The sequence below is a fragment of the Vicugna pacos genome, chromosome 5, assembly GCF_048564905.1.
Source record: "Vicugna pacos chromosome 5, VicPac4, whole genome shotgun sequence".
Taxonomy (NCBI): domain Eukaryota; kingdom Metazoa; phylum Chordata; class Mammalia; order Artiodactyla; family Camelidae; genus Vicugna; species Vicugna pacos.
Genome location: NC_132991.1, coordinates 83,912,248 through 84,055,790, shown reverse-complemented (window position 1 = coordinate 84,055,790; position 143,543 = coordinate 83,912,248). Strand labels below are relative to the sequence as shown.

Here is a 143,543-nt window from a genome sequence, read left to right as displayed (position 1 = left end):
AATTTTAATATTGCTCTCCTTCAGGAATCATACTCCCTCTCACCCTCCCCTTCTCCCATCAGGACAGACCCCGTCAGTAAGGAAACATCTCAAGCAAGAAGCAAATTTACCTTAACTCTTGGGTTTCTTCAATTGAATCTTTTCCCTTCCTCTTTCCTTGTTGAATGCCAGCTTGGAGACATAAGAGTCTTACTTTTTTAAATATAGTTGACATACAATATGATGTCAGTTTCAGATGTACCACACAGTGACTTGACATTTGCATACATTATGAAGTGATCACCACGGTAAGTCTAGACTAACCAACTAGTCCCCATGCGGTTATTACAGTATTATTGACCATATTCCTTATGCTGTATGTTATATTTCTGTGGCTTATTTATTTTACAACTGGAGATTTGTACCTCTCAATTACCTTTTTTTCTACCCCCACAACCCTCCCCTCTGACAACCATCCATTTGTTCTCTGTATCTGTGAGTCTCTTTTCATTTTGTTTTGTTTGTTTTGTTTTTTAGATATTGCACATAAGTGAGATCATAGGGTCTGACTTATTTCATTTAACGTAGTACCCTCTAGATCCATCCATGTTGTCCCAAATGGCAAGATTTCAATTTTTTATGGCTGAGTAATATTCCAGTGTGTGTGTGTGTGTGTGTGTGTGTGTGTGTACACAAAACTTTTGCATAGCAGAGGAAACTAGCAACAACATGAAAAGGCAACCTACTGAATAGGAGAAGATATTTGCAAAAGATATATCCCACAAGAGGTTAATATCCAAAATATTATATAAGTCAACATCAAAAAAACAACCTGATTTTAAAAAATGGGCAGAGGACCTGAATAGATATTTTTCCAAAGAAGACATACACATGGCCAACAGCCACATAAAAAGATGCTCAACATCACTAATTATAAGAGAAATGCAAATCAAAACCACAGTGAGATACCACCTCACACCTGCAGAATGGCTATCATCAAAAAGACAACAAATAACAAATGTTGGTGAGGATGTGGGGAAAAGGGAACCATTGTGCACTGTTGGTAAGAATGTAAATTGATGCAGCCACTATGGAAAAAGTATGGAGTTTCAAAAAATTAAAAACAGAACTGCCGCATGATTCAGCAATTTCACTTCTGGGTATTTACCTGAAGAAAACAAAACACTAAACAGAAGGGATATATGATGTACCACTATGTTCACTGCAGCATTATTTACTATAGCCAAGATATGGAAGCAACCTATGTGTCCATCAATAGATAAATGGACAAAGTAGAAGTCATTTATTTAGAAGTCACAGAAAAACATGTAAGTCCTCATCCTTTAGTTGGCAGAAAAGTATAGCTTTAGAAGCCCCACTGATACTTGAATTAGAGGACTCATGTGACCTTGAGTTCTCCCTGAGATATCATGTAGGCCGATTTATCTGTAATTGACAATCTGGGGAAAGCAAAAACAAACGTTAGAAATTAAAGAGGTGACCCATGTTATTTCATCTCATGCTCCACTTTTCTATCTGTCCCTTGTCCAGGGATAAGGAGAGAAATTGCCCTCTGTCTTATGATAGAGTTCAGGCAGAAAGAAAATTATGGCTGTTGTACCAGCTGCTGGGTGAGGCCTACTGTTTTCATTCCAATTAGTCTAGCACTTGAAGGACGAGAAATTGTTTGGAAACATCTAACAGGCAGGTATGCTGGGTTCTGCAAAGTTGACAGCAAGGAAAGGGAATCTCAGCTCACCCATCCAGTACCCAAAGGACAACGTTTATCTTCTGTATCTTTACCCAAAGCAGATGCTTGAGCCAGGATAGCACTGGTCAGGAAACTAAATGGGGCTCAGATGAATGTACAGCTCTCCAAAACCCCAGCAGGGAAGGGTCTTTGTGACGTTCTCCTGCCCCAGTCACCGCCACCCCCACTGCCACCACCGAGTTCATCACCATGTGCCTGAGCCCTGCCAACTGACACTGGATTCTAGGCTTTGCCTTGGGAATCTGGAGGTCCCTGCCAGGCACCAATCTTCATCATCTCTTTCACTTGCACAGAAATTGTTAGTGATAATGTAGCATTTGTCCCATCAGGGTTCTTCTGCCTGATGTTCAAAACCTTCCATCATCTACTTCTTCCCTACCATCGGCCTCCACCCACCCGTCTCTCTAATTCCTGCCTTCTTGTTTGGCCTACATCCCCTACAAGGCATTCTTTCAGAGTGATCCCTTTGCCATGTTTCTAGCCTGAATTTGCCTCATCTTCAAGATCGACTTCAGCCTTCACCCGTCTCTCCTTAAAGGTTCTAAAACTCCAATTTTATCATTTTATTATATACTGGCTGCATTTTAACATTTTCTGTTGTCTTTTATTTTCCCAGCTAAATTCTAAGTGCCTTGAGATCTGGAATATCTATATGGAAAATAAAAATTACATCTGATGATTGATTTATTTTTAAATGGCCCCAGTGGCAGAGCACCGAACACCTAACATCAACATCTAAGTTGGTAGCCATAACTTTGGTTCTCTCTTACAAACAACAAGAGAGAGATCTTTGTTGGTTCAACGGCTCCCTGACACTGAAATTTAGACAAGCTTGTTTGATCAAATTTGGGAAATCTGCAGTATCTTGACACTAGCTTAATGAGGGCTGGTTTGTAGCCTATTTTTGAGGGGTCAAAATAAACATTTATGCACTCAACACTGATTATATATTATCTTTAATCCTTACAACAAACTTCTGCAACAGGATTGTTATCCTAATGTTAAGAATTTAGAAAAGCTTAGTCAGGTAAGAAACGTGCCCAAGTTCACGTAGTCAGGATTTGAATTACAGGCTGGGATAACTTTCAAGCCCTTGAGATCTGGCTTTCAGGGTAGCTCCTATTCATTCTGCAGGTATTACAGATTATAAGCACCAACATCATTATTATAGAAATGGGTGAACAAAAGAATGTGGGCCCAGAGTTGCTGACGGTCAAATGTTCAAATAAACTGGCAGCATTGTTTGCCTAGGAATTAGTCAATACATTATTTCTGTACATCCCCATGGGTATTTGAAAAAACTCAAATCACAAAGTCTTCAGAAAACACCACATTAGCTCAAAATTTTGGCTTGCTGAACCTGATTATGCTCAGGAAATATTAAACATGTAAATATGATTGATTGTCTTCCCTGAGGGAAGGGGGAAAATCAATGTTTTACTTTTCTTCTAGTTTGGTCAAGCTTTTTTTTTAAAGTCTTCCTTTTGAAGTCTAAATGCGTAATCCAAATAAGCCCTGACACCCTGCAAAGCTTCATCTTACACAGACGCATTGAAAAATGTGTGGCTCAATAGCCAAAAAAGTAATTTAATGGAAATTTCATTCTTTACTTACATCTCTTGTAGAATATCAAAAGGGATCAAATTCCTAAACCATGGGAACACATATCAAAACCTGTTTCCTCTTACACCAATTTTTTCTACACTGAAGTTGTTTTGAAGCCTCTCATTTATCAAATCCTTGAAATTCTTTCTAACATTCAACCCATGTAAACTCTGTCTTCCACTCCCTCTCTGGTCCACTATCCTTCTCCACCCATTCTTCTCATTTGACATCACACATACACACAGACAGACTAACAGAACTGCAAAATTCCTAAGTGTGGAAAATTAAAAATGGCTGCAATTCTTTATGTCTCTCTATAACCGTACCTTTTGCAATGTGATTTTATAGCTTCTCTTGTTGAGGTAGAAGTGACCGTGTGCCAACTCCAAATTTAGACTTCAAAAAATACTTTGCCTGTCCCCCACCCCTACCCTGTGCCTCTTGTCCTGACATGACTATGTGAACAAGCATAGGTTAGCCCGCTGGAAGATAAGTAGAGGAAAGCCTAGTTGTTCCAGCTGAGAACATCCTAGACAAGCATTCAGCCAACCAGCCATCAACGTGTAAGAGTATAGTAAATACCAGCAAAGCCAGCCAGCAGCCAGACTAGCAACCTATCACAGATGCATAAGCAAGCCCAGCCAAGACCAGAAGAACCACCCAGCTAACACACAAATTAACGTTCACAGTTTTAAGTCACTGTCTTTGTTTTTGAGAGTGGTTTGTTACACAGCTCTAGAGCACTAGCTAACTGATACATCAGTGAAAGAGGAAAATCAAACCTGGAAGCAGAGGGGAAGTAGAAAATACTCATAAGTAAATTTTGTTTCCTTTTGCTAGGAGCTGATATTTATCAGTGAAAGCTCCTGTCAGTCAGCAATAAAGGGTTCAGTGCTATCATTTCCTTCTTCTTTGTGTATGATCTACAAAAAACAACACTGGTCAAAAATTTTTAAAAAACTATACATGGACGTCCTATGACAAATGTAAAAATCTTCTCTAGCCCCTGCTTGATCATAACAATTTAATCTGCAATCTTCCTTATAGTCTAAGGTAAAGGTCTTTTCCTATCACACACATGGCTTCTAGTCAGAGTCCACTGGTTTTGTTGAGAGCAGTGCCTACATTTCAAAGAAGGATTTATCAGAATCTGTGAAAGCTTTATGTATGAGCAACAGCAATGTGTAAGTCACTGGTTCCTGGCAGAGCTGTAATAACATCTACATATTGGCTGCATCCACTTAGGAAATATTCCCCTTTTGAGGGTATTCGTTTGCTTTCAGACATTTTGGACATAAATTGTTTTGAAGTTAGGGTACATACCTCTGAGACATTGCCAAAGAACTGCTTTCATCACATCCAAACCCTCTTCCCACAAGATACTCTATAGCTTGTTTATTTTAAAAAGGAGATCCATAACATGATAATGATGATAAGGCATTTCCTCAAGATTTAGCACACACATTTCAAGACAAATTGAATTAGGAAATAATATGTAATGTCACCATCTGGTGACTTTCCCCAAATGTTACAACTATCTCCATGCCAATGCGCAACATTTTATTAATGCCTTTAAGCAATAAAAGATGATTTTTAAAAAGACATATGGGAATTGTTTTGTAATGTTTGATAATCTCATAAAAAACAGTGTATTGGAGTGTCTTTGGGGGGTTCTGTGTTTACAACACTGAATCCAACTGTAACTAAATTAAGCGCAAAGGAACTTATTGAGAAGGTCATGGAATGAGTCTCACAATCAACAGAAAAGCTAAAGCAAACAAACAAAAACCCCCTCAGTCACCTGAAAGGACAGGGAACACAGTTGGCACCAGGTCTGAGGTGTCAGGAATTATTTAATGAATCACATCTTCAAATTGCCATTGTCATGACGAACAACCTCCAGCTGTTTTCAGTCTCCTGGGGCCATTTTCGTTATGATTCCAATTCCAGGAAGAGAGTATCTGCTTGGCTTAACTTGTGTCACCTACTCAGTCTTGCCCAAGGGAGGGCGAGGCCACCTCAATTGACAGTCGCCCCCAGGACACTTCCAATGGGGCAGTGTGCGTGGAGGGGAAGACAGTAGTTCCCCAAAGCAACATCAGTGTTCTGTGGTCTGAGGAGTGAAAACTGGGTTTTGGGAAATCAAGTAACAGAAGTCTCCACTCAAAAGACCTCGGGAAGTTGAATGAAACCTAAAGATCCCCCCCTACTTTGCTCTACCATCTTCCGCTCTATGCAGACTTGTAAACACTGTTGAAAACGGCTCTATGGACAAGGCCTGGAGCAAAGGTGAGAGATGAACTATTCCAAAGGCAATTTGAAAGGAGAGAGGGGATTAGCTTTCAGCTTAATTGGGCATAAAAAAGACCCTGCTGTCACCACTAAGGCAGAGTGAATAAGGGAGCAGAGAATATGGAGAAGTAAAAACACACATAAACAAACAGACAAAAAAAGCGAAGCTGGTAACAAACAAAGAAGCTCTCACAGACTTAGAGAACAAACCAGTGGTTACTACTGGGGAGAGGGAAGCAGGAGGTGAAATATAGGGACAGAACATAAAGAGACACAAACTATAAGGTACAAAATAAGCTACAAGGATGTATTGTACAACACGGGGCATATAGCCAGTATTTTGCAATAACTAAAAATGGAGTATAACCTTTAAAAATTGTGAAGCACTGTATTGTACACCTGTAATTTTATAATATTGTACAGCAATTACACTTAAATTTAAAACAATAACAACAGTTTAAAAAAGCAAAGGAGAAGGAAATAAATCCATTATGAGGGAAAAAATGCCATGATAATGACTCTCCCTCTGAAACTATGTAGACTAAACAAGTGCAGAGTGGATGCTTGCTTATGTTAACATCACTGTTTTCTACATCTTAACTGTGACTTCAGAGATACCCAGAATAATTTCAAGTTTTGTATTTTCTAAGTTGATCCTCTCTGCCCTCTCTTCTTTGTACCTCAACTGACTCTTTCCTCTTAAAATTAATTTAAACCTAACCTTGTGTTATTAGTAGTGATGGTGGAGAATAACATGTCATTACCCTTCCTATCTCATATGTTTACCATTCTTTTTTTTCTTTAAGTGGAGGTATAGGGGATTGAACTCAGGACCTCGTGCATGCTGAGCACATGCTCTGCTACGGAGCTATGCCCACCCTCCTTATGTTTGCCATTCTTAAACCAATCCCAGTCTTGCTGTGAGCCAAGCTAAATGGTCCAATGACCTTTTCCCACTAGTATTCAGCCCTTAACAAGTTTTCTGAAAGAAGAGGTATCACCTTCACTGTGTTCTCAGAAGAGGCCCAAGTCTATCTTCTCTCCATTCAGAGTGCAAATGATTTGTTTTAAAGGAAGAATTATACTGAACTGATGGAGTTTGACCCCCATCCTTCCTTTAAAATGTATGCTTGCAAATATCCTCCCACACAAATGCAATGGTAGTTTCCTTAGGGCACATTAAGGCATCTCAACCTGAGTTGCTAGCATCTCAGCATCCTAGACTGATGGGGGAGGGGCAGAAACCACAATAAGAAGGAGCCAGGACAAGCTTGGCAAGCCGCCCAGGCTATAAGACCAGCCCCCAACCAAATCAGCCAATCAGGAAATGTAATAATAACATCAGGTGGTATTCATGTGTGCGGGACTTAGGTCAAGTGTTTCACATGCATGGTCTCATTTAATTCTCTTATTCACCCTTGCTTTGGGGTTATTTTTCTCATCTACAGAGGATGAAACTAGGGCTCAGAGGGTGAAGAAATGCATTCACAACTACACGGTGTAGGAAGTGTCAGAGCCAGGATTCAGACCGGGTCGTCTGGCTCCAGGACTCAGGCTGGAAATGGCTGTTCTCACTAGGATGATACCCAATGCTGGAGGTGGAGATGAGTGCCCAGTCTGGTGGGCAGCTGCCTAACGGGTCTAAGAGAAGGCCGTGGAAGGCCAACACCCTGAGAGAGGATTTGACAAGGACTGGGCAGGATATGGGACATCCTGCCGGGGCAGGATGAGCTGGTGGGGAGGAGAGGCCTGGTCTTGAGCCTCAGCAGCAATCCAAATGTCAAACGTGTCGGTGTCTGACTGCCTCAGTCGTACCCAAGATGAAGACCAGAGGCTTGTTGCCCAGTGGGTGTTGTTGAGGCGAAGCTCACGAGCCAATGAGAGACAAGCCTGGGAATACGTCAACAGTTGCCACACCACCAGGGCCATGCTCGGTGTCTGACTTGAGCCTAGATAAACGGTCACCTAAGAGACCAGAGCCACAGCCAGAACCTATGTATTCCCTCCAGCCCTGCTCACAGCCAGTACTGTGTGTGCCCACTCACTGTATCCATCCAGGCCCCGATCCGTTCCTTGCTGGACCAGAACCCTAAAAACCTACCTAGCCCTGCCCTGCCCTCCTCTCTCCAGTGAGCTGAACCCTGTTTCTCAGCCCAGCGGCCATTTGTCAGTAACACCATTTCATTCCAAACACATCCTCCCTGGATCCAAAATGCAACTAACCATCGATGCTGGCTACCGTGACCACTCAGAGGTCTTACTACTGTGTCCTCAGTCCCCAAACCAGACCAGTTGGCTGCTGATGCCAGGCCTGGTCAAACTCAGTCTTACCTGGTAATTAAGGTGGCTGGCTCCCTTCCTTGGGCAAGGATCTCCCAAACGGTCGCTGTCAGTTTCCTCCGCCCCTGCAGCCCAAGCCCAGTCTGAGTCTGCATGCTCTCCCCCGCTACCAGCCTGTGGATGGGGTCCCCACACTCCTGGGGTCAAGCTTGTTATCATAACAGCAGCTGCAAATCAGAAACCCAGTTGTAGGGACCGGCCCTACGTGGTGTGGGGCAGACAGCACAGGTCACCGGGATAAGGGCCACCTCGGGCTGCCTGGCTCCACACACGCAGGGCTGGGGATCACGGAGGCTGCTATGACCTCACTCCCTCTTTCATGCTCTCTCACTGCTGGGCATTTGTATCGGATGTTCTGTTCCCAGGGGCCTGCCTCCTCTTACCTCTGCCCAGAACTCCCCAAGATACCCGCTGGCTTTTCCCATGTTGAAATTGCATTTCTTCTCTGCTTATTGTTTTGGGGGAAGAAACAGTTATGAAAGCCCTTTCTGTGGCTGTCCCACTGGCTGGTGTCCATGCAGGTGGGACCTTGGTCCTTCAAGCCAATGGCTTCACTCCTTTCAGGCAACACTGAGCCGCTCCAGGCAGCCCTCACCAAGGACACCGTCAGCCTGGCTGTTGCTCATTAGCTCTCAGGAGCTGGGATGAAGGAATCAGAATCAGCTTTTTCGGAGATCCACAACTCTTCCCCTTGAGCCAGGACTGTTCACCTCGAGAATGGGAGTGGGTTTCATGAGTTATTGTATTTGAATAGTATTTTTCAAATGTGCATTTTCCTGAAAATAGGGTCCATTTCTTTAAGCAGATTCTCTCCCTCACCCACCCTCCCTACGTCCTGTTGATGTTGTCCCTGGACATCCTCTGCACCTGCATCCCCCACCATTACCCTGGTCCAAGCTGCCGGAACTGCTGTAACAGCCTCCCAGTGGCCCAGGCCTATGCTTTTGCCCGCCACCACCCGCCCCCCCACAACCATCAGACACCAACTAGGGTCAGAATGATCCTTAAAAATTTAGTTGGTGGGGGCAGCCTGTCAACTCAGAGAGCTGCACCCTTCCACTCCCACTCATCCGCTGAGATATTTCGCTTTTGCTGCACAGTTTCTTCCCCTGTGCTCTGCCCTCGGCGGACGCTCTGCTTCCACCAGCCCAATTCCCGCCATCACTGTGATCCTGAGTCAAGATGGATATTTGAAGAGCTGGTACACAGAGAGGTGGAAGGGAAGGGTAAGGCCGTGATAAAGCCATGGCGCTGCAGGCTGACAGCTGGGGCAGAGGAAGGGTGAGGGAGGGAAGGCGGGATGAAGAGGTAAGAGGTTCCAGAGCTGCTCGAGCGGGCAGGATAGAGACGGCGGTTTCCAAAAGTGCGGTTGTGTGTTATAAATTACACCATGTATTAGTCATTGTGGTGGGTAGAACAGTGTCCCCCCAAAATGCATGTCCACCCAGAACCTCGGAATGTGACCTTATTTGGAAATAAGGTCTTTGCAGATCAGTTAAGATGAGGTCATGCTGGATTCTTGTGGGCTCTGAATACGGCATTGGTACCCTTATGAGAAGACACAGACTGACACATAGATACACACAGAGAAAAAGGCCACGTGAAGATGAAGGCGGCTACAAGCCAAGGGACACCAAGGTTCGCCAACGACTACCAGAAACTAGGAAGAGGCAAGAAAGAATTCTTCCCTAGATCCTTCAGAGGGAGCCTAACCCAGGTGACACCTTGATTTCAGACTGGTAGCTTCCAGAACCGAGTATAAATTTCTGCTGCCACTCAGTTTGTGGTACTTCGTTACCGCAGCCCTAGGAAGCTAACACAGTTGTGTTACACCAGGGCAACAAACAAACCCTGAAACCTCAAGGCCTTAAGAGGGGGTTTTATTTCTCACTCACCCAAAGTCTGATGCAGGACACCAGCCCTCTTACACCTTGTCATCCAGAAAGGTGACCTCCAAGATTACTGCTGCAGGTAAAGCAAGGACTGAAAGATCACACAAAATGTGTTTGAGAACCAGACCTGAAAATGACTTTCATCATTCTTGGCAAACCCAGCCTCACAGTCCCAACCAAACCAAGCTGCGAGGCAGGCTGGCAAACAGAGAAGAGCACAGAGGTAGCGGAAGAACTTGATACTCTGCCACAGAGCCCCCTTCGAGGCACAGAAACAGTTAGAAGGATCTTTCATTGCATTTCACTGACAGTGTTTTGCATTTAAATGAAGTATCAAGGCAAGACTGAGCCCTAAGCTGCCCAGAAGGACCTGGTGGGTTTATATAATCATGTCATTCCTAGATTAGAGCCCTTTGTTTTATTTCTTTTTTCTCTTGGGAGAAAGAAAAATCATTATGGTCTCCAAGTTCTATCTTATGTCATCTGGACCCTGCCAACCTCTTTGGTGTGAGATATGCCACCATCTCCCCCAGTCTCTCTCCCCCATCACATAGATCTTCAGTTTCCTCTAGGGCATCAAACTGCTGCTTTGTACAGCAGCCCATCCCTACACCTTCCTCCTCCAACACCTGCTTTCAGACCTCAGTTTACACACATCACTCGCTAAGGAAAGTCTTAGCCTTATTACTTCTCCTTCCCAGTCTAAATTGTATCCTTCAGTTATTCTCACATAGTTCCTTATACTTTCCTTTCTTATTACTTATCATAGTTTGTCATTTATGTGTATGTATTTGATCCATCTCTCTTTCTCTCTCCTTTGCTGCCATTTCTTGGGAAATATTTATTTAAAATGAATGAATGAATGAATGAATGGGTGAATTCTGAAAAAAGCCTTTCCTCCCCTAAAAAAGTTAATTGCTTTAAAATATTCTAAAGTAGGTTGTGTTCATTATGATACTTTTGGCTACAGGTAAAAGAAATAACCACTCAAAATTTTCAAGACAATAAAGGATATTTATTACTTATATAATAAGGGATTCCTAGATAGGGGGCACCTCCTGGGTTGATTAATTCAGCAGCCCAGTAACATCGTCAAAGACCCAGGTCCTCTCCATCTTTTGCATCTTCCACCCTCGCCACATATCTTAGTTACTACTGGGCCGCGAGTAGAGGTGATCTCCTCCTTCAGTAAAAATCTCTTTTTATGATCAAGACAACCTTTTTCAGAAGCTTCCCTGCCAACTGACTTCCCTAAGATGATTTCTACCTCTAAACCAAGCACTGGCAAAGAGAATATAATTATTATGATTGGCCAAGATTAATGAGGATTTGCTCCTAAGGCAGGGATCAGAGAGAGAAATGGATAGATGTCTGAACAAAATCCAGATTCTGGTAGCAAGAAAGGGGGATGGCATTTACAGATAAACAACCATTTCTGCTACACACTGATTGGCAACTTGACAGACGTGTTGCCAGATTTTGATTGGAGTATAGAATTTATTACATGAAATTCCCATCCTGATATTAATAGATATCAGATAGAAATGCTATATAGAGCTAATTGTGTTGCTATGATGCAGTACAGGGTATATTTTCCCACAAGGAAGAGTCAGGAGGCATCGAATATTGCAAAGATATAGTACTGGCACACATGAAAGTCTTTTCTTGTAAATCAGAGCAAATGTTCAGGACAATGGAGACACAGGTCTAAAGAGGCACGAAGTGGATTATTTCATAGCTATGGTGTTGGGTTGCACCCCCAAGCCTGCAAACCCTGTACTTGCCCAGACTCAAGACCAAAGAAAAAGCTTGGAGTCACAACAGAGACATCAGTAGCTTAGTGGTTAGGGAGGGTCTTTCATGTCTGAGGCGAGGTCCTGGAGCAACGCTCCACTGTGTGCAGTAGACGGCAGGCAGGACAAGGCAGTAGTCTTGGCTACCAGGGGGAGAGGGAGGTTTCCAGTTATAGAGGGAATTGACATCAGGTTGACTCAACCGTTACTAGGGAGACCAACAGAGGGGCACGCCCCTTTGATAAGCTATCCTAGTGGAGATAGTTCCGATCTATAGATTAGAACAGTCACTAGCTGGGGCGGAGGCAAGAATGTCAGCATTTGCTGATTCTGCTCTATGATTAAGAGGGAAGTTTGGTTAGGTGAGTAGAGCGTAGGCGGAGCAGGAACTGGTGGAGCAGGGGATGTACAGAGAGTAAGAGAATGGCCATCGTGGATATAACTTACCCGCCAAAACTTTAGCACAGGGGTCTTCGGGAGTGTCCCATGTCTCGGTGGTAATCAACACACAGAGTACCCAGCTCTTGGTTTCTAAATGCTGTTCTCCAATGAAAGGAATCAGGGCTCCTTCAAGAGATGCCTGATTCTAAGGCTGGGTAGAGAAAAAGCATAAGGTGAGCCTACACACCTTATAATTCCAGGAAGCAAGGAAGTGATCAAAAGGCAAAAGGTTGGGGCATGTCAAAGGGACACGGGAAAAGCTCCCAGTGGCTAAATGGGGAACAACCAAATGAGTAGCATAGTATTACTGTATTGCAGCCCCAAATATAAAGTAAACATACATAAGTCCATACTGATATAAATAAATAAATAAATTAAATCAGTGCATGAGGGAGAAGGGACAAATCTTCCCTACAGAAGAAGCAGATACGAGGATCTACTATTCATACAAGCAGACATTCCCAGCTCCAGAAGGTGGAGACTGACCTCCTCGAGTGTGAGCTGGGCTTGGTGAATTGCACCCAAGTAATACATGGAAAGGATGAAATAGTGACTTTTCAGTGGAGAAATGGCAAATACCACCTTAACCACATAATCAGGGTCAGCTTCGCTGATCACATTGACGGAATGCAGCCCCGACATGATGTGATGAGAAAAGCCCTTCACCTTCGTGGTTTTCTTCCTCCAAACCCACAATTCCAGTCTAATCATGAGGAAAGCATCAAACAAACCCAAGTTGAAAGATATTCTACGAAACACCGGACCAGGACTCCTCAAAGTCAAGGTCATGAAAAGCAAGGAAAAACTGAGATCTGTCACAGACCAGAAGAGAACAAGGAGACTTGATAACTAAATGCAATGGGTACCCTGCATGGTATCTTGGAACAGAAAAGGATTCTGCGTGGGGCAGGGGAGACTGGTGAGATCCAAATAAATTCTGGAGTTTCCTTAGCGGTAATGTGCCAATGTTACTCTCTCTGTTTCCACAAATGTAAGGTGGACTCTTTATGTTATTGCTGCAACTTTTCGCAAACCTAAAATTATTCCAAAATTAGAAGTTAATTTTAAAAAATGTAATTAAAAAAATAGGTTGAGAACAATGGCTCTAAAACCTATGCTTGGATTAGGCAACAATATCAAAGAGCTGGACTGCCTGGGCGCCTGAAGCAAATGGTGTTGCTACCCTGACTCCACTCCCTCCGTTATAGAATTATCTGATGTTGCTTTGGCATAATTCCATCAACTCATACTAAAGGATATTGCTGTGGTCCGAATGTTTGTGTCCCTCCAAATTCGTATATTGAAATCCCAATGACCAAGGTAGTGGTTTTAAGAGGCGGGGCCATGAGGGTGAACCCTCATGAATGGAATTAGTGCCCTTCTGAAAGCAGACCCACCGAGCTCCCTATCCTCTTCCACCATGTGAGGGCACAGCAAGAAGTCCACAATGCAGAAGAGAGCCCTCGCCTAACCACAAGGGCACCCTGATCTCAGACTTCCAGCCTCCAGAGCTGTGAGAAATACATTTCTGTTGTTTATACGCCACCCAGTCTGTGGTTTTTTGTTGTCACAGTCCAAATGGACAAAGACAGATGTTACTACATTGTAACATATTAAATGGATCAACTTATTGTTGGCACATGACATAATGTCTCCCCAAAGATCCACAAAAGATATCTTTTAGACTTAGTGCCAGAGCCGTGTTTCTCCTGAAAACGTATTTTAAAGACCCCAATGGCTAGGAAGCTTTGAACCAAATCTGCCACCCACTTCTGGGAGTTTTAGGACTTCAGACATGTACCTTAGGGAACATCCTGATTCCTGGCTTCATGTTACCATCATACCTTTATATGCCCTTCACTCCAATCTCCATCTGTTGGAATTGGGCCCCTCATCCACAGACCCACGGGCACCCAGGTCAGAGCCTGGCTCATGGGAGCAGCCACTCACACGGCTTTTACTCTGTGCCAGGCACTCTTCACACTCTTTACAAACAACTCACGTAAATGTCCTACCAACCTGGTAGGGTAGCTACTGTTCTCAACCCCATTGTACAGGTAAGGAAACTGATGCCCAGAGAAGGTAAGCAACTGGTCCAAGTTACAGAGAGGGTAAAACACCACTTGGATTCAAATTCAGAAAGTCTGACTCCAGAGTCTGTGTCCTCAACCTCATAATGCCAAATGGCTTGTCAAAATGAGGGATTGGGAGAGGAAGCGGAGAGAGGGAGGGACAGAAGAGGGTGGAGCTCCAGAGGCCTTTAGTCAAAGGGGTGTGGTTGTTGCTCACAGCAGCAGGATTTGAGGAAGGCTTTGAGGATGCCACTGTCACTCCACTCAGAGATGTCTGTGCCCCTGAGTGATACAGCACTCCCTATTTAGGGTTTAAGACAAGAGCTCATTAAAATGCAAATATTATTTTAAAGGAAGTGAAGCGAGTGTTAAATTTGATTTATCCCCTCGGCTGGTCAGTCCTCTAGAATGAGGACCAGGGAAGGTAATTTCTGATGAGTGGACACAAGGCCCCAAGTTTATCGGGCTTCCCAGGAGGCAGGAAGAGGAGGATTCCCCTTTGGAAAGGCTGGAAAGAGCCTAGGTGAGAACGCTGGGGGCCTGAGGAGGGTGGGAACAGGGAGAAGCCCCTGAAAGCTGGGGAAGAGCATGGGCAAACGCCTCGCCCACCTGGACATCTCCCCAGGGGCCGGTTGGCTCTGCTGGGCATCACGGACAAGCCAACCTGGGAGGAGCCGGGGGAGCAGCAGTGTGAGACATCTCCGGCTGTACCACATTCTGTTTACTTTGCTTTGGAGGGCCCCCACCCGTGTCCTCATTCTTTCAAACCCCAGAATCTAAATTAGATATAATGGTCTCACAAAGACCAAATTTATCTAAAGCACTATTTCCCGTTTCTTGCAGGCAACATGGGATGCCTGTGAGGCAGCACTGAATCAGGAAATCGGGGTTAGAATAATGATCATGAGTTATTTATGGAGAGCTTTCTAGGTGCTTTTTTACATGCTTTTCATTTTATCTTCTCAATAAGCCTGTGAGGTAGTGTTACTTCTTCTTTAGCAACAAATCACTGGAGGCTTAGAGCTGTGTTCAGGGACTGACCGAAGATTTTAGGCTATAAAGAGGGGTGCCTGGATTTGAATTCTAGTCTACCTGCCTCTGAGCATGAGCTTTTACCCATAGCGCCTCCTGGTTTACCCACGTGACCCTGGGCGAGTCGTTTGGATTTCTTGGACCCCAGCTGCCTTGTACATGAGATAAGTGAGTCTGAACAGTCTTCTGGAACTCTGATGTTCACATGACTCAAGTGCGGATTTTGTTAAAACGTGGATTCTGATTCAGTAGGTCTGGCTGAGGCCTGGGATTCTGTATCTGTAAAAAGCCCCTGCATGATGTTGATACTACTTGTCTGAGGACGATGTCTTCAGAAGTAAGCGCCTGGACTAACATCAGCGTTTAGATGCATGTGTGTATGTGACACATGGCAGGCTTGTTAAAAAATGCAGATTGAGATGGATGCCCAACGGGTAGATCTTGGAATGGATCCAGGTGAATTTTGCACAAGAATCCCAAAGGTGATCTTGCAGGCCGTCTTGGGCTAGACTTTAGGAAACACAAAGCTCACACTCACAGATCCCCTTGAAGTTCACCTGCTTGTTCCTAGACCATTTAAGGCATAAGTCTACAAAGTGAAGACTGGCGAGACTAAAGAGGATTCTCTGGGTGTCCTTTGTGGAATTATTGCTAAAAAAGTGACCAGGGATCTCTATGTCTGATATGATTTAATAATTGGCTTCTTCTTTAAGAAGAGCCAGTCTTTTCTCAAGGTCTCGAAAGGATGTGGCATGGTTTCCCTCATTAAATCGAAGATGGTGTATAAGGAGATGTGATAAGGGGAAGCTGAGAGAGAGGTGGAACCCAGGGTCCTACCCCACAATGGGGATGCTGGGGGCCAGAAACACTGAGAACCACTCTACAGTGAGACAAGATGCAGCACACATCAGCCCCTGCCCTGTAACTGGCTACAAAGCTGGTTAAGCAACCTGTGATTTTTAAAAATTGATTTTTTTTCTTTTTTACTCAGAAGCCATTCTTGAGTTTTCAAGAGCAGTCTGAGAAAGCTTTGATAATTCAAGGATCTTCCTGAGCTATTGAACACAGCTCTCTAACCTGGTATGAAGTTGGAAACCTAAAAGAACAAATCCTTTCCTTCTGTTTAGAACTGGAAATCTCAGAACACCTGTCTTCACTTTCCATTCCCCCAGCATCTGCCAATAGGGCCTGGGAAAACAATAATAAATGCCATTATCTATTGATTTCTACAACACGCCATGCACTACAGAAGGCACACCAGAAGGGTTGGTAGAGAGCAGAATCAGCAAGGCAACAGGATAGACCAATGATGATCAGAATTAACAATAGTAGTGTTAAGGGCTGAATGTTGATGTTCCCCCAGAATTAACAACAGCAATATTATGGAATGAATGTCTGTCCCCTCCAGGATTCCTCTGTTGTAGCCCTAACCCCCAATGTGACAGAATTTGGAGACAGGGTCTTTACAAAAGAAATTAAGGTTAAATGAAGTCATGAGGGTGGGGCCCTGATCCAACAGGATTAGTGTCCTTTTAGGAAGAGACATCAGCTTTCTTTCTTTCTCTCTCCCCTTCTTGGCACAAAGAAGAGCTCCCGTGAGCACACAGTGAGTAGGAAGCCATCCATAATGCAAGGGGAGAGTCTCACAAGAAACTGACCCTGCTGGCACTCTGATCTTAGATTTTCAGCCTCCAGAACTGGGATAAAATAAATTCCTATTTTTTATGACGGCCCAACCAGACTAATACAAGTAATATAAGTAATAATATCTGGGAAGCTCTCTGGACTTCACAAAGTGCTTTTTACCTAAATATCGTATTTCTTTCCCGCAGCAGTCCTTTCAGACTGGGGCCCAGAGAAATCAAATGACTTGGTCACAATCACAGTTTGGAGGTGGCAGAACGGGACAGTAACCTAGGCCTTCTGGCTCCCAGTGTCCAGTCTTCTAGTTCATTTTGCCCACATGCCAAACCTAGCTTGGTCTGTGAGTGGCTAACACTTTTTGCAACAGTAAACTTAACTGCATTTTTCATCATTCAACAAACATCCATGTCCTTCTCTGTGTAAGGCACTATACGAAAACTTAAAGAAATGAAAAAAAATGTCCATTGCCTTGAGGTTAGAGCCCAAACTATGCGCTTACATCCAAGGCAGGATGTGGTTACGTGAAATAAACAACCCCATATTTAGAGCTACAGGAGTGCTGGGTGAGGAGACAGCAATGCCGGTGAGGCTGAGAGGGGAAAATTGTGAAGCAAGAAAATGACTATTTCCATGGCAGCGAAGTGTGGTGAATTAAGTCACAAAATGGATGCAACAATCCCTTCCCTCCTGCAGGCCCTTTTGCAATGTGATTTTTCCACTCTTCTTATTATACGCTAAATCGTGTCCCTCCAAAATTCATATGTTGAAGCCCTGACCCTCAGTGTGACTGTATTTGGAGCTAGGGCTTTCAAGGAGGTATTTCAGATTCAATAAGGACAAAAGTGTGGGACTCTACTCCAATAGGACTGGTGTCCTTATGAAAAGAAATGACACCAAAAATGTCTCTCTCCCTCTCTCCCTCACCACATGGAAAGGCCACATGCGGTCAGAATGAGAAGACAGCCATTTACAAGACAGGAAGAGAGGTCTCACCAGAAAGCAACCCTAAGGGTACCTTGATCTTGAATTTCTAGTCTCTAGCCTTCAGAACTGTGAGAGAATAAATGTCTGTTAAGCCACCAAGTCTGTGGTATTTTGTGATGGCAGCCCTAGGTGACCTGCGTCTCTTATCAAGAAGTAGAGTCCACTTCTCTTCCCTCATTTGAGATAGTTCTGTGACCTGCTTTGAATGCAGCAGAAGTGACATTACACTAAATCCAAGTCTAGTTGTTAAGAAGTATTGCAAGTTCTGGTGTCACCTTCCCAGAGTCTTGCGCTATCTTGTAAAGAAGTCTGAGTTTGGCTGGAAAACCTATGTAGAGAGAAGCCTCTCAGCTTGAAATATGACATGGGGGGAAAGGCCTATACAGATGAGAAAACTGGAGGAGAGAGAAGGCTGTGATTTCCAGCCATGCCTGGGCAGGTCAGTCAATATTGGGTAAATGAGAGGTGAACCATCCCAGCTGAACCCTGCCCAATCAACCCATAATACTGTGAACAAACAAAATTGTCACTTTAAGTTACTAAGATTAGGATAGTTTATAATGCCAGACTAGGTACTGACAGAGGTGGAGTGAGAGAAGAGGTATTTGGGGCAGACAGAATGAACAATGGCACAATAGTAGAAAAAGAGAGTATAAATTTATTTATTTATTAAGTTTTAATTGAGTTATAGTCAGTTTACAATGTTGTGTCAATTTCTGGTGTACAGCATAATTTTTCAGTCATACATGAATAGATATGTATTTATTTTCCTATTCCTTTTCACCACAAGCTACTATAAGATCTTGAATATAGTTCCCTGTGCTATATAGTATAAACTTGTTTATCTAGAGAGTATAAATTTAGATGAGGAATTCTGGTTGGCAAAGCCTCTAGGAACATATTAGAGAAAATAAAAAGGTAAGTCTAGCAAGGTAGGTTAGTTAGATTGTAGACAGCTCTTATTGTAATAATTTTTTATTAAGTACTTGCTATCTATACTCAGCAAAACCCTTTCCATGGATTAACTAATTCTCACAAAATACTATGTATAGATTATACTATTATTATGCCCCATTTTACACATAAGGAAACTGAGGCTCAGAGGTTAAGTTACTTGAAAAAAAATTATGTAGTGATGAGACTGGCATTTGAACACAGGCAGTCTAACTCCAGAACCTGTGATCCCAGCCTTTACAAAAGATTGCCTAAGTCAAGGAATTTGTACCTTAGTGATAAACATGAAATTATTTTAAGCAGTGGGGTAGGATAATTGAAGCAGTATTTTACAAAGATTAAGCTGGCAGTGGTGGATAGGATCTGGAGGCTGAAAGAATAGTTAGGGTATACTGGGGTCGTCCAGGCATGAAGTGATAAGGGTCTGAACTAATCCAAAAAAAAAAAGGGGAAAGGGACAAATAAGAGGGACTTGGGGAAGAAAATTTCAATAGCTTCCACCCAGGCAATGGCTGACAAATAAAAGGAAGAGGAGGAGTCAGAACTCATTCCCATCTTCCTGCTTCGGTGACTGAGATGTCAGTCATTCCTCTAATACCCTTATGGAGTAAAGGAAGAAAAACTGCTTTGGGAGGAAGATAATAAATTGGCTTTAGACTTATTAGGTGGGAGATGATGGTGAGATATTAAGTGGAAGTAACTGCCAGGCATTTGGAGATGTGCGAAAAGGAACTTGGACATGGGTCAAGGCCATCTGTAGATACAGGCTTGGAATTCATCCAAAGCTAAGCAAAGTTATGTGGCATGTATCCATCAGGGGTGCTTGGTTGCAAGCAAAAGGAACCAAGTCTGGTTAGTGTGTACTTCTACTCAGACGAGGAAGGGGCCACAGAGGTTCTGGGGACCCAGATGGGAAGAATTCACCAACTCATCAAGCCGGGATGTGGCAGCTCCAACAGCTTTCCCCACTCCCTTCAGGATTCAAAGTCCTCGGAGGGAATCTGGTGATCTTGGTTATTTGCCCACCCTTTGGCCAGGGAAAGTAAAGACACTTTGTCTTGCGCTCCCAGCAAAGTGGCACATAAAGCAGGAGAGAAGATTCTCCAAAGGAGACCAGATTTGGCGATCAAAAGACAGGGAATAAATGCAGGGTGGCCACAAACCAATAAATAGTCACTCCATTGGGAGAGAGAGTGTGAAGGAGAGGAGAGATCTGAGGGCAGACAATTACACAGCACCCACACGTGGAAGGAGGAATATTTGATGAGGGAAAGACAAAGGTGAGCTAAGGAACTGGAAGAGAAGGAAATAGGCAAAGGAGTTGCAAAAGTGGGTAAAACACGAGAATTAAATGCTGTCAGGAGATCAAGGGTGATAAAGAATGATGCAAAACCACTGGGGTTGGCATTGGAAGTTACTGGTAACCTTTGAGAAGGTGGCAGAGGGAGAGAGGCCAGAGGAGACACAGGATGCAGGTAAGAAGACAGGGCAGAGAGACTATGGAAGAAGGGAGGCAGCGTCCAGGTTTGGTGGTAAAAGGAGGAGGAACCAAGGGGTTGTTTGAAGGAGTCAGCATCACAATGATCCTCAGCACCTAGGAATTTCCATCTTATTTGGTCAAATAGGTAGAAAGTAATCCTCAGCCCAGCATTTAGTGATGTCTTTTCTCTGAAGCTCTTGGTGAAATGGAGTGACGACAAAGGGCAAGTGTGAATTGATGCTCTGGGTGAATCTGTTTCAGAAGTTACAGAAAGAGCAAATTGGATTTATTTGAAAGCCAATTTGAAAGGGAAACAAAAAGACAAATGCCTATTATGAGCTAAAAAAATAAAACCGTACCAAAGCAACAGTCCCAGAAACTAATTGTGTAAATGAACTGTTATAACCAGTCTCCTTTCCCCCAGTTGAAACAATCTTATGTAACAGCATTTGCATCTATAAGGTTGTGTAACAAGTTGTCTTGTGGTGATACGTATTTTAAACAGGGGTTGGATAGGAGAGGAGCAACTATTATTATCTTATTATAGAAACATCAGTAGCTCTTCCAGACAAAACACCATCACCAGGAGAGACTTCACTTAAATACAAGGTCATACTGTCTGGGTGTATGGGGGAGCAGTGGGGGTGGGGCAGGGGGATTTTCATCTTCTTCCAAAGCCCTTGACGCTGGACCTCTTCCAAGAGAGGAAACGAGACTAAATAGATCATTTGTTTTATTCTGTTTGGGCACTTCTTGCATTTCTCCCAACTGTGGCTTATGGACACAAAGCCAAACTCAGAGACTGGCTGGAGCTGGCTAAACTCCAGGTCAGTTTTTTAAAAAAAAATTTTAAGGAATAAACAATTCGAACCTCTATCAGAGGACCAAGGCAAGCCACACAATTGAAGGATAAAATGAAACTCTGCTGTGAATGTGAAGTTGTAAAGGAGGCGGGTAGGAAAGTTAAATGGTTTGGATTTCTCAAACAAGATGGAGGGAGAGATGGCAGGGAAGTGCCGAGCAAAAGCACACATCTATGAGAAATCCATTTCAACGAGGGTCAAACACCAGAACTGTGGCTCATGGGCACCGGCTGAGGTACGAACGCGGCTTCTTGGGGGCAGCCCTTAACGATGGGTGTCAAAGCGCCTGGTCACTTGGGAGATTGCTTCTGTATCCTCTTGCTGGCATTGGGAAAGCTGGCCAACAGCCGCCACGCACATTCTGTAACAGGCATAGTTGGTATTCCCAGCATATCCCACTGGCAGAATGGGTCTTTGTCGTGAATCACTTCCTTTTGGGAGACACTCATTGGCAGTCCCATCCAATGTTCAAGGAGAGAGAAAGGCATATTAGTGGTAGGGCATATTTTAGCATATTAGTTAATGCTGCATCCTGCCGGATTTTAGAATTGACAAGTCATGTACAGTATTGCTCAAAACATTCCTTCGACAGTACTGGGTAGAGCAGGGAAGTGAATAGGAGCCATTACTGGGTAAACAAAAGAGGTAAGTCCGGAAGCCTTCTGATTGCCTTTTGTAGATGAGGAATCTGGACCTTCATTATGCTGTAATTGGGAACATAAAATGTTTTCCTCCGTGAAAAAATAAAAGCTGTTTCCATTAAAACAAGAGACTGAAACCCTTTACAATATTAGTTCATTTCTTCCAAAAACTTAGAGTAACTTCACAAGAAATTTAAAATTGCAAATAATTAACCAAAGTGTTTGAGACATGAATCAATGTATCCGTGTTAACATCCTGATCCTGACACTATACAACAGTTTTGCAAAATACTACCATTGGGGCAACTGGACAAAGCATACCAGAGACCTCTCGGTGTTATTTCCTACAATTGCATATGAACTTACAATCACCTCTATAAAAATGTTCAATTAAAAAAAGCGATGGAGATAGAAATGGATGTAGGGAATCGGGCAGGTTTTCATAACCTGGACTTACCCACTCTTGGCTCTAGTTCGTTTCTCCACCAGTCCCCTCTTTGACTGCTGTCCATCTGGAAGAGGCGACTCCTAGCTTCTCAGACACATCAAGCTCAATCCCACCTCTGGCCTTTTTCCTCCAGCTGCTCCCACGCCATCTCATTCTTCCCAGCTCCAGCTTGCCCTCCCAGACCAGACCAAGCCATAACACCATCCCCGGAGCAGTACTTACCATGTTAATAGTTATTTGGTACTTGCACACCAACTAGTCAACAGATACTTACTGAGCAGCTACTATATGTGGGATATTGGCTCCAGGCACTAGGAGCTGGGTAAGTCAGAAACCACATTCAACTGGATTCTCTTCCCTGGTTTCTGAGACCATGTATTCTAATGAAGAAGGGTGGAAGAAAACTAACCAAGAAACAAGTTGAAAAAAAAAATTCAAATCACGATGAGGGCTATAAAGAAACTAATGGGTTGGAGAACAGTGGAAGTGACCTTAACTCGAGTGATCGGGAAATATTTTCTAGAGAAAGTGACATGTGTTGTGACCATGAGACGATCCTGGGGAGGAAAAAAAGTACTTGAGGCACAGGGAACAAGGAAAAAGGATTTGTGTCTTGGCCTGTATTGAGTATGAGTATTAGGCATGCACGTAAAACAGTGAAAGGGATTTTCTTTGTGAGGACTGTGTTTCCTTCTGATTTTAGGGCTTGTTTCCCGACATGAGAGGCTGTGAATACCCTTCCAAGATTCAAGTTGCTCTAATCAGTAGATGCAACCTTAGTTCAAGACTGTGTATGAGGAGATTTACCACATTTCTTTCTCACAGCTGGGGCCACGGGCCTGCTGGTGAGGGTTCTGCACTGTCCAAGGACAATATAAATCATGTCATTAAAGTGGGGCACCCACAAACCGAAGGTGACGCAAAGGAGGACTGAATACGGGACATGTGGGTAAGACAGCCTGGAGAGGGACGGTAATTTGTCGCCGTCCTCCTGGGTCTCTGCCTCTCTGTTGCGCACAAGGTCCCACAGGCTGTAGTAACCGGTTGGGAAGGGCTGGATTCCCAGGACTCTGCGGGGACCACACACTGTCACCGCAGCCAGGAATCCACTTTTCAGGATTCCCTTGTCTGACTTTCGCTTAAGGCGACCAGCTGCCGCTTCTCTATCCCCGAGGCCGGGAGAAGTCGGCTCTGGGGCACCCGGAGAAGCGCCTCGAGGGATGATCTGTCCCTTCCCGGCCGCTACCTGGCACCTTTATCCCCACCACCTGGACGGGTCGGCACTGTCCCGGGGCGTCCCCCTGTCTCTCCATGGGGAACAGTCCAGGAGGCTCGCCCGGCGTCCCAGGGACGCACCGCGCGCCCTTGGGTCCCTCCCCCTCCCTCATCGCCCCGCAGCCCGGCGACCCACGTGCAGCTCGGCCCCGGCCGGCGCCGCGCCTCGGGGCCGGCGTGTCTCCCGGCGCTTTCTGGGCGCAGCCCCGCGACGCGGACCGGCGGGCGGCGGCCTCCGCGGGGCGGCAGCGGGAGCGGGGGCGCCCCGGAGTGCAGGCGCGGGGACGCGGCGGCCCGCCGGCACACAAAGGCGGCGGCGGGAAGGCGGGGCGGGGCGGGCCGGGGGCGGGGGCGGCAGGAAGGGGCGGGGGCCGCTCGGGCGGCGATAAAGCCCCCGCCGCCGCGGCCGGCCCGCTCGCGCTGTGGGGCTGCGGGGCTGCTCGGGTTGCTCTGGCTGCTTGGCGTCTGCTGGCGCGGCCGCTCCTTCCTTCGCTGCCCCTCCTGGCCGCCGCCGCCGCCGCCGCTCTCTCTCCTCCGACTCCCCCGCCCCGCCGACACCCGACTCCGGCTCGGGCCGCGCCGCCCTCCGCGGCCGCCACCTGGGGATCCCGAGCGAGGGGCGGTGAGTACGGGCTGCGCGCCCCGCGGCCGATCCCGGGCTCCCGGGGCGGGAGGGGAGCGGCCGGCGCTGCCCGCCGCTCGGGGGACGGTCCCGGGGCTCCGTGCGCCGCCGGCTCCGCGCCGCGACCTTGCGCCCGGCCGGGAGGCTGCGGGGCGAGCGGGCCCCGGGGCGCCGGCGTCGAGGCGGAGGAACTTTCTCAGCCTCCCCCAGCCGGGCTGCCTCGGCCGAGGCTGGGTGCGCGCCCGGCTCCGGTGCCCGGCCCGCGGGGAGCCCGAGCAGGACCCGGGCGGGGCGCAGAGGGGCCGCGCCGGCGGTGGCATCCAGGTGTGCCCGCGGCCAGGAGTCCTGGGCCGGCGCGGCTGCTGCTGGTCCATCCTAGCGGGCCCCCGTGACCCTGAACCTGGGGTACTCAGGTACTCGAGGGTGTCCCCCGCTATCCTGTACTTGGCGTGTGCGCCGCCTGTTAGGGAAGGACACACGGACTCCTACTTGTTACCGCTGCCGGAGCAGGGTGGGGTGGCCAGTTGGTCTGGGGGGAAAGCCTTTAAATTAGGGGCTTCTGGCAACCAGTTTAACAACCCTGTGGAGCAAATATTTGCTGTTTTTATCGTCTGTAGAAAGGGGAATTGCAGTGCCAATTAGTGCCCACAGGTAAGGTGAAAGTAGTCAGAAATTCTGGGCGGAATTAGGTGTTTAATTTGCCTGCAAACTGAGCGGAGAGGGAAGGCTTGTATTACATAAGACAGCACTCCACCTTCAGGTATTATGGAAGATGCTGTTGAAGGTTTTAGGTTTTAATGAACGAGAAATAATCTTTGTGAGTGTCTCTCTTGAGAAATCGCATGTGCTGCTGTGTCTTGCTTTGACTACTTCGCAGGGAACGTTTTTTTATATTTAGCATCAACATAAAAAGGTGTTTGAAGGTTTGACTTCCTCTTTCAAGCCAGGAAGCAGTTTATTCCTCTAAACTGCTCAGGAACAATTTACGTGATAATTTTATACTTTGGAGATTTTATATGGAAAGTTGAACACAGATAACTGGGGAAAAATGTAAGCATTGCTAATTTGTATATCTAAAGCACACTTCAAAAATGGAAGGTACTTTCAATGCTATCTGCATATCTAATCAGTAATTGTGTGCTGTTTGCAGTATTTCAGCAAAAATTTTCTTCAGCTATGCAAATGAAGGTGTTAGCCTACATAAGTTTCTTTCAAACCCAGGTTTGGAATCTTTCTTAAAATAATGTTCAACAATATTGTACAATACAGGGCAATTACTGAAGGTCGTCAAGCTGTCATCTATCTTTTATTCTTTAAAAAAATGAATCTCTGCAGAAAATTTCTGCCCCCCATGAACTTCACATATTAGTGTAATTTTAAAAGGACAGAAATGACTCAATCTCCAAAGGGCAGTAATTTTCAGTTCCACACATAAGTGATTAAATACTCACCAGAGATTGTTTGAGGTGGCAGAGCTGGAAATGATGTAGTGACCTAGCCAGGTCCCAGCTACATCTCCATGTGGCGTCCCCTGCCAGCTGGTCCCTCTTGCACAGCGTGGGGGACTTTGGCTCCTGGGCTCTCTCTCCTTCTCTAGTCCCACAGTCCATGTGGGATTAGATGCTCTGGATTCCCGCTTCCGTGACCATCTGAAATCCAGTGATCTCCATCTACTCTCGCTGCTTACTCGTCTACATCCAAGTCTTGTCCTCACCCAGAGATGCTCAACTTCTGAAATCAGGAACTTCATCTCAGAGTCTCTGCACCACAGGCTCCTTCCTTCCAAGTTGCAGACTGGTTCTCCCACAGCATATCTTCAGCCTAAGAGATCTCTTCCCTTCCCTCCTTCCAGTCTAGCAGGTAACTTCATGGCCCACTCTTCTGAGAAAGTAGGGGTCACTGGGCTGAAGTCTCACCATGTCCTACCCTATTTCCTTCCTCCAGACTTTTCCAGATCTACCCACATCCAAGAAATCTGCTTAAGTATCTACTGTGTCTAGGTACTTCACTAAGCCCCTAATGTATGGTAAATATGGCTGGACCCTGCTCTTTAGAACTGTCGTTCTTGTGGAAGCAAACAGACCAAAAGCAAACAGAAGAATGTCGTGATAAAATACATGATTTTAAAAATACATAGAAGAAATATCGAGTCGGAGTGGGGAATTTAGGGGAAGTTAGAGAGAAGGCCTCCCTGCGGCAGTGCCTCGTGCCTCCCAATGAACTCTTTTCTTTTTTAATAGTATTTTTAAAAGGCCATAACCTCCCTTGTCCATGTGTCCCCAGCTCACCTCGAGCGACCGTATCTTCTGAAATGAGTTAACACTTCCCCAGGCTCCCCTGTCTTCTCGTCTCTCTGCAAGCTGGCCAGAGCTCCCCAAAGTAGGAGAAGACCCCACAAGTCCTGACGGATGTACTCGAGATGTCTCTGCAGCATTGGATGTGGACCTCCCCTCTTTTTCTGATTGATGGTGGCCCTCTCCTCCTGGTTTTCCTTCTGCCTCCCTGGCATCCCCGCTTCCTCCTGGGGCAACTTGGGGTTCTGTTCTTACCCCTCTTCAGCTCTGCGTGAAGTGTTCGGGTGAACCACATTCCCACCGCTTGCACCCTCATCAGTATCAAGTGAGCCCCAGTTTGGGGTCTCCAAACTGTATAGTCTAGTGGGTTAACCTATGCTCTTTAGGCAGAAAACCCTACAAGAAATCTAAAATTGATTTTAGTTCTTACTGTCCACACCGTCCCCGCTTCATCCTTAGCCAAAATTTGTCCCTCTTTTTTTTCAGCTGTGGCTCCACCACTCACCAAGGTGCTAAAGTGACATCAGGCCCCTCCAGCACTTCCCACACTCAGACAATCACAAAATCACTTTGCTTCTCTTGGCTGTGGAATCCCAAAGAGCTCCGCTCCAAGCACGCTGGCCCTGCCTCACTTTGGAGTCTAGAAGGGGCGAAATTGTGGCCAGCATGCCATCTCCAGCTGGCATGTGTGTTGTTGGCTTAAATTGAATTAATACTTAGAAATGTGAAGCTGTCACTTGGATTTATAGCTTCCCCTAAAACCCAGGAGGCCTGGGTCCCCACGGGGCAGCGCTTGGCTGGCGCGGAGCTCCAGTGCCCGGCTACACCGGAAGTGGCTTGCTTGCCAGGCCCGCCTGGACCTGTTGTCCTCAGTTACAGTGGCTTCCCGGCTCCCACGGGCTTCTGAGCTAGTGACCGTAGGCGGGGAGGCCCTCGGCAGCCCGGGGGTCCCTGGTGACCTGCTGCACCGTCTCCCGCCTGGCCTCTCCCACTAGTTTGGCCCCTCTTTCAAAACATCTTCCACGTTGCTTCTGGGGCTACTTACCTCAGGCCTCTTGAATCCAAATCCACTCATGTCTCTCCTGATAAAAACTCAGTGCCTCCCTCTTGCCTTGGAGACAAACCCAGACCCTGAAGGAGTAGCTATGTGATGTCTCAGGTTAGGTGTCTCAGATGGAAAGGTAAGCTCTCTCTCTTGACTTTCTAAGGTGTTGTACCTGAGTTTCTCAAAATGCTTGTGAACCTCTCTACAGAGAGTAGCTGATCCATGACTGTAGGGTGGTCCCACCTGTGTTGAGATGCAGCCTCTGCTGCTTATAAACCATTTCCACAGACCTCCCCACCTTCCCACTTCCTCAGAGCCACTCTGGGAGGAGATGGGGCCCAGTGGATTCCACGTCCAGACCGCAGCAGGGAGACTATAAACATGGAGGCACAGGCTGTCCCAGGAGACTTCAGCCCTTGGAACGTGGTGGCCCCATTTAACTCTGGGGCCCAGAGTCATACAGTGTGTTCCCAAGGTCATTCGGCTGCCTTTGGACAGTCCTGTCCCAGAACTCCTCAGCACTCAGCCAGGGACCTTCCCCCGGTGCTCCCCTCTCTTCCCCAGCGACTCCCCAGGCTGCTGGCCATTTGTAATGACCCAATGAAGTCTAAGCTTTCTTCATCCCGTTCCCACTTCCCTTCCTCGTACCCTTCGCCAGACTTTATTTTCTTCAGAACCGAACTCCCCGCAGACTCCTCACACTATGGTGCTGCCCTGGCCTCCTTGCCTCCACTCCTGTTGGACTTCTGCCTAGAATTCTCTTTCCCCATCTCCTGCATTCATTGCCTGGCCAGCTTCCTCCCTTTCAAGACTCACGTCTAGGATCACCTGTTCCAAAAAGTCTTTCCTGAAAATCAGTGCCCCCAATCCTCTATGGCACACATATGGCATGTGCACACACACACGTACACTTTCCCCAGCGATGCTTCTCTGCTGGCAGTTACTGTGCCAGAGCAACACACCCTACCCACCAGATTCTCAAGTGCCATGAAGTCATGCCTGTGTTCTGGTTTTATTTGCACCAGCGGTGCTGCAGGACCCAAAGGCATCTAATGCATGTCTGAGCTAAACCAGATTCATATTTTTCATGAGTCTGCTGCAGACTTTATGAAAGAGTGCTTGTCTTGTGGGCTTAAAGGGAAGCCCTTTCCCCAGACCTCTACCTCGGTGCCGATACTTCTGCATTTAATATATATTTTCACGTTAAAAAAAAAATCTTCGATCAACCATGTCTTCTGAGATGGGATATTACTTAGAAAAAAGCAGAAGTCTCATTCAGCAGTGCTCCTGTGCCTGTCACTTCAGTTACCCTCATTTGAACCCTTTTTTGGCTACATTCTGTCTTCCTTGAAGTCCACTGGCTGTACTCTGTAGTCCACAGTTTGTTCAAGGTAGGGGAATGCTTTCTGGTTTATTTCCATTAAGCTTCCCAATGATGGCTTTGCAAGCCCTCTTGCTGCCCCCCCCCCTTTTTTTTTTGCCAGAGTAGTTTTTTGGCTAATGTCTTAAGCTAAGTTTGGTGGAAAGAACTCTGGGTTGGGAGGCAGGCTGGGCTGTGCCACAAATAGTTTATATAGTTAACCACCTAGAACTTAATTTCTTTGTCTATCCAATTAGTGTGTTGAAATAGTGATCTCAAAGATGTCTTATTAAAAAAAAATTAGTTTCTTGGCTTATTTTCCTTTCTGATTTAGCTTTCTCATAAAAATCAGGTCTAGATGAATTTTTTTCTTAAATGTCTGTATTTGTCTATATGAAACCTCTCCTCTCTTTTTCTCTCTCTTTTGAACCTGGAAATCATTCAGCTTGGCTCTTTAGAACACAGAAATAGCATTGAGGCCCAACATGAAGATGTAGTTTGTATTCCCACTTGGAGGCATTTATAAAAATGTTAAGTTAATTGGGTCCTATATACTTGGATCTTCTTTGTGAACCACTGTCTCCACCTATAAATGTGCCCATCTTCTCTTTCCAAAACCATCTTTCTTCATGAGTAGATTGCATGCCTGATCTGAAAATCAATATTGGGTTTTTAAAAAATGCCCTTAAGTGTGGAATGGAATCAAATGCAATAAAATACATCTTTAGGCTATTTCTTACCTGTAAGTTCACAATTTGTCTAAGAACACTGAAAGATTTTAGGACAATTTTATTTCTCTTTTGAGAAATGCTACCTTTCACCCAACTGGCCAAGTCTATTGACACAGTAAGTGATTCTCTCCTCTTATTCTGCTGTTAAATTTCTAGGTCTGAATGTAAGCCCAGTCCAGAGAAGTTGGCATTCCTTCTGCGACTCTTTTTGTGCATGGTGATGGCCACTAAGCCTAAGCAATCCTCTATTTGTAATTCCATTCATGCATTTTGACAGACATTACATCTCCTGTTTTTTTAAGGTGGGGGAAGGTAATTAAGTTTGTTTGTTTGTTTGTTTGTTTGTTTGTTTGTTTATTTATTTATTTATTTATTTATTTCAGTGGAGGTACTGGGGATTGAACCCAGGACCTCATGCATGCTGAGCAGGCCCCCTATCACTGAGCTATACCCTCCCCTCCTCATCTCCTATTTCATCCTTGAATTCCTTCAAAGGTCCTGGTGGATGCCCCAATTCAAGATCAGATCAGGATCACCCCCCACGCCTGTCTGTCAATCTGACCGTAGACTTTGCCCTCTGCCTGAGAAGATAATTGGAGAATTGGAATCCACTGTGCCTTTCTATTTTTAACAGTTAATTCTTGGGAGAAAGACAATGTGGAGGAGTTTTAATGGAAAATGGAAAAAAAAAATCCTATGAAGAGGAAGAAAGGATTTCTTATAGTGACAGCAAATCTTGGTAAATGTACTGTTTTGTTTTTATAATGCCATCCCCCACCTCGAAGCAGCAAGAAATCTGGTAACCTGGAGAATTTCTCTCAAGAGCATACTGAGAATAGCATCAGTGCTTTCCTCTCACCGCCCCCCCACATCCCCCGGCCATTTAGTCCCAACTAGCACAGCTATAGAAAAAATAACTGCTTGGTTTTGGCCTAAGTTTTTATGGACTAAGTCTCAAAAGTGTATGTGGGTATGTGAAGGAGTATAATACCAAATAAGCTCACTCGAAAATGAACAAGGTGACTACAGATAAAAATAGATCTTTGTTTCTTTCTGTTTTTTTTTTTTTTAAGAAAATGCTGTATAGATAATGGCAGTGTTTGCATTCTTTTTTTTTTTAACTAAGGAATTCACTTAGGAAGAAAATATTTTTATTGAGGATTTGGTCACTGATTGGATTTTCTGGGTATTAACAACTGTCTTATCTTTTGGTTACAAGTGCAGAAACATGAATGAATATAACTGAGGCAAAAACTTGGAGAGCATGGGGGAACTGTCGGCTTATGTTGCCAACCCCAAGCCATGAGGTGCTCTGGCCCTGGAGGTGGCTGGAATCAGAAACTCAGGGCCTTGGGGCTCTCTTCTCTTGCCTCTGTGTCTCTTGTCTCTGCTTCTCTCTGCAGATCCTTTTGACTCTGTCAGGTACTGTGACTGCAGGTAGCTTCAGACTTTCCTGCAGCCTCTAGATCAAAGGGGGAATACAGGCTTCTTGCAGGTTCCAGCTGGAAAAGAATCCTAGGGAGGCACTCTGATTGGCTCAGGTTGGGTCATGTGGCTTTCCCCGGGCCAATGGCCTTGGTCAGGGGAATGGGATGCTGTGACTGGCCAGAGTCAGAGTCACGTGTTCAAGCCTGCGACTAGGCGAGGAGGGAGTACTGAGGGGAGGCGTGCTGGACAGGCCAGCCACACCAACTGCTGTTAGTATTTGTTTTCAGGTGACAGAGGTCTTGTGTTGTTTCCTCCAGCCTCATGCCTGCCTGTAGGACAGATACAGGGATCATTCCCATTCGGCCAGTTGTGGAGAGTGTGGGGCAGCCTGAGTGTCCGTGGTTATACATACAGCCTGTGTGTGTCAGTGTCAGAGCCCGAACCCAGGTCTGTAAACGTGAGCGCTGTGGGCTAATACTTGCCGTGAACCTTCAGAGATTTATGACTCATCAATATTTATAACGTCTTGAAAAGAAAATTCCTGTGAAACAACACGCCTGCTTTCAAATGACTCCTTTCTTCTCACTTTGCTGTATGATCGCCTTCCATTAGACAACCCAAAACACAGAGATGGAAAGAGACTAATACTTTTGTGTTATGATTGAAGTAACGTTTTTATGCTTTTTGGCCCCTAGGCCCTGTGGTTGTCTAGACACTTGTTTTTTTCTGGGACTCAAAGTCTAAAATTAGCACTGACCTTTAGATTGACAAGGTAGAGTGCATGTGCCCAGAGTCCAAGAGAGTAACTTAGGCTGAGCTGGGTAAAACTCAACCAGAGAACGCATGTGACATGATTTTTTTAAAGATGCCTAATTGAACACCAGAAATGTGCGGAGACTTAGAACACTGAGATTTAACTTCTTTTTTATATAGTTTTTATGGTTTTTTATATTTAACTTTGTTTCAAAATTTGTCACATCTAAATGATAGATGTTCTGCCCCCCCCCCTTTAGTATAGGTAGTAATTAAGAGTGTGGAGGATATGGCCACCAACTGCTTTGGTCTGAATCTAGATTATACCAGTTACTAGCTGGAGTCCAGGCGGCCATAGCCAATTTACTGAGCTTCTCCAAGCCTCAGTCTTTTTCATCTGTGAGTTGGGCATGCAGGTAACCACGTCTTATGTTTTTGTGAGGATGAACTGGAGAGTATACATTAGGTACTGAGCACAGGGGCTAGTGGAGCTGACTTCCAGGGTGCAAGGTGGCGGTGGGGTTCTGTTGGTCACAGTAGTCCCGGCGAACATTTAACTCCTCTGGGGCTTGCATTTGCATCATGTCTGTCACCTGGTGAATGAGTGACTTGCTGTATGTGTTGGCAGACTAAGTCTCCAGACCCCTTTCCTGTAAAACTCCCAGTGAGCAGTACCTCCAGTGATCAGCTGGTCATCTGTCCTTTCCGCGGGCTTCCAGCTCTTCTAGTACTGGCGGTGGAGCAAAGGATGGCTGATGTGCGGAGCAAACTCCCTTCTCCTCCATGTGCACGAGGAAATGTAAACAGCTGTGTTACCAGAAGGTCTTTCTAGGGGCGCAGTGCAGGCTCGCCCTGTCAGGCTGGGTTTTTCTTTTCTCCTGTATGTTGGCTGTGAAGAATGAATAAATGTCTGTGCCGTAAGAAAAATAATCTTATTTGGTTTAATATTTAGATCTTTGCAAGTGTAGCATCATGAGTCTTTTTTTTTTGTTCTCGTTTTTTCTGGCTGTGAAAAAGTCATTTTGCTGTATCCAGTGATGTCTGCAGACCCAGAAATAACCATTTTAAACACATGCTAAATGTATTTAAAACATGTGGTCATTTAGTTGTGATTTGATTCCTTCAACATACAGAAGAGAATTGTTGGATTAACCTCTGCAAACATTCCCAGGTAGGAAATGTATTTTCTGCTTCCATTAATCTGTTTTTTCAGGATTTTACTGGCAAATAGCTATTTGGGATTTTACGTAGCACTCAGTGTATGCCCACACCTGAATCGTTGCTTGGACAATGGGATGGGAGATGCCAGGGAGATTCTATGTGATGACTTAATTATAAAGAGAGTTTTCTTTCTGAAAGTGTGGATTTTCTCTTTGAAATTAATTTACTGATAGACTCATATCGTCTCTTGCCAAACCTGTGTTCATTTCCTAATGACATGTTAATTAAAACAGCAACTTGGAGGATGGCCAGAGGTGCCGCAGTCTTCACAGTGAGCCTGTTCTTGTGCGGCAGGGTGGTAAGTCGTGAATATCAAAGTGCTAATCATACTAATGTGAATTAATTCAGCAATTACTGAAAACAGAGTTGTTCCCATGCATGCATATCACTTATTAGTCTAGAATGTCTTTGAGTTGGCTAAATATCTGTTTTTAACACGTACAGCTTTGCTTTTCTCTCACTCTCTACCTCACATTCTGGTTCTGTATGTGTCTTTTCCTCCCCCTTAGGAAACCTCAAGGATTTTGTGGTCTCTTACTCTCTGGGCCCTTCCACAGCAGCTGATACAGAAGAGCCCAAAAGATCCCTGAAAGGGGAGAATGAAGGGAAGGACCATTGGCTCATCTGTGTGTTGAGTGCTGCTAGGTGCATTTTATACGTGACCTTGTTGAATCCGAACAGGCCTTCTCAGGTAGAATTTAGTCCAGGTTTATGAGTGAGAACACTGAGATTCAGGCTTGTGGGGCCCCCTTCTGAGATTCCCACCCACCCGACACCCACTCCGGGTCTCTGTGTCTTGCACTGGAGGTTTTTTGATTCTGAATGACTGAGGCTGGACGGTGGTTGTGGAGCAACAATGCGGGGAAGCCCAGACCACCGCTGGACAGAGGACCAGTCTGGGAGTCAGACAAAGCTGGGTTTAAACACCTGTTCTGCATGTAGTAGTTTTGTGTCTCCAAAATACTCACCCCGAGCCCCGTGCTCCATTTCCAAAGACAGAGAACAGAGAGGATGGGAAAGCAGCTCTCCCGCAGACTGAATACCGCCCCCCTTTTACTGACGGGGAGATAGGAAGTCCAGTGACTTAGGTCACTTGGCAAGCCCAGGGATGTTCTGTGGACCAGGAACTCAGAGGCTTCGGGAGGTCAGGAGCATGGGCGAGTAATAGACCGTCTCCAGATCTCAGTTTCCCCCAGGTGAGATGAGGGCTGTGAAGCCCGCTCTCCAGGAGTTCAAAAGCCCCAGCCACAGTGCTGATAAAGCCCTTCACACACAGGACTTTCTTAATGTCAGTCACCAGGTCAGGGCTGTGGCAGGCTGAGAACTCACGTCTCCGTCCCTGTCACTTGTCACCTCTCCAGACGCAAGTCTGGGTACAGTTTGGTGACAGCCGTCACCTGTCACCCCCCCATGAGTAGCCCCCAGGACACCCTGGTGACCTGGGGGCTGTTACCACCCATTCCACTGGCAGATGAATGTCTCCTTTTATCTCTGTTGTTCACACCTCTGTTCTTAAAGAGGATTATCCCCAGAGAGAAAAGGGGTTCCCAGCACTTCCTCTTGATGACTCTGCTCCACACGGGACTTCAGAGGAGCAGGAGGTGTAGCCCTGTTGTATTTGGGTGGCATTCAGTTAAAGAGCTATTTTTTGACCACTTACTCTATAACAGGTGTTCTGAGGGACACTGGCGTCAGTCACTACTACCTGTAGTGTGTGTGTGTGTGTGTGTGTGTGTGTGCGCGTGCACAGGTAAGTCTGTGCACAGTGCGAAGCGTTGGCTTATAGCTGAGAGGCCCCAGAGTCTAGATAGCCCTCAAAGATAATGCAGTTCTTTTTTTTTTTTGTACGCTCTTTTTGCATTTCACTCTCCGTGAAAAAAAAAAAACTGTACAATTGCTATTTACCAATTGGTATCAATAATAGTAAGAGTCGGCCATTTGGTCTCGCCCATGTTCTCTATGGCTAAATACATGGGGGAGAGATCAGATCCCTTAAAAAAGATGACAGTTTTAAAGGACAGCTTTGGAAAGTGTGAAACATTACTCGCATGTGACTTTTACTTTCATTAAATACTCATGACTTTGTAGGCACTGGAGTGTCCAAACTGCAGTAAGGGCCACCCTCTTTGGGTCAGGGCTGCACCCTGCAGGGGTGCCCAGCAAAGCCTTAATGAATCACTGAAAGGCACTATGTAGAATTTTCTCTGAAAAAGAGAGCGTCCTAGTTTAAAAACTGTGTGTGTATGAATATGAGGTAAAAAATTCTTCCAAAATTGCCCCTCAGAGAAAGAAGGAGTTGCTCTGCAGGAGGGTTCTTACAAAATTTTCCATTTTACAAAGATCCTGATATGTTTGGTGGTCAGAGTTCACCGAAAGCACTGGATGGATGAGACCCGTGAGTGACTGGTTGAGGACAGCTGGGGAAGGCCCATTAGCCTGAAATCCCCTGTATCAGTACTTATTATGTGTGTTTATAGAGGCTGCACGATGAAAAGGGATTTTTAAAAAGGGCAGACAAATCGAATATAGACTTATTCCTGAGGTCACGACTTCACAATTGCCAGATGTTGTGTGTTGTATTAGTTTAGGTCCTGCTAATTGCTGTAACAAATAAACCCAAACATGTACCATGGCTCAGGTTATCTTCCAATTGCATAAAGCCCAACATGGGTGTGTCGCTTTCCAACCTGGTGATTCAGTGACCCAGCCTCTTTTCTATCACGTGGCTCCAATTTATTTAACAGGCGGGTCCCAAGGGCACAGTGCTTGTCAGCTTCAAGCTGGTGAAAGCAGAAAGCTCATGGCGGATTGCACATGGCAGGTTTGATGGGCCGGGCCTGAGAGTGGCATCCATCACTTCTGTTCCTGTTTTCACTGACTGCATTTCAGTCTTCTGGCCACTCCCACCTACAGCACAGGCTACAGCCCTGTGTTCAGGAAGAAGAGGAAATGGGTTTGCTGAGAAGGTAGCTACTCTGTCAAATGAAATTTTATCAAGACCGCGAAGGGTCACTGTAGAAACTAATGCAGTCAGTGGCATGCTGTGGGCACCACGGGAGCTATATTTGCCTATGAGGACCACTGTCCTGATGCTCTGTGAAGGGCCTCTTATGGCTTAGGATGGATTGTTCAGTGACAGCATCACACATAGATTCGGAAAGTGCTGTATCACAGGCAGCTTGGAAGAAAAGTAGACGATGTGCTCGGGAAAATGCTAGACAACTCAACAAGTGGTGACAGGCACGTAGACGATGTCTGGGAAAACTCTGAATTAAATTGCTTCACGGAAGGTGGAAATGGAAAGAAAGGTTCTGTTTCTAAATCACTGCGTGTGTGATTTCACATGTTAGTCCTAAAGTTTACTTGGTCTTGGTCAACCAAAATTTGGGGGGATGAGGGAGGAGGTGCTGGAATCCTCGTTGGGAAAAGAGGGCTGTCGTATTTGGGAGGTGCTACATGTTCAAGCACACGTGGGACTTAGAACGTGAAAAGCAAAGGCTTTCCTGCTGGAAGAAGGGGCGCCTCTGACAGCCTGGGGGAGGGTCGTCAGATGTGCTGGAAGCACCGTCCTGCTCTGGGAGCAAGAGAGCGAAGCTGGAAAACTGGATCAACCCCAGTCTGGGCGGCGGCGGGGGTGAGAAAGGACCCCAAGGGATCTGACAAGGGGCAGGCTGGTGGCAGGAGCATCTCTGCCCTGTCTCTGGGAGAAGCCTCCAGCAACATCCGGCGCGTGCTTGTGGGCACAGCCGTGTGCTCTCTCCCCTCTTTCTTGCCGTGTGACATGGGCACATGACTCAACCGCTCTGCACATGTCCCAAAGGGCTCATGTGAGGTTCAGGAAGACGATGCGTTCGCAGGACCATGCACACAGTGAGAGCTTTATCAATGCCCTCCCACCTCCTGTGCGGCTCCTCGCCGGCTCCAGCTGGCGAACAGCGTCTCCGTAACTGGCTCTGAAACTGGGGACATGGCGTCCCCTGTAACATGTGACTTCATGACAAAAGGAAGCTCAGCCTCCTACCGCCCTGAAGATTCCTCAGCGCAGTGTCTCATAGCACAGAGTGGACAGCGGTGGGAAGAACTCCATTAAGGCATTGATTTTTTTTTTTTAATTAAAAAAATTTTTTTTTGGAGGAAGAGAAATAATTAGGTTTATTTACTTTTTCTTACTGGCGCTACTGCGGATTGAACCCAGGACCTCAGGCATGCCAGGCACACACTCTACCACTGAGCTGCACTCCCCCCTCTTAAGTCACTGATTTAACTCCAGGAATCCTTGTTCTACCTTAGCTTTGGATGTGGGGAGGTGTAAGGCTGGTCCTATGAGTAAGAGTTCTGTGTGGCCAAAGAGTTGTCACATCACTTCTCAGGACAGTGTCGCATGTGTGTACCTTCTGAGGTGCAGGATGGGGGAGGGAGGTCGTCACTGATTTTTTAGATGCAGACGCTGAGTCACGGAGCAGGTGTGGGATTGGCCCCCTGCAGGCAGGCCTAGGCCATCCTATCCCACAGTCCTGTCGCCGTGGACACAGGTCTCCTCTGGGAAGGAGCTGAACCCTCCCCTCCCCCACCGGGTCCCTTCGGGAGGCATCAGCGGGCACCTTAGCAAGAGAAGTCAAGTCAGGCTAAAGGCAGAACCGTGGTATCTGGGTGGCTAAAGCCAGGTTTGGAACTGTGCCTCCCATCACTTCAGATGGTTTCTAAGCTTTGCAGGACTTTGCTGGCTAGATGGTAGCTTCCCCAGAAAAAACATATGTAAATATAGAGTGGCCATCTTAAATATTCCTTTGGGATTTTATTTGTTTACAAACTCATCTGGCTGCCCTTTTGGATATTTTCTTTGTGCTGCAGAGGTTTGAGTCAGTCAAGTCTGGGAGCATTTGTATGCTTGAGAAACACAGCCCTTTTAAATCCATTGTTTTCAAAGTCACTTGGAGCATTAAAAACCTCGGGTCATCAATTCCTAGTGTGAAAATTTAGGAGTGGTTGGGGCTTCAGGCAAGCAGTATTGACTTAAATGTGTAGAGCACTTTCAGACAGCATTCGATTGTACATTTTAAAACAGGGAATGCAAATTGAAATTCCTCCTGGGCGCTTTAACTCACGCGTTATATGTGCAGTATTTTCAATTAGCTGCAGAAAAAAGTACGTTCGGGTGTGGGTCTATTTTTACAGCTGGGAATTGCTCTGAGAACACAATCGACTATTTCACACGTGTGAGATTTATTTAAATGACTCACGGGGCATTTGCAGTTTAACCAATAATTGAAAATATTGTTGCAGTGTGGCAGGTAAAAGTAGGAAGTCATTTTGCATTCCTGAAGAGGTACTCCAAGCGCAGTAGCATTCCGATAATCGAGGGGGCGGGCGGTGGACGAGGGTGAGAGCAATTCAGTCCTTCATATCTCATTCCTGGGCTGAGCCACACCAGGAAAGAAAGAAAGAGCATGCCTGGCTGCCTGAGGATGCTGAGGGAGGCTGCCCTCAGCAAGGACCCAAAGCACTAAAGCGTTCTCTTATCTCTCTCTCCTGTTTTCATTCACCAGACTCATGGAAGGTCAGATCAGCTGTGAGGAGCCCCTTCCTTCCCCCGACTCTCCTCTGGCCTCCTGTTCCTTCCCCACCATTCTTTGCCTCTGTTTCACACCACCCATCACCTAGCACACTAAGGCTGAAAGCCAGTTGAGTCTCTAAGGATGGACCAACCAGCTCCTTCCTGGTGGTTCATAAACATTACTAGGGATGTAGGATGCGCGTTCCCACTGAAATGACGTTGTAAATGGTGGTCAGGGAACACTATATTAAAATGCATGCTTGCTCCTGTGATTCAGTCAGAGTGTAGGTTAATTAGGCATTCTGTGGGCAGAATTAAAGTCCTAGCCACCAATTTTTAATTTTTCTCTGTCTGGATCAGTGGTTCGTTCTCAGCCAGGGGCAAATCCCCCTCTCTCCCAGGGACATTTGTCAGTGTCTGCACACATTTGGTTGTCACAACTGGGTGAGCCGTGGGTCGAGGCCAGGGTTACTGCTGAGCATCCTGCAGTACACAGGGCAGCCCTGCAACACAGAATCATCCAGCCCCAAATGTCAGTGGTGCCAAAGTTCTGCAACCTGGCTCTAGAATTTCTTTTTAAAAAAAGAAAAGAAAAAGAAATGACTTCCTAAAATACTTTTGATCACAACGTTCTTGTAAGACGGTGGCTTCTGTCATCGGCATTTGTACATAAAGTGAATTCGGGTGATTGCTGTGAAGGCCTGGCTTTTTCAACAAGGCCTTGGTTACGTAGAGAGCACTTCGGTGTCCCGTGTGCACATGTTGGATGCTGGCTGGGGCAGCGTGGCGAGCAGGACAGAGAAGGTGCCCGCTCCACCCCCAGGCATAAAGAGAAGGGGAGGTAACAAAGGTCCTAGTTGGAAGGAGCAAGACTAAGGCCGGGCTCTGCCCGGCAGGTCCTGCGGTCTGCCAGGGGGAGGGTGTATCTGTAGAAGGAAGCCAGATCTGGACCAGGCTGGCCAAGCCATAGGCTCAGGTGGGGGTAGGAGTAGGGGCGGGTGTTTGCATCTCATCCGAAGAGCTCAGGGAAGCCATTGCAGGTTTGATCCAGGTCTTGGTGTTGAGGGTCAAGGTCCGTCTTCCCTATCCACAAGGTCCCTGGGGCAGTGCAGACAGTGGGTTGAGTGATGTCCTCTTGCAGGAATGTTGGTGGCTTGCTGAGCACAGAGGAGGGAGAGAGCGTAGACCATCAGGAGCTGTGTCAGAGGCAGAGGGACAGAGCTTGTGTGATGGTTAACATGGGGGAAGGGAGAGGATGGAGGGCGACTCCCAGACTTTCTGCTTATGCTCGTGGCTGGATGGGGAGCTGCACTTACTGAGATGTAGAACCTCGGGGGAGCAGCAAGTTTGAAGGGGGAGGAGTAGAATTTCCGTGAAAACAGGTAAGGAGACTTCTCTATTATCTTTCTACCCAATGTTTCTTTAGAAAAGAAAGTGGGTTTTAGAATCCGCTCTGCTAGCTAAAATCTAAGCCATTTCTCCTGGATTACCTCTTCTCTCCAGTTACCATCATAATGGGTTTTCCAGTGACGCTCAGAATGACTCCAAAATGGCTTCCTTGGGCAATCATCAAGCGTTTTCTATATTCACTATTTCCTCCATCTATGCGAATAAAACAACGAGACCCCGCTCACCATCTAGACTTCCGAGACAGGGCTTGTCTGGCTTTGCCACATGGACACTTTTTTAAAAATTGTGTTAGTCTAATCCTGCCCTGTATCGTTTGCCGTCGATAGGAAACATTTTCCTTATTCATCAGCCCAGCCGTCTTGCAAAGAACACCAGGAAAATCGCTAGAGCCTGACCTCCGGTTCCTAAGTCACTCAGTGTCCGCAGGTCCTTTCCTGACCCCATCACCAGGGCCACTCGAGGAGGCTGCACAGAGCCCAGCTGCTGACCCCAGGAGGACAAGGCCATCAGGTCACCTTGTGACCAGAGGTGAGACCCTGCTAAAGTCACATGCTAGACCTTCAAGGCCTCCCATGGCAAAGAAATGAAAGAAATGGCCCACAACTGAAAAAGACCAGGAGTAAATAGAAAAGGCAGCATTAAAGAGTCCCTTTGATTTTCGGAAATTGGAATTTGGGGATATTTTGCAGTTGAGGGAACTGTTAATGTGGGCTGGGGAGTAACCCTAAGAGGCTGAGGAGACAGACCAAGGACCCCTCACCCTCCATGACAATGGCAGTGTGGCAGAGCCTGCCGGTTGAGCCCTCGGTGTTCCAAGAGCTGTCCAGAGGACCTGAGATATGTCACCTTTTTCCTTCCTAACAGCAGCCCATCAGGCCAGGACTGCTGTTGGACCCATTGCACAGATGGGAAGACCAGGCACAGTGAAGTTTGGCACTTGTCAAGGTCATGCAGCGAGTGGGCAGGGGACCTGGTCTGAACGTCAGTGGCTTGTCTTGGGGCCTACAGAGGACAAGAGGTCCAAGAAACAGGGCTGTCTCCAAACAAAGAATTATGAAAAGGCACAGTTACGCAAAACCAGATTTTTGATATCTTTTTTTCTTTGGAGTGTTGCCATTTCTAGTGTGCTTGCAGTATTGGGAAAAGAATCAAAGTGAATAATAAAAAAGATCCGTCTTAAGGTACATTTGTTTGCTGACTATAATTTTAAAATAAGGTTTCTTATTTTGTACTTTTTATTTTAAGACAGTTGTGGATTCATATGCAGTTACAAAAAGCAATAGAGAAAGATCCAACGTGTCATCTTCACCTGGTTCCCCCAAAGCTAATGTCTTATACAATGATAGCACATGACCGTAAAGACCACAGCTAACTAGGACGGGGCATTGTCCGTCTGTCCACCTTACCCAGAGTTCAGCAGTTTTACCTGTACTTGTGTGTGTGTGTGTGTACTTATTTCTGTGCAGTTTTATCACACTGTAGAGTCGTGTCACCACCACGGTCAAGACAACAATTTCACTACCAGGATTCCTCATGTCAGCCTCTTATATTCACACCCACGCACCGCCCTCCCAGCCTCCCTAATTCGCAGTTACCCCGAATATGTTCTCCATCTCTATAATTTTGCCATTTAAAAAAAGTCTTATGGATGGAATCATACAGTAGGTGCCCTTTTAGAGCTGACTTCTTTTCTCTCGGCGTAATTCCCTTGAGACCATCCCAGTCATCACCTGTATCAACAGCTCATCTCTTCTTACTGCTGTGTGTCCCATGGGAGAGATGTGACACAGTTTATTTAACCAGCCCCTCGTTGAACAATGTCTGGGTTGTTTCCAGTTTGGGGCTTGTTACAAGTAAAGTTGCTACAAACATCGGGGCAGGCTTTTGCGTGAAGACCTGTTTCCATTTCTTTGAAATGAATGTCCAGGATTGCTAGATCATATGGTTAAATGCATGTAAGAAACTGCCAAACTGTTTTCCGGCATGGTTGTACCATTTTCCATTCCCACCAGCAACGTGTGAGTGAGCTAGTTTCTCTGCATCTTCTCCAGCATTTGGTATCATCACTGGTTTTTATTTTAGCCATTCCAATAGGCGTGTAGTGACAGCCGGTTGTGGTTTTAATTTGCATTTTCCTAGTGGCTAATGATGTTCAACACCTTTTCATGGGCTTACTTGCCTTCTGTATGTGACCTTCAGTGAAATGTCAGTCCGTGTCTTTGGCCTGTTTTCTGATTGGAAGGTTTTTTACCTTTATGTTGTGAGAGTTTTTTATATATTAGACAGTTGTTGGATATGTTGGTTTGCAAATATTTTCTCCTGGCCTGTGGCTTGTCCTCTCATCATCTTTGTAGAGTCCTTTGCAGAGCAGATATTTTTTGATTTTGATGAGGTCTGGTTTATCAGTTTTTCCTTTTCCTTTTAATACAAGTGTAAGACAAAACAGGGTTTTGATTCCTGCCTCTTCTAATGTGCAGGGTCGGATCGTGAGGAAGCAGCGGGGCAGGATGGACACTGGAGTGTGAAGGGTTGTTCTCCCAGCCTCCGTCTAGTTTGGACCCCGGTGTGTGTCACGATGAGTTGTTGGTCAAGGTGATGGCCCTGGGGACCTGTCTTACAAAGACTATAAGATGATGATGGTGTAAAACAATTTTTTTTTCAAAATCTCAGTTTCCAGAACCACCCATAGTACCTCCTAACACAAGGCCTTTGTGCACATGAGATCCTCAGCCTGCAACGTTCTCCCCTGTCCCCAGCCCCCTCCCCCTTTTTCATATCAAGCTCCCCCCCCCCCCAGTGCCAGCCTTCCTCAGAGCACCTCCCCGCAGGTGTGCCTCGGCTTCCCTTTGCTGCCCGTTCTACAAGCTGTCCGAGCACTTGCAGAGTGAATGTGTAAAAGCGAATGTAAATGTCCATTCAGTCTTATGATGATTTCCTTGAAGTCCCTTTCCCTCTCAACTAAGGTTTCTCAGCGTCAACCCTGTTGATATTCTGGGGACAGGTCCTTGTGCAGAGCTGTCCTGAGCCTCGTAGGATGCTGGGCGGCACCCCTGGCCTCTGCCCTAGATGCCAGTAGCCTCGTCCCCCTGTTGTGACACCCCGTACCCTGTTGTGACAATCAAAAATGCCTCCACATGTTGCCAAATCTTCCCTGAGGGGCAGACTGCCCAGGCGGAGAGCCACACTCTAGACTATCAGCTCTGGGAGAGGAGGTACCGGGGCCTTTTTCCTTCGAGTTCTCTCCCGGCCCTGTGCCTGGTGCCCTGGTGCTTCATTAATGTTTGTGAAATAGATCAGTGGATGAAAGGTACCTGCTGGCAAACCGTTCTCTTTACACAACAACCTTGGAAAGATCGCTTGATTTCAACAGCATCAAGTGAGTTTAGTTGTGGAGCTGAGCGCTGGAAATCGAGAGCTCCCCTCTTCCTAGTTTCCTCGCCCTCCTTCCCTTCTGCCTGAAACAAGGATGCGGGAGCCTTTGCGTTGCTGCCTGATGGAAGCCCACATCCCCCGCTAACACTGCCGAGGCAGGGGCCTCCGTAGCTTAGAAGAAGCACCTCCATCCTTCACGGGGCTGGGCGGCCTCCCGCGATCTCTGAATGCTCCTTCCTTCCGAGAACGAGGACATTCCTGCGGGCAGAGCAGGAACCTCCGGCAGGTGGCGTTTTTCGGGTGACCTGGCTCAGGGATACACTGGAGATGCAGTTCAGCCTTGGTCTCGCGAGCCTCCTACCCTCTCCAGCTGGCCTCCGCTCCCTTTTCATGAGGGAAGGGAGGAAAGTAGAGGTTTGGGCGCAGTTTTGCTTAGCTAAGCACCATAGCTGGGTATAATTAGTTCAGAAAGTTCCCAAGGAGTAAGTACAGTAGTCAGAAGAATAATTTGGGGTATGTGTGAGCGTTTTAGATTTTTCTCTCTGTACCTGGCAGTTCTGTTCCCTGAACCTGGCTTTGGTTTAGCCAAAATAAATAAGTAAATAAAGGACTGCTGAGGGCGTGGGGGACCGGGCAGTGGGTGGGGAGGGGCAGGCTGTTGGGAGGTGATGCCTGGCCGTGTCGGCATCATCGGCTCCTTGCTGCTGCTTTACGGGAAGGATGTCGGGGTGCCCAGAGCAGCCACAGCAGAAGGAGGTGGAGGCTTGTCCTCCCCCCGCAGAGGAGCAGCCTGGCCTGGTGTAGACGCCTTCCTTCCCTTGTGCTCCTCCCAGGAGGCTCAGGGTCACGCAGGCCTCCCGCCTCCAGCCGCAGAACCCCTTCACCAGGCTGTGGAGGAGCCTGATGTGATGAGGTGGGCTGACAGGCCTGAGCTTTAATTACTGGTAACACAGACCTTCCCTTCTGGGATTCACAAAAGTGATGGACCGGATTCCTTCCTCTCCTCTGCAAAGAAGCCTTGGGTCGAAAGTTCTGGTTGGGGTGGGGGTGCTCTGTGACAGCTGGTGTCAGCGCAGTTGTTGCTTTGACAAGAAATAGCCTGTGACTTCAGCCTGGAGCCTCAGTTCTGAGTTAAGGGAAGTCATTGGTGACACACTGGGGAAGAGTTGGAGTGTGTGTATTTTTGTACCTTAGACCAGGCTTCCTCATCCTCGGCACGACTGAGGTTTGGGGCTGGATAATTCTTGTGGTGGGGAGCCATCTTGTGCACTGTAGGGTCTGCCACATCCCTGGTCTCAATCCACTATAAGCCATTGTCATCACCCCACCACCACCACCACCACCAGATATGACAACCAAAAACATCTCCAGAGATTGCCCACCCCCCCGCCTCAGTTGGAACCTCTGCACTAGAGTAGCAAGCATCCTGTTCAATTCCTGTCCCCTGGAAGGCTGTGGTCGCTTGTTTACTCCGAGTGTTTGATGATTTAAGCACAGGACAGAGAGGTAGAAAGAAGTTAGTGTTTCTTCCCTTTTTCCTTGGTTGACCCTTTAAACTCCATCACAAGACTCAGCATGGTAGATTGGCTAAAAGTGTCAATTTTCAGACATCCCTTCACCTTGGATAATCTGTACTGTCCGGGCAAGTTATTTAATTTTTCGGGGCCTCAGTTTTCATCATCTATAAAATGTACGTACTAATGCCTACTTCTTAACTTGAGGATTCAGCTAGACATTAAAAGTATAAAGCTCCAGGGACAGTAACTGGCATATAGTAAGCATTCAGTAAATGATGGCTAATATTTTTGAAAACGTGAGTGTATTCTACAAGCAAATTGGAATTTTTTTTAAGTTAGCAATAGCAGTTGCTGCTGCTGCCTAAAAAAGACAGTTAATTTCCATTGAATTACAGTTTATTTCATAAGCATTATTGAATCCCAGCTATATACTAGGTACTATGCTAAACCCAGGAAATAAAAAAATTAACTGTAATCCCTGCCATTAAATATCTAATACATAGATTTAGCCACAAAAATGGGTCGAATCATGTCCATCAAAATAAAGCCACCACTTACTGAAAAAGTCAACATGAAACGATTTATGGGTTGTAATGGGGTGTAACTTCACTTCACTGTAGATAAAAGGATCCTACTATATTCTCAACTCTCTCATTTTACAGAAAGCACCAATTTTTATTCAGTTTTTGTGATCCTGTGATTTAACCACTGTTCTCATGTTCCATTGCATTCTCTGCTCCCCCTTCCTACACATTTCAGCTGATCTAAGTCCCTGCTGATTTTTTTAAATAAATAAAAAAGGGATGCTTGTTTTGAGTGATGTGTTTGTTACAGAAAGTTTGAAAAATATGGAACAATATAAAGACTAATAAACTTAATTCAAGTTCCCACCATCAAAAATAACTATATAGATAATATCTTGATACCTGTCTGCCTAGTCTTTTTTCTGTGCCTGTGTATAATTTTTATATAGTTAATTACACCATAAGTAGTTTTCTTTTTTCAATTAACAGATATCCAGAATATATTACCATAGTCAGTTACAATGTGTCAATTTGTGGTGTACAGCTTAATGTCCCAATCATGCATATATATCCATATATTTATTTCCATATTCTTTTTCATTAAAGATTATTACAAGATACTGAATATAGCTCCCTGTGCTATACAGAAGTTTGTTTTTTTAATCTATTTTTATATATAGTGGTTAACATTTGCAAATCTCAAGCTCCCAAATGTATCCCTTCCCACCCCCTTTCCCTGATAACCATACGATTGTTTACTATGTCTGAGTCTTTCTTTTTAGATGAGTTCATTAGTGTCCTCCTTTTTTTTCTTTCTTTTTTTTTTAAAGATTCCACATATGACTAATATATTTTTCTTTCTCTTTCTGGCTTACATCACTTAAAATGAGGATCTCCAGGTCCATCCATGTTTCTGCAAATGGCATTATTTTATTATTTTTTATTGCCGAGTAGTATTCCATTGTATAAATATACCACAACTTCTTTATTGAGTCATCTGTCAATGGACATTTAGATTGCTTCTGTGTCTCAGCCATAAGTATATAGTGTTGCTGTGAACATTGGGGTGCATGTCTCTTTTTGAATTAAGGTTCCCTCTGGATATATGCCCAGGAGTGGGATTGCTGGATCATATGGTAAGTCTATTTTTAGTTTTTTGAGGAATCTCCATACTGTTTTCCATAATGGCTGCACCAAACTACATTCCCACCAGCAGTGTAAGAGGGTTCCCTTTTCTCCGTACCTTCTTCAGCATTTATTGTTCGTGGACTTTTGAATGATGGCCATGCTGACTGGTGTGGCATGATGCCTCATTGTAGTTTTGGTTTGCATCTCTCTGATAATTAGTGATATTGAGCATTTTTCCATGTGCCTATTGGTCATTTGTGTGTCTTCATTGGAGAGTTGCTTATTTAGGTCTTCTGCTCATTTTTGGATTGGGTTGTTTGGTTTTTTTGTTATTAAGTTGTATGAGCTGCTTGTATCAGAATATATTAGCATATCTTTATGTTTTCTTCAAAGATAGTTTCTTAGCTTCTGAAAGATAACTGTGTTGGATGGATGTCATGAACTGTCCTTTATTGTTGGACGTCATAGGCCATGCTCTCTCAGATGCAGTCCTCGAGTCAAGGATAAAGTGCAGGTGATTCATTGAGGAAGTGTTCCCAGGTGAAACAGTAAGGGGATGGGAGAAGTGGGAATTAGAAAGGGAGGCAGCCGATCACGGGGGCGATATCAGGTGAAGACCTCCAGTCACCCTAATCCCATGGGAGGCTCTGGAGGTTCCGTTAACGCCTTCAGGTGGTCTTTGCCACCTCGAGGCAAAGGAGCTGGTCTTCTGTGCTCCAGACCAGTAGTCAGAGGCTGTTGGCCTCCTGGATGGCGGAATGATGTTTGTAAACTCCCGGCCACTGAGAGCCCACTAAGATGATGGGCTCCGACCCTCACCAGCAAGCCTCTGAAAGCAACAACTACAAACAGCAACAAAGCACACAGAAGCTAGAGGAGAAGTGCACACGGCTGCTAAAAGCTCGCCCACAGTGTCCCTCCGTCAGAAATTTGGGTTGCAATGATCACTGCTATTGCAATTATATATCGCAAAGAATATTGCAGTGATTTTGCTGCTAGAAATAACTCCACAGTGAACATTTTTAGACCCAGTTCCTTTTTGATTATTACCTTAGGATTGATTTATAGGGGTATTACTGTTTCAAGAGATACACACATTCTTAAGATTATATATACCAAAAATTGCGTTTCAGGAAGATTTTTCTCAATTTTCACTTCCATCACTTACTGTTCACTTTTTATTAGCAACAATCTAGAGAGCATCAGTTTCTCACCTTTGAGTAGAAGACCTGTAGACAGCATCAGAGTTATTCTCAGGAGCCAGAAAAGTCCTGTTCCTGGTCTAGCTTTGCGTATAGACTGAATAAGTAATATCTCAAAATATGATTCTTAAAATGTATCCAGATGCTCTTACATGTAGATAAAAAAGAATGTGCATTTTACTCGTGTTTGTTAATTCATGATAGTGTTTTATCATGTATTTTCACCAGTGCTAAAAAAATATCATTAGTCATGATGCATCTCTAATACGTTTTTAGGTCTCAAAAAGGTGCTACCTTGTTTTAAAGATTGAGAATCACCGGTCAATAATCACTGTAGTATCTTGGGACACCTCTTGTCTGTCGATTAGGAAATCACCCATATAAACTGCGGTGTCTTAAAGATTTGTCAATAAAAAAGTCTATAGGACTTGACACCATGTGTAAAACAGATTTAATGACCCAAGTCAGCAGACTGAAAAAACGCATCTCAGACCCATGAAAGAGCTATCAGAACCATTCTGGAACATACTTAACTACCTCCATCCCAACCATAATGTGACCTCCCTTTCTCTTACAGAGGTGTGGGAGTACACCATCCTGGTCTTATTCTGTGTCTCAAATAGTCTAAAGAAGTTATGAAGATACAGACAGGGCTGTATCAAGGCAGAAGTATTGTGTTTGACATATTTTCTTAACTTGATCCTTGAGCCTTTCTAAATAGCTACTGAAATAAAAGTCACAGACTATTTCGGGTCTTGGGCACTGAGGAAACCAGGGAAGGGAGCCAGCGTTTACTGAGCACCTACTCTGAGTCAGGCACTGTGCTGGTTCCTGTCTGTCTTTTGTTTGTACATGTAGCATTCCCATGACCACCCCTGAAATCTGATTTCTGATGGAGTGAAGGAGAAAGCTGAGGTTCATAAAGATTATGGCTTGCTTTGGATCCCTTGCTCTGGATGGTAAAATTGGGATTGGAACCTTAGATGAATTTCCCCTGACACTTAGAGGAAAATAGAATAAATGTTCCATAATCTTGTATTTTAAAAGATGGACAATTAACAAAGCCTCAGTTGCCTTCTTCCTGCTAGCCTTCCCTCTTCACCCCAAAAGATTCCAGAATGACTGATATGTGGGTGAAAAGCCCCGGGTTGTCAGAGTGTACTTAAGATACATGTCTCTTCGTTGAAGGGGTCTGTTAGACATTGTTACCATACATTTCAGTAGCTGAACATTTCTTTCCTAGGTATTTTTAGGTTCCTTCTGGCTAAATTAATTAGTATCATGGATCAAGCATACACTCTGAAGTCTGGGAAAAATTTAAGAAAAAAGATCCAAAGAGGTCTCTAAGCCTCTCTAGTAACCTGGAAGAGCTCGTTTTAGTACCACCAGGCTCCTGGCACCTGGATTGGTTGGCACTTCCTGTTTCTTCTCCTCAGTCTTAAAGATGCTGACTCATTCTGATGACACTGTATACTTCCCAAGAATATCAAGGTGCCCTTTGTTTTGCATGTTCATCTAATTTTCTATCTTAAGAGGAAGTGGTAGGTATTTGGTAGACATATTTCAGCAGTGTTTATAGAAGCTTGAGGGACCAGAGTCCTCCTCTCTTCATTATAGGTCCGGACTTGAGGCTTAACCTCAAGTATTTGAGCATTAACAACTACAGTCATTTTGCAGATACAGCCTTCATCTCTGTTGGTCGACTCCTGAAGGTCTCCAGGATGCCTCTTGCCAAACACCATTAACAGTCAGGCCTTTGCCTGTTGGCCAAGTATTGGTGAGAAACACTTGGCCTGACTGCTGGGCAGCACAGCCCTACTTAGGCCTCTGGGAATTCTCAGTTTGGCAGCCTGACACTTTCCCTTCACACTGATGTTTTTGGGGGAAACTCCATGAACTCCCAAAGCTGTTGGGAGATGTTGTGACTAATATAATCTGACGTGCTGTTTTTCTCTCCCTGCTGAAGCCTCTCTAGAAGAATTGGTGAATCCAGAGGTAGATTAATAAAGGGTCTTAGTTTCCAAGAACCAGGATCCTAGCGAGCAGCAGGAGGTCAGCAGTCCCAGTGCTTGAGAAAAATCTCAGCTTTCGTTGAGGGGAGGGCCCTGGCTGTCCCACCTTGCTTGCCCCCTGAGGTCAAGTAGGGGACTGTCGGTGTCCTGCTGTGGGCCAGGGGTACACTTCAGGCACTTGCATTGTTAGGATCCCACTCTTAGGATCCAGGACACTCGCTGCCTTCACATGAGGGGAATCCACCTTCTCATGCCCAGCTCACTCCCCCATCTTTTCATCGTCCAGTGCACATCCCCCGGGCCCTACAGCCACGGGAGGCAAACCAGTTCTCCTGTGAGCGGTCTGTCTTCCGTAGTTTGAATTTCAGTGTTTGGATACAGTCCAAAGAGGGATGTAAACGGATTTGGATTTTTCCACACTGCTGTTGCCCATTATCCCCACTGTTAATTTAGGGTTGATTTGGTGAGGAGACTCAGACTGTGGTCTCTAAATACTGTCTCTCACTGAAAGGAACCAGAGTTCCCTAGAGAAGTGTCTGATTCCAACTGGGACAGGAAATATGCAAAATGGGCCTGGACCATCTTGCCAAACCAGAAACAGGGAAGCTTTTGAGACTGTAGGGTCATATGAAAGGTTCAGGAGCCAACCTGAAGAGGCCCGTTCTGAGCATCAATAAAAGTAATAGCATTTCAGTAGATCAAAACCCTTAAAATATGTTGAAAAACATGCGTTCATAATTGTACTAAGCAAACAAACAAAACAAACCCGCTCTGGTCAACACTAAGAATGCTGGGTAACCAAGTCATTATTTGAGAATGATACAGGGGATGAATCTTGCCTTTGCTATACAAACTGAACCTCAAGATAGCCAGATAGTTGGTTATGGGAAATTTCTTTTTATAGACATACTCCCACTAATAAATGAAGAAAGAAAGTAGCTCCATTTGGCAAGCCCTAATAATACAACATTGTAAATCAAACGAACAAAATAATAACATGCAAGAAAAAAAGAAAAACCCAAAAAACAATGCCCTGAGGCAACGATCATGAGTAACTGCTAACATCACAAAAAAGAGACAGACGGCTGCTGTCTCCTGACTGTGGCACCCTGAGCAATACCTCTATGAAATATTTCTGCAAAAAAGAACTTTGAATCTGATCAGCATCTAGAGCAGAAGTTGGCAAACTTCCCGTGAAGGCCCCGGTAAGTCAGTGTTTTCTGGCTTTGCGGTCCAGCTGGGCAGCTGTCTGTTCAACTTGCCGCCGGAGCTTGAACACAGCTGAAGACAAAACAAAAAGCATGGCCAGATCTAGCCCAGGAGTTTGCAGACCCCTGTTCTAGGTCTAACTGCCAGTTTACAGGCAGCAGGAGGACCGAGGAACTTGTGAAACTGCGTCGCATGAATGCAATCGGCAAACTCCAGCCTGGGAGACCCCGCAGGACAGATAAGCTGATTTCTTCCATTAAAAACCCCAAGGAAAAAGTTCAAAATAAAGCAAGTAGGGAAAAGATTTTTAAAAAGACAAGAGACATATCCACCAGTGGCAATCTGTGGAACTTATTTAGATCCTGTTTCAAAGAAACCATAAAAAAAAAAAACTAATAGACAATCAGGAAAATTTGGACACTGACTAGATATTTAACAGTAAAGAGTAATTAATTTTTGAGTGGGATAATGATATTGTGTGCGTGTGTGTATCCCTTAGGTTTAGAGTGTATACTGAAAATATTTTGAATTATGTGTTATCTAGAATTTGCTTCAAAATAATCTTTGATTTTAGAAGAAATAAAATAAGTCATGAGTTGATAAGTATGTTATCTGGATGTTGGATATTGAGGATTTATTTTTGCATGTATTTGAAATCTCTTATAAAGATTTTTTAAATAGATACATTTTACAAAATATAGCATTTAAACCTTTTTTAAGAGAAAGAGAAGGGATGGAGTATTTTCTGTTTGTTAGACGCTCCTGGGTCATCGTGAAGCAGACATGAATCATCTGGCTAAGAGTTGGAGCCAGAAGAGTCCTGTCAGTGGTTTTCCCCCCAAAACTGTTAATGTACATCTTTGTTAAACTAAATAGGCCCGACAGATGTCATATTATTTATCACTTGAGCTGACAGCTATCTTCTTATTTATCATTTGCTTAGGTGTTATATGTAAAATATAATTTATTTTGTAAGAAAAGAATGTGTAAGGTTGAAAAGAAGCTTCCTCGTCGGTGACCAGCAGTACCAGTTAGTCTCCCACTGTTTCAGCCGTGAGCATCCGTTCAGTGCGGGCGTCCGGCCACCAGGGCCGTCACAGCCCAGAGAGCTCACGTAAGCGATGGCAGCCGGCTTGGCTGGGCCTGGGGCCGCGGGAGCGGAGGGAGCTGTGGGCACAGGGAGGCAGGCGCCCGGCCCCTGGGGTGGTGGCTGTGCAGGGTGTTTGCCATGGGAATAAGAGAATCATTCATTTTCATTTGACCCTGAGAATAACTCTAAATTGTCTGTGACATCGTTTAACTTGTAGTTGTTTAAAATCTTTTCAGAACGCCTTGTCTTCCAAACCAAACAGCCATGCAGCTGGATTAGTTCCATGCATCAGCCTCTGGTTTGGTGTCTACCCAATGGCTAGGCCCTACACGAGGGCCTGTGGCACTAGGTTCCAAAGTGCCAACGTGGCCCTGCGTTCTGTGGGCTTCCAGTCTAGTTGAGAAGGGGAGAAAACTTGAGAAACAAAATAAGAGGTGCAGAGAGGAAAGGCTGTGGGAATTCAGAGAAGAGGGTGGCCAGCCCCATCTGGGACAATTAGGGGGAGCTTCCCGCAGGCCACAGAAGGCATTGGGGGGAGCACGGGTGATCTAGGTGGAGGGCAGGGAGGAGAAAGAAGCAAATTCACGGGCAAGAACAAGGCCACGGGCAAGACCAAGGCCTAAGAAGAAGCCAGCCCTGTGTGAGGAGAGTGGGTAGGTTCCAGGCTCGTGGTCCTCCACAGCTCATCAGTGAAGGAGTTTTCAGGCCAGGATGGTGTTCTGGGCGATCAGATGAAAGCAGGCAGCAGTCCGGGAGTGATGGAAGTGAAAGGTGACTTGATTGTGGCGATGGTTTCATACATGTACACACCTATCAAAATTCATCCGATTTGTACATCTGAAATATGTGTAGTTTACTGTACGGAAATTATACCACAGTAAAGTTGTTTAAAAAAAAATAGGCAGCAGACAGTGGGAAGTACAGCACTGAAATGCAGCGGAGGATTTGAGCTGCAGGTTTGAGCAGCATCTGTCTAGAGGTGATGGCTGAGGTCACGGGGTCTGCAGAGAGTGTTTCTCTAGCATCTGCCTGTGGCAGGTGGTGCATTTATAATGCGGGGATGCTCTCCGAGTCTGGCCTTTGCATAACTACCAGTCCATTATTAGCTACACTAAATCTCGCCTGAAGCTCAAAGCAGCACCCAGATACTTCAAAACATTCCCCGCACTGGGAAGGAAAGGTTTAGCCTAAGAGAAGCTGTACGTCCGTGGGGGAAAAAACCCACATTTGGAAGAGAGTACCTGTGGTAATGGCTTTATTTATAGGTTTATGGTCACCCTCCAATGATGGCCTAAAGTAGAGACTTATTTTTTTACTGTTATGAAAAGATCATTCAAGAAGTGGAAACATTTAAACAGGTTTGTGATCATTCATATTGATGCTGTGCAGTACATTGGAGCAATATCTTTATTTCTTCTTTCTCAATTGAAAGTTTAAAGTGTAATTTCTCTAAAAAATAAAAATAAACGGAAGATGACTATGGTGTTTCCGTAATGAAGCTCTCCTTGTTCTAGAGAGTGAGACTTTCAAAGCCTGTTAACGCCAACTGTTATTTCATGTAAAAGACTATCTATTTGGATATGAATATGTATTAACAGTAGGAATATTATCAGCCCAAAGTATGTATAGATCAACACCCACTCTCCTGGCTACTGAACTTTGGAGAGAAGTGAAAACTTAGACACGAACATAAGCCAGGTGAGTTTAGATGTGAGCATGTAGCCTAGGAAACTGAGGCCAAGAAGAAGTTACGCCCAGAACATCAATCAAAAAATAGCTCTGATTCCAAGTTCTGCACAGCCCTGACCCTGTCCCAGTGCACTGTTATGAAACGACACACAGACATCTCTCAAAAACGTCCCAAATCCAAGGAACCAAGAAAAACACCCATGGCAGCCTTCCCCCGCTTCATAATGAAACTGTTCTTTTAGCAAAAATTCACAACCAAGCAAAGTTCTGCTAAATAAAATGGCTATTTATTTGAGAGACTGTCTTTGCTGACTCCAAAACCTTGGAGCTGTTAACTTTCTCTCATTACTGATCCTTTCTACCTGTTTGATGATCTTCTACATAAATCTGTGGTGTTTGGGTGAATCAACTTTAAGCTATTAGAGAGGCAAAACAAATTTGATGTCCTTTATGAGTATGCAGATTCAAATATTTATTCAAAAATTTGCTCATCCAGGAGGATTTCTTTGGGGAGTGTAGATTTTGGATGCTGAAGGCAGATGCCAGACTAGAGCTTAATGCAAGAGTCAGTGGTTCAGATTGATGGAGTTGGCGCCAGTCACCGGATTTGTCCATTTGTAACGAAGATGGAACAAATTGTTTTATACTTAGGATGGCTTTGTAGTAAATTAAACTTTAAAGAGGAAATTTATTTCTGGAAAGAAAAAAGGGAGAAAGGCCAGGAGAGTGGACCCGAAGTCTAATTTTTAGATGAAATGAGTAAAGCTTCCCTAGTCAGGATCTGGAAGCTCTCCAGTGTCCAACAGGCTGAAAGTAACTTAGGGGGATGGTCACGGTATGAGAGCCAGTCCAAGGTGCCAAAGTCAAAATAGGCCACGCTGACCACAGGGGAGCCCCCGGTGGGAGCTTATGTAGGGCACTTACATGTTTTGAATTTAGACGGCTGCGTTTACACAACCATTTTACAATTACGCGCTGGATAAACGCTGAATATTCTAAATTTTTTATAACATGCTTGTTTCACAATATATAAGAAAGTTGCAACATCACCATGAATGGTGGCCTTCGTGGTTCACCTTGTGGCCCCGTGTGCTCCGCGGGGAGCAGGCGGGGAACTCTGATTCTGCTGACAATCCTCTTCCCTGCGCAGTGAATTTCACTCTCCCTGGAAAGTGTTTGGAGCTAACAGTGAGTGAGGCTCGGGACTGAACAGACTCTTTTCCTCAGTCATGCTCAATAAACATTATTTTGATGATGCAATGAAAAATAATTAACAGAAAAAGAAAGCATATAAGCCAGCAGGTTGAGTTAATACCACACGTGTACTTATTGGACATCCACTGCTGTGGGAGGCAGGGCACTTCGAAGTTCTTTTTTAGTGGAAGTCTTTGCTTTTCCATAAACACATGTAAAGTTCCTACCTCTTACTTGTCATAGCCAAGCTCAGTAAGTGGTAATCAGGAAAACATACTTCCAACAGATCCCTTTAACGGAGACATCAGTGTAAACAGCCATCTTCACAACTGATGAATTTGCCAGTTGTTCTGCCTTATTGTAGATTTAAGGGTGTCACTCAAATTTATTTTAATGAGCAGTTCTTTAATTAAGAAAGTAATAAGCTTACGGTAAAAAAAAAATCATGGGCATGTAATCATAAAATATTCACAGCAACCGCAGGGATTCACTCCCTTATTTCAGACCCTCCAGCGGTTTCTCGTGGCTCCTACAATGGAATCCAAGAGCCATACCTGGCTCCGCATGCTCTTCGGGACCTGGCCCCTTTTTCTTCTTCACCTCCACCCCTTCTCTCTCGCCCACATCTCTTACTTCACAGCCACACCGATCTCGGTGACTGTACCTTCATTCCCACCCTGCCTGGCATGCCCTTCCCCTGATCGGTACATGGCGTCTCTTTCTCATCACTCAGGTCTCGACACGTGTGTCCCCCTGCAGAGGTGGCGTCCCTGACCGTCCTCTCCAGTGCTGCCCACCCCGCGCCCTTCATTTACTGACGTCACTGTGACATGGCTGTGGCCCTGATCCCTCTCAGAAATGACTTTGTTTCCTGGTTCATTTTCTGTCTTCCTTCTGGCATATAAACCCCAGGAAGGCAGGAGTCTTGGCCATCTTAGTTACAGTTCTGTGTCCAGCACTTGGACAAGGGCCTGGCACACAGCTGGCCCTCGGTAAATATTGGTGGAATTGGATGAAAAGTGGTTACGAGGCTGAAATAACAGGATAGTGTCTGGCGCAGAGCTGGGACCTACCGAGTGGAAGTCTCCTTCCTCTCTCTCCCCATCCCTCCAACAAAATGTAGGAAAAGAATTTAATCTGCACTGCTCTACCTTGAATACACTGAAGACATTCAGTTACACTGAATGTAGTAAATCATATCTCGCGGAGTACAAAGTAGTCCCCGAATAAGTGTTCATTTAAGGAGAATGTAAATATGTTCTTTATCTCCTTGTTCAGGTTGTCTTTGCCGGAAGGAACCATGAACTGGCATTTTCCCTTCGTCCTCGTGGCCACCGTGACGCTGCCCTCCGTGTGTTCCCAGTTCAACCCTCTGTCCCTGGAGGAACTAGGCTCCGACACGGGAATCCAGATTTTCAATCAGATTGTCAAGTCTCGGCCTCATGACAACATCGTTGTCTCCCCGCACGGGATTGCATCCGTCCTGGGGATGCTTCAGCTGGGAGCCGACGGCAGGACCAAGAAGCAGCTCACCACGGTGATGAGATACGGCGTGAATGGTGCGTGCGCCCATGGCCCCGCTGGGCCCCCGGCAGGATGGCTCCTCACCTACAGCCCCGAGGAGCAGAGCAGCCTGGAGGGGTTTCCCTGCTGCCGTCGGGGCTTGAGGGCCGGCCTGACCCGCTACAGGACAGACGTGGCCATTGCTGGCAGTTAGGAGAACTGGATTCTGGCCTCTGTCCTGTAGCTGTGGGGCTTTGGGTCAGTCACTTGATCTCTAAACGCTCCCGTTTTCTCACCTCTAAAAAGAAAACTTCCCGCCTGCCCCGCCCCCACCCCCATCCGTGGTGTACAGAGGTAAAAACGCCTTATGGCTATGAACATACTTTAAAAACCATAAGCCCGGGAGGTGGGTGGCTGTGACCCTGGTGGGCGGCACCGGGAAGCCCGGTGGTGATGGGACCCCTCTGCATCTTGATGGTGGTGGGGGACACATGGATCTCCATGGGGGATGAAATTGCGTAGAGCTGCGCGCCGGCACGCACACAGACACGTGCATGTGAAACAAACGAATGGGCTCTGGCGACTGTACCAATGGCAGTTTTCTGGTTGTGGGTCTCCACTGCAGTCACACAACATAGTGCCATGGGGGAAACTGGGTGAAAGGTGGGAATATACGGGACCGCTCAGTATATTGCTTTACAGCTTCCTGTGACTGTATCTTTATTCCGAAATAAAAACCTTAATTTTTTTTTCTTTAAAGTAAGGTCCAGTTGAAATGGTTTCAATTCTTTGAAAGGAAACCCAGTTTAAATTACGTGTTTGAATTTAAGAGCTTACCCCTCCTAGTGCGTTACTTAGCTTCAGCTCAGCTTTTCTCACCCGAGTCCCCTTCCACTGCCTCCTACACGATGCAGGGCACGGCCCGGGGACCTTCCTTTGGCTCCCACGTGCCCCGTGACCTTAAGCAAGTCACTTTTCACGTCTGGGGCTTAGCGGCTTCGTGGGGAAGTGAGGGCATTATCCCACCCAGGTTCTTCCCCTCTCACTGGCCTTAAAGGTCTAGGGATGCTGAGTGCGCTGCCGCCTTCGCTGGGAGAGGAGGGGAGCGATGCGCGCTTAAGTACCTCCCTCCGCGCGGGGACCTGATCTTTCTCAGCGTGGCCCCCGGAGCTGCCAGCACCAAACGCCCGCCGGCCCGCTCCGTTTACACAGCATTACCCTTTTGCAAGCGTTTGCAGTCTGTTCACTGTTTGAAGCGCAGAAGGACTGAATACTTGGGATGCGCCATGCCGCCCCTTGCTTGGAAGCTCAGCGCTCCTAGTGATGTATCACTTCACAGTGAATCACCGATAGCGGCCCTGGCCTCTCCCAGCGCTGTCGGCCAATATCGTTCCAAAATAGCCGCCGGATTTTTATGATTTGTTATCACGCTGAGCCGCATTGATTTTAAGCAGTATTTTCTAAAGTTTTGACGATGTTGGCCTCTTGGCAGCTTCTCCCCACCCCCACCTTGTCTTCCTCCAAAATCTCCGGCAGCTGCATTGTATGACTTAAGTTCCCACGACAGACAGACTCATCTGGGGAGCCCCAGTAGGTTTTCAGGGGCCTAGTTTGGGCTCAGCCTCTGACAACTAACGAAAGTTATGCTCTGGTTCAGGATGGAGGCAGGGCAGTCTGGGGCAGAGGAGGGTCTGCCCTGATCTTTTCTAGGCTGGAGACTGACCGACCCGGGCGCGCAGGGGGCTGGAAGGGATGAGTGCTCTGACTGGTCCCTGAAGTCTGCTGTTCCTTTTGTCCTACAGAGTGCCTGCCCGGGCTTGCCGGGCCTGCCCTGCAGAACGAGTGAGGGGGTGGAGTCTCCAGAGACCTAACCGAGGGCCTCCCCTTAGCTGAGAGTGACAGGTCAGCTCTCCAGGGGACCTCCAAGGTGACTGCCTGATGTTTTAGGGCAGTGTCACTTTGAAAGAACTCCAAGAAGAAGACGGATCTGTAATTTGAGCTCTCTGTGGAAACACATTTCATCCTTAGAACTTATTTCCGGCTTTCCTGTACTCTAAAACTAAATGGACCATGTGTGAGTGGCTCATGTGAAATAAAGCCTACATTGCCATAAAATTAATCCTCGTACTTTGTGAGCCTGATATCAAGTAAAAATCACATTGTTCTGGGATGGTGGCACCAGGCAACTTTTTATAGTCTTTCTGATGCCTGTTTTATACTTTTGTTTTATTTTGGGAGGAGGAAGTAATGAGATTTATTTATTTTTAGAGGAGGTACTGGGGATTGAATCCAGGACCCTGTGCATGCTAAGCATGTGCTCTACCACTTGAGCTATACCCTCCCCCTTATACTTTTAATTTTTTCTGAAATAGAGAAAAGAAATTGCTCTCTTAAATCTTTGGCAGGAAAGGAAACAGTGCTTAAGGTTGCTAAGAAAGAGAGACTGGGGTAGGAAGAGTCCTTTGATTTATTCCCCTGTGTCTACATAACCAGTCTCCCTGGTGCCAGGAAAGTCTTCCAGGAGATCGAGGTCTGCTTGGGGAAGGTGTGGAGAATGTCCTGAAAACACCTGTTTTGCAGCTAGAGGCACAGCTGGATCCTTAGGAGCGATTAATAGTTATACTTCGTTTTAGGAGACCCGTGCCCCCTTTCTTCTTAACAGAAGCCCAGGAAGAAAGCAGATAACTTCATCTCTTGCTCCTCATGCTTGTCTTGGTTATACTGTTCTCATTTGCCATAATATAAAAGATGTTTAAAAAAAAAAACTTTCCTAAACTCTTGCAGAAATGTTGCTGCATTTTCTCCTTTCTCCTTTAGGAGTCGGCAAAGTGTTAAAGAAAATCAACAAGGCCATCGTCTCCAAGAAGAATAAAGACATTGTGACAGTGGCCAACGCGGTGTTTGTCAAGGATGGCTTTAAAATGGAAGTGCCTTTCGTCACGAGGAACCGAGACGTGTTTCAGTGTGAAGTCCGCAACGTGAACTTTGAGGACCCCACTGCTGCCTGTGATTCCGTCAATGTGTGGGTTAGAAACGAAACCAGGGGTGAGTGGTCACGGTTCCTGGAAACTCTTCGGTGTGATTTTAAACTCTGGATAAAAGCACAAGTCTGGCTCTGAGATTCGAACTGGGGTCTGCAAGTCCACTGGCCCTGCCGCTATGAAAGGCCTGGACCCATCTGACAGCCCCATCCTTTTCTTTCTGGAGGACCCCACGGCTCAGTCTGCCTCCCTTCCCTTTTCCCACTGCCACTCCTTGTCCCCCTGGGAACGTTCTTCCCCGGGGCTCAGGGCAGCCCCCAGACTTCCTCCCTCACTGCATCTCACCACCAGAGTCCTTGCCTACAAGCCCTTGTCTGGGCTGAAGGTTTTATTGCTCATTTATTCCTGCTTCTTTCTTTTTTTTTTTTAATGGAAGTATAGTCGGTTACAATGTGTCAATTTCTGGTGTATAAAATAATGTCCCAGTCATGCATATATATACATATATTCATTTTCATATTCTTTTTTATGAAAGGTTATTACTAGATATTGAATTTAGCTCCCTGTGCTATACAGAAGAAATTTGGGGGTTTTAAATCTATTTTTATATATAGTGGTTAACATTTGTAAATCTCAAACTCCCAAATGTATCCTTTCCCACCCTCTTTCCCCTGGTAACCATAAGATTGTTTACTATGTCTGCAAATGTGTTTCTGTTTTGTAGATGAGTTCATGGGAGTCCTTTTTTCTTTTCTTTTCTTTTTTTTTTTAAGATTCCACATATGAGTGATATCATGTGGTATTTTTCTTTCTCTTTCTGGCTGCTTCTGTTTCTGCTGTTCTCTTTGCCAAGAATATGCTTCCCAGCCTTTACGGTTCAGGATTGATCTCTCCCCGCACCTTCCTTGCCTCTTTTTTTTATTGTTAGTTGCTGTACAGTATTATATAAGTTACAGGTGTACGACGTAGTGGTTCACAACTTTTGAAGGTTATACTCCATTTACAGTTATCGTAGAATATTGGCTACGTTCCCTGGGTCGTACAATATATCCTGGTCGTTTATTTTCTGCATAATAGTTTTTACTTCTTCATCCCCTGCCTCTCTGTCTCCCCTCCCCCCTTTCCTCTCTCCGTTCCTTCCTCGCCTCTGGCTCCTGTCAGCCCAGGAAGGAGGCACCTCCTCTTTGGTTGTGACTGACGTGTGATTGTCCTGAACCGTGCCCGTCACAAGAGCACTTCCACGCCGTGTGATGATTACTTGCTTACGTGCATCTCGCCTCCCGTGAAATGGAAGGAATGTCTAGCATCAGTGTGTTAAACCTGTTCATTTGTAAACTGGAGGTTCAGGTGGGAGCATTCAGGAGGAGAGGTAGGTGCAGAGCCGCAGAGGAAAGTTAAGGCTAGGAGCAGAGATTTGGGAACCATTTTTCACACAAGGGGAGAGTAAAGGTCACAAAAGTGGAAACAAAAGAGACTCAAGAGGGGAATAAGCCCCGAAATGAAACTTAGGGAAACTTTTCCTTTTGAGGTCATGTTTCTTCAAAGCGTGGTTCCTGCAGTGCCTGGGGTGTATGTTTAGAATGCAGATCGCCGGACCCCCTCCCACTGAATCAGAATCCCTGAGGCCAGGGCCTGGCATTCTGCACTGGAGCAAGTCTTCCCCCAGGGCTCCCTCCAGACTAACATATGTGAATGTTTGCAAACCATTCGAGGGACTAATGAGGAGAGGAGCTAATGAGGAGACGGAGGAGAAATGTTCTGGAGGGTGGTGGAGAGCCCGGGTGTTACGGTAAATCTGTGACATCCCTCCTCAGCAGCATCCTGGACCGTACGGTCTGGGCTCCCTTCCTGCAGCCACGAAGCAGTCAGGAGACCAGAATATGTGAAGGGGTCAGCGTGTTTGTCTGAGCCCGTGGGGCTGAGAACAGAGGTGGGAAGCTGACAGCACTCAGATGCCGGGTGGCTGCGTGCTGTGGCTGTGCCAGCCAGCTCCTCCTTTACTGGATGCTGGGAATTGCTGAGTCCCCCAGGATGACACTGGAGGGTTTTACCACTTGCACACGCACTGACTCAATGAACTGTTCACAGCATCCAGGGAAGGGACAGCGAGAAGGCTAGAAAAGTGCTTCTCAACCCAGCAGACCTAACCCCCACTTTTAAACAAAGGTTTTCATACTCACTTTACTGTCTTGAAATGGAATTCCTAGCTCATATACCCTAGGCACACGTACACAAATTTTTAAAAATTAATATAATGCTAACGTGTAATACAAGGAAAAACAAAAATTTATGTCTGTAATTCGGTAGGTAAACCCTTGTGTACCGCCGCCCCTGAAAGTAACAGTCAGAGTGTTAGAAGAATTGACCTGTGAACTGACATTCATGCGGAACGTGAACTGATAGCTACAAAAGCGGACCGAGAAGGCAAGCTGCACTGCGGACACAAAAACCACGGGCTGTGCTACCATCATTGGTGCAGTTTTTTTCTAAAACGCTGCAAAACTCTTGGTAAATTTCCGACCAAAACAAGCACAAGTTCCACTGGGTTTGGTTTGCGTGGTAGTCACATTCCGAGCAAGTTTATCCTACGTTAAAAGTGTGCAAAAGAACAGCTACTTTGTGTTGACCTACAGGAAAGAGTGAGGCTCTGGGCTCAGCTGACGACGGGCAGGATTCTTGCCAACTCGAATACCCAGCGGGGCACTTGAAAGCTCTGCGGCAAGCAGGACAGTTCATTTTGGGGGCGGTTTTGAACACCGCAGGACTTACAGCATCTCTGGCCACCACCCACTCAACCAGAAACGCTCCCACCAATTTCCAAACTGCCCCACTGAGAGGCAGTTGCTTACATGCGAGGTCTCAGAAGGACCCTAGAGACGGGACAGTCCACTTGTGGAAGACCGCCGCATGGAGATGACAGATCCTGCCCAGCAGAGAGTGGGGGAGACTTCCCAGTGTGCTGGGATGTGGTGACGGCCCAGCCGGGGCTGCCCTGCCACCTTTCTGCAGCCTCAGCCTCTCTGTGCTCCAGCCACACGGGCTTCCTTCCCATCTCTTGTGCTCGCCCTCCTCCCTCCAGTCACAGATGCCCCCCATGCATCCCACTACCTGGAATGCGTTCCTTCCCGTTGTCCCTTGCCTGTTCATTTGCACACTATCTCACGAATGGCATAATAGTTAAAAGCGTAAGTGCCCGGTTTGAATCTCAGTTCTGCCACCCGTTGGCTGTGTAACCTCAGGCAGGTTACTCAGTCTCCCTGTGCCGCAGCATCCTCGGCCGTAAAATGGAGATAAAATAGTGTTAACTGCTAGACTCGTTAATAAGGTTGTTATGGGAATATAAGTAACATGCATAAAGCATTTAGCGCGGTGGTGGACACTTAGCAAGTGTCCAACAGATGGGAGCTACTTTTACAACTCAGCTCAAGTAATACTTCCTCAAGGAACCACCCATCCCTGACCTCCCTGACCTGATCAGATCCCCCTCTAATTTGCCCTCACATCCTCAAGTACTTTCACTTCAAGATATTTATTACAATTGCATTTCCAAGTCATTTATGTCAGTCAGCTTCCTTCCAATCCACAGCTTTTTGAGGGGAAGAGCTTATTTTTGTTTTGTTTTCTTACCTAAAAGTGCTCCTGGCAGATGGTAGGTAGGCATCAAAGAATGGGTGGGGTGGATAAGTGGATGGATGGATGGATGGATGGATGGATGGATGGGTTAGTGGATAGATGGATGGATGGGTGGATGAGTTGATGGATGGATCGAGGGGTAGATGAATGGATGGATGGAGGGGTGGGTGGATGGATGATGGATGCATATATTTATTGCCATTACTGATGTCAGGTCCCCCATGTGCCTCCTTGCCTCTGAACTATGCATTTCTTACATTTCTCTCTTTTTCCTTTCTGTTTATTTCTCCATGTCCCCTTATTATATCTTAGTTCCACCAGTGGCAACAAGAGGCTTTATTTACCTCAGGAAAAAAGGGCTGAATAGATTCCTTCAGACCCCTGGTGCGCACTGACAGTATGCTGAACACAGAGCCAGGCGTGATTTTTAAAAATGAATGACAGGGTTCCTGTGCTTGTGCGGCTCACAGTTTAGTTGAGGGAGACAGACATGAAATTTGGCTAGAATAAAATACCACAGTGTAACGGTGGTGCTGAGCATTGGGTTCTATGGAAACCGGGAGATGGAGAGGAGGGTCAGAGAAGGTGTGTAAGGAGAGGGAGCCACGTATGTCTCAAAGGCAAGTAGGAGTTGGACCGGATAATGGCCCCAGCAAAGGCAAGACGCAGCCTTTGCTATCGGGAAAGCAACTCTCCAAAGCTTGCCATCGCTGGAGCACACAGTTCTCACTTCCTTCCCTCAGGACAGGGTCTATTCACAGCAGCCGGCCCTTCGTTGAGTGATGGCTATTTACAGCTCAGCTATTTTCCTTCCAGAGCCTGATATAAGGTGGCATTGGCGCCCCCTTGTGTCAGTGATGAGCAGTGCTGTCACTGGCTGAGCCAGCTGGTCAGGAATCCTCTGGGTGTGCTTCTTCATGGTGACTTACGTAAACCTCTGTTGATGGTACATCGAATCTTCTTGAGCTTCATTTAAAAGGACTTAAAGCTCTCTCTGCTGAGTTAGACATTTTTGTTTCTTCAGAAACCATTGGTTTGACTCTCACCATTTAACCTATTGTAACTTGCATTTATGTTATGCACTTTTAAAAAATTGAGCCAAAAGCTACATTTTGGATAATTTTGGTATTCGTGATCTCTCTTAAATGCACGCGCGTGCACACACACACACACACGCACAGCTGAATCTTCAAACACCGAGCAAAAGGAACCTAAATGAGAAACCAAAGCTTCGAGCACTTCAGAAGGATCTTTGTGACTCACAAGGGCTCAACCGCAGTGGTTGAGTTTCTCCTTCACTCCTGCACAGACGGGCTGGACCATCCTGACGTCTTGTGAAGAGCGTTTTCTTTCAAAATTACTTCTTCTAGGACAGACCCGCTTTCTCTCTATCTCTGCAATATGAGCACCTAGGTCAACCCCTGACCCACAAACTCCCATTTTAGTCTCAACTCTTCAAGTAGCTTATAATAACCAGGGATTCCACGGTAACAATCAACATTCCTAAAATCTTCCGAGAATTTAAGCATTTGCCTTAAAGAACACTGCACAGGCTGAAGGGTTCCTTTATGTTTGGGAATAAATTAACCCAGTGTTTAAAACCGCACAACAGACAGCTGTTTACCTTGTGCCAGTCAAAAACCTCCACTGACAGTCAGAGTGTCAGTTACCATCAAAAACAGGGAAATTGATTATTAAGCATAGTTTATGGAGATGAATAAAATGTTCTTAAAACATGGGGCGTATAGACAATTTGTTATAAAAAAATTTCTTGAAGAAGTTTGGTAACCTCAAATAGAGGATCTCTAGTCTTTTCTGGTTCTCTGATATTTTTTAGTTTATTTTTTATTGAAGTAGAGTTGATTTATAATGTTGTGTTAGTTTCTGATATACAGCTTAGTGATTCAGTCATACATATATATACATATTTTTTCAGATTCTTTTTTATTATAGGTTATTACAAGCTATCAGATATAGTTCCCCATGCTATACAGTAGGACTTTGTTGTTTATCTGTTTTTTATATAGCTGTTAGTATCTGATTTTTAACTTGTTTTCAGCTTTTAATTTTTAGTGATAGGAAAAAATTAGAAGTGACCAAAAGGTATTGTAAAAAGTTTCTCCAAAAAATCCTTTAAAAATCCCTTTGACTTTTCCTTCTCCGGGATCCTGCAGCTGCCCTCTGCCCTCCAGTGAACTGCTCGTCCTGAGAGTCCTCCGTGTTTGTGCTCGGTGCAGGTATGATCGACAATCTGCTGTCCCCGGATCTTCTCGACGGCGTCCTTACCAGACTGGTCCTGGTCAATGCAGTGTATTTTAAGGGTTTGTGGAAATCACGGTTTCAGCCTGAGAACACGAAGAAACGGACATTTGTGGCAGCGGACGGGAAGTCCTACCAGGTGCCGATGCTCGCCCAGCTCTCCGTGTTCCGGTGCGGTAAGTTCATGGCTGGAGAGGCCCCGTTCTAGAACGTGCCAGGCGCAGGAAGGCCCTCGAGTGCTTCCACTTAGTTCAAGGTAGATCTGCGTTTTTATTTCTAATGAAGGACAGAGGAGGGGAGGACAGGATTTTTTAAAAGCTCGTGGTCAGTCTTTGTATTGTTAATAAAGATAATATATTAATATGTAAACCACATAGGCTTTTAGGTTGAAATTTAAGGATGAAAGGGAAATTCACAAAATAAGTATAAATGGACATTAAACATGTGAACGCATTATCAACTCCTCGTTAGTCATTTTGCATTATTACCAAATTAAAAATTAAGGTAAAAATTAGATTTCTTTTCCATTGATCAGATTAGCAAAAATTATGAAGATTGACAGAGCCCAGTCATGGCCCTGGTGCAGGGGCACATGGGTGCTCTTAGGTGCTTTTGGTGGTGGGAAGCCGTGGTCTGGAGGACTTTGTGGCAACCTTGCCCCAGCATCCCACACCAAGCACTTCATAATCAAGATAATCCCACACTAGCAAATAAATAGAAGCCATCCACCTACGCATAGTAGAACCCCCGTGATAGTTAGATTTAGATTTATACAGGGAGAAAGTTATGTAATATGTGGTTTATCTCAGAAAACAAGTTACAGAACAGCAGATGCCATTTCATCTCGTTTATGTAAAATACTTTCCATATATTCATATGTCTGTTGAGACGTGTCTTGGAGGATGTTCAGTAAAATGGCAAGTGGTAGTATTTCAAATGATTATTTTTCTTTGAGCTTGAGAATTTTTTTTTAACAAATATATATCAGGCTTACAATCAGGAAAAAAAAATGACACATCTCTCCTGTCCATCGATAACTAAGTCTGGTGATTGTTTTTTAAACCTGCTTTGCTTGAAGTACTCTCTGTCCAACTTAACTTACACTTCTTTTCCCTCTGTAAGTTAGCCTTTATGTCTGCAGTCTGTCCCTGAACATGCGGGGCCCAGTGTTACCTTTCCTTACATGGTACTTATTGTCTGCAAGCCCCGCTCCACATTTCGCTACCTGCCTAATTCCCTAAGTTAAGGAGTGACTCGTGGGAAGGACGCAATGAACAAAGTCACTTTCCTTCTCCCTTGTCATTCATCAAACTTCCAGGTAGAATTTTGTCATCCGCTCAATAAATGTTTTTAAGATAATATGTATTTAAAAGGCCTGCAGCTTTTGAAAGTCCTGTATTTAAAAGGTTCCATGCTAAGCAATTGAAAAATAGAAGTCTCTTTTTTTTTTGCCCAAAAGTCACTCTCAGGTCATTGCCCAGGAAGACTCATGGGAAAGCTAGCCTGGCCCCCAGCTCACATCTGAAGCAAAGCTATTTTACTTTAGGTCAATCTTTGTACACGTTCTAATCAAATAAATTTTGAGGGGGCCTCATTTGCTGTGTATTTCTGTTGCTGAAAAACAACGACTGTGTTAGTAAAGAGGCAAATGCAAGGGCTCTTTAGACATTCCCATGAAAGATTAAAATGTTTGTCTTTGTAGGAATGGAACGTGCTTTCCTTGAGTGTAGGGGATGTTCCCAGAGAAGGAGCTACATCTCCAGGTGGCTTTTCCATTAACAATGTGTCTTAGAATATGTGCTTTACAGAAAATAATGCAAATTACATTCTTTTGGTCAAAGATTCAAACCCCACAGATCCACGGTGTGTGGGGTCTCTTTCCCCCGCCTTCCCTGATTCACGCCCTCCCTTCTACACCCTCTCTGAGCTCCCAGGAGGCTGCGTCCGTCCGGGGCTCCCTTGCCCCCTGGCTTCCTGTTGGTTTGGTGGTGGGGCGGAGCAGCAGGTGATGGGGTAAGGGCGGGGAGGGGGTTGGGCGCTGGCTTCCCAGTCCTCCCCTGCGTCACCAGGGCCAGTGCATCCCTCCACCCAAGGTCTCCTGCCATCAGGGCCACCACCTCCTTACCTTGGCCCTTCCATCCTTAGATGGGTGATGGTGCCCCACTGTTTGTAGCCCTGGGTACCATCCTTGGTGGTTCCTCTGTACTCTCCCCTTTGCTTTGTAGGTGGTCCCTTCATTAATCTTAGTTGACCCAGACTGGTGTCCTGTCCGTTTCCTGTTGGCCCCTGGCTGATCTGTACTGAATGCAAAACAGAACATGACAGCCCCCTGGCTCTCATTCCCTCCCAAGTAAACCCCGTAAGTGCTCTGGGGCCACCCTTCCTCCCCTCCTTTCTGTGCCTGTCATAGGGTTTTTACTGAGTAACCTGGGATTGGAACCCAGCTCCTTCCACGGGCCACGTGGCAGAGTCCAGGGGTGTCATCTGTCCCTGGGTCTCCCTCTTTGGCTGGTGAAGCAGCTTTTCATGGAAAGATGGGGCCAGTTTGTTTTGTGGAGAAAGCCCAGTGGTCCGTGTTGGCCCCGAGCAGGCGTTTGTTTTCGAGACTGCAGACCACGCAGCTGGTCACCCACTTTCTACCTGTCTCACCCCACTCTGGCCAACATGACCAGCCAGGGATCAGAGGCAGGAGGCCCCGGCTGAGGTGGCCAGGCCGCCGAAGTCACTCACGCGGCCTCTGGTGCCACCTGCCCAGAGTCACCAGCCTTGGTCACTTTGCCAAAATGTTGCCAGTCCGTTTATCCATTTATCAGCCTTCCTGACTTCTCCCCAAAGATGTGATCAAGATGTCTGAGAGGATTCACTTAGTAACACGAACGGAGAGGGTGGAAAACAGGGGAGCACCCTTCTGACTTGACTTAAGTCCCATAAAGCACGAGCACTTTGAGGGTAGAAACTTTTCTATTTAAAAAATAGAGATAGCCTTAAAATGAGTAGAAGTATAGTTCATATTCTTTGCAAAATCCTCAAATACAGTAGTATATACAACACGGCAGAAAGTGAATGTTTCCGTGTAATCCCATTTCCCAGCATGAGGACCCCTATTAAGTGCCAGGTGTGTCATTTGAGACCCTTTCTATGTATTTCACATACATAGGATTACATGGTAACTTCTATTCTATCATCTGCTTTATTCATTAGACAGTATGTCTTGGAAATTTTTTTTATGTCAATTCATGTGGATCTACCTGATCCTTCTTTTCAGCTGCAAAGCATCCCAAGGCATAAATGTACCATAATTATCCTGCAGATGGCCATTTGCTCCTTGCCTATAACAACACTATAGGGAGCGTTCTTGTGCATAAATCTGTGGCTATGTGGGTCAGAACTCCTGCAGGTAATTTCCTTGAATGAGGATTGCTGGGTCAAAGTCGTTATCTGCGAATTTTTTGTTTTGATGGTTATGAATTTACCCTTAAAGCCCTTTTTTGTTTCGAAGAAGACCACAAGAAATTCCAAATATACATATGTTTCCCATTGATTTTTCAGTTTCTGCTGAGGCCGTTTGATTATTCAGGGTAAAAGCAGAGATGAAGGATCCCACCTTGGATTCTCAGGTGGCCCCCAGGCGGAACCTGGGAGAGAGTTCAGGAGCGTCCCGAGCTGAGGCTGGGCGTATCGCGTGCCGGAGCAGCCCTAACATGCAGCACGATGGAGAGACTGAGCACCGAGCCATCCACATGTTCCTTCCTCAAGGAGAGGCTCTTAGTGGCCTCCTGTAGTGTCATCTATTCTAAGAGCTTCACTCTTTTTTTTATCATATTTTATAGCTCAAAGCGTTTGTTATGTAATGAGGACCAAGTTCGCGTCTCTCTCCCTCCATCAGTGCCTCCCTCCCAACCCCCATCTATGGAGAACGGCTGATTGAAGCTCCCTGTCTCCAATGCAGTGACTGCAAAGGGCATCCCCAAAGGAAAGACAAGGGAAAATCATAAGAAAAACATGCTTTCTTAAATCTGTTGTCCTTCTAGGTCAGCTAGAGGAGGAGGAAGAGGGGGCCAGCATTCAGGCCCTGCTCCATGTTCTCATTTAATCATCGCAGCAGTCCTGTGAGCTGCACAGTTCTAACATCCCTGACCTCTCCATCCTCCGAACCAGGAGGCACACGGAGGTTCAGGAACCTCACCAAGGTCACCCTTAAAAAATGGGAAGTGTTTAATAAAGCATTTCAGAAATCCACTGTCAATCTAGAAATGCTGTTTTTTCATTCATCCAGTTAATTCGTATAACTCTCTCATCACATGCCTAGTGTGAAGGTCCTCTGGGACCCTAAGGCGTGCTCCATCGAGGGCTCTTTTCCCAGGGGGTTAATAGCCTCTCTGGGCCCCGCACCCCTGAGCAGGGCTTCTCCCCAGTACTGATCGTGATGGCACTTGCATCCACTCTGACGGGCAACGCTCAGCTCCGCTGCTCAGTTGCTAAATGTTTTAAATATTTTACGTGGGATTAAAGGGTTCTAAGATCAAATTAGTTTGGGAAACCTGGGAATAACTAGAGTTGAACAGTTTTCCTCAGAATATCTGTGAACCTTTCTAGTACTTTCTAGTGCTTTCTAGTGCTTTCTAGTACTTTCTAGTACTGCTGTATCTTATGAATCTGCAAAAAGAAACGCTTGCCCGGGGCTTCCTAAACTTGCTGGGCTGCAGAGTCTGTTTTGCCCCCTAGGCATCTTGCAGGTTGTGTGTTCTTTAGATGACATTCTGAGAAATGCTGGTTTAAATCATTCTTGGGTTTTTATTAGTAAGCATGAGTACTGCAAAGGATCAGAAAGCCATAATGATAGTTCCTGGATCAGATGAAGAGTGGGCAGGGAGTTGGGGAATGAAGGAAGACAATCATCTTTGGCACTAGATGTACTGAATTCATAGAGTTCTCCTCCACTTCTGAGCTGTGTGTCCCTTGGCAAGTTACTTAATTTCTCCAATTGTAGCCTCTCCAGCTATAAAGTAGGACGGCTCATACCCACCTCATGGGGCACCATGGATTCTAAATGCATTGGAGTTGTTGGTACGTGGCTGGGCCAGAGTGGACACTGCACAACTTAAGCTCTTCCCCCCCACTCCCTTTTCTTCATGTGCACACGTAGACGCTGCCAGAAGAATCATCCTTAGGCAGCTCAGATTCATCCCTTCATTATCTGATAAGGGTCTACTTCTTGCAAAGCACTGTATTCTAAGTGCCTTATGATCTAGTTAAATTCTACTCAACAGAACTAATGTGATTTTAGTGCTGGCCAAAGACATCATCTCTAGACTACAGAAGGAGAATCCTTTACCAGGGAAGGAAGAAATAACTGACCTTCTAAGGAAGCTATTTTTGGAAAAGAGAAGTTCTCAAACTGAATTGCTCTCTTCCCTCCAAAGCTACCCTGGAGTTCAGCCACCACTCATGCCCCTTCTAGAAGTCATCAAGGATGCCCTGAACCTGCCTCTGATTTCTTTAGGGTCTACGAGCACCCCCAGCGACTTATGGTACAATTTCATCGAGCTGCCCTACCACGGGGAGAGCATCAGCATGCTGATCGCTCTGCCCACAGAGAGCTCCACCCCGCTCTCGGCCATCATCCCACACATCAGCACCAAGACCATAGACAGCTGGATGAACACCATGGTGCCCAAGAGGGTGCAGGTCATCCTGCCCAAGTAAGTAGCCCCTTTCCCTCAGAAGACAGCAGGAGTCCCTGACCCCTGGGAGTGGTGGCGTCAGATACTCAGACTGGTGTTCAGAGCGGACTGTAAAAAGACTTGTTTTCCAAACATTTGGCCACTGGCACTGATGGTATCATTTGACATCATAGTGAAATGATTATTTTTCCCCCTGTTTTCTGCTTTCCCGCTAGGTTCACAGCTGTAGCACAAACAGATCTGAAAGAGCCGCTGAAGGTTCTTGGTATCACCGAGATGTTTGATCCATCAAAGGCAAATTTTGCGAAAATAACGAGTATGTTCAGTTTCAATCTTATTCTTACACTTGTAGGCTGTGTTACAAACTGGGTCTCTGATTTGTTCAGAAAGCAATGGTCAGAATTAGGACTGTGTTGCCCTAAAGCTCTCCAAGGTTTAGTTTGATAAATCACCAAGTGATGCAGCTGAGTCTTGATCATTTAAATCAGCAAAGATCAACCATCCTTGCAATCCACACGTGCATTTCCTCTGAAACCCACGTGACTCCACGCACTGAAAGAAGCATTTCACGTATTGTCTCTATTACCTAAAAATGTGGCTGTTAATTAGATATTAGTCTCTTTTTTTTCCCAAATGGAGACTTTCCCTTGTGTTTGAAAAAAACTAAGATTTTTGAGCTCTATTTTGATTTTTTAGCTATTTGCTTAGTTCCACCAAACAACAGCAGGCATGCACTATATTCAGATACGTATTTTGGCATTTCATGCCTATTAATCTGAAATAATATAAATTCACAGGAGTCTGAATAGAGCTTTCCTTTCCCAGACCGTCTAGGACACAGCTAGTGTGAGACCCCTTCATTTGCCAAAGTTACATTTGAAAGGTCAGTGTAGCCACCGTGTAAGCCACCAAAGACAGGCTTAACCATTGTTTGTCCTTCATTTTTTATTCTTCCCTTTGAGTGATGAGAAAACAGTTCGTGGGCCCTGCAAACGTGCCTCTCATTCACGATCAGTCATGTTAGAGTTGAGCGTTGGTGCAGACAATTTAAAAGTAGATGACACAAAAAGCACTTTTTCCCTTTGCACCCGACCTGTGTCCCATCAAGGTCAACATTAACTTCAGTTGGCATCCTCCACGAATGCTGCCCCCAGTGGGCATGGCTGGAATGGTAAGGATTTGCTGAGAAGGAGTGAATTTGCTAGAAGGTCCCAGAGGCACAGCTGCATTCCTGAGTCTGCCCCCAGCCGTCTAACCTCACTCCTGCTCTTCTCCTGCCAGGAGATGAGTGACTTCCGTTATGACAGACAGCACTTCCTCTGCCACTAAGTAGCCCTGGGATTGGGGCACAGGTTTCTTCACACTCTGGGCCTCAGGTTCCCCACCTCTAAGTGCCATCTGCTTTCTGGATCTGACATTCTGTAATTGAAAAATAATACTTTTGGCTCGTTTCTTCTGAAAAACTCAGCTACCTTTTGAAAGCTCCATCCTTTTTATTTTGTAACAAAATTCTTAGTGATCAGAGTTTAATTGATAAAGGCACTAACACATTTGGGGTCCAGGACGCCCTCCTCTGAAGTGATGTCACAGTTCACTTAGCAGAGACTGAAATTCACCACAGGTGACAGGCATCCTACAGCCTTTAGTCACCAGGACCGTGGCAGGTCACTTCTGACACCTTTTAAGAACTGAAATTCGCCATGGCTTTGAGGCAACCTTCCCAGCCAACCTGCATATCAAACAAATACTGTTTTTTGTTTTATTTTCTCAAACCAGGGTCAGAAAACCTTCATGTTTCTCATATCTTGCAAAAAGCCAAAATTGAAGTCAGTGAAGATGGAACCAAAGCTTCAGCAGCAACAAGTAAGCGCTGGGTCTGGCAGCGGGGCTGGTTCTGGTGGAGGGGAGCCCGCCTGCCCTGGTGCACTTGCCAGCTCAGCCCCCGGGTCACGGGCCCTGTTTCTAGCCCGCCGCTGTGGGTTGACCCTCAGGACACATGGTGAATTTAGGGGGATGCACATCCACAAAGCTCAGAGTCTGTTTCATTAAGGAAGGCGCCTCAGTAGAGATTCCTCCAGGACAGGAGACAGCAAACTTTTCCTGTAAAGAGCTAGACAGTACGTATGTTCTGCTTTCTGGGCCGCCCAGTCTCCCTCACAACTTCCCAGCTCTGCCATTGTAGCGTGAAAGCAGCGTGGACTGTACGAGCCAGTGTGCACGGCTGGGTTCCAATAAATCTTTATTTGTAAAATCAGGTCCCTTCAGACTTGGCCCAAGGAGGGTACTTTCCTGACCCCTGCTCTCAGAAGGGTGAAGCATGTTGTGGCTTCTTATTGCCAGAAAAGACTGATCTTTATATTGAAACATAAAATTATAGCAACTACTAATAGGAAAATAGCCAATCGGGCCTGTCCAGGACCAAGGGAAGAATTAGCAAGCAGTGACTGAATCACAGCAGGATTGCGATGGGGCCTTCCTGGGGAGTTAGAACACCCACATTTGCTTTCTCCTTAATGGCAGGTATAATGAAGGAGAAAATGAAACCATCTTAGGTTGGTTTTTATACCCCTTAATTGTCCATGTGAGATTGGACGAATGGAGCTAGCCAGACTCTGTGAACTCACAGAGTGAGTATCTTAGCTAGACTGGTAACTGGGTCAGATATTTCTGGTCATTGAAAGGTACCATTTATACTCAAAACGGACCCTTTATTGCCTTTCTAGAATAAACATTTAACTCTTACTCCTTTAAAATGACATTGAAAATAAAGACCTGAAAAGTGATGTTTAAATGCTGCCCAAGTTATTGACCAGTTTTGCACATCAGTGTAACTGTCAGGACTGGCTACGTCGTTTGTGGGGCCCTATGCAAAATGAGCCCTTGGTTCAAAACTTACTAAGAATTTCAAGACAGCAACAGGAGAGCACCCATGACCTGAGTGCAGGGCCGTTGCGAGCGTGGGGCCTTGTGACCGCCCCGGTCACACATGCATAAAGCCAGCCCTGCTGCGTCAGTCTCCTAGGGCTGCTGCAGCAAGGCACCACAGGCCAGGCGCCTTAAGCAGCAGAAACTTATTTCTCATGGTTCTGGAGGCTGGAAGTCCAAGATCAAGGTGTTTGCAGGGTTGGTTTCTCCTGAGCCCCCTCTCCTTGGCCAGCAGACGGCCACCTTCTCCCTGTGACCTCACATGGCCTCTTCTCTGTGAGCTCCCATCCCTGGTGTCTCCCTCTTTCCTTATAGGGATGCCAGCCCTATCAGATTAGAGCCCTATCTTCATGACCTCATTTAAACTTAAGGGCTCCCTTAAAGGCCCTATCTCCAAACACTGTGACACTGGGAGTCAGGGATTCAGCATGCAGATTTTGAGGGGATACAACTCAGTCCATCACTCTTGCCAGCCGTTGATTTGGTTCTAATAACCCTGGCTTGAGTGGTTTACCCAAGCACAGCGATAGATGTTTCCCTTGTAACATCCCACCCAAGTCATCAATGCTTCCCAGGGGTTTGAGGGGTTAGACTGGGCCATCATGCCCGGCAAGTGTGGGGCAGTTATCCCCAACACCTACCCTTCTGCAAGGCCTCATCACTGGGCTATTACTGGATCAAAGCTACCATTGGTAAGCAGGGCAGAGTAAACACATCTAAGACCATAAGCCTGCATACGTTTGCTTTCTAAGTCCAATGTCTGTAATCACATGAGTTGAACAGCAGTATAAAACAGTGGGTCCCATGTGAGCAGTGGACACTGCCGATGCGAAGAAAATCTAGATGACATGCCCAAAGGAGGCACAGACAAAAATGGACGAGAAGTGAGCTGGTCCTTGGTGTAGAGAAAGGACTTGAATAGGCTGACAAGACCAGGGGCCCCCCTCATCCACTAGGCAGATGGTCTGATGAAAAACAGCAAATAATAACAGTGACTACACACTGGGTGTTTATTGAGTTGTAAGAACTGTAATATGTTTTATGTCATTTAATCCTAAAAACCCCCCAAGGAGTAAATATGTTTATTAAAGGAGGTGGTGCTTACTTGGATTAAATGGGACTGACTGCCCGGTCACATGCACATAAAGCCAGCCCTGATGTGTTGGCCTGGGCCGTGGTCCCAGCCCACGGCGGGTGTGTGCTCATGGCGCCCCCTGGGCCTGTTATAGCATGGCCAGCCTACGGGACGGGAGTCAGGTCCAGCCTTGAGCCACCTTGCTGGCCTCATGCTGGGTGTACAACGTGGTTTCCTTTTCCTCCTGCAGCTGCAATTCTGATCGCAAGGTCGTCGCCTCCCTGGTTTATAGTAGACAGACCTTTTCTATTTTTCATCCGACACAATCCTACAGGTGAGTGAGTCTCCTCTTCCATTGTTCACTGGCTGTTAGTCAACTCTTGATTCAGTCCATCTTGGCGCCATGAGTCATGGGTTCAGAGTTGGCTCTGACCTCTAGCTCCCTCTTTAAAATTAGGATAACAATAGTTCCTACGTCTCTGTACAATTCTAAAGAATGATTAAGACTCTTATCCCCACCCCCCCAAAATAAATTGCTTTTTTTTAAAGCTGTCTTTGTGGAGAGCTTGTCCTTATGTTGGTACAGAGTAGAAACTAACATATTTTAATTGTTACTCTTGTTTAAATCAATAACATAAGCTAGTTCCTTATCCTTTTATCTCATCGCATCTTCAGTGTCATAATTACTATGCTTCTGAGCCAACCATTCCAATACGGGAGCCTCTAGCCACATATGTGTAGTTAATTTTTTAACTTTATTAATTAAAGTGAAATGTAAGTAAAAATCCAGTTTCTTAATCACACTAGCCACATTTCAAGGGCTCAATAACCACATGTGACTAGCGGCTGCCATATTGGACAGTGAAGGTACCGAACATCCCCCTCATTGCAGAAAGTTCTGTCAGACAGCAGTACTTAAGAGCTTTGAAACCTTCCCTGCAGTATACCTTCCAGCTTCCATTAAGGGTTGTTTTTTATAGAGTTATGCACTGTTTCTTTTTAATTCTCTAGGTGCTGTCTTATTCATGGGGCAGATAAACAAACCTTGAAAAGGAACCATGCAAAGCAAAGACTTCTTTGCTAGGAAGAGAAGACTCCTTTCCCACATCTTCCATAGTTCTGTTAAATATTTTTGTACATGACTTTCTTTTTCAAAACTAGTTCTTAGGAACAGAAACACAATGATGGAGCGTTTCTGTTCTGGGAGGTGTTAAGAGAAAAAAGGGCAGGATGGTTGGAATACTGTACTGAGAAATGAATAGAAAGGCTTCAAAATGTCTAAAAGATTCTTTAAACTACTGAGTGGTTACCTAGGTTAACAGCCCTCTTGAGTATTGACTATCCAATTCAGGACTTTTGTTTTGTTTTGTTTATATGTGTGGCTTTTCAGAAAAAAATTTAATCAGTGTGATGGAGGGGGGAAAGGACATTTTATGGTAGCTTTTACTTTTTTATATGAAAAAAGTATTATTGGCCTTTTAAAAAATTTTTTCATCTCATCCAAAGTCTTGATAGTAAGCATTATTTTGGGGGTAGAAATAGCTAAATCTCTAGTCTCTCTGTGTGTCTTTGTTGTTGTTGCTGTTTTATATAATGCATGTATTCACTAAAATAAAGTTTAAAAAAAACTAATGTCTTGCTAGACAAGGTTTGCTGTTGTGCAGTGTGCCTGTCTCTACTGGTCTGAACTCTTTGGATTTGCATTTTTGTATTTTGTACAAAGTAAAAATAAAGTGTTACAAGTAGTAAAAAAAAAAAGTCATTTCTCTATTGTTTGAGAATACAAGAAAAATGGATCCTTTTTTAAATACTTTTAGCCTCTTGTAGTGAAGACCTTTGCACATAGGCAGACAGCAGGAAGCCCTGGCCTTCGTCGCCCTCTCTTCTGAACCTGGCCATCAGACTCTGTTCCCTGCCCCAGCACCTCCCAGTTTACGGATCACTTCCGGGGAGCTCCCATCACAGTACTCCGGTCCCTGATCTCAGCTGCGGGCTGGGGATTCTCAGCAAAGGTAGGGGTTTTGTAGCAAGAGCAGAAAGAAGTCACTCGGTGAACAGTGGCTGTTTCATTTTTGGTGATAGGTTGGAGCATTTGTTTTTCAAAATGACAAATTTCTGTGGGGTTTTTTGGTCTTTTTTTTTTTTTTAAGAACTCACAATTCTACAGTTACCATTTTTGGGTTTTTTTTGTTGTTGTTTTTACTGATTTCCTAAGGATTTCAGGTATCTTATCTAAATCAGAATAATTAAAAACATTGTTCTTATCAAAACTTTAATTTTTTTTCTTTTTTTTAGCCCGTGAACTCTCTTCATCTCTCTTTATACAGTAAAACCTCATATTCAGCTCTCTACCAGTTTGCCATTTGTAATTCTGATTTGTCACATGGTCTGAGTTCTGCTGTTTGCATCTATTGAAGTGTGGGTACGTTTTTAACCCAGAGAGAAGGGACACAGGGGGCAATTGTTTTCCAATTGCAATTCCAATTACAGCATAATGTTTCAGTCATGCATATACATACATTTTTTCGTTTTCATATTCTTTTTCATTATAGGTTTCTGCAAGATATTGAATATAGTTCCCTGTGCTGTACAGAAGAAACTTGTTTTTATCTATTTTATATATAGTAGTTAGTATCTGCAGATCTCCAGCTCCCACCATATCCCTTCCCATCCCCTTTGCCCCCTGTAACCATAAGTTTGTTTTCTATGTCTGTGATTCTATTTTGTAAATAAGTTCATTTGTCTTTTTTCCTTTTTTTTTTTTGTTTAGATTCCACTTATGAGTGATATCATATGGTATTTATCTTTTCCTTTCTGGCTTGCTTCATTTAGAATGACAATCTTCAAGTCCATCCATGTTGCTGCAAATGGCATTATTTTATTTTTTATGGCTTAGTAGTATTCCATTGTATAAATATACCACAGCTTCTTTACCAGGCATCTATCAGTGGACATTTAGGTTGTTTCCATGTCTTGGCTATTGTAAACAGTGCTGCTGTAAACTAGTTGTTAAATTTTTTAAAATATATTTTTATTGAAGTACAGTCAGCTTACAATGTGTCAGTTTCTGGTGTACAGCATAATACTTCAGCCACATAGGAACATACATACATTTGTTCTCATATTCTTCTTCACCATAGGTTTTTACAAGGTATTGAATATAGTTCCCTATGCTATACAGTATAAACTTGTTGTTTATCTATTTTCTACATATTAATTAGAATCTTGAACTCCCAATCTATCCCTTCTTACCCCTTTCCCCGTCTTGTAACTGTAAGTTTGTTTTCTATGTCTATGAGTCTGTTTCTGTTTTATAAATAAGTTTGGCTTTTTTTTAGATTCCACATATAAGTGATATCTTACAGTATTTTTTCTTTCTCTTTCTGGCTTACTTCACTCAGAATGACAGTCTCCAGGTCCATCCATGTTTCTGTAAATGGCATTATTTTATTTTTTTAATTGCTGAGTAGTATTCCATTGTATAAATACACCACAACTTCTTTATTCAGTCATCTGTCGATGGACATTTAGGTTGTTTCCATGTATTGACTATTGTAAGTAGTGCTGCTGTGAACATTGGGGTGCATGTCTCTTTTTTGAATTCAGGTTCCATCTAGATATATGCCCAGGACTGGGATTGCTGGATCATGTAAGTCTATTTCTAGTTTTTTGAGGACTCTTCCAAACTATTATTTTTTTAGTAAATTGCATGTATCTTCAAATTAGAGTTCCCTCAGGTATATGCCCAGGAGTGGAATTGCTGGATCATATGGTAAGTCTACTTTTAGTTTTTTGTATCTTCTCTATTTTTCATTTGATCTCCCAACTTATTGATCTGTGTCACTTCCTCCTGTTGACCTGAAACAAGTAGACTGCCAGATATTTCTCCAGCAAAGATGGGTTTACGCAGGATCAGCAGAGAATTACAATTCAAGGTCTGCAACCATGGCAAGGGAAGGAAATGCTTGTATAGAAAAGAAGTTGGGAGGGCGATGATAAAGTGGTCATGGCTTCCCATTGGCTGAGTCCTTGCCAGGGAAGGAGTCTGTCTTTTCCCTGTTGGACTCAGCTACCTCCACAGGGTGTGAGAGCGCCCCCTTCTGGCCTCCAGACTCTAATTGAGGTTTCTGTTTAACTTCTTAAAAAATTGAAGTATAGTTGATTTACCATGTTTCAGGGATGCAGCAAAGTGATTCAGTTATAGATGTAGAGAGAGATATATATTCTTTTTCAGATACTTTTCATTATAGTTTGTTACAAAATATTGAATATGGTTCCCTGTGCTCTACAGTAGGTCCTTGTTTAACTTCTTTATACTCATCAGTCAACACCCAGATTCTGACCCTGGGCTAACTCTTAGACCCTGTTTATAATTTCTGGACTTGGGGGAAAAGTTCCTCTCAAATTATTATTTTTAAATATTATCTTTTAATATACTTAATGAGCCTGTAGGCTTTATCTTCCTTGAAAATAATAAAGTTTATGAAAACTCCTTTACTCGTAGGAAACTGGAATAAACTTAAGATATGGAGACTGACACAAAAATACAGCCCTGTGGCACAAGAGCGTGTTTGCTGCGATGCTGTGATTGATAATGAGAAATGTATGTTTGGTCTTCATCCACGTTTCTGGCACAGAACTCTCCAAACCCTTGGAATTTCCTAATAAGGAGCACAACAAAGGTGTCCTCTGTTATGTTAATGTGGTAACTTGCTGCTCCCAGGGATTGGGGCTGGTTGCCCAGAAAACCAACCAGGTAATTGGAGGGGTTGGAATGTTCATTCCCACCTCCCTGACCTCCAGGGAGAGGGGAGAGGATAGATGGCAAATCCATCTCCATTAGCCAGTGATTTGATCGATTATGCTTATGAGATGGAACCTCCGTGAAAACCCACAAGGACAATTGGGAGAGCTTCTGGGTTGGTGAATGGAGCACAAGATGGTGCAGGGAGAATGGTGTGTAGATGGGGCGTGGCATCTCTGCACCGTTCCCGCATACCCTCCCCATTCATCTCTTCCATCTGCCTGTACCTGAGTTTCGTCCTTTTTATCAGAAACCAGTAATCTAATCAATGTTCCTCTGCATTCTCTGAGCCGCTCTAGCAAATTAATCGAACCCAAGGAGGGGGTTGTGAGAACCTGACTTACAGCCAGTCGGTCAGAAGCACAGGTAATAACTTGGACTTGAGGTTGGCATCTGCAGTTTGGGGCAGACTGTGGGCCTGAGCCCGTCACCTGTGGAACCTGATGCTCTTTCCAGGTAGTGTCAGAACTGACTGGAACTGTAGGAAACCCAGCAAGTGGGTGTCCATGAATTGGTGGAATGGAGAAAAAACCCACACGCTGGAATTGAGTGTCAGAATCTTTACTTGCTATATAGACATTTGAGCAAATGATTTCCATATAGATTGAATTTGGACAGGAGACAGGCTGCAATTGTCCTAAAGTAACGAGATGGTAGACTTATGGAAAAACTGAGGACAGCTGTCACCAGTAAATTCTTGACCCTTAATGAGACTCACTTCTGCCTGAGACACAACGGAAAAAAAAATAAAGAGTAGGCACTGATCCAAATAAACTGAAAGCTCTGTGTCTTACTGGTTTTTGAGTCTTTGTCCTAAAAAGAAAATAATGACAGGTGACCCAAAAACAAAATGCCAATTGTAAGAGAACTTTACAAAAAGATGCAAGGGAGTGGCTTTTGTACCAGCACCTGTTTTTCTGAAAATAAAAAGCTGAATGACACAAGAGCTCCACATTAAGAGATCTAAGAAACTGAAGGAAGGGCAGGAATTTGCTCTGAGCCAGCAGAGAACTGATGGGTGGTGACTGCCCAGGAGAGGTGAGGTATGGGTGAGCTGGTGGATGACTTCTATGTCCTTGACCTCCATGAATGCTGAAAGACACTGTCCTACCAGGAGTCCACTTCGAGCAGCCAAAGCGTGGAAAATACCACTGGCTCTAGTTTCTTTCGAGATTCCCCAAACTGCCCCTTTGACCCTCTCCCAAACCTTGAGGAAAAAAGGATGCAGCTGTGTGATTTAAAGAAAATTGCTAACCACTGCTCTATTCCACACCTTGGCATCAGAAATTAACCATTCATATGTGAAATTCTTAACATCCGAAGGGGAGAGAAGGTGAGCTAGCAGATGAGAGCTGTAAGGGGCTTAGAAAAGTCATGTTTCACTGTAATCATATGTAATCAATCTCTTCTGTGTAGGGAGAAGAGTGTTCCCCATAATGGCACGTTGCATACTTCACTGTGACGTATTGGGTTAGAGCACCATCTTGTGGCCAAAGTCTGTAACATGCTGAACACAAAAACCAGCGTCTAGTTTCTAATGAGGGAGACGTCTCGCTCATCACATCATGTTTCCTTGTTGTGGATGACATGCATAAGTGTGGCGTTAAACTACCGGGTTTGGTCCTGTTTTTCTGTGTCGAATTATTAGGAGTTGGAGTTACTCTCAAAAGAAAAGGTGAAATCATTTACATTTAACCTACCTATTCAGCAAACTAGGTAATTCTCACACTCCTCCAAAAGCAGTCTCTGCATTAGCTGTCAGAGCTGTAAGCCCTCTTACATGCGACATTAAGTCTACTTCCCTAACCAGTCTCAGGAAAGGAGTTTCAAAGGTCTGTCACCGTCCTTTATAAAAACATTTCATGGCAAAAATACTGTCAGTTTAACATTTTACCTCTTATTCTCAAGTCCCAAGCCCCACTTTTCTTGTTCACCTCTGGGAGTGACTCCTGGCAGACTGAAACTATTACTGTTGCCACAAAGTTAAAAAGAAATAAATCAAAGGGAATTTGCAGTAAGATTACTGAATTGAACACAAAGGATTAAAGACCCAGAAGGACACACTCTTAAGACTTGTCCTCTACTGAACCAAATGTTACAGCAAAGCACTCCTGACAGTGCATGGTACGTGGTAGCTATGAGTATGATTATGGAATACGAAATTGATAAATATATACTTTATTTTTCCATCAGCATCATTTTAAGCTGCTTTTGATTTTCATGTTTTCTCTAAAGAGCATAAAATTTACCTTTCCTGAAATTTATGTTTTATAGAAATTGAGTAACTATGAAATTAGTTAGCATACAGAATTGTAAGCCTAGACAGAATCTAGAGTTCATGTAACTTAACTGTTACAATCAGCACCTTACATTTCTCACAGTTAAGAGTTTACTTGACTATTTATCATTGTTAATAATAATAAATATTATTATTTAGCTATTTATTACTATTTTAGCTAAAATTACTAGAGAGGCAAAGTTCACTAACCTGGGTACATCAAATCAAGCTACAATGAAATAGTTAAAGAATAACCTTTTTATTGGTATTACAGCAAAGTTCACATAAAACATATATTCAAATTATGCTGCCTCCAAGCTAGAATGGAATAAAACACAACTAACTGTACAAGTTAAATACAATAATAAAATCAAGGACTTTAGCTAAAATTTATTGGAAAAGTATCAAAAAAGACTTTTGACAAAACAAAAATGATTAAAAAGAAAGCAAGTGACCTGATAAAATACTTGTTTAATTTTAGGAACACAGGATGAGGAGTAAGGCGTATTTCTTTACAATTTAAAAAACGTCCAGCTTGGAACATCTCTGACGTCTGTGTCACTGCTTTGCTCACCCTCGCTGGCAGGCTAGCCGGCGGTGACGCTCTTTTCTGCTCTTCTGTGCTCTCTGGGCCTCGAATAGTCCCAGGGCCGGCGGTTCTCGGAGAAGCCGTAGAGCTTCCTGAGGGCCACTCGAGCAGCTTCTTCTTCTGCAGCCAGCACTGTCTCCCCGGGTCCTTCTGCAATCAACTTTTTATCACTAGAAAAAACCCCACAGTAGTCTGAAATTATATGCTGAATCATAAAACACAGTGCACAAATCAACTTTGCCTGATCACCTTCTGGCAATAATATTCACCAGAAGTAACAAACATTATGCCATTTTTTCTTTCTACCAGCATGTATGAACTGCTGCTAAAGGATGTGCATAAGGCTTGCCAATCTGAAAAGCAAGAGCATCTCATTTTGCTTTGTACTTCAATTAAAACTGAACATGAAACTTTTTACAATACTATCAATTCTCTCCTTTGTGATGTCCTCCCTTGCTTTTATACCTGTGAAGTCCTACATTATATAAAGATTAGAAAAATATTCACCTAAATTTTAATCTAGTTACCTTAGATGCTCGCTGTTGACATGGAACACTCCAATCCACCTGAAACCAATTTGGGGCAGGTCAACTACCAAGAAAACTAAACACTCAGCATGGGCTGACTTACACATTTTAATGGACAACTAAACCCTTTCTTTTCCAGTTCAAGGCTCAACTGACTGTTCTAAGTGTGGATTAGGGTTAAATCTGTTAACTTATGAGTCAAAACTTTAATTTTTCTACAGCAATACTTACATTAGCATATGCTCCATGAAATTCTAGTGAATAGTTGGTTAACAAAAGCTACGATTGGCAAACCATAGGTTATCTACCTTCCCCAGCAGGAAAGGAAGTAGTGAATAGATAATCATGGGAATAAGATCTTAAAAATCTTTTAATGCAATTAGAGGTTATATTAAGAAACTGTGAGAAGTCAGTTTTTAAGGCTTCTGATCCGTGTTACGAAGTTAAGATGAAAATGTTACTAACCAGTATAAACCAACAAAATACACAGGCAAAGCTGTGGTGCTCCCAGACTGCCTAGTAAGTCTAGATTCAGGAGCTGAAATATTCCTTTTCTTCAATTCTTCTGCCAGTAGCCCCATGGGATTTATTATCTTCCACATCTCAAAGAGTTCTTTTCCAGTCATTTGAGTAATTAAGAAGTCCTACATATAAAAATATAATTTATAAATTTAAATTAGTATAAAGAAAATAAAGATCATAGTTCAAAGTACACTTTTTACAGAAATTAAAAATTTAATGGGATTAAAAGGTACAAACTAACATGTATAAAATAAGCTACAAGGATATATTGTACAGCACTGAGAATTTAGCCAAGATTTTATATCGTTAAATGGAGTATAATCTATAAAAATACTGAATCACTGTTATACACCTAAAAATATTGTTGTAAATCAACTATACTTCAATTGAAAAGAACAGATAAATAAAATGCACATTTGATCATGGAGATGTCCCACTTAGAACTCTTCCAGCTCTGTCTACATTAGCCTTTGCAAGACCATCAAATACATGCTTCTTAGCGTGGCCAAGCATAGCGCTGCTCAAACTTTTAGGTGCTTAAGTATCAACTGGAAAACTAGTTAAAACAGATTCCCAGGCCCTCCTCCCAGGGATTCTGACCAGCAGTCCGAGGTTGTGACTGGGAATCCGCATTTCTAACACGTTCTCAGTGTTGCTGATGCACAAGTTCAAAAGATCTTCCCTATGCTGCCTTTTCAAGGTCCAGACCCATCCCTGTCGCTTCCCCAGACACAAAATGATCTGACCACACAAAATCACTCCTAGTTCCCAAAGCAGCCGCTCATCCTCAAAGTTTCTTCCTGGAATGACCTTCTTGGGGCAAATGTCACTTCTGTAAAACTCCCCTAACCCTGCTGGAGTTAGGCGTTGTCTCCTCTGCGTTCCCTCTACACTGTTACAATACCTGAGAGCACCTCCCACACTCCACTCTATCTGCCTAAGGAGCTGGGAGCAAGACCCTGAGGGCAAAGATGGCTCCTGGGTTAGCTCTGGCTCCAGAGCTCAGCACAGTGCCTGGCACACTGCAGATGATAAATATTAGGTGGACAAATGAATGAAATGAGACAATTCAAACCTGTCACTTCTACTGTGAGAGGTATCAAAGCTCTTGACTCGGAAACAGGTATTTGAATTATCTATCTCTACTAGTATCTACAATTGGAACTGTCAACAAAGATGCTAAAACATGGAAAACAAGTATTTCCAAAACAGTCTCATGATTACCTTATGAAAACTTCAAAGAGGCGACCAGAAATTGTTCAGACAGTTCTAAGACTGCAGAAGCTAAAGTGATAGAGAATGGAAATCAAGAGACGAGTCTGTCACAATTTCTTTAGAAAAGCTATTTAATTGCAGGTGGAGGAGGAGGCAGGAGAGGCTTTCTTTTTCACCTCAAGCCTGAAGGGCTTCCAAGGGTCCACTAGCCTCTGAATCTGAGGCAAAGGGATGTTCAGTCAACTGGCAGCCAACACACGCTCCTGCTGAAAGGCAACAGGCCAGCAGAAGCTGCCGGCAGCAGTGGGGTAGAAGTCTGCACCTGATGCCAAAGGCATAAAATCCTTAAGACTTGGTGTGGAACTCACAGAAGGGATGTCACTCTGAAAGGAATCCTCTCCAGGAAACCAGAAGCTGACAGCTAACACCTGTGTCAAGGAACGTGGTTAGAAGGTTCCAGCAGGAAAATGCTCACTAGAGTCTATTTTAAACACTGACCAGGCTCAGAAAGCATTAAACCAGCTTACAGTCATCAAGTCAAGTAATAGCTTCTGCTTTCCTTTCTCCTTCTGTTTCCCTGAGCTCCCACCCCAGATGGGTCAGTTAACAGACCTGCTTCCCAAAGGCAGGCAGGTAGTTCAGCTCTGGTTGAGGAAGGAGGAAGACAGGTCTCACCTGTGAATGAAGTCTGAGTGTTGGTTAACAGGGATCCATCATGATCAAAATGATCAAACTCAGTCTCAAAACTAAGTGAATAGATTCCAACAGTAGGGATGCTGGTTCAAAAGACCTGCCATTCTTGTGCAGCCATTATGGAAAACAGTACAGAGATTCCTCAAAAAACTAAAAACAGACCTACCATACGATCCAGCAATCCCACTTCTGGGTATATATCAGGAGGGAACTCTAATTCGAAAAGATACATGCACACCAATGTTCACAGCAGCACTGTCTACAATAGCCAGGACATGGAAGCAACTTAAATGTCCATCGACAGATGACTGGATAAAGAAGTTGTGGTATACTGTGGAATACTACTCAGCCATAGAAAAGAATAAAATAATGCTATTTGTAGCAACATGGATAGACCTGGCGACTGTCATTCTAAGTGAAGTAAGACAGAAAGAGAAAGAAAAATATCTTATGATATTACTTATATGTGGAATCTAAAAAAAAAAAAGACAAACTTATTTACAAAACAGAAACAGACTCACAGACATAGTAAACAATCTTATGGTTACTGGAGAAAGGAAGTAGGAAGGGATAAATCTGGGAGTTTGAGATTTACAAATGTTAGCCACTATATATAAAAATAGATTTTTAAAAAAGTTTCTTCTGTATAGCACAGGAAACTATGTTCAATATCTTTTAATGAAACCTTTAATGAAAAAGAATATGAAAATGAATATATCTGCATATATGCATGACTGGGACATTGTGCTGTACACCAGAGATTGACACATTGCAACTGATGCTATTTCAATTCAAAAAAAATCCCAACTCTGCTTCTTCCAAAAAATATATATATATAAATATATATAAAATATATATATATAAAAATGTATGTATATATACACATTAAGTAAAAGAAAAAAAAAAGACCTGCCATTCAAAGGTCTGAATCAAGACTGTTTCGTGACTTGAAGTGATTGCCTGGAATATTCATCATGTAAGAGAGACCGAAACCTCATTCCACAGCAACATATAAAACTTCTCCCAATTAATAAATTCTAAAAGGACGCTGGAGTTAAGTCATACCAATTATTTAAGTATTTTAACTAGCTAAGCTACTGGTTAACAAAGAGTTAGGTGTAAATGATAGGGACTCAGAAATCCAAGATTTGATCACTTAGAAGAACAGAACAACAGTTAGTACTTAAGCAGGGAGCTCCCTAAACACACTAGGCCCTCCCAGAGTGTCCTTTCGACTCATTCATTCACTAAACATCTACTAAGCATCTACCATGTAGGCACTATCCTTGGATCTAAGGATTAAAGCTAAAGGCATGAGTGAACTCACAACCCAGAATTTAATACTCACCTCTGATGACATTCTAAATAAGAATCAACTGGAATAATTAAGTACCATTAAAAAAAAAAAAGTTTAGGTCTTTCCCAGTTTTGGTAGGGAGAAAAATTCACATGTAACCTGCCAAGGTCATAGAGTAAAGAAATTACATACAAAAAAATCATTTTTCTTTCTGTCCACCTCAAGCAGGTCCCAGCATGTGCAATTAATAACCACCTACCCTGATGAAAAGTGCAGTCCTCTCAGGTCCGCTGCTCTGTAGCAGGGCTCCGATCACTGCAAAGAAAGTCTGCCGTAATACCGGCGGGGGGACTGGGAATTCTGCACTCAGCGTTAACTGCTCCACTGCCAAGTTTCTAGCCACGTGACACACAACTTCCTCACCAGTGAGAAAGTTAACCAGACTTTTAACGCCTTCAGTGGGCAAGTCTGGGAATGCATCCTCAAAAACCTGAGTGAGGCAAGTTTGTGAAAAAGATGCCCCTTGTTCAGACAGTTCTTGATTATCTTTAAGGTTCAGAAGAACAGCTTCTTTCTCTATTCCAAGTTTTTGACGTTTGGCCTCCTCACTTTTAATATAGCAGCTATTAACAAATGCAGTTTTGAGAAGATCTAAGGAAAAGGTTTCCTGTAACCGAGGGCCAAATGCTTGTATTTCAGCATGGTAATCCCAGTTGGGCTTCTCTGAACTGAAAATGTAAAACAGAAGACAGTAAGAGATGGCAAAGAGAACAACAAAGTGTTACTACCGTGCAAACATTTCTTCACTGTGATGCATTTTTATTAATTACATAAAGGAAATTTTAAAAGATTGAGTGTCATTTTAATGCCAGACTGATTTTCCAAAAATTAAAACTCAAGTCAGATGATTACTTGTGGTTCTTTACCAGATTAATTTTCCATTTGAGCCAACTGCCACGTCAAAGTGATTCTTCAGCATCAGAGACTAAGCCAATATCCTAACTTTTAGCTTATTTCTGCTCTAACCGTGGAACTACACTTTATAATTCGATATGAAATACACATTGTAATTTCAAAGGTTCATGCCATAAACAGTAAATAGATTATATTTATCTTGTATTTAATTAAGTTTTGAAAGCATCCATTTAAATTAACTTTAAATAACCTCACATCAATATTATAAGTAGGTTAAAAATTCATAATCATTCTCAAGAATGACTAAAAGGTCTTTTCTTAAAGTTTTCTTAAAGAAAGATAATAAACCGAAAATAAAACTTTTTAAGTAAAAAAAGGGCAGCGAAATATAAAGATCTGGGTTGTGGTGGGGGAGGTTATAGTTCAAGTCGCAGAGTGCATGTTTAGTATGCATGAGGTCCTGGGTTCAATCCCCAGTACCTCCACTGAAAAACTAAATAAATTAACATAACTACCTTCCCCCTGCAAAAAAAAAAAAAAAAAAAAAAAAGAAAAGATCTGGATTGTTAAGTCGTAAGACGTATACAAATCTATATAACCCATAAAGTTTCTTCCCACTTATAAAAGCCTAACGTGATTAACCTCACAATAATCAAAGAAATGTGACTTGAGAACTTGAGGAGAAACGCTGTTTTATTATTTTTTAGGAAAAGAACTTAATATTCTATGTTGAAGGAATATAGAACTATGAATACGTATATTCCTACTAGTAGGTGCATAAACTGGATCAACTTTTTTTGAGGGTAATATTAAAGTAGTTATCAAAATTTCATACTCTATTTCCAGAGTAATAACTTCAAAGTTATTCGCTGTTACGTCGGTTGTAATGACAATAATACGGAACTCAAATACCCATAAATAGAACCATAAAAGAGGGGCATCTACTCGTTCGGCCAAGGCTACATGTCAAAGACACATTATTATAAGAGAAAAAGATGCAATATCTCATGTATAGTAGCATCTCTTTGGAGCCATAAAGATCTGCATCTCTTTCTATCACACCCTCTACTACTGGAATAAGAAATAATTACAGCAGAAACCTGAAGTCAAATTGTTTTCCTTTTCCCCTGGACAAGGGACTTGTGATTGTATACTTAATTTTTTCCCTTGTCCTAAATCGCAATACTGTGCAGTGCTTTCTTTCCTCTCACCTGTACCCAAAGAATTCTCAGGCGTTACAAACCAGGAGCTACAACACCCAAGCCCACATAAAGGTAACCCTCCAGCCGGCCTCATTTCTCACAATTCTCAGTTGATACGATCTAAGTGGGAGCCTCGAAGCTTAGGGGGCAGTCACGCTCCCAACCCCTCGGCAGAAGTCCATTCCCTTTGCCTTGGGCCACGTGCCCGCGTCCCACGGGCGTCTGTGTGGCAAAACTCCTACACTCAAGCCAGGAGATCGCCAGAGGTGAGCAACCCTTCCCGCCGCCCGGCCGAAGCCGCGGGGGAGGGGGCCCCGGGTCCTCGACCGCCACCGCGACCCCTTCCCGAGGCGGCTCCTACCGGCGCACGGGCGGCGGCGGGCACCGGAGCAGGCGCCACCGCTCTAACTCCTTCTGGAAGCGGAAGGCGGCGCGGAATCCCTTCTTCACTCCCCGGACCGGCGGGAGAGACGGAGCGGCGGGCGCCAGGAGGCAGCGAGGCCCCCGCAGCAGCAGCCCCACCAGCCCGGATGCCATTATGCCATTGCAGGGGAGAAAGCAATGGAGAGCGGAAGGAAAAAAGCCGGACCAGTGTCGCGGTAACACGGTTCCCCCCAAAATGCGGAAACACAGTTCTCCCAGGACGCGCAGAGCCGAGCGAGGCCGAGCGGAGGCCGAGCGGAGCCCGAGCGGAGCCGGAGCGCAGAGGCCGGTCGCCTGCGGCGGCTTTACTGCGCGTGGGCACGTCCTGGGTTTTTTTTGCCCACGTGGAAATTATTCGCCTGTGAACAAGGCTTGAGGAGCATTCCGAGCTAGAAATTTCTCTAAGAAGTTGTTTCAGTCTGTCAGTTACTGTCCTGTTCCTTACTCTCGTTACGGTAAAAGACGTTTCACGGTAAAAACAAAACAAAACTTTAATCCTCGAAAAGAGAAAACACTTCTTAGTAACATGTATTTGGAGTTCCAGACCATCTATCCGAACACTCTTTGTAAGCAAATATTTACCTGGTACATCTCCAAAAGCCTTCTTTTCAGGAACCCTCGACTAAGAGGTGCTGACTTACCTCAAATTAAAATTTTTATTTGAAAACAATCTAACAGGACCCACTATTTTAAAAAAGAAAAAAAAAAGGAAGGAAGAAAGAAAAGGGAATTAACATCAACATGGAAACAGTGAACTTATGTCATTTTTTCCTTTATCTTTCACTCTTTAGCAATGTGGTTGTATTATTTTTCTACTGAATTATTAATATAATTTTAAATCTAATGCTAACTCACAAAGGAAGGCAGTCCAAATTCTCAATTTTGAGTTGTCTTCCAAACACCTAGACTTTCAAAGGGGCACCTCCTTCTGCATTCTCTCTACTTGTTAACGGCATTGTCAACCCCCGTAGTTACCCAGACTGGGCTCCTATGTCTTCAGTTGTTCCTGTTTCCACACACTCTTTTGTCCAGTTGCCAAGTCCTTTTTCAATTTATTTCCACAGCAGCTACCCGATGGCGCGCCTACGTCTCCCCGTGGTGATCGTAATCAGCCTCCATTGTAATCAGTCTTATACCTTCCTCTCTTCCCTGGACACGTCTCAGCTACATTCATCTCCCTGAAACACAGACCCAAGCACAGTTACTTAGCTCAAGAGTCTCCAACCTTAGGACCTGGCAAAGATTTTCTCGTTGACTGAACTTCAGTCAGGCTTCTCTAAGCCCTCTCCTCAAAGAGGTTTTGACCTTAAGAGAAGTCAGTGTCCACCCTTGTCAGGCCTGCATCACCAGGTTTCAGCAAGATCCTGTTAAGTCAGTTTAGAGACACTCCCCCATCCTTAATATCTGATCACCCTCTATGATATCTAATCAAATTCATAATCCTTACTATCCTCCAGGGATAGTCGCCTGCCTTCTGCAAGAATTGTCAACTTAGTTTAGCCAGAATCCCCCATTACGTAATCCCTGATGTTTCATCTTAGTATTTTTCTACCCACTGACAGCCCCCTGCCCCAACCCAACTTCTTGGCTATAAATCCCCGTTTGTCCGCACTGTGTTAGGAGTTGAGCCCAGTTCTATGCTGGGGTCTCTTTTCCTCTGTTGTAATAGTTCCCAAATAAAATCTATTATTAACTACTATCCAGCTCTGCTTCTTTTTTTTTTTTTTTTTTGACAGGTCAAACAACTTAAACAACTTAGCTTAATCCTTCAAGAGGAATAATTTGAATGGTTCATTCCAGCCTGTAAAAGTATTCCCCATGGGGAGGGAGGGAAGAAGGGAGGTAGGAAGAAGGGGGTTTTGCACACATCACAAAACAAGCTGCTGAATTTCTGGGTAAAGCAAATTCTTTAAAAAGAGGTGAGAGAGGATCATGTTCGCCTTTGTATTACACTGCCTGTGAAGTATTGAAAATTAATGGACTGTCAATCAAATAAATGAAACAGAAGAAAGCACAGGGAGCTGCTATTTCTGCAATATCCCTCTTATCGGGAGAAGTAATCTAATCTAGTTGGAGCACAATGTTAAGTGAAGTGTCTTTGTATTGAAAGTTTCTCAGTAATACAACGAGAACATTGCTTGCATACCAGAAATGTTGGGTCTCAAGAGATTTCTCCTACTAATGTAACTCACTGAGCTCAGAAATTAACCAGGATTTTTATTCACACATGCATTTGTTCATTTATTCAAAAAACACATACTGAAAGGACTACTTGATTCCAGAACCCAGGCTCAGAAAACTTTAAGGAGAGAAAGACCCTTTTTCCCCCTCTTAAGAACTTGGTTTCACTTGAAACTGCTGTGATCCCTATTTTGATCAAAGATCACAAAATGTCAAGAACAGTGGGTCAAGGTGAGGTGGAAGAGTGGACAAAGTCACACTTAGGAAGAGAAGGTTAAGTGATGAGGGTTCACTTTAACCTCTGGAGAATACTTTAACCCTTTGTTGTTTTGACATCAGGGATGTTATTTATATATTCCTTCAGTGGTGGTGCAGGCAGTTAGAACATGCGCACAGAAAGCTGAAGAATGAGGTTAGTAAGCTCTATAACGGGCTTCTGCTGGACAATGGGGCAATTCTGAACCAACAGAGGTTACCCACAAATATCTCCTAGATTAGCTAAGGAATAAGTACCAAATATTGGTCTTTAATCCTACCCCTAGGAAAAATTGAGGAGAGAAATAATTATCATCAAATAAAACTTACTACAGTTAAAATAGTCCAAAATTTAAAATTAGGGTTATTGATAAATACAGACAGAAAATCATGTCTTCTTCACCAAATTTAACATCTGCAAACTTTCGTTTTGGAAATTTGAGTTGGTAGATATAATGGCCAAAAACAAATAAACAGACAAACAAAAAAAAAGAAGCAAAACTCATGATAGTAAAAAAAAATGATTAGCAAAAAGCTTTGGTAAAACTGAGCAATAATAAAATCTTAATTATGAAATAAATGTGAAAAAGATTTTCTCTCTAGAAAGTGGACATTACCCAACCCTTTAACCTCTGTGGGTACAGATTCTTTTTCCTGTCAATAGAGATACTTTTGAGAAACAAGTTTGAGAAAGTCTGGGGAAGAGTGCCTCAAATGTAGCATCTCCACCATGAACCAATGTTTCTTGATGCATCAGCTAAACTGAGCAATGCTTGGATCTGAGAGAGGGGACCTATAATAAAAAAGGGAATGTTTTAAAGGGTGACTAAAAAGTAACCTTGTGAAGATGTAAGACCACTATGGTTAGAATCCTGAAACTTCAAAACCCACCTTTTTAAAATAAAATAAATCAAGTATTACAAAGTGGTTTGAACTTTTTGTAATCTGGTTGTTAGCCTGGCTATGGTGTCTGCTTGGTGAAGCCCAGAGAACAGTATAAAAGAAGGCCTGGCAAGACTTCTGGACAGGATCATCAAGTCTTTTCTCCATGGGATGAAACTGTATCTAAAATATTTTTTGGCAAAGCCTAAGGAGATGAAGCTTGTCCAAAACCAAGAAGTCACTGTAGAGTGCATTTTTATTTTACTCCATAGATTTAACATATTTTGAACTGATAAACATTAATTAGTTATGTATAACAACATCTGCAGAAAGACGCTGATAATTTTTTGAAGTATTTCCTCTTGATTAGAGTTAACTAGATCATAGCTATTAAAAGAATAGCTAAGAATCTGGACACTGCATGTGAATAAGCTATTCTTTATGAGGTACCCATTTACATTGGTCATAATGTTGATACCCATTTTTAATAATTCATTAGCTAAATATTACATTATGATTTACTTCTATGACATCCTATTTCCAGTGAGTTCTACCATGTAGTCTTCATGATGCTGTTTGTTAAGTATCAGGATTGTAGTAATTGTACCAGTCAGGGTCCAATCAAGAAAATGGGACTCACACCTGATGGTTTAGTGGAGAGAATGTAATTCAAAGAACTAGTTACAAAGGTATCAGAAGAAACCAAAAGGCCAAAGAGGGGCCGTGTGGTAACCTAGAGATAGCAACTTTAAGACTAGAAAGACAGAGCTGGGGATGGCACCAGAGCCCAGGAGTGGGGCTGGAATACCTGCAGAGACCACCTTTGGATAGCAGAGACAAAGCAGGGAAGTTACGTCCAGTGGGAATCGGAGCCAAAGAGGAGACACACCCCCTAAGCCGAGAGAAACTGGGAGAAGTACCCGGGTTTCTCATTTCCTCCTGCCCACTAATCACCCACCACTATGTCCCAGGAAACATGCAAATGTTTCAGGAAGCAAGTTGGCAAGGGAGTCTGGGAAATGCAGTTTGCAGAAGTCAACTTCCAGGAATAAAAAGTGTGCAGGGGCAGGGCAGAGGGCAAGTGAAACTGAAAGCAAACAGTCAAATGACTAGTATGGTAACTACATTTAAAGTATCAGGGAAAGTCAAGGCCAAATTAGAACGCTGACCCATTAAGCAAGCATGCTTTACTTGATGTAAAGTTTAAAACTTTTTGTTAAAAGAAATAATATTTCTTTATGTATTATCATCACCATTATTATAATAAAACTATAAAATATCCCCTCAAGGAAGTCTAGCATAAGATATGGGTATCAATAGTCATAGAAGGTGATGGCAGGACAGATGTTCAGAGATGATCAGGTCTGAGGTAAGGAACCTGTGTTAACAATAATAGCTACATACATAATCTCTGCCTTCTACATGTCACCGATAAAAGGTATTATGACTCCATATTAGAGACGTCAAATCGCTAAAGACACTAACTAGCTTGCCAAACATTTCTCTGCTAGTAAACAGCAAAGTTCTCTGACTCTAAAGGTCACATTCTTCATTGTTAGGCTACTTGGCTTGCCCAAGGTCACACAGCTGACAGCCAACAGTAGATCATTATCAATAGACTCCACCTTCTGACTCAGCAGGACAGCTCAGAGATCAGCTCTCTGTGTGTGTACCTAGAGTCCCTCAGTTCTGAGAAACTGTGTTAACAACCTTCTACTATTACCACTTGAACCCACCCCAATCAGGTTTTGCCTCTTCCACTCCAGGGAAACTTCCAGTCATTTTACTCGACTCCTCTGCAGCATTTGACATAGTTGGTCACTCCCTTCTCCTTAGAAAACACCTTTCTTTGTTGGCTTCATGACAACACACACACTGATTTCATTTCTTCCTGGCTTATAGGGGCTCCTGTTGGAGGAAGTCATCAAGAGGGCATGATTGCTGTGGATCTAGCCAATCCAAGCTACTCACTTCCTTCCCTGTTGGGAATGTGTGTTCTGCCCATCGATCCCACAATGGGAGCTATTTCAAAGACTCAGCCTTGAGCGAGCAATATATTGTTGAGATCATTTGGACAGTGTAGGATGTAGAGATCTACTTGTCTTGTGATCACCCAAGACAAGCCTCTTGCGTAAGATCTTTTGCTTATTAAAACAGCCACCTTCCAGTCTGGAAGGGTCTGCCTCTTTGATCTCTCCTTGCTTTCCTATGGGCTGGTTTCAAATTTTACCTGGGAACTCCCAAGGGTGGAAAGTCCCAAAGGTATAAACCAATAGCTCTTTCTCAGTCTCCTTTCTGATCCCTCCCTCTCTTGTAAACTTCTAAATGTTGGTGTTTCCAAGGACTCAGCCCTCCACATATCTGGAGAAAACTCTAACTCAAAAAGATACATGCACCCCAATGTTCATAGCAGCATTATTTACAATAGCCAAGACATGGAAGCAACCTAAGTGTCCATCAACAGACAATTGGATAAAGAAGGTGATATATATATATAATGTGAGATATCTATCTATGTAACTATACACACATACACACACACACACACACACACACACACACACACACACAATGGAATATTACTCAGTGATGAAAAGAATGGAATAATGCCATTTGCAGCAACATGGATGGACCTAAAGATTATCATATTATGTGAAGTTAGTCAGATAGAGAAAGACAAATATCAAATATCACTTATATGTGGAATCTTAAAAAAATGATACAAATGAACTTATTTACAAACCAGAAACAAACTCAGACATTGAAAACAAATTTATGGTTACCAAAGGGGAAAGAGGGGGTCCGGGGGAGGAATTAGGAGTTTGAGATTAGTATATACACACTACTGTTTATAAACTAGATAAACAAGGACCCACTGTATAGAACAGTGGACTGTATTTAATATCTTGTAATAACCTATAATGGAAAAGAATCTGAAAAAGAATATATATATATATTATATATATAACTGAATTGGCACATAGTAGGTGTACAGTTTGTGGAAGAGATGAATAAATACATATATATATAACTGAATTACTTTGCTGTACACCTAAAACTAACACAACATTGTAAATCAACTATACTACAATAAAAAATTTTAATAAAATAAAATAAAATTGAAAGCAAATTAAGCCAGTCTTCAGCTCAAAACCCTCCAATGGCTTCTCATCTCACTTAAAGTAAAAATCAAAGTCTGTACTGTGGCCTCAGGGCTCAACATGGTCTGTCTGGTGACCCCTCTGTCCTCATCTCTGGCTACATCCTTCATTCACTCTGCTCCAGACTTATTGTCATCATCATTATTATGATGGCTGCCTTCCATTCCTAGAAAACCCCAGGCATGTGCTCACCTCAGGGCCTTAGCACTTGCTGTTCCCTTTTCTAAGAGGCATTTCTCCCACATTTCCACACTGCTTACTCCCTCCTCTCCTTGGCTCAAATGTCCCTTTCTTAGTGAGGCCTTCCCTGGCCACCTGTCTCAAGGTGCATTCTTAGGAGACAGAAATTGGCACACAGGGTATTTATTGGGGGTTGTTAGCTGTGAAGGGAGGGAGATGTAATTAGGCAGGAGGACTCCACTACAACACAGGCCTGATAAAGCCTCAGCTAATCAAGGAGAGAGTTCTGGAGCTGGTATAGCTCAGCCATGGGGCCTGTATCAGGTTGAAACAGCCTGGCCTTCGTATGCCTGTCTCCTTCAGTTATTGAATTTGGACTGCTGTGTGGTGAAGGGTATCTCTGGACCACCGTGGTTCCCTACAACTGAGGCAGACTCTGAAGGAGAAAAGAGCTAGGCCCTGTCTGCTGACAGCCCTCCTTCCATGAAGGCAGACTGCAGTGAATCTTCGATCTGCTAAACCCTCCTGCTTAAAACTGCAGCCCCTTCTATGGTCCCTATCACCCTTCCCAGCTTTAATGTCTCTATAGCATTTAACATCTTTTAATATATTATGTAATTCCCTCATTTATTTTATTTATTATTTGGTTCCGTCTCTGGAATATAAGTTCTAATGGTTGAGTGACTTCTGTCTCTCTTGAGCATGGCTGCATCTGGAGTAGCACTGGGCTCATAGCAGGCACTTGATGAATATTTGCTGTTTGAAGAAAATTGTTCAAGAGTTTATCTAGCCTTTCTACCGTGCGAGCCTTGTAGGGAGCATGTCTTCTTTCTCTCATCAGCGTATGGCACATAGGAGGTGTACAGTTTGTGGAAGAGATGAATAAATATATCTGTGAATAGATATTATTAACTTCATCATAAGAAAGTAGTAGTACAGCCCTGTTCAATAGAAATACCATGTGAGCCACATTATGTAATTTAAAATTTATTGGTCATATTAAACATAAGAGGAATCAGACAAAATTAATTTTAATCTTATTTAATTCAATACATCTACATTGTATCATTTCAACATAATCAATATAAAAATTATTAGGGTAGTAACTTACCTACTTTTTGTTCTGTATTGACTCTTTAAAATCTGGTGTGTATTTTGCACTCACACCACATTTCAATTTGGAATGGTCACATTTCAAGTGCTGGATACCCACGTGGACAGTACAGCTGTAGTACAATTCTGCAATTCAGCACTCAGAATAGGATAGAGTGTGGGAGGGTGTGGGTTGGAGGGAGGTCTCTGGAGTCAATGACTTTTTGGGTCCCGTTCATGACCCTTCAACTTACTAGCTGTTGGTGTTCTCTAGCCAAAAGCCACCGGGAACACACATGTAGTGGAATGTGTGTTGACTTGATTGTTAGTTGGAGGAAGAGAGCATATCCTGGGAATCCTGGGGAGTCAGTGATAAAAAGAACTTACAGGATTTAGGTTTCTGCAAGGTAATTTTGGGAAGGGTTTGAGGAGAAAGGGCTTCCATCTGGACTGGATGCCATCAGGGTAATACTATGATTAGGTGTCTTAGTAAGTCTTTGTCTAGGTGCAAGAAGAGGCTAAAGGTATAATTGGTAAAGAAACAAGAATCATTCACACTAGCCAGAATGGTGGTGGTGGTGGGGGGTCTATCATTTTTGAGGTTTGGCTATCATTTTCATGTTTTGGTTGTGTTTAGGGACTGTGTATGAAGTGGCTTTGTTTATGTGTATGAAATCCAGTCCCCCTAAATCTGAGTTCCCCTGCCAGGTTTATGATCAACCTCTCTACCTAAGACTTTATTCCCTTTCTTGTCCCACCCCTGGTCCCCTCAGGATTGAGGAGTATTAAAGAAAAGCGTGGGTTGAAACCAAGCAGGACAAAGAAGCCTTTCTGTGTCCCCCGTTTCTTGTTTGCAGAGAAGGCTTTAGTCCCCTAGTACTTCCCTGAGTTCTAAAGAACAGACTCAGTTACTAATTATGGAATTGAGGGAACACAGAAACAAAGGAAAAGTAGTCAAGCAAGAAAAGTAATGACAGCTTAAACAACAGTTTAGCGATTGTTAAACTAAGGGATAGACACAACAATCTGATGCATATCTTTGAGTTGTTTTGCAGAAACTGAGACATTCCTCCCACACCCACCCAGGTGGAGGACAGTGAATACAGAGGGACCAAAACTGGTGAACCCCAAACTCAGTGGAACCAGATGGTGGATGATTAAGATTCCAAAACATAACTTGTTACTTCATCACCAACCAATCAGAAGAAAGACTGTGTGCAGCAACCCTCATCCCAAATGTTACTTTTAAAAACCCTTCCCTGAAAGCCATCAGGGAGTTTGGGTCTTTTGAACACAAGCTGCCCATTCTCCTTGCTTGATCCCCTGCAAATAAACGCTGTAGTTTCCTTCATCATAACTGGGTGTCAGTAGACTGGCTTTGCTACGCTGTCTGCTGCCAGACCCAAATTCAGTTCAGCAATGTAAGTAAATTATGCTCCACAGGAACCAGCTGTGACCACCCAGCCAGCACTTTTCAACATCCAACTCTGGCTGACAGTAGTTCAAGGGCTGCTTTTCTCTTTCTCATAGCTATGTGACCTCAAGCAAGTAATTTAACTTCTCCATGGTTCAGTTTCCTCGTCTCCAAAATGAGACTACAAGAGCATATATCTCTTGATCTATTAAGGTTATCAGTAGTGAGATAATTCACGTTAAAAAAAAAACCTGTGACAGTGACTGATATATAGTCACCACTCAGTGAGTGTCTTTCAAAGATTCTAAATTGCACTCTATTTTTTCACACTTTAAAACGTCTGAAATGGGCAGCGATGAAGTCCAAAATCTTAGAATAGATACAATTTAGTAGTAGTATTTTCAGAAGGCTCTGATTTGGGGGACAGTTCCTCTTCACCGCCAACTGCTCGATTCATTCCCGCGGGAATGACTTTTCTTTTCAACCTTTGAAACTTTCTCCACTTCTGGGGCGAGGCCTGACAGGCCTCTCTTTCCGGCACGTAATTTTAGATGCGCGGCTTCCTTAGCCAATACGGGCTGCGGCGGCAGCACTCGAGAACTTACGGCGGCGCGGCACCCACGCGGCCCCGGAGCCAAAGCCAAACCGAAGCGTCCCCGCCCGCCCGGCCGTCAGCTGATGGGCCGCCCGCCGAGGAGGCCGCCGCCGCCGCCGCCGCCGCCGCGCGAACATGGCGGCCGAGATCCACTCCAGGCCGCAGAGCAGTCGCCCGGTGCTGCTGAGCAAGATCGAGGGGCACCAGGACGCCGTCACGGCCGCGCTGCTCATCCCCAAGGAGGACGGCGTGATCACGGCCAGCGAGGACAGGTAGGCCAGGGGGTCCTGCGCAGGGCCGAGGCGCGACGGGGGCGGCCCGGGCTCCCGCCTGCGACCGGGTGTGGGGACCGTGGGGGTCGGCGGCCTCGTCCCTCTCCGCATGGGGGCGTCCACGGCTCCCGGGTCGCGCGATCTTGTGCCCCCGCCGGCTCCTCTGGCCTTTAGGATGCCCCCACTCCCGCCCGGTTCCAGCCCGCGGGTCCTCCGAGTCTCCATCCCCTCCGCGCCCCTCCGGCCCGCGATCCCCGTCCACTGCGCTCGGCCAGCCCGAGACCCCCATCCCGGCCGGGACCCCCACGGTATCCCTCTAGCCCGGGACCCCCGCCGCCGCCGCCTCTCCTTTGTGGAATTTCGCTCGCAGCTGGAAGCGTCCGGACCCCTGGGGGTTGCTTGGCCCTCCGCGGACAGTGCCCAGCTACCTTCTCCGGGCGCCGGGACTGGCGGCCGGTTACCGAGGGACCTGGTGCCAGGGATTCCCTTCTGGCAGAAAACCTCCCGGGACTTTCACGCCCTTCCTTTCAGCTTTACGTAGGGGTTTACACCCCTTTCGAGCTACACCAGGTCCCTGGATCAGTTATTTTGCCACAGCTGCTAGAACCGCCTGAATTGTTAGATACAAAGTAGTTTTTTTCCCCCTCTAAAAGTGACTCCTTAAGAAAAGACTTAAAGTAATAATAAACGAAGCTTTTATTTTAAAGAAAAATTTCCATGTCCACCATTACTGGAAAGCCAGTCATCACTTGTAAAAAAATTAAACTAATAGCTAAAATATGTTAATCTGTGTGCACTTTTAGTCAGCTCTGTCTTGTACCAAGACGTCTGGCCCACCGTACTTTGGGACGCACTGATCTGATTCGATTTTCTCACTTTACCCAAGAGGAAGGAAACTGAGGCCCGTGGACAGGCACAGAGATACTGGTGACGCTACAAATACAACCCAGGACTCCCTAAACCAGCTGTCTGGTCTTCCCAGGGCTGTGTGATTGGATTGGAGAGATTATTTGCTTTAAAACTTTAGCGTTTTTAAAACCCTAAAAGTTTAAAAGGTTAGTGGCTTTACCGTGGAAATTTGGACGAAATGACTGTGTGAAACTGGGCTTCCTGAGTATGGTGAGTGGTCTCAAGTGGCGAGGTTACACAAGTGGAAAGACTTTCTGGAAGAAGGAAGGTACTGCTTGTTCTAGCGTAGAGGTGGAGTCCAGCATTTTGTAATCTGTCTTTTGAAGTCAGGAGCTTTGAAAAGGACCAGTCCCGAATGGGAAGAGGAAACCTGAAGCCCCTAGCGCCTGTTTGACCTTTGTATTTTGCTTTAGAGTGAGTTTATTGTGAGCCTGCAGTTTACATGCAGTTGACCTCAAACAAGGTAGGGAGTGATTGGTAGGACCTGGGTGTGGATGTGAGAGCAGGAAGGGAGGGGGGAAGGAGGGCTGCCTGAGCCACAGGGAAAAGAGGAGAATGTGGAAAAAAAAAACGAAGAACAAAATAAAGATATTTGCATCATAGATGCAGACAGTGCTTTATACTAGTTAGCTGTCTTTATTCAGTAAAATATTTTATTCATGACTCATGTGTGTTGAGTAAATTGCTGAATGTTTGAGATTACTGGCCAGGAGCAGTGCTGACCAGTGTTTTATGGAAAGTGATTACTGAGCTGCTCTGGGACTGAAATGTTCTGGGGGAGCCTCCCGTCAGCTCATTTTGTCACTGGGACGCAGCAGGGACCTGGCCGATGACTGGACCTGGCGAGGGTTGAGGCTCTGAGTTTCTAATTTGTGTTTATCAGGCCTTTGGAACTACCTGGAAGGGAGGACACTCTTTTTAGCAGGTGCTACACTTAATGATATGCATGAAAGCTAACGGCTGTGGGTTTCTGTTGTTGCTGTCATTGTTGTATGTTGTGGTTTGTTTTTACGTTGTCCTAAATATGAGGCAAGTCCTCAGTCATTTATTTATTCACTTATTTATTTAGAAATACAGTACTTAGTGAGTGCCAGGCCCTAGAGATACAACAGGGATCAACAGTCATAGCACCTGCCCTCACAAAACTTCTGATTCATTTATTTTATGGCCTCCAACCTGAAGGAACCAGCCTGATGAGGAAGCAGGCACTGACCGCCTTCATTCATCAAACAAGCATTTATTGGACACTTCTTATGTGCCCGGCCTGTGCCAAGTCTGTGGGTAAAAAAAAAAACTGACTTTGAAATTGCTGTTTCCAAAGGGCCAGATGGTGTGGTGAAGAGATGGCCCTGTGCTCTCGGCTTCCTGGGTGCTGGGGAGACACGGAGGACGGAGGGTTCTTGGTTGAGGGCTGGGCTTCCAGGAAAGCCTCCTGGAAGAGATGTCGTTGGAGAGAGGAGTGGTCTGTGTGAAGGAAGGAGGGGTGCGCATCCTTGGTCCAGGCAGAGGGAGAGGACGGGAGGGAATAGCCACAAGTACAGAACCACAGTTATTTCTAGTGTCTGGAACAAAAGGCATACTGAGAGCTGGAAGGCCCAGTGTCCAGTTCCAGAAAGATCCTCCTCGGGTGCCGCTCTTAGGAATTTGGATATTAGTTTGCAAGCTGTGGGGGACCATCAGAGAGTTCAGAATAAGCAAATGACATGGTCAGAATTTGTACTTCAGAAATAACAATAGTTAACCTTTCAAAAGTCCCTTCCCTCTCTCAGTGCAGAATGAGATCTCTGTATATGATGCCTCCGGTCCTTACGTCTCCCCACAAGGTGGGTACAGCCTCCTTCTCTTCTCTGCAGTTCCAAAATTCAATGTATTTTAAAAGTCAAGTGTGTTTTGTTGGTTTTTGTGAGTTGGGCCTGAAAACTCATTGGTGCTAAAACTTGACCTGCATAGATGAGACTATGTGAATCTTTATTTATCCTTTGTGGTGTGAATGTTCATTCGTTTTACTGCAGAAATAGCAACGCACTTAATTGCAGATGCTGTCCCAAACCCAGCTAGGAGTTTTACGGGATATGTGGGGGAAGCATCCTATTGTAATGAACGTTTGACTCTTTGGAAAACTGGGGCACAAAAGACATTGAAGTAACTACCCAAGGTCACATAGCTAGTAAGTGATAGAAACGAGGTTTGAACCGAGGTCTGACTCTGAGGCCCTGTTCTTTTTGCGGTGCACCTTGTTGTTCTGCACATTTGGAGAACCTGAGTCCAGGCGGTATCGATGATTGACGACTCCCGCAGCAAGTGTCAAATGCTAGGATTCTGCCCTTTCCCCCCACGGGACATCTGGCAATAATCTGGAGACATTTTGGTTGTCACGCCTGGAGGAGGGGACTACTGGCACCTGGTGGGTAGAGGGCCCTCCACGTCCTGTAATGCACAGGTCAGTCCCTCATGAAAAGGATTGTCCAGCCCCAAATGTCAGTGGTGCCGAGGTTGAGAAATCCGGGTCTGGGCTTAATGCACTTGTTTATCTGGTCTCTCTAGACAGTGGTTTCCAAACTTGAGTGCGCATCGCATGGGGATAGATCTTGTTCAAACACAGGTAGCTGGGCCGCACCCCAGGGATTCTGATTCAGTGAGTCTGGGGTGAGGCCTGAGAGCCTGCATTTCTGCCACGTTTCCAGTGATGTCCATGTGGATGCTCCTGGTCCAGGAACCACACTTTGTGGACCACTGCTGCACACTAACGAAGGGCCCTTCGTCCTGGTGCTTGGCTGTGGAGACCCGCTGGGAGAGGATACTGTCGACACTCTGTCCTCCTTTTTGTCAGCTTCTGGGATGTATTTGCCTGTGGTTATTTACGTATACCCGGCTATTTCCCCCCCAAACCAAACTATATATGATAGAACTAAATACAGATAATTCCCCCAAGGGGTAATAAACCAATGTGGAATATTCAGCGTAATTCCTTCATACCTGGAGTCACGGGTAACGATGTGAGCTTAAGGGTCTAATCAGAGACCTTCAGGGGTTACTGTGCCATGAAGGGTTAACAGATAAGAGGGCTGCTCTTTCATATGCATTCATTTATGTTTTGTTGAAGTAATATATACCCTAAGCCCTTTTGTTTAACTTCATCCTTCGAGAAACCTTAATTAGTATTTTTAAATTTTAGTTTTCAGTCACCTGCACTTTGGAGCTAGAGTATTTGAGCATCCAAAGTGTAAGAGTGCTAAATTCGTGAAGTTAACAAAAATACTCTTGAGCCAATCAAGTGTGACTGTCTTCTCTAGTCAGGAAAACTCTCAAAATAAAAGTAATAACCTCAGTAATACGGTTAAGAATTTGAGCTACAGCAGTCATTTTCCTGGTGGGGGAAACAGAAAATGAGACTGCGTTCAGAACAGAACTGAATGTGGTGAGACAGCGGGAATCAATTCCCTCGACACGTTTGCTTTTTGAACTTCTCTGCTGCAGACTGCACCCCGAAGGTCAGACAGTTGGTGGTAGGATAGCATTTTCAAAAGGTAAAAACTTTATTAAAAGACTTATAATCAAGTTAAGGCTGTGGCCCTGCTGTCTTCATTTTTGAAAAACAGACTGGAGAGACGCGTGCTAATCCTTTTGTTTCAGGGGCTTGTGGGCCAAGATTGGTTTCTGCAAGAAACTCAGTTTTACCCGGCCTAAGTCAGGCAAAGACAGATCTTATATGTTTTGAGGTATTTTGGAATGTTGCTAGGCTGATAAGCAATAAAGATGACAGAAAAGCAACTTTTAAAATATTTTTGGTAGCATCTTCTTTTTGTTTGTTTGTTTCACCAGGTATTTAATATATTTGCTTCTTTTTAGACGTTTCTCAGCATATTAAGATGGTTTGAAGGAAAAATTGTGTACTTGCTAACTGTTCACATGGAAATAATCAAATAAACAACTTGATTTTTAAGTTATGCTTACGAGGAAACCTGGCGTAGCTGGAAGTTTTTCGTTTATACAGAAAACCAGACTGTTAACTGCTGTATTTTTGTTGTTGTGCAGTGCCTAAAAATAGACTCTTTAATTTGCGTTACAAAATAAAGTGAAGACACGAGAAGGCAGGAAGCAGCGGTGGGAACGAATTTCTTCCTCTGTCGTTAGAGCAGTTTTTCGTTGTTAGGATCATTTTCTTTTTACAGCATATTTAAGAAAAGATTCTGTATCTGGAATGCCTGAGTTTGAATCCCAGCCCTGTGACCTTGGGTGGGTTACTAATTCTCTCTGTATCAGTTTTCTCATCTGCAGAACGGAGATTTAGCGGCACCTACCTCATAGGGTTTTGTGCAAATTAGATGAATTCAGAGGCAGAGCTCTTTGAACTGTGCCTGGTGCAGAGAAAGCGCTTTATACATGTTGGCCATTATTTTCATTCCCATTTATTTTCCATTTAATTGCTTCAATCTCATCAAAAGCTAAAGCTGTTTCTGCTTCCTATGTCCGTGAGTGTGTGTGTGTAAATAACATGCAAGTTTTCCTATCTGAGTAGGGCAATACCATTTTGGGCGTGACTTACAACCCTAAGTTCTTATAACTGTCTTCAGGTCCTGCCTTTTCATCATTTCCATATTTGGTCACTTTCAAGTCGCGTCAGTCACAAGTTTTTTCTTGTAAAGTCTTTGCCCTGCTGTGTTAGGGAGCCCCAGGACCACCTCCAGGTTCCTTGATTCACTAGGAAGACTGCCATCACACGGTCATCCTCAAGGCCATGATTTATTACAGCAAAAGGACACCAAAGATAGACAAAGGGAGAGGTATGGGGCGAAGTCTAGAGGAAACCAGGCGTGAGCTTCCAAGAGTCCTGGCCCTGTGGAGTCACTCAGGAGGTGCTTTGTCCCCCCAGCAGTGAGTTCTACCATGTGTGTGAAGTGCCATCTCCAGCGAGTGGTAAGAAACTCAGTACCCACAGTTTTCACTGGGGGCTGGTCATGAAGGCAGCCTCTGCCTCCCACGTGCCCCAGTTCCAGACTCCCAGAAGGAAAGCAGGTGCTCAGTGGTCTCTCAAATGTTAGAGTAGATCCATCAATAAACCTAGTAGGAATAAAGAAGCCTGGACCAGAAGGGAAGAACAGGCCTTCCTTACTGCCTCCAACTGTGTTCTTTTGGGTTAGGTTATCCTTGTGCTTCAAGACCTCCAGGCTGTGGACAGAGTTTGAACCTTTTTTTTTTTTTTTTAAATTCAAGAAGCAGCGTTGCGTGGACCCTGCATTGACTGGTTCCGTCCTGTCTGGACTGCTTCTGCTCCTCCGGGTTGTGACGGCTTGTACCCTCCTAGGTGGCAGAGGTCACAAAAAATGATTTTGATGCTAACCGTGAAAAGATAACAGCAGGAACGGTTCCTCAGGTGAAAAAGAACATCTGCAGATAGAAGCCAGCCATTGGCCTCCGGAGCAGCATTACTCATTTAGGGGCTGGCGCAGGTACCTTCCTCCTAGGACAGAAATCAGCAGTCTGAGAGTCACCGTCGCTGTGAATGGTGCCCAGGACTCCTCCCCTAGACCGTAAAAGACGACAGAAATGTTAATTTTTTCTAAGCCCATCTAATTCTCCTCTGTAGAGAGAGGCTGGTTTCCCTGCCTTTCAGTTTAGATAATCAATGCAGTAAAAATCTAGTGTTTTCTCCGTTTGTTATCAGAGGGGAAAGGTGGCTTTCCCCAGCATTAATGAAGAGGGCAGAGATCAGGAGACTTGGCTGGAAGGGAATTGCTGTTTATTTGATAAAAGCAGATTGTGCTATATCCTTTCCTTTTTCCCTTTTAGGCTAACATCTTAATGTTATAGAAACCACCCCAGCTACCAGAATTACAGATTTTTTTTCACTTTGAGTCATTTTGTTTAAAAAAATTTTTTTAATTGAAGTATAGTTGATTTACAATGTTATGTTAGTCAGAACTACACATTTTTGTCGGTAACTCTGGAGGCACTGTCAGACTAGGAAAGAATATCCTTTGTAGTAAGTGACAGAAATGTGCGGTGGTTTACCAATATTTAAAACAGCATCAGCAATCTTGAGAGTGACTGGAAAAATCAGATTCCCTCAGACTTACTATTTGCTCAGAGTTCAAAAGAAACCGGACCTGGGGCTTAATTAATTTGTAACAGGTGCTATACTGTATATTCTTTTAAATTGATTAAATAATCCCTGTATATCAGTTTATAATTTGTAGATGGTTGAATTGCTTTAATTTGGTTATTTTGGGATGACTAGGGTGTTTTTTGAGAAATTTTTCAAAAGATCTGGTTTTGGAAATGCTGATGTGTCAGACGAGGTAGAACTTGACCTTGTGACTTTACAGAAACACTCGTGTGCTTTTTGAATCTACTTATCAAACTGTGGACATGATTTTCAGGGTAATCATACTGGAAAATAACATGTATCGAGCCTAAATGTGTGTTCTAATGGAGTTACAGGTTTAAAAGTGATGTTAATCATGACTTGCACAAGATACCTCCTGGTCTGAGAGCCAGTGCTTTGTCAGAAGAAAACTCATGCTTTGAATCTATCTTTGCTCTACTGTATTGTAGCTTAAGTAGATGAGGCTGTATAGACTGGGTGATTTCCTAAGTCTCCTTTTAACTTGCTTTTAATCAGCTCTTTGAGAGAGTAGCACAGAAGGACCAGAAGAATAAAAGGAGCCTCTCTACTTACTCTGATCGTCAGGAGTCTCTGTGAGCAAAGGGCAGATTAATCTCCCTGGAATAGATAGTTCGTCCGGCCTGTGGTTTTTAGTCTGCTTTTTATGTATCTACTGTAGTAAGATAAAAGAACACACTGAATTATTATCCTTGATAGACAGGATGAAAATATTGAATGATATTTAATCAACAGTAATGACGTCATATGCTTTTCCAGTAACCTCTTTAGGTTCTGAGCAAAGCGAGGATCCTAGAGTTTGGTTAAAAGTTAAAGCGGACTTGTTTGTTTACTAAGTACTTTGAAATTCTTGGCACTCAGTAAATGCCAAATGCTATTTTTATTTCCAGTTTTAAGATCTAGTTCCTAAGTATTATGGAAGATATACTATTTGGAACAGAAAACCCTGTATTAGTTAGCTATTGCTATGTAGCAAATCACCTTAAAATTCATGTTATCCTTGCTCATGAGCCTGTGAGTCACCTGGGCAGGCCTCCTGGTCACAGCCAGGCTCACTTCTACGTATGTTGGCCCTGCTCATCTTGGCCAGTCTCTTTCACGTGGCTTGCTAGCCACAGGCTGGTGGAGGATGGCTTTACCTGGGACAGTGGGGCTCTCTTCTGTGTGACCTCTCATCCTCCAGCATGCTAGCCCCTCTCGTTCTTGTAACTGGGGCAGGCTTCCGAGAGAGGGCCACTGTACTCAGAGCTGGCACTCCAGCACTACAGCCACGTTCTGCTGGCCAGAGCAAGTCACAGGCCAGCCCACATTCAAGGTCAGAGAAATAGATTCCACTCTTGATGGAATCACATTGTAAGGGCACGGATAGGGAGGGGTGAAGAACTGGGCCCATTTCTGTTGTTTGCTGCCCTGAGCACTTACGTGTTGTATGGCATACCGAAGTTGATCTTGAGGTGGTGAGAGGTTTGTTAGAATCATTGTTCCTATTTAACACAGAAGTCAGGATTTCTTTGAACTAAGTGAAAACTTTGAAGTTGGACCTAGACTTTTCCACATTCGGTATTTATTTGGAGAAAAAGGGGAATTTAATACTTCGTGTTTTCTTATTGTTTAGGAGTTCCTGCTCTGGAGGATGAAATGTGGCGTTTTCTGAATTGCCATGAAACATTGTTTTATGTATGAATTACCATATAAAGCTGCTTCACTTTGTATTACTTACTTTGGTAACGTTTTGACATGTGAATTTTCATCATCTTTGGCAGAACAAGTTGATGGAGTCAGAAAAGCTGCCCCAGTGATGACGTTGGTTTGTTTGGCTTCAGGACTTTTCCCTCTTGGCTTCTGCCTCCCTAAGTGTAGAACAGAGGCCTCAGCTGTCACCTTTGCCAGGAGGATGCAGCGTCATGTCTTCTATGGATCACAGCTTTTCTGGACTCCTGGTGTGTGTGTAGAATGCAGGAGGTCTAGGCCACTGCAGCTCACTGCTGTGAACTTCAAGAAGTTCAGTGGAGACGTATTGATGAAGAGGGCTGGTTTATTGCCTTGTGTCTTTCAGGCCAGTGGGTCTTGTGCCTTTCGGTGTCTTGTCTTCCCTGCCTTTCGGTGCCTGACTTCTTTGCCCAGCTCTGCTGGCTCTGTCCCTGCTCACTGCTCCCAGGGAGTGATTGATGCTCTCAAGTCCCTGTTCACCTGGCACCTCCAGTGCTGTGTCCAGGTCCTCCTCACCCCTCTGTACTGACTTCTGTGGGTGCATTGGGTCCCCTGATAGACTCCGCAGGGGCACGACATGCTCCAGACTTCCAGGCCTGACTCGTGGTAGAGAGATCCTCAGTGAGGGACCACAGAGCCCTTAGAATCGGCCACACTGAGAAAAGGAAATTGTCTACACCCTGTTTGAAACTGCCTCGCAGTCTGGTACCTGCGCTGTACCAGAGCTCCGGTCTGACTCCTGTTTCTCTGCAGCCTCACTTGCTCTCAGTGGTAAAGATTTAATAGGCACACTCCGAGGGAGTACACTTGTGACATGCACAGTTTGAGATAGCTGCTCTTGAAAATTAGACAAAACAAGTCCTTAGATGCCTCAGGGTTAAGGAGGAGGTGTTTAATTGTTGGTGGCCCTGCTGGCCTCCTGCTTCTCAGCTGCTACTCATCTTTTCTCTGGGGACCACCGCTCCACTCCAGGAGCCAGAGTCCTTGTCTGCTTCACAGATGTGCTCCCTTCTCTCCTGCTGCCCCTCATCAGCCTCCTCTCCCGCCCTGCCCAGCCTGACGCAGCATGCTTATGGAATTTAGTTCTATCATTTTATATTATGCTTTAAAAAAAAAAAACCTTAACATTTCATGAACATTTTTTCATGGCTCTGTGGTTTTCATAACTAATTTCAATGACTATTTAAACTATTGAATTATTGTGTTATTAACCCATTTCATTATTTAATGTTTCCCCCCAATTTTTACTCTTTTAAGTAATGCTCATATGAACTGTTTTAAAATATATAGTTCTTTTTTTCTTCTTCTATTAAAAAAATGTCTTCAGAATCCATTGGCAAGCTGGAATTCTCCTATCAATTTATGGTTGTTATTTTTGCCATCATTATTAGTAGTAGTAGGCAGGAAATGTGTTTCTCATTATATGGAGCAAAATTCTTGCCAAAAAATTAGTTCTTATTACAATACTGGCAAAAAAATCATGAGAACCCTAGAAATGGCACTTCATTATTGTTTTCAGTCATTCCTTTGGTTAGCCCTGCCCAGCAATACATTTTAAACACATTTCAGCCTGAAATGTTTAAAATAAAGAAATACAGTCCAACTTTGGCATTTCAGTTATCGTGAAAATAAGTGAATCAATCATTCATCGTACCGAACAACGAGATGGGTAAGGTCATGATCATGATGTGCATCTAGAGGGGTTTTGTGTGTATCACATTGTTGTTTCACAAAGACGTCTGTCCGTGGGGAACCTCGCAGCTCTACGGAAGTGCATGCTTCTTGAACTAGGAGGGCAAAGGAGACCGATGGTAGAGCCCTCCCCAAGGATGGCAGCGGCATGAGGAAGTCTGACAAACACTGAGGTAGGCTCTGAAAGAAATGACACATTTCCTTTCTAAGTACCTTTTGGAAAAATACCAGGCTATTGTTTTTAAAATAACTTAAAAATAGAGCTTGGCAAAGATGGACATGTTTCTAAGGTTTTGATTTTAAGGAAAGACTTTCTTTCCAGATTGACATGATCTTGGAATATCAAAGAAAAGCCTTCTGCTAGAAAAATGGGTAGACTGAGTAGCAAGAAGAACATAAAATGAGTTTCGGTGAGTGGGTGTAACGTTGTCAGAATATTAAAGGAGCGGTTAATCTGTTTTTATCTCAGTTCAGAGAGTGGCTTAGACATTCATCTAGGCAGAAAATATTGTGGTTTTGTAAAAATAAAACCATCTGATCTGGACACTTTGGCGATCACATGGTGTGTTAATAGCATCTAGAGTTTTTAATAGTTTGCTCTTCTAAAATATTACTAAACAGTATTATTGTGAATAGTAGATTTTGTTTCCAGTTTACTGAATAGTAACATTTTTTTGGACTGTGGAATTTCTTGATTTTTTTAAATAGTACAACTTAAGCCTGTTTTTACAACCATTTTTTAAACCAATGAGACATATTCTGAATGCAGTACAAAAGAAATTTCTGTATTACTTAGTAGAAATTATACAACTCTGTTTAATACAATCCCAATAGATAATTTGTCTTGCCCATTTCCTGGTGTGTCAGCTGGGTGCTGACCAAATGGTAGTACTGATGTCTTTCCTCCAAAGGAAATAATTCCGTGTTTCAGTAGGTAGGTCCCGTTTTGACCTTGGACTAGTTTATGTATGATTCTGAAGCTGCGAAGTTAAAATGTGACTTTTCCAGCTTGGATGACTGGGCGAAAGAGACACCTTTAAGGTTTCCCACTTACAGTGGACTTCTCTGCCATCTGAAATAGCTCTTCTCTGAAGAGGACACAGGGTAGAGCATGTACCACTGAACCCTCTGTTGAGTTACCTACCTGACCCACAACTTTTGAGATTGATTTGGGAGGTTTTAGAATATGACAGCATTCTGGTCTTTAAAAGATGGAACAGATACAGCAGGTTTAGCAGGTTTAAGCCCTTTGAGATATTGTGTGAATGAAGGCTCTGCATGATGCTTTGATCTTCACGTGCTTTGGCGTTTGCTATACTGTCTTTGCAAGTGCAGTAGAATCCTTGAGCCGATTTAATGCTTAGAGGAGAGTTGGCCCTTAATTCATTGTAACTCCTTCTGTTTCATCCCCTATGTTGAACATAAGGAATGAAATGTATCTGTAAACATTCTGTATTAAGTAACATAAAATATAGTCAACAAAATGTAATGCTGTATTAGTAGTTCAGACCTAAGGATCATCATTGTAGTTTCTATTGATTATTTTAGGTGAGGGAGGTCATGCGGAGATGGTACCCAACCTGCAGTATGCTGCCCAGATGAACTACTGTCTGGAGAGAAAGGTCCTTGGCAGGGTGGGTCCTGAAGGCCTAGGGCGTACCCTGAGCTTGGCATATCTGGGGAACAGGAGGATGATGGCTTGCTGGGATGCAGGGTCTGGGTCTTGGAATCAGTTGAACCCCTGATTTGAGATAATCACTGGTGGGCTTTGAGCACAGAGGCAGTGGGATCAAGGCTTCTTGGAAGGTGTAGCTAGTAGGAGACATGCCTGAAGTAGACCAGAGGGAAGAGCCACCAGGTGACCTGAGAGGAGGCTGGACTGTGGCATGAGTGAGGAGGGCTGGACTATGGTAGGCATGCTGAGAACAGAGACAAGGGCCAGTGTCCTGGGTAGGAATTGCTGCTTACTTCTTAAAAAACAAGCAAAACCCTGCAACACCATTTAGGCATGAGCCTAAAGAAATGAACGGTGTTTTAATCAAATGTCTCATCAATGTTCATATTTTCAATTGTTTCATAATAATATACATATATTCACAGTTTGATTGAATCAGGATCTAAGTAAGTCTCCACACTGCGATTGCTTGATGTGCCTGTTAAACCTCTTTAGTTGTAGGCTGGTTTTCCATCTCTGTTTTTCACCCTTGCAAATTGTATATAGAAGAAACTGGGTCATTTGTCTGTAGAGTTTCCTGCCATCTTGATTTTTGCTGAATGCACCCTCGTGGGGGCATTTGTTGGGTTCTCTGCATTTCCTGTAAATTGGTAGTTGGATCTAGAGGTTTGATTAGATTGTGCGATTTTAAAATAAAACTGGAATTGTACTGCATTTTGTACTTAACAGTATATCATGAACATTTTCCCTTGCCATTAAGTATTTTTCATAACTTGATTTAAATGGTTTCAAACAAGAAAGATCTGTACCGTGAAAAAGTCTTCACCTCTGAGGTTTGTGGAAGAAGAAAGCTAAATAATCATGAATAGTAACCAAGAACCCACAAGTAGTAACAGAGCGGTTTAAATGTTAACCTCAAAGAGTGCTAAATTTTGATTTACGATGTCACATTCCAAACTGTAAAAATTGTGGGTCTGCTCATACATGCATTAGTCTGACCTCCCTCTTTCTTCCCTTTTAATTTTGGACGTGAACGTGGACTTCCTAGACCTTCTGTCACAGTATAGGTACTCACGAAGAAGTCTGCCTGATTGTCTTGCCTTGTGAACCTTGTCACATAGGAGTTTGTTTAACAATGCTTCAATAAGAGACTGCATCCGGGAGTCTTCCCGGTGTGCTGTGCAGACACTGTGGATTGGCACCTGCTTGATTGCAAATGACGGAAATACCTCGAGCTTGCCTCTTAGAACCCAAGTCTAGGGAAGTAGCTTGGCCTTGAGAGCAGCTGGCACGAGGACCCTCCACCTGAGCTCTCCAGCTCCCCTGTTTATCTCCACAAGTTGGCTTCATTCTCCACCCCCCCTTGTTTAATGGAGGTACTGGGGATTGAACCCAGGACCCTGTGCATGCTAAGCAGACACTCTACCCCTGAGCTATACCCTCCCCACTCTTTCCCTTTTTTTGATATACAAGATTCTCCAGTCCAAATGGAAAAACATGTGACCAAGAGCAGTCGTTTCAACTGCCGGACACACACTGATCTATTTGTCTCTCTCTTGGTTTCCGACTTGCCTGGTTTCTGACTTCTGGTCTGGCCAGTTGTGATCGGGCTGAGATGTAGAGGAAAAGTCCCGGGTGATTCAGCTTGGCGGAGGTTCCGCCGTGACCCGTGCGCAGCGGCCGGAAGGCGGGCGTGTTGCACAGACGGCTGATCTCACGCACGTGAAACAGCGTCATGCCTGCTGCGCTGCTCGGTCGTCTTGCTTATTTGCACGCGTGAAGGTCAACGTCTGGTCTTTATTTGCTTTTACCATTTCCAGTAATCTGTAAGATCTTAAGTAGAGCCGGGCAAGTTCTGACAGATGTGAACACCCATATCACCAACTCCCCAGAGCCTTACCACCTCCCTAGAAAGTTCCCTCATAGCCCTTTGCATTCTCTCCTCACCCCCAGAAGCAACCAGTATCGCAATTTTTATCCTCATAGACCAGCCTTACTTGCCCTGAACTTCAGATGAAATGGAAACATACAGCGTCAACATTTCGCCTTACAGTAGCTTAGTTCAAGGTTGTAAACGTTAATTCAGCGCGGGCTGTGTGCCCGAATCTGTGTTGCTGCTAGGAATGCAGGCGTGATCGCCACAGAGCTGACGGTAAGGGACAGTGAGAGAGTTAGGAGTCGCTGCCAGGGCGGAGCAGGGCTGTGCCTGCCGAGGCCTGTGCGCTAAGGGTTCTGAGGAGGAAGAGGCCCGGGGCACCGGGGAGGTTCATGAGTGGATACTCCTTACTGTGCTTCCAGGGCGACGAGCCAAAACATTGAACTTTGGCTCTTTTGGTCATGTGTCATTTTCCTGCCTGTGTGCAGGATTTCCTCATCTCCCCGTGTGGGTACTGATGAAAGGTGGGGCCCGGAGACTGGTGTGGGGACCATTTCCTCCCAGGGCGGGGGGACTGGGGGTTACTGGTGAAGTGGCTGTGGCGTGGGGACGTCTCCCCCAGTTCCCCAGAAACGTGTTCTTTCCCTTATGTCTGCTGCTCTCTTCATCTGGCCCAAACAGTCAAGTGACCAAGTGCAGTTTGTCTTTGCCAAGAGAAGCAGGTCTGTTTTCTTTGTACATCATCACATAATGAGCAGTTTCCATATTATTAAAATTATTTGAAATCTGGATGCCTGTCTGCTGTGTAACTTGCCATATATGGTCATACGGAAGGTAACTGTAAATCTTTTGTGCGTGTGTACGTGTACACAGTGTATATGTATACATATATACCAATAGGCTGCACATATACTAGTGTAATGTACCATATACTCTGTGTGTGCATTTGTGTACTTGGTCCCGTTGATTAACTTTATAAGGTCAGTTGGGCTATAGTAATGACACTAAAATAAATGTTTTCCGGGAGCAGAAAAGAAGATAAAATTACTGAAGACTACTGTTTTTTCTCTTCTTTTTTCCTCAGAACCATCCGAGTATGGCTGAAAAGAGACAGTGGGCAGTACTGGCCCAGTATTTACCACACGATGGCCTGTGAGTAGCCGGACTGTTCCCTCGGAGAAAAACATCTCTGACGTCTGTGGTGATTTCAAAACGGCAAATTAGAAAGTGCTGTTCGATTTTCTTGATGGGCCTCTCAGTTGCCTAATGCCTCTGAAAGTCCGTGTTAAACTGAAGAATTCCTTTTCTCTTGCAAAGGAGGCTGGGCTGATTGGCTTAACTGAAGCTGACTTGAGGAAAACTGGGGGAGAAAAAAGAAGAAAAACCCCTCATTCCCCTCCCCCCCATTTTCCTTTGTCTTAATTTTGCCAACTTACGTTAGTGGTGACGTTGTACTTGGTAATAGCTGATAATGACGCTAAAACAGGGCTCTGAACACTCCCCCGCCTTCACAATCGGTCTTTTGTCCAACTTCTGCACAAACTCTGAATGCTACTGAGAGATCTGGTCCAAGGTAGCAACACATTCTAAATGGAAAATTTTCTCAGTAGTCAAATATATTCTAAAAATAAACCCAGAAGATAAAGCTTTTGCATTGAGATGTAGTGACATAAAATTACATTTAAATTCTACCCTTCCTGCAAATCTAAGCAGCATTGCATCCTCCTCTCCCACTCCTCTTCTTCACCCTTTCTTGAAAAAAAATGCCCAGGTACCACCCAGGCCCACGCCGGGACTGTCCTGCCACCCCCAGGGGCTGCACGAAAGGCATCTTAGCTGCTGATTTTCTCGTGGTTTTGGTCCTGAGTGAGGGATTTTCCTCAGTTAAGGTTTCAATATTCAGAGGACCCCCTGGAAGAGAAGGACTCTGGGGCATGCTTGGTGGTTTGTTTTAACGTTCTCCAAAGAATAGGACTTGTCAGTTGTTCCAGATGGAGGGTTATTCCAGGGCTGTGGGGTTTGTCACAAACACGGAGCAGCTAGTTTTTCAGCAGATTCCATACAATCAGCTTGAGTCATCTTCTCAGCATGTCCCTTCTTGGCTAGCACTTTCTCATTTGCACGTTTATTCCAGGGTACACGCAGGGTTTAGATCCTATAAACATTTTCACAAAGAATTATTAGTTGATCAGGATTTTCATTTGTTCTACCTTCCACTGACGGCTTGGGCAGGCTGGTCAGCTTCTCCGTCTTGATAACCATGAAATGAAAATGAAATACACTTTTTGGAATGCAGGTATAAAGATAACTATTATAAAAGAAACCATAAAACTTTACAATATGTAGCGTGTTAAAAGACTATCTGAAACCCTTATCATAATTTATTGTGCCAAGCCGTAGTACTTCCTGTTACCCGTGTCCGGGTGTGTTTGTGGGTACTCTGATACACGAAGTGGCCGACGTCTTAGTCAATGTGCTTATAGAGCTCTTCTGATAAATTTACTTTGGAATTTTTTTGAAGCCGGGCAGAGGAAGGTGGGACACCCTGTGCCTCTGAGCCCACCCTTTACCCCCCGCCCCAAAAAAAAGACTTCTCTAAGACGGATGACTCCTTCCTTCCAGTGGCCCAGGGATAGCGCGGAAAGCTGGGAAAACGGCAGCCTGAGGCGCTGGTCCCGGCCTGCGGAATGCTTGTCTTCTCTGTGGACAGTCTTGCTAATGCTCCTGCAGTTACTCCTCTCTCCTCTCCATCCCCCACACTTCATATTTTGGCCACAGCTTCATCTCCTTGAGCCCTTAACCTTGGAGTTCATGCTCTTTAGGATAGAGAGAAGCCAAGATGGATTTCTGCCTCCTACTTAGTTCAGTTACTCCTCAGCTTATGTTTCCCCCAGATGTCTGGTACCTTTGTCATTGATTTCTCCCCCAGGGCACCAGGACCTGGCAGGAGCAGTGCGCGCTTGCTGGCTTTCAGGCCTGGCCACGTGGCTTTGCTCTCTCTCTTGCCATCCTTTACCGCCTTGGCCTAATTGTATCCTCCGAAGTAGCTCCCAGAATGCCGTGACTGGAAAGACGAGTGAAAATTAGAAAAAACGGTCACAGCATCTCCGTGGTGGGGGATGACACCCTCATGTCTGTATGTGCACGTGCACAGCGGGCTGCCTCCAGATGCTGCTTTATTGCCTCCAGCTGGAGTAATGTCTCCTGGTAAAACGGCAGGACCACTGCCAGGAGAAAACAATGAATGAATTATGAGAAATAACTGCTTATCTGTTTTAGGGTGACTTTTACTTTAAAATTAAATTCAAAATATGAGAAGAAAAGTGCCATGTTGGATTTAAAAACCACCTGCAGATTACCCCGGTGAGGACATTTCCGTGGTCATCCACCAAATGAAACTCTTGCCTGTGGCCTAACAGAGGTGATCAGTAAGCAAAACCTTAGAATGTTGCTGTATTCACACCAATCATGTTACACAGCGTTCCCTCACGGAACAAAAATAACTCAACATCTGCTTTAGCTGAAGAAAAATGGAACTGTTAGTTTCTGTATCTCCTATGTGCTTCATGCTTTTTTTTTTTTTTTGGTGGTATTATTCTATGAAATCATTACACCACTATACAAGGGATGGTATTTTCAGCATTTAGTAGACAAGGAAACTGGGGCCAAAGGTTGGAATTCCAGTTCATGCCCATCTGACTCCAAAACTGCTCCTCACCGCAGTGTGGGGCAGGCCCACAAGCTTTTTCTACAAAGGGCCAGACATAAATATTAGACTGTGCTAATAATATACTCACCTCTGCCTTTGCGGTAAGAGAGCAGCCATAGGGAACACATAAATGAAAGAGCCTGGCTGTGTCCCCAAGATCTCTTTGTTTATTAAGCTAGTGTTTTAAGCACATGGTTTTGGACTGCAGTGGTGCCTTTTCAAAAGGCACCACTGATTTGAAAAATGATTTGTGTTTTGCTTATTTATAAACCTATGCAAATATTCACATTAAAAAAAATTGTATTGCTGATCTCACTAGAAGGTCCCCTTCTAGGAAAAAAGCCAGGACATTTTTAGACACAAAGCAAGAAAACTAGGGAGCCTTTTTTGTTTCTTTTTTAAAAGTGATAATTCTCTAACTTTATAGGATTACTCAGCACATTGTAATTTTTACACAAAGGAGAGATTTTTACATACTTGTGTAAAGTATGCTATAGGACTGGGCATAAGAAGAATTGAAAAGAAGCTTAAAGCTAAAGCATTAAGATTTAGTACCAGCTGCAAAGCAAGCAAAGTGATAACAGTGGATCTTTAAAATCATCAAAGAGATTTGATTTGGTGAAGATAATTTTATGCATGGTTATTAAAGAGCACTTTGTGTGCAGATACATGTATCTCTGTGGTTATAATTCCTAAACATGATCTTCCTTTATAATTTCAAACATCAATGTGATGGATGAGGGTGTACAGACGTGTAGTCAGTTCTAATTGTTTTGTGTACAGACAGTTTTGTTATCTACCGTTGAACTAGGTAGTTCTTTGAATGCAGCTGAAATAGCCCTTTTCTATAGTCTGATAATGCAGCTAACTATGCTTTTGCCTTTGGGTACAATCTAGTATTGTAGTTTATTTTCTTCCTTTGGTGAAGACTATCACTGTCGTAGAGAACTTTAAACTATTTTCAAATGGTAACTTCATTTATAAGATTTTTTTCTTCTACTTTTTTGTAAGAAGTTTTATTTCAGAGTAAACTCAGGTTTTTTTTTCCCTCCTGGCATGCACTTCTTTCCTTGGTCAATTAAATTTCTTAAGGCTGAAGTGAATCCAAACATTTCTTTTTCGAAATATTCTATTTTCTAAATCACTTTAATTCTGATTTCTAGCAGAAGGAGATGATTTAGAGTCTCTCCTTTCTGAAGCTCGTTCTCTGGCCCATGCTTTCTGGAAGAATAGGTAGATCCTGGAGGTGTGTGCAGGAGAAGAGGCAGGGGCCGTCCCAGTCAGATGACACCGCTGTGGACGAAGAACCACGTCTACCCCACACGACGCCGGTTCCCACAAGCTGGGGTCGTATGCGTGTGTCATTGCAAAGCGGAACATTATTTGACCATGGGAAAAAAAACAATTAATCCTGAAGTGTCTTTCCCAGCTTGCTCACTTGCCGTGGAAAGGGAATTGTGATGCTAGGAACCCCTCTTTCCTCTCATGCCATCTGCTGTTTTACCTGTGATGCAGGAGGGGGCAGGGCAGGATGACCTACCGAGTTTGGGGAGCACAGCTCCCTCTGTGAGCACCGGTCCTCAGACCTTTCCAGAAGCAGGTAGGAGCTTCCGTCAGATGAAACTAATGCTGGCTTGCTTCACTCAAAGTTATCAAAATAATTTGCAAGATTGTTAAAGTTAAAATTTTAAACTAAAATAACAAGAACTTTAATAACATTTTTTAAAAATTAAATGTTTTTGCCTTCTTTTTCTAAATCTAGGTCGTATAGCTCTCTTTAGTAATGTCCTTTGCACGATGGCTCAGTGACATGTTTAGCTTGGCTTGTAATGTGGTCTCTGTCTTTCTGGCAGCTCCTTGCTCCGCTATGACTTACCATCATGATAGCAGACGGATATTCGTGGGCCAGGATAACGGAGCCGTGATGGTAGGTAGCTTCCGGAATGTATTCTTTACAGTGACCTCCCCTGTTCACTCCTGTTGGACATTTTAAATAAAGTTGTTCATGAGTGCCTGATTGTTCGGTATTAGAAAATGTTTAATTCAGTACAGGTTTTAGGCCTGAAAATGGATCAGTTTTAGTTAGGGTCTAATTTTAAACTACAGATCTTCCCCGACTTATAATGGGATTACCTCCTGATAAACCAACCCAATGTAAATTGAAAGTGCATTTAACACACCTAACCTACTGAACCTCATAGCTTAGCCTTGCCAGCCTTACGTGTGCTCAGATCACTTACATTAGCCTGCAGTTGGGCAAAATCACCTAACACAAAGCCTATTCTATAATGAAGTGTTGAATATCTCGTGTAATTGATGGAGCCCTGCACTGAAAGTGAAGAACAGAATGACCGTGTGGCCCAGGGTGGTTGTAAGTGTGTGGTCGCAGGGCTGAGTGGGAGCCGCGGCTGCCACGTCCCAGTTTCACGAGAGAGGACTGTACTGCACATCGCTTGCCTGGGAGAAGATCAGCACTCAAAATTCGAAGTACAGTTTCTGTTGAATGTGTGTCACTTTCCCGCCATCGTAAAACTGAAGAATTGGAAGATGAGCCATCATAAGTCTGGGGCTGTCTGTAGTTCCGTGGGGCTCTCAGTGCTGTCATGATTGCTGGTTTGGTGCTCAGGCTCGCCCACAAAGCAGTCTTTATACAGGGGACATGAGCCCTGTAGCAGCCACCATCCCTGACCTGGGAAGGAGGAGGGGACGTGTGAGTGAGACAGGAGGCGGAGGGAGAACAAGGTTAGGGACCAGTCATTCAGCCAACAACTCATAGAACTCTTTGAGGCAGTGCTCCTCAAACCATCTCAAACTGTATATGGTGAAGGAACAGGTATTTAAGTTTTCAGTTTATTATGGATTGGTGTTTTTGTAGATCTAATTGTGTCTTTGTATAATATACATATATTTAACTGAGATGTAATCCATATACCATAAAATTCATCATTTTAAAGTATGCAGTTCAGTGGCTTTATAGTATAGTTATAAGATTGTGCAACTATTCATACTCCAATTCCAGGATATTCTTATCAGCCTCCTTCCCCCGCCCCCCCAGAAAAAGAAATTCCATATCCATTAGTAGTCACTGCATTCCCGCTTCCTCCAGCTCCCGGCAATCATTAATCTGCTTTCAGAGTCCAGAGATTTGCCTATTCTAAACATTTTATGTAACTAGAACCATATGTGTGGCCTTTTATATCTGGCTTTTTTCACTTAGCGTACTATTTTCAAGTTTCATCTGCGTTGTAGCTTGAATTGATAATTTATTTCTTTTTGTGGTGGAATAACACTCCATTATAGAGATATTCCACACTTTGTTTATCTGTTCATTAGTTAATAGATACTTGGGTTGTTCCTACTTTTTGGCTACTATGAATAATGTCACTGTGAACAGTTGCGTAAAAGTTTGTGAGCCTAAGTTTTCGATTCTGTTGGGTGTGCATACCTAGGAATGAAATTACTGGGTCACGTGGTAATTCCGTATTTAACTTTTTGCACAACTGCCAGGTGGTTTTTCCAAAGTTGCTGTACCATTTTACATTCCTACCAGTGATGTTTAAGAGTTCTAATTTTTCTACATCATTACCAACACTTTTTATTTTCTGGTTTTGTCCTGCTTTATTTTTATCATGGACATCCTAGTGGGTGTGAAGTGGTATCTCACTGTGATGTTGGTTTGCATTTCCCAAATGACTAGCTCTGTTGAGCATCTTCTCATGTTGGTCATTTGTATATCTTCTCTGGAGAAATATCTATTCAAGTTCTTTGACCGTTTTTAATTGTTCTTTTGTATTATTATTGTTGAGTTGCGAGAGACTCGGACTTTCAGCTTGGAAGAATTCACCGGTGAGACCATCTGGTCCTTTCTGGGCTTTTTGTCCTGGGAAGTTTTTTGAGTGCTGATTTAATCTATTTACTTGTTACAAATTTTCTGTTTCTTCTTTGGCCACTGTCTGTTGTTTGTGTCTTTTTTGGGAGTTTGTCTGTTTCATCTAGCTTGTCTTATTGCCATGTAATTGTTCACAGCAGCCTGTTATGAGCCTTTTTATTTCCATAAGGTTAATAGTAATGTCCCCCTTTTCAATCCTGGATTATAGTAGTTTGAGTCTTTTTATTCTTCATCACTCTAGCTAAATTTTGGTCAATTTTGTTGATTTTTTTCGAAGAACCAGTTTTCATTTCATTGATTTTCTCGGTTTTTTCTATTCTCTGATAATTTATTTCAACTCTGTATTATTTTTTTTCCTTCAATTTTGCTTTGAATTTAGTTTGTTGGATTGATATTTTGGATATTGTTGAGTGAGAAAATTCACTGGTTTTATCTGCTTGGATTTCATAACAATATTAAATTGCTGTAAAGTTTTCTGAGCACTCATTCCCTGTTTCTCTACTTCTTTCATCAGGACCCGTGGTCCGTAGACTGCACTTTGAGTCGCACTGTTTTACAGACCTGGGAATCGAAACAATGAGTAAGATGTAGCTAGTGGGGTTCCATGATGTGGTGAGTGAGTACAGCCGTAGAGTGCACACAGAGCTATGAGAACACAGACCTGGTGGCCGCAGTGGCCTGGAGAGAGGCAAGGCCGGCCTGTGCATGTGCCAGGTCCCAGACGATGGCTGGGAGGTGCTGGTGCTGTGGAGAAGTGAGCTGGGTGAGAGGGAAGCCAGAGAGGTCTGTGGCCCTGCCCCTGGTAAACAGGATTGTCAGGAGGGCTGCCCCAAGGATGTGGCATTCAGCTGAGGCCTGAACGGTGGGCAGGAGGCAGCCGGGCAGAGTCAGAGTAAGTGTTCCAGAAGTGAATGTACCCGTGAGGATTCCAGGTGGGAAAGTCTCTGTGTCTGAGGACTCAGAGGACGTCATCTTGGCCGGATGGAGCTAAGAGACAGGGCAGGACTGAGGGCGGATGGGACAAGCGGGCTGAGGCCATGTCACGGGGGCCGTGCAGGTCTGGGTGAAGTTTTAAGTTTCGTTGTAAATGCTGTGGGAAGGTCTCGTGGGGTTTCCACAGAAGAGTGGCAGGATTTAATTCACATGTTTAAAAGATCGCTCTGGCCGCTCGGTGGAGAGTGGGTTGAGGGCCAGAAGAGTGGAGGTGGGGACATCAGGTGTGTAGCCGTCCAGGTGAGGGCGTGGCCATGATGATGGACAGAAGCAGATGACTTGAGATACATCTGTGACAGGCTGGGTGTGGGGAGGGGAGGACGAGGAGCGAGTCAGGTGACAGCCATGTTTCTGGCTTCAATAACTGGGGGAGAGTGGTATCATTTATTGAAAAGAGAAGGGCTTAGGGGTATGTGGGGAGAGGGGGCATTTGGAGGGAAAGAGGACAACAAGGAACCAGCTGAGATACCAGTGAGGCGTCTGGTGGCGATGTGACGTTGGCATTGGATTTGCAGGCCCGGAGCCCTGTGGGAGCCTGGACTGGGGAGTCATCTGCACACAGGGCGTCTTTAAGCCCTTGTAAGGATAGCTGTGATCATGTGGGGAGAGAATGAGACAAGACAGGGCCCAGGCCTGAGTCCTGAATGGCTCGGATGATAGTGGGGTTAATGGGGAAGCCAGCAGGGGAGAAGGGGAAGTGGAAGTGGTGATCCTTGAGTGTGTATTCCGGGGCCCAGGCTACACTGTATGAGCTGAGTTGCCCAAACTTGTAGAGTCAGGCATATGGATCATCTAGGGAACTTACTGAAATAGCTGTTCCCTGGCTCCAGGCCAGACCCGCAGCTTCAGAATCACCAGGGAGGGGCCTGGGAATCTCTGCTTCAGCAAGTCCTTGCAGTGATCCTTAGGGTCAAGTGCATTAGGGGGTCACTGCACGATGGGGAGCCCTTAAAGAGCATTAAGCAGGGGGAGGATGGAATGAATGGTCAGGTGTCTGTCCTGTTAGCTTCGTGTGCTGACACGTGGGAGGTCGGCTTGTAGGGGGCAAGGCTGAAAGTGGTGATGCCACTTAGGAGGCTGATGAGGACCCCAGTGCGAGACTGTGACACACTGGGGTGGTGATGAGGTGATGGCTCAAGGACTGTCTGGGCAGTAGGACTTGATGTCTAATTAGATGTAGCTGTTTAATAGAGAGCAGTGCTAATGAGGTGGCCTCCCGATTTCTAGCCAGGATGGTGGTGAGTGGTTAGCTGCTCCCTGAGACAGAAAAGACGCTGAATTTGAGGGGAGAGGTACGCGTCCAACTTTGACAGCTGGGCTCATGGGCCTGAACCTCAGGGGCTTGGTTTGGGCTGGGGTGGGGAGTCCTCCAGACTTCAGACTCAGTGGAGACGACTGCTCTTACTGGGGACAGAGGTAGCAGGTAGGGTGAGAAGAGCAGAGGGCCCAGGTCACATTCCCTGGGGAATATCAACATGTAAGAGAAAGTCAGGGGCCTGGGAACCCACAGGGGAGACAGAGAAAGAATGGACAAAGTGAGAGGAGGCCCAGCCAGGCCTTTCAGGTGAGGCAGAGAGAGGATGAGATCAGGACTGGAGCGCGACCTCGGGGATGGCAGTTAGACAGCAGCTGGCGGTTGCAGGGAGAGCTTCCCCTGAGGGGTGGCGGTGGTGCCCTGGGGCGCAGTAGATTGAAGGGTGACTGGGGTGAGGAGCCAGAGAGCCCGAGTGGGCGAGCGTGTGCTGATCTGTACAGAAGGGGGCAGGGAAAGTTGTAGTATTGTTAAGGGAATTTTGTCGTCTTCTGCTTGTTTGTTTTGCTTTTTAAATTAAAGGAGAAGCCTTGACTGTGTTTAAGAGCCAAGAAGGAAAGAGCTAGGAGCAAAGACAGGCTCTCTCTGCTTAAGCAGTTCACTCTGCTGTGGGCAGGTGGCGAGGGCTGGGGGCTGCGGGGTTGGGGCTTGAGGCTGCTGTAAATACATTATTTAGTATTAAATGCCAGCGTTCTCGTGTTTCTCTTTCTGAAGATTTTATAAGACTATTATGGTAATGTGCATCTGCATATATAGCAAGAAGCCATGAGTGCAAGTCTCAGACAGCTTCTCAGTGGTGAGAGTGTTCATACACTTACTTCTCTAGGGACCCTTCTTGTGGCTCCTGGTTCAGGGGTACTCTCTGCAGTTACAGGATGGTGTATAAAAACGCTTATAGCTCTTCAGTGTAAATCCAATTTATCACTAGTTAGCATTGATCTATTGATTCTTTCCCCCAACATAGATTAGTATATGTGAAATACTCTAATACATTGTTATACTTTGTAAAACCAAGATGGGAAATAAGAAATCAGTATTCCTTTGTGGTTTTTTTTTCATTCTAATCAATCAATAATTCATAATGTTTGTATTATCTAGACTCTTAAGAACTTATGAATTTAGCATTGATTAGTAGAATTTTTGATTAATGCTTTTTCTTTAGAGTTTTATCTTTTCAGTTTTATGTTGAAGCTCATTTTTTCATTAAGAAGTATGTGCTTTTAATTTTTTCCTAAAGTGTTACATAGGCTATACAAATTTTGGAAAATACAGGAGTATAAAAAAAGAAAACCACCCAAAATCTCTAAATTTCCTTTTTACTGTGTGTTTCTATATTAAATATGTATAGTTTTACCCTTCCATTGCTTCAGATACCCAATGTCTTCTTTTCACTGGCGCAGAGAACTATGTTAGTAATGGTTTTGCTGTTTTGCTTGCTATGTATCATCTTGAGGATATGTTAGTGACGCCAAGAGAGCAAAATTAACAGGATGATGCCTTTGCAGTTGGAGAAGAAGGACAGAGCTCTCTTTTGCAGGGGAAAGGTTGGACAAAAACGCTGTGCTGGTCAGCAACATTTCTTTATTTGTCTGGTTCCAAAAGAAATGGGATGAAATAAAAGGACAGGACCGATGAAAGAAGCCATTCCCAGTTGTTCTTACGTAGCTCATCTTGAGTCTCAAGGCTCGTAGTAGCCATTTTTGGGTTTTACTTCCTTTTGAAAGTTGAGTTCTTCTTGTTTTTAAAACCGTAACTGCTTTCTTATTGCATGTGTTTACTTTTAGGAATTTCACGTTTCTGAAGATTTTAATAAAATGAACTTTATCAAGACCTATCCAGGTAATCATAATACATACATATACGCTTGCACACACATACGCAGATACACACACACACAAAACTGGGACACTGTGTCTTATGATCAAAATTAGGTTTCCACATTAACTTTTTAAAAGTATTGTTACCTCAGTTATCTGAGAGACTATTGGCTCTTCAGAATTATTTACCATCCTTTTTCCACTTACTAACATTTAAAGTTTTCTATACTGTTCCATTGGTTGCATGTATGAGTTAATTTAACCATCCTTCTGTTTTTGAAAATGTGTACTGCTTCCTTTTTGGTAACACATACTAATGTATACGATAGTGTATGTTATATGTATGTGTGCATATTTATCTGTGAGTGTGGGTTATTTCAGTTATACATGTATATGCATATACATATGTATGTGTGTCCTTGATGGTTATTCTGACTCCAGTCCTGTAACCCTGATTACTTCTATTTAAGAAAGATTCCTAAAAGTAGGATAATTGGGTCAAGCTTAAAAACTTTTTTTAATACTTTATTTCACAAAAGTCTTTCCAGCAATAGTAAATTTTTTACAATTCCATGAGTGGTGATTGCGAGTGCCTGCTCATTAAATCTTACTCTTTATAAAATTTTTTTTGCCAATTTGATAGTCAAAATCGTTCTCAATTTTGAAATTATTTAGGCTTTGTTTAAAATGTTGGCCGTTTGCCATGTTTTATGAATTTTGCCCATGTTCCCAGGGGGTTGCAGTGTTTTCTGATTAATTTACAGGACAGAGTCCGTCTATTCCAAAGCAGCCAGTACAGCTGGGAGCAAGGTCCGAGGTGTCTCTGTCTAGCCTCTGACTTCATTCATCAGACTGGGCATTTATTAAACACCTGCTGCATGCAAGGTCCTGGACCAGATAAGGTAGATAGGTCACTGTCCTGGTGTGGCTTATAAATGACCTGGAAATATTCCAGAAGTTAGGTAGTAGAAGCCTTCCTCATTTTCAGCTATTATTTTGGAATACAGAACTTCACAAATGCTTTGTCTTATAAATAATAAAAAGTTACACACAAATTATTCTAGGAACAAAATGCTTACATTATTTTTTAATTTCAAAAAATCTCAGCTGCTCTTTTTACAATGCCAGTGATTTCTGAAGGGTCAAAACACTAAAGATATAAACAAAAAAAAACACCTCTTTTAAGAAAAACTGCTGCTTTCCTTGTGGAACTCACTGATAGTTGTGTGTGTGTGTTTTTCATCCGTTCTTCGGTGTGTTGTTTGAATCCCTCCAGAGCCTTACTCTTTAATGATTTGCAGCTTTTGATTGTCTTCCCTGTAGTGGGGCAGAGGGCGGGCCCCGGAGAGCCTGAGGTCGCCGGTTGGGGTAGGAGAGGTTCTCTGAAGCTTTTGCAGAGTGCAGGCATTTTCGGGGCAGGACTGTTGAGACAGTGAGTCTGCAAGTCGACCAGGTGGAGAAGGGCAGCCTCAGTTCTCCCTCACGGAGGCTGGGTTCTGAAGGTCACATTTCTTCCTGAAGGGCGCAGACTTCCCCTTTCTGTTCCCGCAGCGCATCAGAACCGGGTGTCCGCGATCATCTTCAGCCTGGCCTCGGAGTGGGTGATCAGCACCGGCCACGACAAGTGCATCAGCTGGATGTGCACCCGCAGCGGGAACATGCTGGGCAGGCACTTCTTCTCTTCCTGGGCATCGTGTTTACAGTATCCTTCCCCCGGCGGGACCGGCTCCTGCCTCGCACCTGTGTCTCAGTGGGCGGTTGAGAATCTGATCACAAATTGCTAACGGAGATCCAAAGACTCAGTGATTTCTACATATTTCACATCATAAAATCGAAGAATTTCTCTCTCTGCTTTTCTTTAGTATAAAATTGTTTTATTAAAAAAAAATAACTAATTGAATTGCCTTTCTCTGGTGGGAGGTGCTGTATGTGTTTTAACACAATCTTGAAAAGCCTAAACTTCACTAATGCGAACTCCTCCCTTCACTCTTTGGATTTTCAGAGTGAAAGAAAAGACTTTGTGTTGTACAAAGAAAGGGGGGAAAAAAGAATGGATCTTCTAGTATTAGATTATTTGCAGACCCTGCAAGAAAATGTACTAACGGTCTGTGATCCTGGAGTTCATACATGCACTACAAGGAATTTTATAGTTTTTTGGTGTGTGTTTGGAGAGAGTTCATAATCCTTAGAATGCTCCCAGGGGTGCCTCAGGATCACCCAAATGTTCAGAAATTGCTGCTCTAAATTTTTTCTATGAAATTTGTTTCACGTAGCGCTTGCTCTTGCTTAAGGCTGCCGTGGGAGCTGTGTATCTCAGTGACCGGGCGCTCAGGGCCGTCCTCGACAGGCAATTACCCCACGGTCATTTCTCTTTCAGACTTGGACGTCTGGTGAAGTAGAATTCCCTTCTTCCATTGAAAGCCTTCATAAAAAATGTTTGCCACAAATGCGTGCACAGCATGAGACGTTTAACACGCGCGGTACACTTTAGAATCAAACAAGGGAAACATTCTCAGATGTGTCATGTGCTGAATAATTAGATGTGTCACGTGCTAAATCAGTTTTTCTGTTACGTGGTGGGCCTTCACACGCCTTGATAGAAAATGTCCCAGAATCACAAAGTCATGGCCCAGCCTGCCGTCCTCATTGTGACCTGTGTTTTGGAATTAAAATAGTAGTTATCCTCTTGTGTATGAACTGCTGATCTGCCACTGACTTCTATGGCCACAAAGTGACCGAGAAAGTAATGAGTTGTTACCAATACTTTATATATTTTTTAAATTTTAAATTTACTACCACCCCAGATAACTGCCTCTCGGATGATTAAAGTTAAGCTCTCCACAGCAATTTAAAGTAAACCATCCTCTTCACTTAAAGCTCAATCATCTGGGCCCAGAAGAAAGATGGGTTCATGTCTGTATTTAATTTCTAGAGCTATTTCATGAATAGCCATTTTCTCCCAGTTCTTTCTTGCTGTTTTCATTGTTAAGTATTGTACTTTTTAACATTTTATGATAATTGGATTAACCTACTTGCTCTTAGGTCTGTCTTCTCTATCAGCTCTTATCTTTTTTATTGCCAATTCCTACGATGTTGGTTGGAATGGTAGCAAGTACTCAGTGAATTCTCGTTGAATGAATATTAATTTTGCTGATTATTCTAGCTTAAAACATTTTTTCCTTCAATATTTACATGTGTGATTTTCAGTCGGGTCTTTCTTTTCTCATAGTTTTAGATTTTGTGCTTATTCTCTTTAAAATGTGCATTTTCTGTTTTATAACTTTGAGATGGGTTGTGTTGTATATCCTTGACTGCTTCTCCACAGATACGATTTTGATACTCAGTATGCTTTTGTTGGAGATTATTCTGGACAGATCACCCTGCTGAAGCTTGAACAGAGCACCTGTTCAGTTATTACAGCCCTTAAAGGACATGAAGGTAGGCTGTAGAGTCACCCCCGGTTTTCACTTAATTGGGGCTCTTGAATTTAGTTCTCAGCTCTGTGGCTTCACGAATGATCAGCTCCTTATGATCTGTGAGATTTCATTTTGATTGTCCAGATATGGGATTTCAATCTCAAAAAGATCTTGAAGAGTGAGGACTAAGTGAAGACAAGGGGTTGGGTTGGGTTTCGTTTTGTCAAAATCCCTTCCAGATTGCTTGTGTGGATAATACTTTCTGTTTTGTCTACCTTTTTCAATCAAATTATTTTCAGAAGACCTTTTAAAATTTCTTATAAATGGTAAGACTTTTGGAAGACTGTTATTGCTGTTTTAAATTTGTCACTTTCTAGGGCACTGAGCAAGACCTGGTAGGTCAGTACAATTAGAAGAAATGTGTAGCCTGGTTCTCTCTACTTGGAAAATATCCCCTGCGGAGGGACTGAAGGGAAAGAATGACTGGGTGGAATTCTGTTATTCCTGTAGTTTGGTGATTTGGCAAAGCTTTGTGGAAAGGTTTTAAAACTCAATCAGCTGGGCAGTGGGGAGGGATAAACTAGGAGTTTGGGATTAACAGATACATACTATATATAAATACAAATAATATAAATATACACACACACTATATGTATAAAATAGAGAAACAATGAGGAAATACTGTATAGCCCAGGGAACTATACTCAATTTCTTGTAATAACCTATAATGGAAAAGAATCTGAAAAAGAATGTATATGTGTAACTGAGTCACTTTGTTGTACACCTGAAACATTGTAAATCAATTATACCTCAATACAAAAAATAAAAAATAAGCTCAATATATCAAGTCAAAAAAACTCAATTGACAATATTGAGTAAGAAATTAGAAGCTGTGAGGCCATCTGGTTCAGACTGAAGAACTGGGGTTTTGCTGAAGGAATTCATGTTGGACTTGTTTATGAAGATAGTGTTTTAAGTATGGCGAATTAAATGTCCTCCATAGCTAACCTAGTTTAGTTAAGACGAGTCTAACAGATCAGGGACCTTGCAGAGGAGAAGGGAGCCGAGGACAGTGAGGTTGAATAGTCTGAGCAGGAAAGCTCCGTCCCTGCAGAAGCCACTTTTTGTTTGTGACTCATGGTCTCGTGACCCCCGGTCTCTTAAATGTCCTCTGCGTTGCTGAGGGCCGAATGGATTCTGATAATTACTGAGCAGTGTTCACAGAGAAGGCGCTTGCTTGTATCCTTTTAGGCCTCCAGCTGTAGCTCATGGGGCACAGGGTCACCCAGGGTCAGCATTTCTGCAGAATTGATCCCCGAAGCTGGTTTCTGCACAATACTTCTCTTTTCACTTTTGTTGAGGTCTGTGAGAAGCTAGTCTCATAGTTTTGACTATGGCTTTCTCAATTTTATATATACTCCCCCAAAATATTATTAGCTTGTGTGGCTGGTTGAGTTTAATTAAGTTTATTAATAATATTTTTCTGGGTAAGCAGTAATCAATGGAACAATGAAGAGATCTGTTGAAACAAATCTGTAGAAAGAAAGAGTTTTTTCCAACGGTATCAAATTTGGTAAGTTTAGCCAGTATAGAAGTGTGAAATGTAGGGTTTGGATTTTTTACCTAAATTCTCCGGCATAATTGTGTGGATTGCTTGTCACTGTGGAAACAGTGAAAAGGATACTACAGATCTTTTTTTTTTCTTTCTGAGACACGTAATTTAATTTTCTTAAGCGTAGGCATTCTGGACTAAAACACCTGCAAGGTCCCAGAGACCCAGACTACTCTAGATTTTTATCTTATATAAGATAACCGTGGAAAACTTTACTGCCTTTTCTCATGAAATATTAGTAGCTATTTTTTTTCTCTTCAAAAGCTTTTTCTTAACTAACCCTCATATACAGCTGCCTTATCATTTTTTGATGTAGACAAGGAAAAGCTTTAAACACCTTTGAGTTCAAAGTAGCCTGATGGACAATTGAAAATCCTAATCTTGCAGCTCGGGATGATGGATGCTCTGTGTCTTCTCTGTGACCCACGATAAAGCCCCTTTGTACAGAGAAGATATGTTTTACTTAAAGACTCAGCTGGTCCTAGATCGGTCTTCTGCTGTCAGATGTGTATGTCCTAACGTAGATTCATGTTTCCCCTCCCTCTCTCGCCCCTAGGTGGTGTCGCCTGCCTCTGGTGGGAGCCTGTTCAACGGTTACTCTTCTCAGGAGCCTCTGACAACAGCATCATCGTGTGGGACATTGGAGGGAGGAAAGGCCGCACGCTCTTGCTCCAGGGCCATCAGTGCGTGGCTGTCTGTGGGAGGGGGGAGGAATCTGAGCCGGGGCGAGCTGCGGGAGGCGTTAGTGTTCTGAGACCACGTTCTCCAAACCCAATCTTTTAAGATGGCCATTTGGCAGGGCTCACTGGGTCTGCTTCCAACTGCTTTTCTGTTCGTCCTGAGCGTCTGGTGTTTTGTAGCAAAAACAGGCCAGGGTTTTCTTCCTTCTTGGTCCAAAGAGCACTTCCCATCTTTCTCTCCCAAGGAGTCACCCACATTGAAACGTCTGCTGGAGGCAGACGTGGATTAGATACCATGGGTGAGGACTCAGACCACGAAGGATTGCGTGCAGTGTGCTATTAAGCCATTCCCGAACTGGTTGCCTTACTCATTTTTTTTTTTTTAATTCTAAAGGGTACTTCATTAAGAAGTAAGGTTTGATTTGACACAGTTGCATTCACCTAAGCTATGACACTAATACTCAGGCTTTTGCTGGCTAGTCTTGAAAGGAAAAGGAACCCTTTCCCCCTTGTTTCTGGTTAGGCTGTCACTGTTAACTGAGCAGAATCAAGCTGAAAAGTAGCTAAGGAAAGGGAAGGTTCTCCGCACAAGCCTGTGTGTCTGGAGATGGTTTCCTAGGGCGTCCAGAGGGGGCAGATTCTTCACCCCGTCAGTGTGTGTCTGCATGTGTGACTGCACGTGTGTGCGTGCCCACCAGTATCTCCCTGTGTTCGATTACGTGTTCTTACGGACTATGTTCCAGTAAGGGACTTACACACCCTTTAAGATTTACCTACTTGTTCAGAAACATTCTTGTGCACCTGAAAAGGAATCATGGTGACTGGTCCAGAAAACCATAGTCATCACCTCACCTCTGACCTGCAGCTCTTAATGATTGGAAAATAGTAGTGTTTATTTCATAGAAACTATTTTTCTGTGTAGTAAGTTACAGGATACCAATGAAAGTTTATATTGGGGTGCAGATTACCATACCAAACAGTCAGGGATAAAATGCCAGTTGCTGATTCCAGCGAGGGGAGAGACTGGAGCCTGCATGGGGATGGTTTCTGCGTTTCCCACACTGAGACACGTGACTGTGTGTGTGCTGTTTGCAGTGACCGGGTGCAGTCGCTGTGTTACCTTCAGCTCACGAGGCAGCTGGTCTCCTGCTCTTCAGATGGCGGGATTGCAGTGTGGAACATGGACGTCAGCAGAGAGGAGGTGAGAGGGCCAGGCAGGGCTGATGGGGAGAGGTCCCCAAACCCGCTTCTCGCTTTTCCACCTGCTGGCTGGAGTTGCCGACCGAGGTGAGGTGGTCCCGGGACCTCATGCTCGTGCTTGTTGATTTTGGTCCGATGAGGTTTTTCCTGTGTGTCACTTTGCCCTGCATTCTCTACTCGTTGGAGAGTTTCCGCAGCGGCAGGCAGTCCACACAGCCTGGCATGTGAAACAAGTCAGATGGATGAAATCTTGACTGCGTGTCTACTGGTTAATTTCTCTTTTTGGTTTTTCTAAAAATCTATTGGTAAGCCTTAGAGTAACTCATTAACTAAATGTATGTAACATTGGCTCAGCATCACAGAATGTGTCATATTTTCTTTGCAAAGGTTTATTTGAATTATGCATTATCTTTGTCAACCACTAGTTACATGCCACAGTGACAGCTAGAGAACTGTTCTGTTTCCTGGACTCTCGGCCTGTTGTTTTTCAATCTTATTCTGAGAAAGCAAAAGACTCAGAGAGAGGATGTGTTCCCTGGATCGTGACGGGGGAGGAAGCCCCTGGGGCCCGATGCTGCTAGTGGCTCTTGTAAGGGTTTAACCGTAGTCATTCAATCCACTAGTCTCATCCTCTGTAAGTTCTTTCCGAAGAAGAAGAAACTAGGAGCAGCGTCCTTTCCTTCCAGGTTATGTGAGTGTGGAACTTGTTTGTCCCTCTCGGGAAAGAAAAGACAGTCCTGTCACTCAAGGTGCTTCCTGTGTTCAGGGCGACTCTTTTCCGTTGAGTCATTTACGCAAGGTTACCCCACATCATGTGCAAACTGGCTGGGAACACATTTTGCTCTACCAGCTTCTGTCTCAGTTGGTGGTGTTGGTGGGAAAGAAAATTATCTCAGAAACATACAATATTTTTGTAGGCTTTTTAAAATTTTTTTAAACCAGCTGAGTTAATGTTAGTGCGAGAGCAAGTGGCCTGTGATCTGTTAGATTCTCAAGCTAGGGCTTTGTGCAGTTTGTACGATTTCCTTAGGGATGGGGGTAGCAGATTAATCCTAGACTTTCTAGCCCCACAGGGCTGGCCTGGAATTTCTTTCTAACTCACTGGAAACACCGAGGGGAGCGTTCCTGCCCCACAGAAGCCGTCGGCCACCACTGGCAGGTTGGAAGCAAATCTGCCTCCTTGTCAGATCGTAATTAGGGGACTCCTTTGGGGAAGCAGGCACGAAACATAAATGAGCAAGTAACGGTAATTAGGATGAATCCTCTTGAAATAAGAACTTCATTTTAAGCTAGTAGATCACAGAACATATACTATTTTATACATTAGTGCAAAGGAGACCCACGCACCAGTCGGTAGCAGCAGTGCAGTGGGGCTATTCTTGTTACATCATCTTTGTCCAGTTAGGCCGATGGAGCAAGATGTGGAAAAGAGAATGAAACAGTCAGAATACGTAATTAATGTTCTCTTTTGCTCTTATCAGCACAAAAGAAAGCTTTTTCTCCTTAGAGGATCAACGTTTAAGAGGATGGTTCATGATGGCTTACGCATAACACTTAATCCTATTAAGAGAAACAAAGTTGTGGGTGTTTCTTATATTGAAATGTGCTCCAAAAAGTCTGTACTTCTGAGTTTGTTGTTTAGTTTGTTATCTCAAAATATTTGAAGCCTGTTTTTCTTCCCTTGCTCCCCTCTGTCCCCCAACTCAGCCAAGCGACAGTTTCCTAGCCCCTAGACAGAACTGTGCTCCCTGAGGGCAGGAACTCAGTCTCTTGGTTATGAAACTCCAGAGATGTGTTTGGAGACCCTCACATGTTGAGATGAACAGGACCACTCACAGAGGCTGGATAGAGCAGAGTGGACATGCCCAGGGATGGGCTGGACTCCTGGATCTCCTGGGGTCTCCAGCCACTAACTGACCACAGACAGTGGCTTCAGTCTCTGAGCCCCGGTTTCTTTGCCTGTAAGTGGGGGAGAAAGTTACTGTGTCTCCTAGGTGTTGTAGAAAATTAAGCAAAATGAGGCATATAGCACAGTTGGCACACTGCTGGACACCTGTGACACTCGCTGGACCAGGCAGGACGCAGAATGCTTCCCAGATAAACTCATTTAGTCCCCACGACCTCACGAGGCGTAGACTCATACTCCAACATCGCTGCCGTGAAAGCATTTCTGCACTGGTTTTGTTCCATGTGACTGTCCCGCATTTGTCGCAAACATAGGACTCGGTGGTGGTACCTGCTTTTCTTCCCCCTGCAATTCAGTGTCCCCATGTTGTTGGCAGCAGGGCGTGCCCTGTCGCTGCATCCCCCATTCTCCTGCAGGGACGTTCACAGGCAGTGTTCTTAACCACCTTCTCTCTTCATTGCGTCAGTTGTTTAAAGAAACCTCTCTTGTGTCTCGGCCCACTCAGTCTGTTTGTGAGTGCGTAACCCCCTGCCCCCAACAGAAAGACCTTTGTGGCGGCTGTCACATGTAGAAATATTTCTAGTGCCATGTCTAAAGTAAGGAGTAGGAAAGCCAAAAGTTTTGCTGCAAGAGGAAACGAAAGAAGTAAGGGCACTTGTTTAGACCGCCCGGAGTCCCTTTCGAGTTACCGTGCAGCTGTCCATCTTCACTGCGTATTTTACGAGTCAGTACAGTATGGTTTCTCTGATTCTCTCATCCTTGCCTCCTCTTTTCAGATAGATTTTTCTTGAGCGTTAACTTTCCAGATCAAGAAAAGATTATTTCTTACTGCATAAGCTTTGGTTTAGTTTCATGAAAATTAGTATTTTCTAGTATTTTTATTGCACACATGTGATAAGTGATTGAGGTTAAATAGATTTTTAACGAGTTCATTTTGTAATCGAGTACAACTTACAATGTTTTATTTAGAAATAACATTTTCTAAGTTCTCAGTTATTTCAAGACTTTCACTTCCCTGTTTCAACATAAATTCGCTGAGAACCTACCCCTGTGATAGGCTGAATATATATAAAGATGAAAAGACCAACGAATAACTCCTAGGTTAGTGGTGGGGGAAGAGATGTGCGTAAAGAAGTACAGTGCAGAGACATCACTGCTAGAGTCGGGGTCTGCAGGCTGGCGTGCGGGCACAGGGGTCCACTCATGAGGGCTGAATGAGGGTGGGGGTGGCAGATCTGTCTGACGTGATGCCCACCCAGAAGAACTCTTGTGAGCCCACAAACTAAGTGGTAGTTCACCAGATTCTTAAAGAAAGGTTTTTGCTCAATTTAATACAGATGTCAAACAACTTGGGCATAAAAAAGAAACACATAAGGCAACTCTTAAGAATTCATAATGTGAATTAAATTACTCCCTCCTATCTATAGATTAAAAATTGAACAATCCTGAAAACATGGCTAAAACGATACAGATTACTGAAAACACAAACATAATATTGAATATGCCACAGCTATGATATATTGAGGGATTAAAAAAAATGATAACCCCAATACGGTCTAGAACTGCTGTAGTTCTGAAAACTCCCTGTGAGCAGACAGATGCTCTGATGTCGGGTTTGCTTTCTCTTCCCCCAGGCTCCTCAGTGGTTAGAAAGCGATTCTTGTCAGAAATGTGAGCAGCCCTTCTTCTGGAATATAAAGCAGATGTGGGACACGAAGACACTGGGGTTGAGGCAGGTGAGTAGCTGACGTTAATCATATATTTTCTCATTTGTATGATTAGTCTATCATTTTGTTTGGAATCACACTTTTCCTCCATTTTCGGTGTCATCGTCTCTGTGTGGCTGACAGTGAGCAGGACCTTTCCTTTGGCGACAGTGAGACTGTTACAAACTGTGCCATTGCTTGTCCTGTGTTGGAAAAGCAGAGACACACAGAAAACCCCAAGAGCCTATTTGTAAATACATAAAAGATCCTTGAGTTCAGGACTATTACTTGTTAAACTCAGGGTGTGTAGTAGCCCAGCACAGAATCAGAGTGAACTAGAGCATCTAAGCCTTAGCTTTCACAAGCAGGTAACAAGTAACAGCTTAGCCCTTACTGGAATGCTCTGACACTAGGAATTTTAGAGTATTCATGAATTATTCCATGTAGGTGTACCTGGAGCGTTTCTATTAAGCATGTTTCAAGTACCTACTGTTTTTTGTTTTTTAAAATTAAAGAAACATGTCCCAAGTAGCCTATAGGTTTCAAAGATGCTCTTATCACCAGGTATCCATGCAATACTGCAGTTCTACAAAACACACATTTCTACAGCAGCCTTGAAGGTAGCCACTCACTCAGATCGAATATGAATTTGTGCAGTTACGTTCAAAAGAGTGCTGATTTTATTCCTTTTATTACTGGTTGCACCTCCCTCAGGGATTGGCTGAAAGTTTGTGTGTTAATAAACCTTCTTTGATTTTACTTACAAAGCTAAAGCTACTCTACCGCAAGGGCAGATATGAGTCTGGCAGGCAGTGCAGGAATTATTTTTCCACTCGTAACACTCTAATGCTCAGAAATAGCACCTGAATTCCATCCTCAGCCTCATTCTTTCAGTGCCTGTCTGGTGGCAACTGATGGGTGAAGTAGTCCAAGTTTAGAAGTAGTGCTTCCAAAGAATGAATTTTAATCTTATGAATTAACAACTAATAGAAGAGAAAGGAAAGGTGTGGGTCATGAAGCTTTTAGTGGTTAAAAAATATATATAATATATATAAAATATATATATATTTTGACATATATATATATATATATATATATATATATATATATATATGTCAAAAGCAGTAATAAATGGACTATTTTGGAATGTTCTTGAAGCTTATTTCCAGGATCACAATGTGAAAGATTAAAGGAAATAGCAAAACATGATTGTGGATATTTGTTTCTTAATGAAGGAAAATTACATTTAAAACTTTATTTTGAAGCTCTTCTCTGACATAGGAATAAATTCTTCCTTCCTGAAATCTCTAGCCATTTGGGCTCCTAAATGAGCTTGAATTTGGTTTTCATAATGTTGTTTGTTGCCATCTAGACAGATAGTATGAATGAGTAAAAAGCAGAATTTGCGCAACAACAAAGCAAGGATATTTGGAAATCCTTGACGGGTATTGAAATGATCTGCCTTTTGCGTGTTAATCGATACATTGAGTCGTGGTTGTAATTCAAGGCACGTCTTCCCCTACCCTGAAGGGAAGCCCTGTGCTTGACAGCAGAAGGTAACCGCCTCCTTTTCCTCCCGGGTCACAGCATCACTGCAGGAAGTGCGGGCAGGCTGTGTGTGGGAAGTGCAGCAGCAGGCGCTCCAGCTACCCCGTCATGGGCTTCGAGTTCCAGGTCCGCATGTGCGATTCCTGCTATGACTCCATCAAGGACGAGGAGTGAGTGTTTGCTTGCCTTCCTGCATGTTCACCTGCAGTGCGAGAGCCTGAGAAGGGACACGGGCCGGGGGTTGAGGGCACAGCCCTCCGCACAGTCGGAAGTCCGGGAGTAACTTAGAGGGGGCCCTCCCGTGCGTGGTTCCTCGGCATCTGTGGTTCAGCGGCTGCAGATCGGGTAGTACTGTGCTATTTACCACTGAGAAAGATCCAGTGTTAAGTGGACCCATGAAGTTTGAACCCGTGTTGTTCAAGGGTCAAGTGTATTTATACCCACTTGGTCTTGTCTCAGTTTCCTTCTAAAGAAAGGCTGCTGCCCTAGCTTTATGACTTAAGACAAGTTTCTCCCAAACACTGGGAGGACGGATGCAGCTCAAACCTGTGAGTTGAGTGGCTGTTCTGAGCCCCTGCGCCGCTCAGGGTGCTGTGAGGGTCAAGGCCATGTGCACACTCTTGGTGGCTGAGCTGGCTCTGCAAAGGCATCCCAGCTTTGACCTTCACTCACACATGCTTGGAAATTTTATTAGTGGGAAAATTCTAGAGACAGATGTTCTCTCTTCCACAAAAATCTGACCTAGCCATGTGTCCATAAATAACTATTTGTGTGTGAGACAAACCTGTCTGGTTTCACATTCTATCCCAAGTCACGTAAATCTATTAAAGCAGAACCAGGATTTTCTTTCCCTTCTTTTTGAATCATCTTTGAAAGGAATAGACAGGCACACCTTGGCAGAGGCCCCAGTGGGAAAGCTAGTGGGCACCGCTGGTGTCGGTCAGTGACCTGGGGGTGGAGGCTGGTTGGGGCTGCGGGCTGCAGAGCAGGGCGGGGTGGGCGCAGTGTAGGAGGCCGCTTCTGACCCCGGGGGTCCAGGAGCCCGAGGCCTCCCTGTGAGTGTGTTGCCCACAACGTACGATCTCATGCAGTGAAGTTCTCTTCTGTGTTACAGGTCCTTGTTCTCATTTCTAGGAATATATCAGCTTTTCCACTAAGAAAATAAAAATTAGTTATTTGGGGAGTTTTATAAAATTTTTTATGAAGCAGTCTTGCACCTTATGCTTTCTGTCATCCTTTAATTGTAGTTACTTTCCAACACTGTAGCCACATTTTTTTGGAGTAAGTTTTGACACTGTTACTGTATTTTCTTTACGTTGCATAGAAAACTTATCCCTTAGCTCTAGCAACAATTAAATGAGTCTTAAATGGTCTCTTTTCTCTTTGTTAGTCGGACTTCTCTAGCAACCTTCCATGAAGGAAAACATAACATCTCCCACATGTCCATGGACGTTGCTAGGGGCCTGATGGTGACCTGTGGGACTGATCGCGTGGTGAAGGTAACCTGCTTAATTGTCCCAATTAGCACTTCGGTGTTGTGCTCCGGATGCGTGCAGCCGGCTTGCCTTCCCTTTTTATAAGCAACCTGTAGCCAAGGGGGAAGCGCTGACTGACAAGTCGCACGTTTGTGAGTTTCCATGCTCTTGGAACAGCTCCTTCTGGGAGTGTTTCCCTCTACCCGTCTTACGGGGTGAACTGTGAGCAGATGAGGGCCTGGCACCCCTCTGTTGCAGTCTGCACTCAGCCAGCCCCGGTGTTTCTCCCTCCCCACTGCCTGGGCCTTACTGATCCCTTACTCTGGTCATGCCTTCTGCTACAAACGTTCTTTTTCTCCTGGGCAGAAGGCTTCCTACTTGTAAGAAATAACCATACATGTTTTTCATTAAATCCCTGGGTCACTAATGCAGAAACTGAAAGTCTGTTACACTTAGTACCCCTCTTGGGTTGTGAAACTATGATGTAGTTTATTTCATAATTTTAAAAAATGGGCTTTTTCCCATTAGGCTTTTTATTAAAAATAAATTTAAATTTCTAGGAAAACATGATGACGTAATTTGCAGGTGTCCAGAGAGACTCCTTACAAGCTTTTTTCATGATTTAGCAAACTGCATTGTTTTGTCACTGTATAAATCTTGAGGTTTTGCAGCGAAAAAAGAGGATGAGTTGCTTGGACCCCTTTGCAAGTGTGCCAGCTGTCCGTCCTCAGTGCCAGCGCTTCCCCTAAGAGCATTTCTCCAGGCCTCCCCCTTCTCTTGCAGATCTGGGACATGACGCCCGTGGTGGGCTGCAGCCTGGCGACTGGGTTTTCTCCACACTGAGCCGGGAGCTGGGCGAGGCCGGCACCTTCCCAGCGGCAGCCTTCTCCAGACACCCTGCATCCCTGTAGCTCCACAGTCTCTGTCACGTGAATGGACAGTAGCCACTAAAAAACAAATCAACATTTCTTAAAAAGGAAAAAAAAAACATGTAAAGGTGTGTTTTTGGGCATTTGTGGAACTACCCGCGGGGACTGACGTGGAAGCTGTTCACCTGTCATGGGTCCCCGAGGAGCGGGGTTACTCCAGCGAGGCTCGAGTCCTCAGGAGCGGTGAGCTGATGTGTTCCGAGAGAGTAAGTTAGCAAATGCGAGTTTTCGGAGGAAAAAAGTGCTGAACAAAAGAGTTCATGCCTAGAACTTTCTTCCAGCAGTTCCAAGGACAAACACATGTCCCCTCAGACTTGCTGGCCCCCCGGGGTCACGTGCTCCTCTGCTGTCAGGGCAGGAGTTGGGGGGCGGACTGGTCCTCTCTTTCTTGAGGGGTGCAGCAGGACTTAGGAGCCCAGAGGTCCTCCTCATTGACCGGCCGTCCGTGAATAGTCTCCACGCTTAGCTGTCGGCACACTTCTTCCAGGGGTCTGTCGTCTTCAGGCGGTGCCACCATTTGCACCCAGTGTGGGGCCCTCTTCAGTTCTTTCTCGTCCCAGCCAGCCTGCCGTGGGCGAACGGTTGTCATTAAGTGAGTGGTTCAGTTTCTAGACTAGCCCAGGCAGCCCACCTTCTTCCCCCGACCCAGATGTGCTCTGAGGACGAGACGTCTCTATGGTGCTGTTAACACGGGACTCACACCGCCTGACCTTTTCTCATTGCAGTTAGTGATGACTGAGGGGAAACCCAGCTACCAGCATGACTGTGATGGGAAGTGATCGGTCTGTTCCATGGAACATCCCAGTCCTCCTAAAAGACACATTCTGTTTGCCGTTCCAAGATGAGCCTCTGTGATACGGTGGCAATTTAACGTGCACCTCAGAAAAGAACTCCAAAGCTTTTTACCCTAGGTTGACTTTTAGTTGTGTAACCTAATAATATTTCATAGGAGGAAACTGGTCACCCAGAGCAGTCATTGTTAAACAGGTCCGGCACAGTAATTCCTAACTTGTAAATTACTTTCCTAACAATTAGCAAAATCTGTTGTATCACGTGGCATTTTAAAAGTTTTTGGCCACTTAGTACCAGGATGGGGAAGACTTAGGGATTGGGGAGCCTGTCTTCTGATACTCATGTATTTATTTCTTTGTTTGTTTTTAACAACAACAGTACCTGTATTTGTTACTTTAGGGTTATGGACGTGGGTGGAGAGAGGCTTCCTTCTTTTAAGGACAAATTTAAAAATAGCAATGGTATTTTTGTTAGTGTTCTAATAGGTGTTGATAAAAACCTACTACTGCATCATTTTTAGGGGAATCAAATCAAGACAGCGTGGTCATTCTGTATGATACAATGACAAGACTAAATATTTTTAGTAGCAGCTGTTAATTAAAATGTTTTTAAGTAATAGTTTAAGACAGACAAACTAAGATGTCTTAATCGCCAGGCACAAACGAGGAAAGGAGGTCAGGCACTTCGTGTTCTAGAATGACCTGCAGTCAAAAAGTTGACTTGCCTTCAGAAAGAAGACTGAAGGATTTTGTTGCCCCTTATAATTTTTGTGTTACATCACTTGAAAAAGATGTTCCCTTCAAAACCTCTTCATAGGCCCTTTGCAAAATGTGTGCTATTGACATAGTGCAGAGGAAGAATTGGAGTGATGGTAACTTGAACGGCAGTGTTGAACCAAGTTAGCTTCAGTTGAGTTGGTAGTTCAGCTCATACAAAGGTGCTATCCTGGGGGTTTTATGAAGTCCTGAAAGGAAAACGGAGGATGACCTGTTCCCTGCCACGCGGAAAGGTGCTGAACGGGGGCTTTGCTTTCTGTTCACCTCTGTAAAGTGTGGTTTTGTGTTTGTGGTAGACTGAGCAGAATATTGCTGAGAATATGCCATAGCTTTCACACTTCTTTTATTTAAAAAAATTCTTACTGAAAACCCCACTATTTCCTAGAGAATATAAGGCCATTACAGCACATCCTAAGGGTTGGCGCTAACGTAAGTCAAGGAGGAGAGGTTTACTTGGGGAAGAACTGGAGTCGGGGATCCAGAAAAGGAAAGGAGAATGTTTCCATGTATTTTCTCTCCACCACAGCTTATTACCAGTTTTTTTAAAACACACATGACATGGCAGGCTTATCTCATCTCTGTCACACACTAGGTAGCAAACGGGGTAAATATTTTTTATAGAGGTAGGCAAAGATTTATTTTCTCAACTTTACACATAGAGGTGGGCACCTAGAGTGAGCTAGACTTCTAGTTATTGCCTTATTTTGACTGCATTACTCTTAAACGGGTCACTTAAAATAGTCCTTCAAAGTTAACGGTTTACCGACTTCTCCATTCCTGAATATTCATGCTAATCTGCCACGAGGGATCAAGTACAGAATGTTAGAGAAGATCATAGTATGTGTGTGACCGGGACACGCCACCTTGTTCTAAACATGTTTTAAAATCGCTCTTTGCGCGAGTAAGCGATAGGCGTGTACTCATAGCATTAGATGGAGACAGATTTTTCATTGTAAATCTCTGTATACTGCGTCCTGTTTCTGTCCTGCTGCCTAGAGGATATAAACCAAAAATACTGCTCTAGATGGTGGTGTCTCTTTGTTCTCCCCCTAAATAATTCAGTTTGCTAATACCTACATTTTTAAACTGTTGAAACTGGCCTAAGTATGGAATACACACCACATGGCTCGGACACAAGGAGCTGTTTTCTAAAATCAGTTGTCATTAAATTACTCCCTACTTCCGTTACTGGCTCTGGTGTCTCCTAAAATGTAAGAAGCCAGTTACTATTAACGGTAAACTGTCTGCTCATTGTAAATGTGATGTTTAACAAATAAGTAATACATGCTATATTTATTCAAGTGTCTATTGCTTAATTGTTAATTGTGAGCAGATTATTGAATGCCTACTCTATTTTCTGCAGTTTCCTATACAATAATTCTTTGAGTAAGTTGAAGTTTAATTGTGCAACAAATTTATATTAGGATACAACTTAAAGTGTTTTTCTGTATAGACTTTTCTGACTGGGGACGCAAAGGGCAGTGTGGATTAGTACGTTTTGTCTTGTACTAGCCACGTTTCTATAAAATGATGCCCTGCGCATCCCAGAGAGCTAGAAAACTATTCTTCGCTCCCCTTTGTGGGTTCTGTTTTTTGTGTGTTTTTTTGAGAAAATGCATACAATAAAATGTTCCTTGCTTATTCCTCTGTTGCTTAATTTAGCTTGTGTTCTATTTGATCTGGACGTAAGGCAGCAGTAATAGTAATAGACCATGCATTTAGCGCTGTCTGTGTGCAGAGCACCCTACCAATATTATATTAATCAATCCTGGGAGGCGTTGTTCTCCCCATTTTACAAATGAGAAAACCAAGTAGATCCTGTCCATCTGTCTGTCTGATTTGAAAGCACGTGCCTGACCTCCTGCCTTGACGTGCTAGTGTAATGAGGGTTTTATGTAAGGGAAGTAGGTATTACCTGTTTTGAAGTTTGTGAAGCCGTGAAGGCAGATGGCTCGGATAGTCAGGCTCTTTGAGTTCACGGAGCTGGGTGGGGACACTCTTGTCCGAGCCCTGGCTCTCCACCCCAACAGCTCAGTTTTATGAAGAAACACAGGGTGGTTCAGACCCAGGAGAACTGATTCTTTGGCTTAACTGATACAATGTTGACTTAGAAATCAGAATGGCAGCTTACTGAGTTTGTTGTTTTAAAGAGCTATAGCTTTATTTTTTTTTCCATCATCAAAATAATAACGTTTATTATAATAAACGGAAGAGGAAAATAAAAAGATAATACCAAAAAATATTTAAAAGAGTTTTTTAAAAAACCTCTTTGTCCAACCACTCAGAGAAAACACTGTTAAACTTGGGCTGTATATCTTTTCAGTGTTTTATTTTAAATGTATAGGCACGTATATAACACATACTTGTAGACATTTTTAA

At 44.2% G+C, this 143,543-nt stretch overlaps 3 protein-coding genes across 3 annotated transcripts; 2 read left to right on the top strand and 1 right to left on the bottom strand.

Annotated features, from left to right (window-relative positions):
- Positions 1-23,921: 23,921 nt before the first annotated feature.
- On the top strand, positions 23,922-76,668 carry SERPINE2 (serpin family E member 2). Its single transcript, XM_072961742.1, has 9 exons — positions 23,922-24,128; positions 56,140-56,420; positions 59,182-59,409; positions 65,216-65,413; positions 70,741-70,939; positions 71,137-71,237; positions 72,698-72,784; positions 75,172-75,255; positions 75,933-76,668. Exons 2-9 carry the CDS (start codon positions 56,162-56,164, stop codon positions 75,968-75,970), a joined length of 1,194 nt encoding a protein of 397 aa, XP_072817843.1. The 5' UTR covers positions 23,922-24,128; positions 56,140-56,161; the 3' UTR covers positions 75,971-76,668.
- A 5,575-nt stretch (positions 76,669-82,243) lies between these two features.
- MRPL44 (mitochondrial ribosomal protein L44) lies at positions 82,244-89,558 on the bottom strand. Its single transcript, XM_006207941.4, has 4 exons — positions 89,325-89,558; positions 87,106-87,574; positions 83,585-83,763; positions 82,244-82,762 (listed from the first exon to the last, which is right to left on the bottom strand). Exons 1-4 carry the CDS (start codon positions 89,498-89,500, stop codon positions 82,591-82,593), a joined length of 996 nt encoding a protein of 331 aa, XP_006208003.1. The 5' UTR covers positions 89,501-89,558; the 3' UTR covers positions 82,244-82,590.
- A 9,626-nt stretch (positions 89,559-99,184) lies between these two features.
- On the top strand, positions 99,185-142,805 carry WDFY1 (WD repeat and FYVE domain containing 1). The gene is made up of 12 exons (XM_072961741.1): positions 99,185-99,418; positions 114,489-114,556; positions 118,967-119,040; positions 125,092-125,146; positions 126,676-126,826; positions 128,450-128,562; positions 130,709-130,835; positions 131,928-132,033; positions 135,573-135,674; positions 137,232-137,362; positions 138,583-138,691; positions 139,451-142,805. The coding sequence occupies exons 1-12, from the start codon at positions 99,282-99,284 to the stop codon at positions 139,508-139,510; spliced, it is 1,233 nt and encodes a 410-aa protein (XP_072817842.1). The 5' UTR covers positions 99,185-99,281; the 3' UTR covers positions 139,511-142,805.
- The last annotated feature ends 738 nt before the right edge of the window (positions 142,806-143,543 follow it).

Excerpts from the sequence above, each read along its gene's own strand:
- SERPINE2 (XM_072961742.1), top strand. The coding sequence starts at position 56,162 with ATGAACTGGCATTTTCCCTTCGTCCTCGTGGCCACCGTGACGCTGCCC. Across the intron at positions 71,238-72,697 it reads AAATTTTGCGAAAATAACGA|GGTCAGAAAACCTTCATGTT; the intron begins GTATGTTCAGTT and ends TTCTCAAACCAG. Across the intron at positions 75,256-75,932 it reads CATCCGACACAATCCTACAG|GTGCTGTCTTATTCATGGGG; the intron begins GTGAGTGAGTCT and ends TTAATTCTCTAG.
- MRPL44 (XM_006207941.4), bottom strand. The coding sequence starts at position 89,500 with ATGGCATCCGGGCTGGTGGGGCTGCTGCTGCGGGGGCCTCGCTGCCTC. Across the intron at positions 87,575-89,324 it reads CCGCCGCCGCCCGTGCGCCG|TTCAGAGAAGCCCAACTGGG; the intron begins GTAGGAGCCGCC and ends TTACATTTTCAG. Across the intron at positions 82,763-83,584 it reads TATTTTGTTGGTTTATACTG|TGATAAAAAGTTGATTGCAG; the intron begins GTTAGTAACATT and ends GGTTTTTTCTAG.
- WDFY1 (XM_072961741.1), top strand. The coding sequence starts at position 99,282 with ATGGCGGCCGAGATCCACTCCAGGCCGCAGAGCAGTCGCCCGGTGCTG. Across the intron at positions 126,827-128,449 it reads TCCTGGGCATCGTGTTTACA|ATACGATTTTGATACTCAGT; the intron begins GTATCCTTCCCC and ends GCTTCTCCACAG. Across the intron at positions 130,836-131,927 it reads CTCTTGCTCCAGGGCCATCA|TGACCGGGTGCAGTCGCTGT; the intron begins GTGCGTGGCTGT and ends TGCTGTTTGCAG.